The following is a 144179-nucleotide window of genomic DNA, read 5'->3' as shown; positions in this document are numbered from 1 at the left end:
AACCTCAGATATGCAGATGACACCACCCTTATGGCAGAAAGTGAAGAAGAACTAAAGAGCTTCTTGATGAAAGTGAAAGAGGAGCATGAAAAAGTTGACTTAAAGCTCAACATTCCAAAAACTAATGTCATGGCATCAGGTCCCATCACTTAATGGCAAATAGATGGGGAAACAGTGGAAACAGTGGCAGACTTTATTTTTGGGGGCTCCAAAATCACTGCAGATGGTGACTGCAGTCATGAAATTAAAAGACACTCCTTGGAAGAAGAGTTATGACCAACCTAAATAGCATATTAAAAAGCAAAGACACTACTTTGCCAACAAAGGTCCGTCTAGTCAAGGCTATGGTTTCTCCTGTAGTCATGTATAGATGTGAGAGTTGGATTATAAAGAAAGCTAAATGCCGAAGAATTGATGCTTTTGAACTGTGATGTTGGAGAAGACTTTTGAGAGTCCGTTGGACTGCAAGGAGATACAATCAGTCAGTCCTAAAGGAAATCAGTCTTGAGTATTCATTGGAAAGACTGAGATTGAAGCTGAAACTCCAATTCTTCGGCCACCTGATGCAAAGAACTGACTCATTTGAAAAGACCCTGATGCTGGGAAAAATTGAGGGTGGGAGGAGAAGGGATGACAGAGAATGAAATGGTTGGATGGCATCACTGACTCAATGGACGTGAGTTTGAGTAAACTTGGGGAGGTGGTGATGGACAGGGAGCCCTGGTGTGCTGCAGTCCATGGGGTCATGAAGAGTTGGACATGACTGAGCAACTGAACTGAACTGAGCTGATTTAGGAGGGATGCCCAGTCTACCATTTTTTTTTTTTAAACTGCAGTTCCGGAAGTCTAAACACAGTTCAGATTTAAAGGAAATAACTTGTATCATCTCCTTTGAGAAGTATTTTTCTCCTTTCTCATCCCTCTCCATCCACGGATTGTTCAGTGCCCTCCTTGGGACTCCTATAAGTGTATCTTGCGCTTCTTTCTACTGTGTCACACTGTATTATTTTTTGCCTCTGTGTATTGGCTATGTCTTCATAGATATGTATGTATTTATGTGTTGGCTATGCCTTCAGGCTGTAGTGTCTCTGAGTGTAGGACTCATGTTCATCTCTGGGTTCACAGTCATATACACATAGTGGATTTTCATGAGGCATTAATACTTTCCAGAAACAAAAGAGAAGTTCAAAGTCACTCATGGCTGGGTTGAAAGCATAAAGAGGGTAGTGGCAGAGGAAGGCATCTGAGAAGATAGGCAGTGGCCAGAATGCACCGAGTGTCAATGACCAAACTAAGCATTTTGCACTGAGCCACTGGAGGATTTTAAGCAAGCAGCAGTATGAGCCTGTTGACATATTAAAGATTTTGACCCCAATATGGAGGATAGACTGGCAGAGTCCTGATGATTTGGGACATGATTGCAATAGTCTAGGTGAGAAGTGACGAGGGCTCAACTGAGGGAATGAAAGCTGGGATCAAATTAAAGAGATAAGTTTGGGAAATGGCAAGAGGATAGAACTGGTGGGATTTGGTGACTGTTGTATGTGCTGATGGAAACAGGAGAAGACAAGCTTTTTGAAGGCTGCTCTAATGCTGGGTTTCCAAGATCTAATTATTATAGGAAAATACATGAGCTCTTTCATTTTTTTGGTAAATCTCAAGGGTAAGGCAAAAAGGCTGTGACAGGAGTAATTTATGAGACAACTGGGCTGTTCAAATCCTCTCTGAAATTGCCCATTCCAGCTGAAATGAGGAAAAGGCATGTCTTCAGTTCTGTTTCGGACAGTCAAGCTACCCATTTCCTTCCCAAGAAACCAACTGGGAGTGGGATGTTCTGGTAAGATACATGAGATCAGCTTCTTGTCAAGTTTGGATTAATTTTTAAAAATTGGATTAGCATCCAACTGAAATAGATGTCAACTGCTTGGAATGCATCTTTGGATCTGAGTGATTTTGATATGAACCAAATGTGATCGCTAATGAAATTTTTATTTATGGAAAACCATCTTGATGTCTCAACTACTTGCTTACATCCAAGTTTAACTCTTAGGGACCCGTCAAAGGAAGGAATACATTTTACCTGTTTTGCAGTTGTGCATTTTTACTTTTCTTTTTTTTAACATCAGACTCCTTACCTGTTCTTAATCATGATAGCACAACTCAGAAACATTCAGGAAAAGGGAGGGAGTAGGTTTTATCACATACCAAGAACCTTCTCTGTTTCCACTAATGGTATTGCTGCTGCTGCTGCTGCTAAGATCCTTCAGTCATGTCCGACTCTGTGCGACCCCATAGATGGCAGCCCACCAGGCTCCCCCGTCCCTGGGATTCTCCAGGCAAGAACACTGGAGTGGGTTGCCATTTCCTTCTCCAATGCATGCAAGTGAAAAGTGAAAGTGAAGTCTCTCAGTCGTATCCAACTCTTAGCAACCGCATGGACTGCAGCCTACCAGGCTCCTCCGTCCATGGTATTTTCCAGGCAAGAGTACTAGATCTTAACAACCACACTGAGCATAAGAATTGCTGTCCCCATTTGATAGATGTAGAAGTTAGACCTTAAAGAGATTTCTTAAGTTAGTAAAAAGGAGAAGGGATTCAAACACTGACCCATCTGATGCAGCAAGTCCCTATCATAGCCTGACATACTTGGCTTATTCCATTTAATCCTCATAGCAATGCAAAAGTATAGACTTACCTGCATGCATTCTCAGGCGTGTCTGACTCCCGGTGACACCACGTACTAGAGCCTACCAGACTCCTCCCTGACCACGGAATTTTCCAGGCAAGAATACTGGAGTGGGTGGCCATTTCCTTCTCCAGGGGATCTTCCTGATCCAGGGATCGAACCCATGTCTCTTGCGTCTCCTGCATTGGCAGCTGAGCCGCTGGGAAAGCCATATAGAGACTTAGAGAGGCTTAATAAAAAGAGGCTTAAAGTGAAAGTGAAGTCGCTCAGCCGTGTCCGACTCTTTGCGACCCCATGGACTGTAGCCCACCAGGCTCCTCCGTCCATGGGATTCTCCAGGCAAGAATACTGGAGTGGGTTGCCATTTCTTTCTCCAATAAATTAGCAAGACTAAATAACCCCTCCACGGTCACTCATACACATTATATGCCCAAGAGTGTAAAAAAGTATATGGATAGTTTTATATACCATTGCTAGGCAAACACCCCACAATGCTATTCATATAGAGAGAAATCTGTTTGGGAAGTTCTGTTTGCTTGATGGCCATTCTCATAGCCTTTAGAGATGGGTAACAGGGAGGAGAGTGACTGATTTCTGATCCTGCATTGGAATGCTCCCCACACCACACCCGATTCTAACACTCCAAATAATCCTTGGGGGTGGCATCGTAATTTCCTCTTCCCCAGATGAAGAAACTTAAGCTCAGAAAGGTTAAGTAAAGGTTAAATAACTTGCCCAAGTTCACATTCATGTCCGGCTGACCCCAAACCACAGGTGTTCGTGATAGTGCTAACCCAATTGGAGGTCAGATACTTAGAGAAATATGGAAGAAGGAAGAGGGCAATCAAAATGTGAGCTCTGCCATTGGTATTTCACTTGGCCCATGAAGTTTCCCTGGGTAGGTGGTGGGTGAATAAATACCCTTTGATGAAATTTGCAGATGATTCTAAATCGGGCCCTCTGTAAACAGGAGCAATACAAAAAAGCAATATAAGTGATCCCAAATGAGGGAGGTTAGAAGTGCAGGCAGGAAATAACAAGATGAGACTGATTACCACATGGGAAATTCTGAATTAAAACATCTGGGCAGGCCCATGTAAGTAACATAAGCACCTTTTAGTAGCTCAGAACTCTGCAACTGGAAGGGCATGAGTGGTCACCATATCCAGTCTCATCTACAGATGAGGAAGCTCAGACTCAGACAGGGGAAGGAAATTATACAAGGCCTTGGTCAAATTAATGGCAAGGCTGGAATAAACCCCAGGTCTCCTGCCTCAGAATGAACTTTGCCTTCCATTATCACCATGGGTTTTGAAATCAAAGGTACTTAAGTGTAATGCTATCATTTATATGTTATGTGTCTTCAGGCATGTTACTTAACCTGCTTGAAACTGAGTTTTCTTATTGGTAAAGTGGTAAAGTAATAGATATCCTTTGGGTGATTTTGGAAAATAAGTGAAATAAGGACTGGTATTTGACATACAGGGGTTCCAGAAGGATTAATTCTCTCTAGTATTTATAGGAGGGAAATGCCTTAAGGGCAATAGCTATGGTGCAGGGTATGTGGCTTCCATGACACTATGCTTGAGCGCATGCTGAAGGCACTTTTAGGAAGACTGGCAATGAATATAGTGGGAACAAGTAATATCATACAGCTGCAGCCCATGGACTCTTCAGATCAATCATAGAGGGCCCTTGACAAGCTAGATAGACTTTGTGCCACCTCGTGGCTCATACAGTGAGGGGTGCAGTGACGTCACTGTCTGCTGAGGCCATCAGTGCAGACAGCTTGAGGGAGGTGGGACTACAGCTGATAAGAACAGTTTTCAGAGGGAAGGTTCCATGTAAGGGATAATTTGGGAATGAGTTCTACATTGTATACTGGCTAACATGATAAGTGGGGCACACTGAACATGTGTGTGATAGGCTGTTTGGGAGGAAGTTGGCCATGGCACCACAATACACCTTAGAAGCTGCATTCACCAGGAGTGGAATTTACAAAGGAGAGAGCCCCAAATCCAGTCTGTGGCTCAGAATCCTTGGATTCTGTATCCACATTAAGGGCATAAAATACTGGTGTAAGTGAAGAAATTGAGGATTAATAGAGGATTTGAGAGGAAAATGTCTTTGACATGAGTTGTGCTTTGAATTCCACACTGCCAGGGAAAGGATGAGGTAAGAGCTCATCCCTCTTTCTTCAAAACAAGAGTGTAGGCCCCCTCGGGGCCACTCGGGGAGGCTGGGGAAGGTCCTCAGCAGTGAGGGTGACTCAGTGGGCTGGCTCTGCCTGCTGCCCAGGAGAGCTGGCAGCAGAGGCAGCCTGGAGAGCTGCCGATGGCTGGAAGGATGGAGAGGTGGAGGCACTGGATTAGCCAGCCTCCCAGAGTCTGTCAGGCCAAAGATGTGTGGATTTCCTGAAGAATAGATATGGACCATGTGGGAGACAGCAGGCCTGGAGCCACTGAAATTCTACCCAAGCCACTTACTGGGGAAAGAAAGCGCAAGTGTTAGTTGCTCAGTCATGTCTGACTCTTTGCAGTGCTGTGGACTATAGCCCACTAGGCTCTTCTGTCCAAGGAATTCCCCAGGCAAGAATACTGGAGCGGGTTGCCATTTCCTTCTCCATGGTATCTTTCCAATCCAGGGATCGAACCCTGGTCTCCAGCATTACAGGTTGATTCTTTACTGTCTGTGCCACCAGGGAAGCCAAACTAGGGAGGGATAACTAGAGAGGCTATGTGAGCCAAGCTGCTGGGAAAGGGGTCTGGGCCTGGGGAGGGGAGAGCCAGCTTAAGCCAGCCCCATTTAATGACACACCCATCACTTACTTCCTTATAGCGTCATTAAATGCTTTTAGTAAGGATCCTTGTAAAGGCCATAAATCCTGTCCCCTCTTCCAGCTTTAATTATCTTTTTAAAAAATTGAAGTATAGTTGATGCACAATACTATGTATGTTACAGATGCAGTACTTACAATTTTTAAGGCTTATAATGTTGTTATATAAAATATTGACTATGAACATTAGGGTGCATGCATCTTTTCAAGCTAATCATCCTTTTATCAGGCACCAGGACAAGATAGCCAGTGCTAGTTGATGACAATTCATGTGAAGTAAAAGTTCTCCCACTCTGTCCATTACCATTTTATCTTCTCTCTTGTCCCTTTACCAATCCAACTCCAGAATGTGCTCACAGGCCAGAGTTAGCAAGTTGTGAGAGGAAGAGCTGGGGCATTAAATGAAGAAGACATTGTCTGCAATCCTCCCCTGGGCTGCAATAAGCCAGAGATGGAGGAGGAATGATTATTCATCTTAAATGAACTTGGAGACTTTTACATTGACTCTACTGAACTGAGACTATACTAAAGCATTTTAAATGACTACCAAACTTATGATTATCTAAGACTAAATAAGGAACTCAGAGGGCCTACCTCAACTTTCATCCAGGAATATAGGAGGGAATACCCCCACTGAGAGGACAGAAGGACAGTGAGAGACGTATGAAGTTGCTTTTTCCATCACAGCCCATGCATCCCACATGAGTACTGGTCTAATTTGCATATTTGATTTGGAATGTACACTTTGTGTTGGCTTGTTTGGATTCTTATTTTATGCTGAGTTTTTGATGCCAATCAGATTTACGGTTGTAAAGCTTGTGCCAAGCACACAGTAGGTCCTCAATACGTGTTGTGGACTGAGATATGTAGAGGAAAAAGAACACGTGTGGTTAGTAGAGCAGAGACTACCCTCCAGATCTGGCCTTTCCAGGTGGTTATCCAGATTTTGTACCTTTCATCTGTTTACTTATTAAGTGCGTTTTATGTCATTCCCCAAATTGTCTTTTCTCTTATGTCACAGTGAGTGAGTATGACACCCTCCTAACCAACTCAGCTTCAGGACTTATGATGAATGCATTTTTCTCTTCTCATCTTCTACCACTATTTATCTTTGTATAGTTCTCTCTGAGGGCCAGGACAGCATTGTATATATCTCTGAACCCCGCCCCCCAACACAGCGTCCAGCACATAGAAACTGTTCAATCAACACAGAAAAAAGGACTGAACACAGGAAATCTGATATCCCTATGAAACTCTGGATATCAGGCCCACAGAACCAGGAAAAAATATAACTCCAGTACTGCCCTGATATTTTTTGAATGTAGTTTATGCAACGGTTAAGTTTAGGAGCTGCAACTTGGAGGGTGGACTGAATCCCAGATCCACCAGCTATTTGGAAAATGTATACTGTTTTGTAAGACTTAGTTCTGGCCATAATAACAAGAGCAATAATGCTCATTGTAAGTGAGACATGAAAGTCTAGTAAAAGTGTCTAATTTGGTACCTGATAAATGACAGGTTTTCTCTCTGTCTCTCTCTTTGGCTCTGTCTCTATGTCTGTCTATCTGTTGTTCTCTCTCTTTCTCTCTCTCTATAATATATATGCTATATTATAATTATAATGATAAATAAATAAATAAATATATATATATATATATATATATATATATATTAGGTTGGGCAAAGTTTGTTTGTGTTTTTTCCATAATATTTAACAGAAAAACCCAGATGAACTTTTTGGCCAGCAGAAAGTGAAGAGGAACTAAAAAGCCTCTTGATGAAAGTGAAAGAGGAGAGTGAAAAAGTTGGCTTAAAGCTCAACATTCAGAAAACGAAGATCATGGCATCCGGTCCCATCACTTCATGGCAAATAGATGGGGAAACAGTAGAAACAGTGTCAGACTTTATTTTTTGGGGCTCCAAAACCACTGCAGATGGTGATTGCAGCCATGAAATTAAAAGACGTTTACTCCTTAGAAGAAAAGTTATGACCAACCTAGATAGCATATTCAAAAGCAGAGACATTACTTTGCCGACTAAGGTCCGCCTAGTCAAGGCTATGGTTTTTCCAGTAGTCATGTATGGATGCGAGAGTTGGACTGTAAAGAAAGCTGAATGCCAAAGAATTGATGCTTTTGAACTGTGGTGTTGGAGAAGTGGTCTTGAGAGTCCCTTGGACTGCAAGGAGATCCAACCAGTCCATTCTGAAGGAGATCAGCCCTGGGATTTCTTTGGAAGGAATGACGCTAAAGCTGAAACTCCAGTATGTTGGCCACCTCATGCAAAGAGTTGACTCATTGGAGAAGACTTTGATGCTGGGAGGGACTGGGGGCAGGAGGAGAAGGGGACGACAGAGGATGAGATGGCTGGATGGCATCACTGACTCGATGGACATGAGTCTGAGTGAACTCTGGGAGATGGTGATGGACAGGGAGGCCTGGCGTGCTGCAGTTCATGGGGTCACAAAGAGTCGGACACAACTGAACGACTGAACTGAACTGAACTGAGTAAATAAATGGGTTTCCCTGGTAGGTCAGCTGGTAAAGAATCTGCCTGCAATGCGGAAGATCTGGGTTTGATTCCTGGATTGGGAAGATCCCCTGGAGAAGGGAATAGCTACCTGCTCCAGTATTCTGGCCTGGAAAATTCCATGGACAGAAGAGCCTGGAGGGCTGCAGTCCATGGGGTCGAAAAGAGTCGAACGTGACTTTCACTTTCTTTCTTTCAATAAACAAATATAGAAATATATGTATATGTCTATACATATATATAAATTTTTAACACCTTCTTCCTCCTTATCCTCTCTACTTGAAACCCAAGCTGTATCTGGTGGTAGGAATCATAGGAAAAGGTGATAGTAAGGGTCAAGATCAAAGATATGATCATGCTGGAGAACAGTAGATTAAATAGCGTTATCTGATAACATGGTATAAAGAGCACAGGAATTAGAGGGAGAAGATTTGGGTTTGGGTTTGAGCCTTGATCTTGTCACAAATCAACGGATGACCTTGGCAAGTCAATGAATTTTCTGGACCTCTTTTCATTCACTATTAAATAAGGTTAGGAAGATTCCTCTGTGCTTCTTGAGGGCAGAATCTGTGTCTTATTGATCTCTGTGTCCTTAGCACCTATCAGAGAATCTTGGTTACTATGATAATAGTAACAATATAAATCATAATAAATTACTCTTTTCTAAATATTTGAATATATTAATTCTTACAGCAGCACAATGAGGTCACTGCTCTTAAATTTTAATGAATACTTGAGGAATGAAATTTTACCAATATATCAGTAAATTTTAAAAAAAGCAGCAATGTCAAACAAAACTACTGTGTCAGTCTCGAGCGCTATAAAAATAGGACAACGTTTTCATTCTTCTATTCCTCTTTAATTTGATTCAGAAGACTTGCTGCCAGGATTATCATAAAAAGAGGGAGGGAAGTCATTTCTAGAGATTTTACAAACAGTGCTCTTTATACTTGCTATTCCATTTAATCTTTGCTATAGCTCTTTGAGGAAGATATAATTAGAGATTTGGAAACTGAAGCTAAAGTAAATTAAGTAACTTAGAGACTTGCTTAACCAACTGTTCATTGGCAGAGTTATGATCCAAATTGAAGTTGGCTATCTCCAGAACCCAGGCACTTCTAGTGAGGGCTAGGGAAAGGAAAGGAGGCGAAACGAAGCTGCGGATGCGCTTGCAGTGGGTTTAAACAGTGCTTTCAAACATCAAAGGAAGAACTGAAGCCTTGCAATCCCCCTGCCTCCAGCCCCACTTCAAATGTTTTCCTTATTCTGACAGTCAGAAGTCAATGTCCTTGTGTGCCTCTGTTCCCAGGAAAAGGCCAGTGATAACTCTACCGGGAACTGCAAAAGATAAGGTGACCGTTATTTGCAGAGAAATCCGAGAGCGCAGGAGGAGGTCTGACTGTGGATATGTGTGCCTATGGGCTTCTTGTAAACATTTTTGTTCTGGTTGGGTTATACTTTTAACTCTTTCTCCAAGGGCTTGGGAGGAAACCCTGCAGGGATTAGGGTGAAGAACACTGCGGTAGAACTTAGGTGAGAGCCCCAGTTGGGAACATCACTTGAACTTGCTTTGGTTTCTCCTCCAGTCCTCCCCCTGTACCTCGTTTTCCTCAACTGAGTTAAGAGTGGACTGGGGCAGCTGACATTAAAGGCCCTTCCTGTTCTATATTCTGTGGTCTGAATTTACTATTTTTCATTCTAACTTCCCACACCCTAGGGAGGATGATGAAGGCCTAGTTTTGGGAGAGGAGAGACTGATATTAGAGACTGGCATTAGAGACTGATATTTCTAAAGCACAAATGTAATCACATCAACTGTACGCTTAGCCCTGTGGTATGACCTGTGACCCTTTTGCTGGTTTCCCAGCTGGCGCTAGTGGTAAAGAGTCCATCTTCCAACATGTGAGACACAAGAGACGTGTGTTCCATCCCTGGATCAGGAAGATCCCCTGGAGTAGGAAATGGCCACCCTCTCCTGTATTCTTGCCTGGAAAATTCTGTGGACAGAGGAGCCTGGAGGGCTATAGTCCATGAGGAAAAGGACCCTCAAAAAGTTTAGGCGACTTGCTCAGTCCCACAGTATGCTAGGAAGAGCAGTGAGAGCTTCAGGATTCCCAGGTGGCGCTGGTGGTATGAAGAATCTGCCTGCCAACGCCAGAGACACAGAAGATGTGGGTTCAGTCCCTGGGTTGGGGGATTCCCTGGAGCAGAAAATAGTAACCACTCCAGTATTCTTGTCTAGAAAATTGCATGGATAGAGGAGCCTGGAGGGCTATAGCCCATGGGGCTGCAAAGACTCAGACACAACTGAGCCAACTGGGCACGCAACACACACAACTGTATTTGGATGTGGGACCCAGAAACACCTGGGATATGCCCAGTTGTCCCTTCAGAACTGTGGTTAGTTTCTGCCTCGAGGCCGGTGGGCAGTGAAGGAAGCAGAGCACACGGAAGCAAGCCCCGAAGGCAGAGTTCCCAAGAACAGTGCGCTCCATGGCTAGTCTGGGGCCTGACCTCAGACTAACGATTCTTCCCAGGAGTCAGGAAACTGAGGCGCAGAAACTTGGGAAGAGGGGAAGTTTTTTAAACAGCAGTGATAGTTTAACTGCACCTTAGTTGTGTTCAAGGCCATTCATAAACTATTCACATCCTCACCTTTCAATCTCATCCACAAGCTGTTTCATTTCAGCCTTATCTGGATGCTCTGTATCCTGGGTCCTTTAAATGCCAGGCTGTTCCAGGAAACAAGATGGCTTGACCTCCTCCCCCCATCTTAATCCTTCCTGTTGTGACAAAGAAAAGACTTGATTAAAAATTTCCATCTTATTTTTAATTTGGATTAAGCCCGACCAAAGCCTCACAATGTGTTAGTATCATCTAAAACTGCAAAATCTTTCCCAGGGCACATTGAATTCAGATGAAGTAGTCACCACAAAATAAAATTGGCAGTGACTCAAATGGCACAGGCTAATCTTTATTACTGAACCAAGAAAGAAAACAAAAGTGATGGAAGAATCAAGGTTTCTTATCTAAATTAGATCTATATTCTTTGATGGGAGCAATTCGATTTGTTGGAAATAGTAGAAAATAATTATTTTCCATGATTTGCAATGACAGAAGCTACAGTTAATAAAATAAGATAGAAAAAATGAAGTGAATCAGTGAATCAACTCTATTACAATTGAAATGAAGATTTTGAAGAGCATGAAAGTGGAGATCGAGGAATTAAGCACATTTTACCTATAGTACAATAATGATTTAAGTGTCCTAATCCATAAGTAACATGCATCCTTAGGATAGGTAGGGTCAGAATACCTGATGAATCAAAAGTCAACATCTGAAGGGTCAAAATAAATTTCACTTTGCCCAGCAAAGTGGTTTGTATGAAATGTTTGATGACACATTTCTCTAGAAGCTGAGGTGATCCTGGTTGAATGTACTGTTTTACATCCTCATAAAATGGTCACACAGCTCTTGATGAACTTACCCTCTGTTGGCTGGGATGACCTGTATTTTCTGAAATGAAAAGATCTTTTCAGTACCATGAGCACCAGTGAATAGAATGCAAGCGCAGTGTGAATGCAGGCTCTGCTGTGTGCTCTAGCTCCCGAAATGTGCTGGTCAAGTCATTCTCCTGGGCAGTTATGCTTAGAGGCAAAAGAAAATAGCTTCAACAACTGGTGCTAAAAGTACCTAAATCTCATATAGATATAATTGGTCCACAAAAACATTCGTTCTAGAAAAAACCTCTTTTGTGTGTATGTATGTCTTTTCGTTTTTTAAAAAATCGCTTTATGCTGGAGGATTGTTGATTACCCATGCTGCGTTAATTTCAGGTGTACAGCACTGTGAGTCAGTTATACGTTTACATAAATCTGTTCTTTTTCAAATTCTTTCCCCAATAAGGTTGTGACATGATTTTGAGCAGAATTCCCTGTGCTATGCAGTAGGTCCTTATTGGTTATTTGTTTTAAACATAGAATGTGTACATGTCAATCCCAAACTCCCAATCGATCCCTCCCCTTCTCGTCCGGTAACCATAAGTTTGTTCTCTAAATATATGTCTGAAAACACTTCCTTTGAATGTCCTCTTGTGAGTGTAGTTATTCACCAATCATTGAGCTAGAACACCACGTGTTAGATGTGATGCATGCCTCCAAAGAAGGCAACACACAGTCATTCACACACAATGTGCTAAGTTTCATAATAGACTCTACCTAATTGCAGAGGCTGTGGTAATTAACCTTGCCAGATAAGTGTCAGAAGAGGGTGATACTTATGCAGAATTTCCAGTCAAAGGGATGAATGCATCCAATCGAACGCATAGCATGGATGGCATGGTGAGGAAAGGACTTGGAGTAGCTGGGGGCATGGCAGATGGAGAACAGGCTCTGGAGATAAGAGCTTGTGGGAATTATGGTGGTGACCATAGTTCCCTTCCCAGATCACAGTGAGCTCATGGGCTCCAGTCTAACCCTGAGGCGGCACAGGCAGGAGTCCTCTTCCCCGGTGGGTATGCAATGGTTCCCTGAGGGCTAATGGGTGTTCTGAGATGTTGCAGAAGTCTCTGAATAGCCTCTTGGGATTGCTAAGTGACTTGGGGTTTGAACTTGAGGCCCAAGTGGAAACAGATAATATCCCCCCCCATGACCATCACACATCTTGACAACTGGTGGTAAAGGGTCCAGGCTCAGGAAGACATAGCCTTAACTCAGACCTCAGGCTGGTGGTCTTCAACCTGAGGTTAATACCCTCTTGTAGGTGCCTGCAGACGTTTCAAGAGATGTGCAGGCATAGATAGTTCTAGAGGAATCAGTGTCTAACTCTGCAGTTTCCATATTCATTCTTTCTCAGCATTGATGGCACCAGCTTTCCTGTTGGCAAAGATTCTCCCCTCTCTCCTACCTCCCCTTTCATAATCTCCCTTCCTCACACCCTTATATTGTTTTACTTAATTTTTTAAAATTCATTTTTAATTGGAGGTTAATTGCTTTACAATCTTGTGTTAGTTTTTGCTGTATAACAATGTGAACCAGCTCTAAGTATACCTGTGTCTCTCCTCTGTCTTGAGCCTCTCTCCACCCCACCCCCCCATCCCAGCCCTCTAGGTCCTCACAGAGCACAGAGCTGAGCTCCCTGTGCTATACTCCACTCCCTTTTAAACACCTATTGCTCTATGGTTTCAGGAAAATAAGCTAAAAATTCAACACACACACAGTTGACCCAAGTACCAGATGGTCGATAGGAAACTCATTTCTAACATGAAAATCTAATGCACTGGGATAAAATTCTGTGGGAGAAGTGAAACAGAAGCAAACGGGGGTTTGAGTTCTTCAAAAAGAAGAAAAGAGCAATGTAAAATTTCCAACTGTTAAAGGAGAGCATGTTGATACATTTTTCAAATGGATTGTGGTGAATTTTAAGTCACTATGGTATTTAGACTAAATTGGGTACGTGCAAAAACTGTAATGTAACAGTTTTATTTTAAAATCTCAATATTTACAACATGTTGTTTAAAGTTCTGATGAAAAATTTCAGATGTCAACTTAAAATGTGTGAGGGGATACAAAGCTTTTACAAAATTGTTTTAAGGATACAGTAGGAAAAAGTTTGCAGGCCGCTGATCCCCCGAGACTGCCTGGTAAGGGATTCCTGGCCTGGGGACTGGACGCGGTCCTCTGGGCCAATGCTGTTTCACTCATTCTTCGTTGTCTTCAGGAGCGGGATCCGGAAGCTGGGTCACAGAGCCTCACTCAGGGTCCCTTCCCTAGTCTTCTGCCTGGAGATTGGTTCCCACATTTCTAGGAAACTGTACACACAGAGGCCTTCATTCTGCATATTTTCTCCCATTAATATGATGCTGAAGCTGAGGCTCGAATGCTTTGGCCACCTGATGTGAAGAGCCAACTCATTGGAAAAGCCCTTAATGTTGGCAAAGATTGAGGGTGAGAATAGAAGGGGGAGACAGAGGATGAGCTGGTTAGAGAGCAACACCGACTCAATGGATTTATAGTAGAGCAAACTCCAGGAGACACTGAAGGACAGGAAAGTCTGTCATGCTGCAGTCCACGGGGTCACAAAGAGGCAGACATGACTTGGTGACCGAACAACAAAAATTTATGTTCAGTAGCCCATTCAAAAGAGATTAGTGTTTCCTTGACTAGATCCTGAATCCCTAGCAATAAGGTAAAGAAAGCTACATCTTTTTGTCTTTAGGGATAAAACATAACAGTGGCCTTGATTATCCCCTTGAAGACAGAAAATAATGCTTTTATTTATTTATTTTTTAACAACCTATTACGCTCTTTCCTCTCCACCCAGGTCGGATATAAGGGTTCCAACTAAGTGCAAATAGCCCAGATGTGACACGAAGTTCACTGCAAATCATTGCTGGATAGAGGAAGAGAGAGAATACTCTTTTACCCTGATGCCACCCACCATTTCAGGGTTGTGTGATCTCGAGCAGCTGTCTGACCCTCTCTGAGTCATAGTTTCACATCTATAAGGTGAGATTATAAAGTGATTTTCTGATGATTTTTGTAAAGTTAGATGAGATATTTTTGAAAGTGCCTGGCCTAGGGTGTGAAATGTAGTAGGTGGCTAATAAATAGCTATTTTGAGCTTTGACTCTAAGTTCTATTTCTTGTACTGTGTATGGGAAAATGAAGGGGAAGAGGATAAAAGCATATTCTCAAGAAGTTTTCAATCTAACGAGTCAAGCAAGACTAGCAGGCAGTTAGGGCCGCGCAGTACATGATGCTTACAGGGACAGAGATGCACGTGGGCTATAAAGGCAGAATATGAGGAGGATCACTGATCTGGTGTTGGGATAGGAGATGGTTTCTTAAAGACCCTGACATCTCAGTGAAGAGCTGAAGGCTAAGAAGGAGCTGGCCAGACACAGAAGGAAAAATGTCAGTATGGGCAGAGGGGAAGTCCTGAGCAAAGGCCTGGAGTCAGATCTGGTTTGGGTTGGGATGGTCAGGCTGGAGAGGTAGGAAGGGTCCATGTGCCATGCTAAAACGCTGAGACTTGCCTTCTTTTTATAAAAAGGAGCCATTACAGGGTTTAGTCTGGCCTGCTTTCTGGCTTAGAATCCTCCAGCTCTAGGGAGGAATAGATAGTAAAGTGTCAGCGTGGTGATCAGGAGACCAGTAATTCTCCTCCATCCACAAGCCTTTCAAGTGCACAGAGAATGATTTCCATCCTTTGCAAATTCAGGGCCCTGAACAGCAGCTGTTAGAAATCAGAGTTTGTTGAAGGCACTAGTCAATAACTCTGCAAATTAATTTCTCCCAATTTTATATTAACCAGGGCAAAAAGTACTGCTGAATATAATATCTCATCAATGTCCACTTTGATTGTTCCCTCAATGCTCTCAGCAGATTCAGGCCTGTAAACATGGCAACAGATAAAACTGATCAAGCTGCCTGCTAGTTAGCTTAGAAATTGCCCTCATACACCCCATGCCCACTTGAATATTGAACCAGCACTGCCCCTGATCTCTGAATTCTTTGTCCTCATATCTATCTGTCTATCTGTATATCTTTTTTCTCTTTTTCGCTGAGCTCCATTTGTATTGATGGCCACTATTCATGATCTGATTTACCTGCCTCCATTCTGGTACACACAGAAGGTGTGTTTCTCTTCTCCCAGTGGCATTCCCACCTACCCATGGAAGATAATCAGACCGTCAGCATGCATAAAGTGCCAGCCAACAGTTCACTTAGCGTGGCGACCCTATTACGGCTACAATATGGTTTCTTTGAAGCTTTGTGCAATTTTGAGAGTTAAGACGCCCTGAACTACTCTACATTGGGGAACTTTATCTCCAACTTCCTTCATGAGGCTAGACCTCGGGGCTTGTAATTATACTGCAGGACAGCAGGAAAGCAGTTGAGGAGGAAAAATCAATGAAAAGGATTCTTATCATAAGCTCCTTCTCTAATTTGGGGAAACAGAAATCGCTGCATGTTTTCTCAATAAGCACTCCATCAGAAGCCTTCTTATCCTGACAGGCTTCGCCCTTTCATAAACACAGCAAGAATAACCTCTGCACGCTGGCCTACCATAGTCAAGTATGAAAATGTGAATTCCACGGGTCACTGTTTTTGCAGCCGCCAGATGTGGATGAAAGGAGAAGGGTGTTTTATTGTGTTTTCTCAAGAAACAGAGAAAGGTCTGTCCTGAGATGGGTATGCTTTCCTCCCACACAAGTGGCCACCATGTGGCCAGAGGACAGCTAACTAATTTGCAAGATTAAGCTTTTCCAAATATTTGGAATTGGTCTATTCTGTCTTCAGCTAATAAAATGGATTTCTGCTCCAAAATGGATTTAGGAAGCAGACACAAGAACTCCTAAGGGCTTGTTGGCAAGTTACCTGTTAACAGGGTCCATCTGTCAAATGGATGTATAATGGAGAGGCCTTATATGGATTGTCTCCTACTTGCCCTCAAAAGGATGCCTACCTTTACATAGAGGTTCTACCAAGGGAAGCCAGTGTCAGCTGATAACAAGAGATGTCTAGGACATGAGCTTCTTTTGCACACACACCCTGTGCGTGTTGTGCTGAGCTAAGTTGCTTCAGTTGTGTCTGACTCTTTGCGATGCTATGGACTATAGCCTGCCAACCTCCTCTCTGTGCATGGGATTCTCCAGGCAAGGATGCTGGAGTGAGTTGCCATGCCCTCCTCTAGGGGATCTTCCCAACCCAGAGACCAAAGCTGGGTTTCCCGCATTACAGGCAGATTCTTTACCATCTGAGCCACCAAGGCAGCCCAGAAGTGCATAAACAGCAAGCATACATTAAGAACAAGCAAACAAACAAAACGAAACACTAAATACCCCTACCAAATGAGAAATCTACATTAACTGCAAGTATCTTTATTTGATGCAACGATTTATTCATTCATTTAATATTGAGTGTCTATGGTGTGCCAGAGACTCTGTTAGGTTCCAGGAAAATAGATGAGTAGGACACAGTCCCTGCCTTAAGGGAGGTGGTAGTTTATCCGGGGAGACATGGTGATAAACATCATTAATATAAAGTGCTATAAAATATAAACTGTTCAAGTAGTCTTTGGAGACTCCCAGAGTGTGCTGGGGAGGCAGGGAGTTTCACTGGGTAAATAGCCCTTGAGTTTGTGTTAGAGAATGAGGAGGAGATTTCCAGGGTTGGGGGGAATGTGTGTTCAGAGCCAGAGGACAGACTCTTTAGAATGGATGCTGTGTTTGGCAAGTGGCATATTCACAATCTACAGGGTGGATTGTGAAGTAGGAGGAAGGGAGAGGTGGCCCTGAGGAAGTGAGAAAGGCCAGCACCCTGTCATGAGGGACATTAGTCATGCTGATGAATTTATAATTGGCTCTGCAGGCAACGGGACGGGGGCACGGTGGGGCACTGGCGAGTGCTGTGTAGGGGAGCACGTTGGCCCTACAACAGGGTCGGAGATGGTTTGGAGTTGAGTTAGTCTAAAAAGGGGAGCATGCCTTCTGACAGTGAATGGTGATAAAGGATAATGAACTTTCATATGGTGACATGGAGCTCTTTCCTTTGCCTCTTAGATCTATTCCCCACCCTTCTCCACCATGCTCTTTGTCTCAGAGGCTGACCTATATCTGCGACTATATTGGTTTCCTAGCCCTCTGAGTCTAGTTAGTTTTTTCCTAATGGAAGCCCAGGCAAGAGATGGAAAGGAAAGAGAGGAGTGGAGTCAAGCAAGGGATTTACTCTCCCACGTCCCTCTCTTTGGGGCTATTTTGGACTGATTTGTCCCTTGATGGAAGTCACAGATATTCTCAATATGACCCTCTCCTGCAAGATCCAGTAACCTCTCCTTGTCCTCACTACTTCAGGTGAAGGGATGTTAAAACCTGTTGACCCATGGGTATGTGTTAGTCCCTATACTTTCTTCACATCCTGCCCACATCTTCCTAAATAATTCCTTTATTAATTCCTTCTTGAATTACCTAAAACTGAGTGAGTCATTTGTTTTGTGGTGGGACTCTAACTGCTACTGTTCTGAGAAGCATAGAAGAAGGATGGACAAAGTAACTAGTTCTCCCCAGGGCAGGGAAAAGGGAACCAAGAAGGCTTCAGAGAAGCAGTATATGAGTCCTGTCTTGAAAAAGGAACTTGAGTTTCCCAGGCATCAAGAGTGTGAAAGGCATCTGGACTGAAGGAATAAAATAAATAAATGGTGGCAGAAAGAAAGAGTAAGGCGTACAAAGGGAGCCATGGCTGGTTGGAGGGGAGGGTGCCTGGGAAACGAGATGAGATGCAGCAGATGAAGAGGGTCAGAGGGGAGGAGCCCTGAACCAGCTTAGAGGTGTGGGCTTTGATCCAGAGGAAAAGGACAAGAATGGTGGCAGCATTGGAAACTGAACTGGATAAAGAGTGGTAGAAGGACCTGAGTGTTTAACTCAGAGAAAAACTTAGGGGTAGGGTCACTGTCTTCAGATACATGAAGGGTCTGGATAACAATATACCAATATGGAATATGAGTTCATGTGTTTTGGCTCGGAAATTCTTTATCTAGGATTTTAGCTGAAGGAAAGAATACAAAGTTTTACTGCGTTATTCATAATAATTGAGAGCTGGAAACAATCTACATGCTCAGTAATAAAAGGGTTGGTAAATAAATTATGGTGGATCTTTATAATAGACTAGTGTGTGATTGTTAAAGTGTCTAAAAATGTAAAACCATGGGAACATACTTTTAATATCATGCTAAGTAGAAAAACAGAGTATGAAATATATAGAATGATCTCAAGGACATAAAAATATATGGACAAAATAAAGATGCAAAAATCTTATCCATAATACTGCTGTTGATGAGTTTGTGGGTGACAGATATTCTTAGGCTGTTCCAAAGATCATATCTAAACAGGAGTTGGTAGTAACACTGAGAATAACTATTTGAGAATAAAGGTACTATTAGGAACTTAACCAAGGAAAGAATAGGCAAACTTCTGTGCCTGAGAAGGTGAAAAAATTTGTTTTTTGCTCTAGAGAAAGAGAAAGGGGAGCAGAGATTTTGTTTATAAAAACCATCCTTTAATTTTTCATTTTGTGTTGCTTTGAATACTTAGTGAGACATAGCACCTTCCCATGTATTAAATGACAATTTGCCTCTACCTTCATAAATTGCCTTTTCATTCCTTTCCCTTTTGGTTTTGGATTTGACTCCTATTCAAATGTAAAACAGTTGTCTCATAGCATGAAGAAAGGTGATTATCCAAGTATCTTAACATCTCACCTATATGATAACAGTCTTTGAGTCCTTCATCAAAAAAGATGGGGAGAAAGTGAGTGGAGAGTAACCATGGCAGTGAGCAGTGTTTGCCAAATCGTGTTTTCTGGAAAAATAATTCTTGGAGAAGTTAATGGATGTGGTGGGGAAAAGGGTTCAAATGAGTTGGAAAATGCTGCATTAAATAAAGTAAAAGTAATGGTTTCTAAATTGCACCTAAGCTACAGGATTTACTATAACTTTTGTGTGTGTGTGTTAATAGGGATTAAGACTTCTCTAGAAAGGGGGAGAGGGAGATAGATAAGGTTTCCCAAATACCCGGGACCCCATGCTCTGTGGGCAACCCTGGCATGGATAAAGGAATACAGGCCAGGATGGCTAGAGGCCTGTTCTTTTAGTTTGCCGCTTAGTACGTTTAGTGTGTTTTGTGACCTTGGGCAAATTCCAACCATCCAACCATTGGTAAAATAAACAAGGATATGTTTGAGATGGGGATTGAAGGGTATTTAGGGTTTTGATGGGAGCAAAAACTTGCTAGGTGGAGGTAATTGAATGGGCCAAGTATAAGGCACTTTCCTGCCCAGGGATAGGAAACCAAATAATTCTGGGCCCCATTTTGTAACAAGTCTACCATGTAAGGAGGAAAGGTGACAGACGTGTTTACTTCTGAGAAATGGACTTTCACCAACTTCTTTTTATTTCTATTTCAAAGCCCAGAAACCCACCTGCCTTTTCCTAAGTGCTCCTGCCCACATAGGTAGACCACATCATAAAAATTCATATTTGAAATAAGAAACCTCACTACTTCAGTCACTTTGACAGCCAGACTTTGGGCTTATGGAGAAATTACAGATGAATGTCTTTAAAATCCAGTGAAGGAATTTTATGATCCGTTACTTGAATGGCAAGTCTAGAGTTTTCATACATGGCTTATTTTTACTAATTATATAATATATCCAGGGAAACTTATTAGAAAATAATTTGTTTTATTAAGAAAAACTAGCCTGAATCAGAACATTATTTAGATTGCTAATTGTGAAATGAGTTACTCTTTTAAAAAAATACCTTGAATTTGCAGCCAATCTACATTTTCAGCTAACTCCAGTTTCATGCCATTTGTATCTGGCACAGCACTGGTGCTGCAGAAATGGGTAATGTAGGCCTACATTACTTCTGCTTCATTGATTACACTGAACCCTTTGACTGTGTGAATCACAGCAAACTAGAAAATTCTTATAGAGATGGGAATACCAGTCGCCCTTACCTGTTTCCTGGGAAACCTGTATGCAGGTCAAGAAACAACAGTTAGAACCAACCAGACACGGAACAATGGATGGTTCCAAATTGGGAAGGGAGCACGACAAGACTGTATATTGTCACCCTGTTTATTTAACTTATATGCAGAGTACATCGTGCAAAATGCCAGGCTGGATGAATTACAAGTTTGAATCAAGATCATTGGGAGAAATACCAACAACCTCTGCTATGCAGATGATACTTTAATGGCAGAAAGTGAAGAGGAACTAAGAGCCTCTTGATAAAAGTGAAAGAGGAGAGTGAAAAAGCTGGCTTAAATCTCAACATTAAAAACAAAAAAAGATCTTGGCATCAGGTCCCATTCAGTTCAGTTCAGTCACTCAGTTGTGTCTGACTCTTTGCGACCCCATGAATCGCAGCATGCCAGGCCTCCCTGTCCAACACCATCTCCCGGAGTTCACTCAGACTCACGTCCATCGAGTCGGTGAAGCCATCCAGCCATCTCATCCTGGGTCATCCCCTTCTCCTCCTGCTCCAAATCCCTCCCAGCATCAGAGTCTTTTCCAATGAGTCAATTCTTCGCATGAGGTGGCCAAAGTATTGGAGTTTCAGCTTTAGCATCATTCCTTCCAAAGAATACCCAGGGCTGATCTCCTTTAGAATGGACTGGTTGGATCGCCTTGCAGTCCAAGGGACTCTCAAGAGTCTTCTCCAACACCACAGTTCAAAGGCATTGATTCTTCAGTGCTCAACTTTCTCCCCATTACTTCATGGCAAATAGATGGTGAAAAAGTGGAAACAGTGGCAGATTTTACTTTCATGGGCTCTACAACCACTGCAGATGGTGACTGCCGCCATGAAATTAAAAGACATTTGCTCTTTGGAAAAAAAGCTAGGACAAGCCTAGACAGTATATTAAAAACAACAACAACAACAACAACAGAGATATCACTTTGCTGACAAAGGTTTGTACAGTCAAAACTACGGTTTTTCCAGTAGTCATGTACAGATATGAGAGTTGGACTATAAAGAAAGCTGAGTGCTGAAGAATTGATGCTTTTGAGCTGTGGTGTTGGGGAAGACTCTTGAGAGTCCCTTGGACAACAAGGAGCTCAAACACATCAATCCTAAAGAAAATCAACCCTAAATATTCATTGGAAGGACTGATACTGAAACTGAAGCTCCAATACTTTGGTCACCTGATGCAAAATGCTGACTCACTGGAAAAGACTGTGATGCTGGGAAAGACTGAGGGAAAGAGGAGAAGGGGATGACAGAGGATAAGAAGGTTGGATGGCATCACTGACTCAATGAACATGAGTTTGAGCAAACTCTGGGAGGACAAGAAAGTGCGGATCTGCTGCAGCCCATGGGGTCACAGTCAGACACAACTTAGCATCTGAACAGAACAGGCCTTGTGCCATCAGTTTGTGAGGAGACACACTAGAACCGGGGTACAATGAGTGGTGAAGAATCTGCTTGTTATTGCAGGAGATGTGAGAGATGTGGGTTTGATTCCTGGGTCAGGAAGATCCTCTGGAGGAGGAAATGGCAGCCCATTCCAGTATTCTTGCTTGGGAAATCCCATGGACAGAGGAGTCTGGCGGTCCATAGGGTTGCAAAGAGTCAGACACGACTGAGTACGTACGCATGCGCAAGATACTGACATAGTGGCCCCAGAGCTCTGTTAGTGTCCTTAACAAAAGCCCTACAGATCCCGAAGGAAAGAATGTCTTGCTTGGTGAGATGCAGATGACTTCACAGAGATATCTGAGCTGTCTTGAAAAGCTGAATGGAATGTTCTCCTTAAAAGGAAGGGTATAAGGCATTACTGAGTCCCAGAAGCCTTCTCTGTCCTCCATAACTAAATCAATGTCTTTTTCTATGGCTCTCATAAACAATATTCTGCCCCAGAGTAGTAGCATGTACAACTTCTGACATTTCTATTTAGTGCACCACTTTTTAGTTTGTGTCTATCTGGTTAATCTAGTTCATGTTAGACTACATGGCTATGAAAATAGGGGCCATGTCTTTTTTTTCCCACTGTTCAGAACCCTGGCCAGAGAGGCTCCTGTTCAGTAGTGTTTGTTGAATGAATGAACAACATGATCAAAGACAAAAAGCATAGAAGATGGGAACATTTTAGGAGCATACAGAGTGGTTTATTCAACATGGCTGGAGTAGGATGCAGAGGGAACAGGAGACTGGAAAAAACTTCAGCAAAAGTTTATGAGCTCTTACTTAGCTACCAGTTTGGAACTAACGTAACTGAGTTAAAGTGAAAGTTAGCCCACCAGCATTTCTAAATAAGTGTATGAATCTCCCCCAACCCTAGCCCCCGTTAATCTAGCATTCTGTATGTCCTGTGTTGAAAAGTCTTTGTTCACTCTAAAGTCAGGTGGATAGGCCTCTGAACTTTTTTTTCGTTAAATTCCTTCTGGTTCAAAGACATCTCATCTGGTGGTCTGTTCATTCAAAGTGAAAAGGAGCAGTGGGGTAACAACCTACAAAGTGAAGTTCACGTACTGCCTTGTGGCATCCTTGAACCTCAGAGCTCTAGAAGGGACATGAGCGGAAGAAACTGAGGCTTGGGTTGAGGAAGTGATTTGTCAGAGGCCACTCAGCCAGGAAGGAACCATGCTGAGACTGGAACCCAGATTTGTCTGACTGGACACCATCTCATCAGTCCCTAATTTTCTGAAGCCACTTGCCTTTCATTCAGCAAACTCCTGCACTTTCAGGCTTCCTGCCCCAGAAGAGTTTCCTGTTTCACCTCCAAAGCCGTCAGCAGCCCTTAGGGCCCTGCCAAACATCTGGCACTTGACAGGGATGTTCCTCTGTTTCCCTCTCTCTGCAGGGTGCTGAAGGGGTGGGTCATGAATTATGCCTTGATTCCCTCTAGCCACGCAGAGTGTAAATAAACAGGAGCAGGGAAAGCACATGTGTCGATGGATGGTGAACCTTCTGTGTCCCTCTGAGTGGCTATCCGCAGGAAAACCCAGGCAGCTCTTCTCTGTAGGAGCCTCAAACATGGCTCTGTCCTTGGCGGGGGTTCCTGGAGCCTCTGCTGCTCTCCCTGCCCTCAGTTCCTACCCCTCATACACCCTATCTTAGCCCTGCTGTGATACAGAACTGCTACACGTCCCATAACATGCCACATTCTGTCATATGCCACAGTTTCCTTTCCGCTATGTACCTTGTTGGGAATTTTCTCTTTTGACTGTGGGTCTTTAAGAAAGCTCTGTTTAAGAGAAATTTCCTCTGTGAAGTATTCCTCCAAATGTAAGGGCTCCTTTGCTCTTTCTCACTCTGCCCTTTCAGCTGCTTTATACTTTATAGCATTTGTTTTATTGAATTATACCTATCTCCCCTACCTAGAAGAGAATTTGTTGCTAGTTGCTCAGTCATGTCTGACTTTTTGTGACCCTGTGAACTGTATCCCACCAGGCTGCTCTGTCCTTGGAATTTTCCAGGCAAGAATCTTGGGGTGGATTGTCATTCCCTTCTCCAGGGAATCTTCCCAACCCAGGGATTGAATCCTCTTCTCCTCACTGGCAGGAAGTAGTTCTAAGTAAATGTAGAACTAGGTATTTTGGGAGCATAGAGAGGGAGCTCACCTAGTTTATGAGTCAGGAAGGCCTTGGGAGGAATTAAAATTCAAGCTAATACTCTAAGAATAAGTACCTTATGGGGGAGGTGGGTGGGAGGAGGGAGAGCACATAAATTCCTGGAAGCATTCAGGAACTGAGGAACCAAGAGAAGACGGTATACCTGTAGTTGTAATAACCAAGGCTGGAGAAGTTGATGCGGTTGGATTGTGGGAGATTATTTTGTAATTCAAATTAGGAAAGACCATTCTGGTTATGATAAGAAAAAGTGATTGGAGGAAAGCAAGATCAGAAGCGGGAAGACCAGGTATGGGGCTGTTGCAGATTTCCAGTGGAAAGATGATAGTAGTTGAGTTTAGTGACACAGAGATGGTAGGCTTGGTGAAGTGGATGGATTATGGAGATATGGACAGTAATCTCTTGGTATCTGTGAGGGACTGGTTCCAGAGCCCCTTGGACACCGAAATCTGCAGATTTCCAAGTCCCTTATATAAAATGGAATAGTACAATGAGTACAGCTGGTCTTCTGTATCTATGGGTTTTGCATCTGTGGATGTGGAGGGCTGATTGTACAAAGTTGAATGGTTAGGACTTGGTGATTGTCTGGAGGGAGGTGAAGAGAGCGTGACACCAAGGAGTGTTTCCAGGATTCTGTCTTGAGTAACCAGATATTGGTGGCAGGAGGTAGTAAAACAGGGAGTGTAGGAGAGGGAGGGGAGGGGTAGGTGGTAGAATCTATCTTAATCATGCTGGAAGGTAGGAAGCCAAAGAAATATTCTGGTAGATCAATGACCAGTACACAGGCTGGAAAAGACTCTGATGCTGGGAGGGATTGGGGGCAGGAGGAGAAGGGGACGACAGAGGATGAGATGGCTGGATGGTTATCACTGACTCGATGGATGTGAGTCTGAGTGAAGTCTGGGAGTTGGTGATGGACAGGGAGGCCTGGAGTGCTGCGATTCATGGGGTTGCAGAGTCCGACATGACTGAGTGACTGAACTGAACTGAACACAGGCTGGAAGGTTAAGGGTCCAGGCTAGGGTTAGGGAGCAAAATTTAAGGAGGCACTCACTCTCAGGGTTCAACAAGTGAGGGCTGAACTTGAGAATGAGTATTTCCTTAAATTTTTCACCCTGGGCTCCTTTCCTGCCTCACTCTAGTCCTGGCCCTGTCTGAGTCACAGGAGAGAGGTTGGGCTAGAATTACAAGTTTGGATGATATCAGTATATAGGTGATGGAATGGACATTTACCATTGTTTAGCTTCCCAGAATTGATTTCCACTTCCTTACAGCACTTAATTTCATTTGGGGAATTAGTTTCCTCTCTTGTGTGTCTTGGACATTGTTTGAAATAGGTGCTTGCCTCCTACAATAGAAACCCATGAGGTCTCTGAAGAAGCACAGTCTGAATATTAGAGCTGGATTCTAAAGTCTATTGTACTTGGTGTAAGTCCTAAGCTAATGGCTCTAGCTAAACAGTTAAGCAAGATTTCAAAGGAGGAAATGAATAACTGTAGGCCATTTAAGTTCGCTGGCTTATCTTTCTGTCCTTTAGCCTCCCTCCTGCCATTTTGTGATGACAAGGGAAGAAAATATCCCTCTTCTCTACAGTGTGTTGTGTGAGGATTTGAGGGCTGTATGGACTTCCCTGGTGGCTCAGATGGTAAAGAATCCGCCTGTGATGCAGGAGACCTGGGTTCGATCCCTGAGTTGTGAAGATCCCAATACTCTTGTGTAGAGAATCCCTATGGACAAAGGAGCTTGGAGGGCTACAGTCCATGGGGTCACAAAGAGCTGGACACGATAAGCGACTAAGCACACGTTGGCTGCAGAAATTTCTGTTAGTATCCGGGAGACCCTGGAGCTGTTCTGGGAGAGTAGTGGCCAGTTATAGGAGGGGATCACACAGTCTGAAAACAAGATAAACACAATTGGAAACAGAGCAGAGACAATGAAAGAGACTGGGTCCTCACTGATATTGTTGGAAATTGCTGAATCAAGTCTCACCTGAAACTGTTAATAAGTTGGCAGCCAGATTGCTATTACACAGACTCCTCAGCAACAGGACTTAAGTAATATACAAATTAAGGTCTCTTTCGCATAACAGCCCAGAGGCTGCCAGAGTAGGTCTGCCATTCTCAACATGTGGCTTCCATCTGTAGGTACCAAGTGATTGCTTCAGTGGACTCTTTTCTCAACCCAGGAGAAGAGCAAACAGAGATATGGAGAGTAATATCTTTTTTAAGAAAGTGACCTGAGAACATACTTACCTCCTTCATTTACATTCTAATATACAGCTACATCTAGACGCAAGGAAGGCCAGGTGAAGAGGTCTCTGGAATGTGTGGGAGAGTTGGTCACAACCTTTGGATCACAGAGGTAGGGAGTCCTATTACTAAAGGGAAGGATGGGAGAATGGATCTTGGGAGTATTTATCTGTTTTGCCAAAGCAATAAACTCTTTTTTTCCCCTCCCTCAAGCCATTTTGAGTTGGGGTTTCTGTTCTTTGCAAAAATGATTCATCTTCTATGACAGTGGTCTCCAGCCCTTTTGGCACCAGGCATTGGCTTCATGGAAGACAATTTTTCCATGCACTGGGGATGGGGGAGTGGGTGGGATGGTTTTAGATTTACCCGCTGATTACCTCCTGCTGGGTGGCCTGGTTCCAACAGGCTGTACTGGTCCATGACTTGGGGGTTGGGGGCCTCTATTCTATGAGACAGGATCTGTCTCTCAGCCTTTGTCTGTCCCATCATAATGCCTCTCTGTGACCTTGAAGGGACAGTCTGGTGCTGTGTGTTTGAATGCAATTGAGTTTAATTTGTTAAGGGAGGTAGAGGAGAGGAAATCATTTGGGATTATACTCTGAGTTCTTGGTTATTTTCACACTTTGTATCCTTTAGTCCTTTCATTTTCTTTATCTCCAGGTTGCATGTAAGGAAACTGAAGCTGAGGAAGGTTTATATATGGTACAGACACCAGACAGGTACTAGGGTTACAATACAGCCCCTGTCTGTAGGATTTAAAGCCGGTGTCCTCACTAGTTCATCCTCACTGTATCTTGTGGTATTGAGGCTCATGGTGCTGTAAGAATTAGTGGGGATGTGAGGGGTCAGGAAAGTTGGTGGTAGAGGTCAGTTATGGGGGTGAGTATAGGGAATAAGGGGCTTCCCAGGTGGCTCAGTGGTAAAGGTTCCACCTGCCAAGGCAGGAGACGCAGAAGACGTGGGTTCAATCCCTGAGTCAAGGAAGATCTCATGGAGAAGGGAATGGCAACTCACTCCAGTATTCTTGCCTGGAGAATTCCATGGACAGAGGAGCCTGGCGGGCTACAGTTCATGGGGTTGCAAAGAGTTGGACATGATCAAATGACTGATCATGTACACACGCACAGAGAATGAGGATGGCTGGAGTTGTGTGTGTGTGTGTACATGTATACATATGTGTGCTTATATCCACAGAGATAGAAGGCAGGTAGGAAGGAGACAAGTGTTCAAAAGACTGGCAGGGGACCAGTCCAAACAGCCCGCATTTTCCCAAGACCTCTCCTTGTCAACCGCACTCCTGATTCCTCTTTAACATGATGCTTGCTTGTTGCCTGGGTGTTTATTTGAATGCGGTGTCTTGTAGACTCAGAGCCTTCCTTGCTCTGATAAGCTTGGGAAGCCTGGTGGGAAAACAGTTGCATCAACTAAGGAGTCTGGAATTTAATGGAGAAAGTTGCTTACGCCCATCCTGACTGCAAGGGCTGCTGCATTAGCAGAGGAAGGGGGCTGGAAGGGCAGGGCCGCCAGCAGGGTTGGGAGAAGGGTGGGGAGGCAATTCGCTAATAAGCTGGACTTCCAGGAAGGAAAGCCCACCCTCCACTCCCCCACCACCAAGGTTGAATGAAGGCTGCCTTAGGACATCTCCTGCCTGTGAAGGCTCTCTCGGAAGAATTCTATTGTCTGCCCTTTGAGAGGAAACTTGTTCCTTAGAGAGCACAATGAGGACACGACCTCCAAGGACACAGGGAGGAAGCTGGGAGTCCTTGAGTTCTCCAAGAACCTGCTGTAGACAGTCTCTTGGCAAGCGTTCACGCGGGTAGCTGAACACTTTACCCTGGTGGAGCAGCCGGGGTCCTGGGAACAGTGGTGAACGGAGGAGTCAGCCTTCTGAGGGCTCTGCCCAGCCCAGTCCCTCCGCAGCCTACGGTCACCTTGCCCCTGTGATGGGGAAAGTGAAGCTCCATTTCTGTGACCCCCTCTGTGCCCTCCTCCCAGCCAGTTAAAACTGTTCACTGCTCCTGGATAAACGCCACCCACGTTCCTCATCCCAGGGTCACCGCAGTGTCCTTTCTTCCCCGCCTACGTTTGCTCATCTTTCAGGACTGGATCAAATGCCACCTCTTTGGGGAAGCCTTCCTGGTTTGACCCAGGCAGTCATTGATTCCTACTTTCTGTAAGTACATATTATTTTTACATGCATATCTTAGCTTATTGTCTTGCATTTTGTAGACACCCAGTAAGTATGTCTCTAAATGTGTGCGTGCGTGTGTGGTCGCTTCAGTCATGTCCGATTCTTTGCAGCTCTGTGGACTGTGGCCCTCTAGTCTCCTCTGTCCATGGGAGTCTCTAGGCAAGAATACTAGAGTGTTGCCAATTCCTTCTCCAGGAGGTCTTCCTGACCCAGGGATCGAATCCCAGTCTCTTAAGTCTCCTGTATGGGCAAGCTGGTTCTTTACCATTAGCGCCACCTAGGAAGCACAAAGAATTTCATTTATAAACTTTATCAACAGTAACAGCATTAAACTAAGTCAATAAATGTATAGTCTTGACTTAATTTATTACTGTTGATAAAGTTTATAAATGAAATACTTAAGGGATTGTATAAATAGTTGTATATGTTCATGGTTGCTACTCAAAATATTTTTTTGTTGAAACTTGTGTTTTAATTCTTCAGTTCAAGCTGTGTGGTTACTGCCCTTGTCTCTCCAAACTTGCATTCAAGTCACAGGTGACTTCTTAGATGAATGACATGCCACTTGTCTTTGTGTACTCTTCAGTAAGTCACCTCTCTCTCTGATTCCCATCTTTAACGTAGGGTTTGAGAACAAACGTTTGGTGCTGAGGCTCCCTTTAAGCTGAACAATGCTATAGTTCTAGCCATGAAATATTTAAAATGTGACCTCCCAGGAATGTTTGTATTTTAAAGGAGTCATTTAACTAGCGGCAAAAAGCATTAACAGTGGGAACTCACTGGAGGCTGAAGTAGCAGGATTCCAAAGGTAAATATTAGCAGAACTTTCTATAGAGTGACAAAGCAAAGACCCTTTATTTAGCTTCCTTTGAGTACTGCCATTCAACTTGGTATGAATATACCTCCTCCTTACAAGAACTTAATCAGGGAATAGACACAACGAAAACTTAAATGCATTTTGCTATGCGAAAGAAATCAGTTTGAAAAGGCCATGTACTGTCTGGTTCTAATCATCTGACATTCCAGAAAAGGTAAAATTATGGAGATAGGAAAAAAAAGAAAAACAGTGGTTACCAGGGAATAGGAAATTGGGGCTGGGTGAAGGGAGAGATGGAATACAGAGGATTTGGGGGGAGTGAAACTATTCTGTGTGATTCTGTAATGGTACCTGACATTATACATTTGTTAAAACCCATAGAATGTACAACTCAAAGAGTGAACCCTAGTGTAAAGTGTGGATTGTAGTTAGTTATAACGTGTCAGTATTGGCTCATTTTAACAAAGGTGCCACGCTCATGCAAGATGCCAAAAGTAGGGGAAATTGTGTGTGAAAGGGAGGGGCCTATGGGAGATCTCTGCACTTTCTGCTCTCTCTATACATCTAAAAACTGCTTAAAAATAAAGTCTATTAATTAAAAAAACCTTAATCACACATCTCCTTAATCATAGCTAACATTTATAGAGCACTTATTAGGCACTGCTCTAAGTAATTGTATATATTGACTCTTTTCAGAGATTTCCACATCAAACTTAAGTTGTTGTTCAGTCTCTCAGTGATGTGCTACTCTTTGTGACTCCATGGACTGCAGTACGCCAGGCCACCCTGTCCTTCACCATCTCCCGGAGCTTGCTCAGACTCATGTCCATTGGTGATGCCATCCAACCATCTCATCATCTGTCACCCTCTTCTTCCACCTTCAATCTTTCCCAGCATAAGAGTCTTTTCTAGTAAGTCAGCTGTTCACATCAGGTGGCCAAAGTATTGCAGTTTCAACTCCAGCATCAGTTCTTCCAATGAATATTCAGGATTGATTTCTTTTAGGATTGACTGGTTTAATGTCCTTGCAGTCCAAGGGACTCTCAAGAGTGTTCTCCAACACCACAGTTTAAAGCATCAATTCTTCAGTGCTCAGACTTCTTTATGAGGTAAGTGCTATTATCAGTTTCATCTTACAGATGAGGAAACTGAGGCACAGTGAGGTTAGAGGAACTTGCCCGGGGTTGCACAGCTAGTGATCAGTAGGGCCCTCTTTGATCCCAGGCAGGCTGGCTACAGAGTTCACACCATGCTCTACCACCTGCTTCTAGCCTCTCCCCTACCATGTGCCAGAGATGTGTGATTTCTCTGTTCAGGTAAGCCTCCAGCCTCCCTCTGGAAGCCTTTCAGACCTGCCACAGGCTGGGTAGGTGACTGTTCCATGCTGTCATACACTCTGGCCTTGACTCTGCAGACACATCATAATTAGAGCACATTTGTTGAATGTAGCCTGAGGATTGCCAAGGAGTGTTTGGCATGTATTTTGTTGAATCCCAGAGAAACCATGGACTTTCACTAAACCGCCTACTCATATCTGTTCACTAAAAGGCAGCCAGCTGAGTGAGCTGCTCCCGTGCTCACTGCTGCTTCCTTCTCCAATGTCCTGGATATTCTTCTCTAATGCCTTTGATTGTGTGCCTCCATCCTCGCTTGGTCTCAGTGTCAAGGACACCGGTGACATTTCCTGTGCCTACTTTTTTCTCACTGTGAAAAGTAAACACAATGTTGGCCACACTCCTGTCCTTCAACTCTGCCCTTGTTCTTCATGTTTCCTTAAAGTTTTATCTGTAGCATCGCTCATTTCTTGGACAGAGTCTAATTCAAGCCAGAAGGTGAGCAGGTGAGAACTCATTTAGGGAGACAAATGGTTCACTTCTGTGCCCTCCTCTCCTAAAGGTTATTTCTTTGCCAGCAAAGACAAAGAAAAAGAGCTGGGAAACTGAGCTTGCTCAGTCCTAAACACCGCATCACAGGTACTACTTAGTGGACAAATTATGCCTCCCCAGTTCACACTGATTCTTCCAATCACGATAATAAGACCCTGGAGATGTGAGTGGAGGTGGTCTGGATTCCCCTCCCTTACAAGTGGCCCCTGGGAAGCTGGGCCTCGCCTGGCACTCTGGGGGCTGGGCTCTCACTAAGGACTGTAGGTTGAAAAGCTGAAGCAGGTCTAGAGACTACATGCAGATTGGGAAGCCGGAGTGAGTGGAACAAGTAGCCCTGCCCTCTATCCGCTGGCTCTGCTTCAGCCACACCTCCCCCCTTCCCCTCCCTACTCCCTAAAGCCCAGGGACAGCGCCCTCCTTTTAGCTCCCTTATTTCTTGCTCCCCTTCTGTCAACTAACTCTTAGCCTACTGTCCAGGCCTGGCTGAAATTTCAGTTTCTCCAAACGTCTTCAAATTCCCTTTACTTCCTCCCCTAATAGAGGGCCTGCTGTACGTTCACAGGGGGTCCTGAACTTCCCCAAGCTTTACACCCATGTCACTTACTTGCAATAAATAAAGTCATGGGTTGACTTTCCAGTTAGTTAGTAAACCATGTAAGGGGAAGCTGTGTCATGTTGGCCGTTTCATTGCTTACTACAGTGCCTGCAAGAAGACGAGCACACGTGAATTATTCATCAAATAAAGGGATGAAACTCTAAAGTACCAGGGAAAAGGGGTGGGCCTTAGAGCCGAGGTCATAGGCCAGAAACCACCCTGAGGAGGGCAGCAGAAACAGCCTGTGTGTTCGTTATACTCTGTGCCCCATTAATGTGTATTTAATAAATGAAAGAACATTGATTTCACTGTGCTTGGAACCCCCCCATCGGCAAGTAAATTAAGTCTTGAATGGAGCAAAGCACCTTTTTCCCCAAGAATCAGAATGGCCCGTGCTAATATATTCTGGGGGAGTTTCGGACCACAGATTAAAAAATAGGTTCCCCCCTTCCAAACCACTTCCTTGAGGATGCACTGAATCACAGTGAATGGCCAATTGAGCTGCCAGTAGGCCCATTAGAAAATGGGTTGTCAGGGACTTGTATTACGTCGGATTAACATTAGGCATCTCTGTCTCAACCCAGTGAAAGGCTTCAAGTGTCCTTGGAATTTCAGTGACCTTTCCCCATCAATGACGATATTGTTCTCCCGCCTGATGGCTTAATTCATAGGAAATGCAACCCACTCCTCATCATCGCTGCCCACCACATCTGGGATGGGGCCGAGGGCCTCAGAGCGCTGAGCATGTTATATTCGCTTGCACCAAACCTCCCGGGGTGCAGGGGCTCCTGAGAGTTGTTTTCTGAGACTTTTTACAGTTTTTCTCAATGGTCTTAGCTGAGAATTAGGAGGCAATGGCAAAGGTTCTAGGAGTCTAGCAGGTCTTAAACCTGTCATCAGCAGAGCTCCTCTGATGCAGTAGGGTAAAGCTGCTGATTTGAAGCCACCTAGAACTCAGGTAATGGTGTGGGATCTGAAGCCCAGAGAGACCACATTCATTTAGGGAAAGCACAGGGGAATAATGGCTGTTGACATGTTTGTTTTTAAATCCTCTCTGTGGCCTGAAGACTTTTCTGCCTCTGTTTTCCTGATGAGAGGGCAATGGCTCACAGGACACAGCAACTGGATGGACTGCTAGAATTCAGACATCAAGTGGGTGGTGGGGATATCTACTGAACACCTTCTTGGGTTACATAGGATACTAGGGATTTTGGATTCTTTTCCTCCTGTTTCTCATCATAGCATTACAATGTCGAAACTGAAGCCAAGGTAGAGCTGGCTAATTCCTTTCTACTGCAATTCAGCATTGTTAGGCAAGCTTCTCCAGCAGCTTGGCAGCCAAAGAAGAGAATATAGGTGGCTGGGTGGAGCAGAATGAAGGGTCTGTAGGAAGGGGAGGGGAGAGTTTGGGCAGGGGAGGAGATGAGGCTGGTGGAAAAGCAGGGACGGATCACATTCAAGGTGACTCCTTCGTGTCGAGACTATGACTGGTCCTCAGAACATGTCTTCTGAACGGGCGTTGGAATGCTAGCAGGGAGCTGATGGGCAGGTGAGCCAAGTTCCTGGAGGGTCTAGGGATGCATGCCTCAGTGCAGTAGTTATAAAAGTGAGCTGCTAGGAGTTGGGGTTACCAGGGGAGGGTAGTGGCCTTTAAGAGCTTCAGAGGAGGAGACATTGGGAGTTATGAAGTGATGGCCACCAGGGGACCATTACTGGGCAGCTGCAGAAGCATGTGGCAATGGCCACTGGCATTGAGGAACAGGAGGCCGATGAGAAACAGCCGGGGGTAACTCTTTCCGTGCATCCCTGGGTCTTCCACACTATTCTGTGTGGAGATGGATGAAAATCTCTGATAACTTTGAAGAGTCAAGTGTTAGGCTTCTCCAAAGCTTTATTTCCGAGAGGTAGAAAAGACCATAAGCAAAGATTGTGTATGCTCAGGTTGCCCAGTCATGTCCGACTCTGCGAACCCATGGACCGTAGCCCGCCAGACTGCTCTGTCCATGGACTTTTCCAGGCAAGAATACTGAAGTGGGTTGCCATTTCCTACTCCAAGGGATCTTTCTGACCCAAGGATCAAACCTGAGCCTCTTGCACTGGCAGGCAGATTCTTTACAACTGCACCACCTGGGAAGCCCAGACAAAGACCATTGAGTGCTAAGACACTTCAGTCACGAAGACACTTCAGTCATGTCCGACTCTGTGTGACCCTATGGACTGTAGGCGGCCAGGCTTCTCTGCCCATGGAATTCTCCAGACAAGAATACTGGAGTGGGTTGCTGTGTCCTCCTACTGGGGAATCTTCCTGACCCCGGGATTGATCCTGGGTCTCCTGCATTGGCAGGCAAATTCTTTACCATTCACAATAAGCTGTGGAAAATTCTGAAAGAGATGGGAATACCAGACCACCTGACCTGCCTCTTGAGAAATCTGTATGCAGGCCAGGAAGCAACAGTTAGAACTGGACATGGAACAACAGACTGGTTCCAGATAGGAAAAGGAGTATGTCAAGGCTGTATATTGTCACCCTGCTTATTTAACTTCTATGCAGAGTACATCATGAGAAACGCTGGACTGGAAGAAACACAAGCTGGAATCAAGATTGCTGGGAGAAATATCAGTAACATCAGATATGCAGATGACACCACCCTTATGGCAGAAAGTGAAGAGGAACTAAAAAGCCTCTTGATGAAAGTGAAAGAGGAGAGTGAAAAAGTTGGCTTAAAGCTCAACATTCAGAAAACAAAGATCATGGCATCCGGTCCCATCACTTCATGAGAAATAGATGGGGAAACAGTGGAAACAGAGTCAGACTTTATTTTTTTGGGCTCCAAAATCACTGCAGATGGTGATTGCAGCCATGAAATTCAAAGACCCTTACTCCTTGGAAGAAAAGTTATGAGCAACCTAGATAGCATATTCAAAAGCAGAGACATTACTTTGCCGACTAAGGTCCGTCTAGTCAAGGCTATGGTTTTTCTGGTGGTCACGTATGGATGTGAGAGTTGGACTGTGAAGAAGGCTGAGTGCCGAAGAATTGATGCTTTTGAACTGTGGTGTTGGAGAAGATCCAACCAGTCCATTCTGAAGGAGATCAACCCTGGGATTTCTTTGGAAGGAATGATGCTAAAGCTGAAACTCCAGTACTTTGGCCACCTCATGAGAAGAGTTGACTCATTGGAGAAGACTTTGATGCTGGGAGGGATTGGGGGCAGGAGGAGAAAGGGATGACAGAGGATGAGATGGCTGGATGGCATCACGGACTCGATGGACATGAGTCTGAGTGAACTCTGGGAGTTGGTGATGGACAGGGAGGCCTGGCATGCTGCGATTCATGGGGTCGCAAAGAGTCGCACACGACTGAGCGACTGAACTGAACTGAACTGAGTGCCACTTGGGAAGCCCAATAAAGACTACAAACATCTCTGTATCAAGGTCCACTTAGTTCTTGGGACATGAATGTCACCCGCAGTGTATAACCAGGAAGCTCAGATGTGGGCTAGAGTGCCTCCTACTGTGTCTTTCTCTGAATTTGGTTGGTGGAAGACAAAGTCAGTGCTAATCTATGGATACATTTCTTTTCATGCAGGCACTGCCTTTACTCAGCCTTGGCGTCCTGCAGCAGAGGTCTGGGCTGTAATAGAGTGGGTCTTATTTTTTTATGAAGTTCATGAACTTTGAAGGAAGGAACTTGGAAAAAAAAAGGTCTTATTACCTCAGGAATGAAGGTTCATGCTTCTTTTAATGCCAGACATTGGTGTGGCCTTACTTGTTAGAGACACAAATAATCTGGGTGAAAAATTGCAACAAAGTGGCAAGGAGAAAACAGGATGGCTTCTTGGAGTAAAGCAGGTTGGGTCGGGGAGAAAAGGTCAGTGAAATGTCAACCTAAAGTGGAGAGATGCTGAGGAAAGGCAAGCAGATTTAAATTATGGTCAGACATTTGTATAGACTGACTTTGTGACAAGACTCTGCCATAGACCCTTCCAGAATCTGGGATAATGGGAAGAACATGATCTCTGGATTCAGATGAATTTGGCTTTAAATTTCAATTTGGCTACTTACTATAAGCTGCATGACCCATACCTTCCCCAAATCTCTTGAGCTTCAGTTTCCAAATCTGTACAATGTAGAAAATAAAAAATAAAAAAATTTACCTGGCAAGATTGTTGAGGGGATTGGATGAGACTCTGCAGGATAAGTGTCAGGCACTGTGTTCATAAAGAGAAATGTGGTACAAAGCTTCTGAATTCACACTACTATTATTGTTAATTTTTGCTGCAAAAAGATTTATTGTTTGTATTTAGTCCAAGTCTTCGGATAGGGCTTCAGGATAGTTAAAAAGCAGCCCACTGGCTGCAGAGTGTCAGGTGGCTGCATTGACACCAGAGGGGGCTTCTCAAAGGCTGCTGGGCTCCAGAGCCTCCTGGTGCTGCTTGAGGGCGAGCCTTTGCAAGAGATAATCACCCAGCCCTACCTGGGGGTCAGCCAATTCACAGAAGAAGTGGCCCATGCCCTCCAAAGTCATATCATTGTGGTGGAAATAGAAGCCCAGAGAGAGGTAGTGTAGGAGGCTTGCAGCTGCAGGTTGACCGGGAGGTCAATGGCAGCTTCCTCCTGAAGGGAATAATTCTGATGAATGTGGGATCATGTGGTTGATCAGCAATAAGAAATTAATCTCAAAAAATGGTGTGAGCTTGTCCCAGAGTCTGAGGCTGGCTGAGTGGTTGGTTCCGAAGGTTTGATAGGAAAAATGTTTGCAAGTGGTTAGAGCCTGGAGGAGGGAACTTCCCTGGGTCTTTTCTGTCCAAACACCATTGAAGCAAGAGACAGAGCAACAGGATCATCAAGCATAGTGCTCACAGTCACATTTTTTAATGAAATATATCTTTAAATTATACAGGGCAGTGGTTCCCACGAGTTAATCATTAACTGACCGGGAGGCTGACTGCTGCGCTGAAGTTTACCTCTGCAGAGAGTCCTTGGAGGAGTGCTGGACGTCAGGGCCCATGCTAGCTCGGTGTTTTCCAAACTTCTCTGTTGATGGGAATCTCCTGTGCATGCTTGTTAAACTTTACAAGTTCTTGGCTTCATCCCAGACCCACTGAGTAAGAAGCTCCAGGGGGCCCAGGAAGCTGTTTCACCTGTTGTTTGTTTTTTATGACTGGACTAGGTCTTCATTGCTGTTACTTGGGTTTTCTCTAGTTGTGGCCAGTGGGGGTGACTCTCTGATTTCAGTGCATAGTTCAGTTCCGTCCAGTTGCTCAGTCATGTCTGACTCTTTGCGACCCCATGGAGTACAGCACGCCAGGCCTCCCTGTCCATCACCAACTCCTGGAGTTTACTCAAACTCATGTCCATTGAGTCAGTGATGCCATCCAACCATCTCATCCTCTGACATCCCCTTTTCCTCCGGCCCTCAATCTTTCCCAGCATCAGGGTCTTTTCAAATGAGTCAGTTCTTCACATCAGGTGGCCAAAGTATAGGAGTTTCAGCTTCAGCATCAGTCCTTCCAGTGAATATTCAGGACTGATTTCCTTTAGGATGGACTGATTGGATCTCTTTGCAGTCCAGCTCTCACATCCATACATGACTACTGGAAAAAACCAGTAGATAGCATATTCAAAAGCAGAGACATGACTTTGCCGACTAAGGTCAGTCTAGTCAAGGCTATGGTTTTTCCTGTGGTCATGTATGGATGTGAGAGTTGGACTGTGAAGAAGGCCGAGCACCGAAGAATTGATGCTTTTGAACTGTGGTGTTGGAGAAGACTCTTGAGAGTCCCTTGGACTGCAAGGAGATCCAACCAGTCCATTCTGAAGGAGATCAGCCCTGGGATTTCTTTGGAAGGAATGATGCTAAAGCTGAAGCTCCAGTACTTTGGCCACCTCATGTGAAGAGTTGACTCATTGGTAAAGACCCTGATGCTTGGAGGTATTGGGGGCAGGAGGAGAAGGGGAAGACTGAGGATGGGATGGCTGGGTGGCATCATGGACTCGATGGACATGAGTCTGAGTGAACTCCGGGAGATGGTGATGGACAGGGAGGCCTGGTGTGCTGCGATTCATGGGATCGCAGAGAGTCGGACACAACTGAGCGACTGAACTGCACTGAGCTGAGGTTAGTCATAACCTTTCTTCTAAGGAGCAAGTGTCTTTTCACTTCATGGCTGCAGTCACCATCTGCAGTGATTTTGGAGCCCCCCAAAATAAACTCTGTCACTGTTTCCATTGTTTCCCCGTCTATTTGTTATGAAGTGATGGGACCAGATGCCATGATGTTAGTTTTCTGAATGTTGAGTTTAAGCCAGCTTTTTCACTCTCCTCTTTCACTTTCATCAAGAGGCTCTTTAGTTCTTTGCTTTTTGCCATAAGGGTGGTGACATCTGCCCATCTGAGGTTATTGATATTTCTCACGGCAATCTTGATTCCAACTTGTGCTCCATCTAGCCCAGCGTTTCTCATGATATACTCTGCATATAAGTTAAATAAGCAGGGTAACAATATACCACCTTGACACACTCCTTTCCTGATTTGGAACCAGTCTATTGTTCCATGTCCAGTTCTAACTGTTGCTTCCTGACCTGCATACAGATTTCTCAAGAGGCAGGTCAGGTGGTCTGGTATTCCCATCTCTTGATGAATTTTCCACAGTTTGTTGTGATCCACACAGTCAAAGGCTTTGGCATAGTCAACAAAGCAGATATAGATGTTTTTCTGGAACTCTCTTGCTTTTTCCATGATCCAGCGGTTGTTGGGAATTTGATCTCTGGTTTCTCTGCCTTTTCTAAATCCAGTTTGAACATCTAGAAGTTCACAGTTCATGTGTTGCTGAAGCCTGGCTTGAAGAATTTTGAGCGTTACTTTACTAGCCTGTGTACAATTCAGTCACTCAGTTGTGTCTGACTCTGTGACCCCATGAACCACAGCACGCCAGGCCTCTCTGTCCATCACCAACTCCCGGAGTCCACCCAACCCCAGGTCCATTGAGTCGGAGATGCCATCCAACTATCTCATCCTCTGTCATCCCCTACTCCTCCTACCCTCAATCTTTCCCAGCATCAGGGTCTTTTCAAATGAGTCAGCTCTTCACTTCAGGTGGCCAAAGTATTGGAGTTTCAGCTTTAGCATCATTCCTTCCAAAGAACTCCCAGGACTGATCTCCTTTAGGATGGACTGGTTGGATCTCCTTGCAGTCCAAGGGACTCTCAAGAGTCTTCTCCAACACCACAGTTCAAAAGCATCATTCTTTGGTGCTCAGCTTTCTTTATAGTCCAACTCTCACATCCATACATGACCACCAGAAAAACCATAGCCTTGACTAGATGGACCTTTGTTAACAAAGTAATGTCTCTGCTTTTCAATATGCTGTCTAGGTTGGATGTAACTTTCCTTTCAAGGAGTAAGCGTCTTTTAATTTCATGGCTGCAGTCATCATCTGCAGTGATTTTGGAGCCCAGGAAAATAAAGTCTGACACTGTTTCCACTGTTTCCCCAACTATCTGCCATGAAGTGATGGGACCAGATGCCATGGTCTTAGTTTTCTGAATGTTGAGCTTTAAGCCAACTTTTTCACTATGCTCTTTCACTTTCATCAAGAGGGTCTTTAGTTCCTCTTCACTTTCTACCATAATGGTGGTGTCATCTGCATATCTGAGGTTATTGATATTTCTCCTGGCTTTCTTTATTCCAGCTTGTGCTTCCTCCAACCCAGCATTTCTCATGATGTACTCTGCATATAAGTTAAATAAGCAGGGTGATAATATACAGCCTTGATGTACTCCTTTTCCTATTTGGAACTAGTCTGTTGTTCCATGTCCAGTTCTAACTGTTGCTTCCTGACCTGCATATAGTTTTCTCAAGAGGCAGGTCAGGTGGATGAATGCAATTGTGTGGTGGCTGAGCATTCTTTGGCATTGTCTTTTTTTGGGATTGGAATGAAAACTGACCTTTTCCAGTCCTGTGGCCACTGCTGAGTTTTCCAAATTTGCTGGCATACTGAGTGCAACACTTTCAGAACATCATCTTTTAGGATTTGAAATATTTCAACTGGAATTCCATTACTTCCACTAGCTTTGTTCATAGTGATGCTTCCTAAGGCCCACTTGACTTCCCATTCCAGGATGTCTGGCTCTAGTTGAGTGATCACACCATCATGATTATCTGGATTGTGAAGATCTTTTTTGTATAGTACTTCTGTCTATTCTTACCACCTCTTCTTAATATCTTCTGCTTCTGTTAGGTCCATACCATTTCTGTCCTTTATTGAGCCCATCTTTGCATGAAATATTCTCTTGGTATCTCTAATTTCCTTGAAGAAATCTCTAGTCTTTCCCATTCTATTATTTTCCTCTATTTCTTTGCATTGATCACTGAGGAAGGCTTTCTTATCTCTTCTTTCTATTCTTTGGAACTCTGCATTCAGATGCTCTTATCTTTCCTTTTCTCCTTTGCCTTTCACTTCTCTTCTTTTCACAGCTATTTGTAAGGCCTCATCAGACAACCACTTTTTCTTTTTCCATTTCTTGTTTTTGGGGATTGTCTTGATCACTGCCTCCTGTATAATGCCATGAACCTCTGTCCATAGTTCTTCAGGTACTCTATCTATCAGATCTAATCCCTTGAATATATTTGTCACTTCCACTGTATAATCATAAGGGATATGAGTTAGGTCATACCTGAATGGTATAGTGGTTTTCCTTACTTTCTTCAATTTCAGTATGAATTTTGCAATAAGGAGTTCATGATCTGAGCCAGAATGAGCTCCCAGTCTTGTTTTTGCTGACTGTATAGAGCTTCTCCATCTTTGGCTGCAAAGAATATAATCAATCTGATTTCAGTGTTGACCATCTGGTGATGTCCATGTGTAGAGTCTTCTCTTGTGTTGTTGGAAGAGGGTGTTTGCTATGACCAGTGCATTCTCTTGGCAAAACTGTTAGCCTTTGCCCTGCTTCATTCAGTACTGCAAGGCCAAATTTGCCTGTTACTCTAGGTGTTTCTTGACTTCCTACTTTTGCATTCCAGTTCCCTATAATGAAAAGGACATCTTTTTTGGGTGTTAGTTCCAGAAGGTCTTGTAGGTCTTAATGGAACCGTTCAACTTCAGCTTCTTCAGCATTACTGTTTGCGGCATGGTGGTGGTTTAGTTGCTCAGTTGTGTCCGACTCTTTGCAACCCCATGGACTATAGCCCGCCAGGCTCCTCTTCTATGGGAGCCTCCAGGCAAAAATACTGGTGTGAGTTGCCGTTTCCTTCTCCAGGGGATATTTCTGACCCAAGAATTGAACCCAGGTCTCCTGCATTGCATGTGAATAATCTTTACCAACGGAGCTATGTGGGAAGCAAGAATACTGGAGTGGGTTGCCATGTCCTCCTCCAGGGGATCTTTCCAACCCAGGGGTTAAACCCTTGTCTCCTATGTCTCCTGCATTTGTAGGCAGATTCTTCACTACTGAACCACCAGGGAAACATAGTCAGGGAATAGACTTAGATTACTATTGAATGGTTTGCCTTGGAAACGAACAGAGATTATTCTGTTCGTTTTTGAGATTGTATCCAAGTACTGCATTTCAGACTCTTTTGTTGACCATGATGGCTACTCCATTTCTTCCAAGGAATCCTTGCCTGCAGTAGTAGATATAATGGTCATCTGAGTTAAATTCACCCATTCCAGTCCGTTTTAGTTCACTGATTCCTACAATGTCGACATTCACTCTTGCCATTGCCTGTTTGACCACTCCCAATTAGCCTTGATTCATGGACCTAAGATGCAGTGTGTAAGCCTCTCATTATGGTGGATTCTCGTTGTGGAGCGTGGGGCTCTAGGACACCCAGGCTTCCATAGTTACACCACACATGGCACACAGGCTTAGTTGCCTTGTGGCATGTAGGATCTTCTTGGATGAGAGACTGAACCCATATCCCCTGAATTGGCAGGCAGATTCTTAACCACTGGACCACCCGGGAAACCCAGGAAGTTGTGTTTTTAACAAGAATCCCAGACAAGTCTTGTTATCAGAGAATTTGGGGAAACACCAGCAACCTTAGTCATAACATTCATTGATTAGTGATAACAAGGTAGTTTTAGAGTACATTAAAAAAATTTAAAGTAAAAATTTACTACAAAGATGAACCCCAAGATTCAGAGTTATTTAAAAGGGATCTTCTGACTGATCTTTGGGGGAAGAATGTATCATTATGCTTTGAGGAGAAAGATGCTCTTTCATTCCTCCCTGCTTTTGCTGCTGCAGTTCTTTCTGAAATTCTCTCTACCTTGTCTACCTGCCAAATCCCGCTCCTTTTTCAAGGTTCAATTCAACAATTGCACTCTCTAAAAAGCTCCCATGATTCTCTCAGTTGAGTCAGATGCTTCGTCCTCTCTGTGCCCTTTGTGCCTTAGCGTTACATCATTTATTAGGTGAATCACATTGTTTCATGGGTTTGTTTTTGTTTCTTTCCATACTAACTTTTGCATATAAAAATCAAGAGGGTGGGTTCTGATATCAAAAGTGTCTCAATTTGAATCTCTCTGAAGGATTCCAGCAGACAAAACAGAAGGAATCACCTTGAATTAGGTGTTGGAAGATGAGCAAGAGTTGCCCAGGTGGAGAAAGGAGATTTCCAGTGAACAGCAAGTGCAGAAGTATGGAGGTCACAGAAATGGTTCCCTATCTTGAACCATTTTTAATGAGAAACTTAGTTTTTGCAATAATACATTTTAAGATCTTAAAATTTTTCCATTAGGTCGCTTTTGGTGTCTTTTCATTAGACTTTATTTATAAAGGCCATAAAAAGAACTATTCTGAAATAGTAATTCTGAAAATAGTTTTAAATTGTCAAGTCAAAGAGAGTCTGGGTTAGTCCTCAGACACTCCATACACTGTATGATTTTTCAAAGCACCATATAACACTGTGAGTGAAAGGCTTTGGTTACAAATATGCCTGGTTCAGATCATGTCTCTTCCACTTATCACTGGGTGGCTTTGAGCAAGTTATTTACCTTTTCTGAGTTTCTCAAGTATAAAATAGAAAATTAATTCTCTTTCCCTCTACTCTCTCAGAGTAGAAAGGATCAGTTAATAAATAGACAATACTTAGATAGATTTTAAAATAATCTTGATAGACCAGCTGCTGCTGCTGCTGCTAAGTCGCTTCAATTGTGTCTGACTCTGTGCAACCCCATAGATGGCAGCTCACCAGGCTCCACCATCCCTGGGATTCTCCAGGCAAGAACACTGGAGTGGGTTGCCATTTCCTTCTCCAATGCATGAAAGTGAAAAGTGAAAGTGAAGTCGCTTAGTTGTGTCCAACTCTTCAGTGGGCTAATACTACTTACAAGAAATTTAAAAAAAAAGTCAAGTCCAGAATTTAAGATTATATACATAATGGAACTACTGGCTTCAGGAAAATTAGTGCAGTAGCAGCTCACATCAGAAACACTAGGAAAAATTTTTAGAAGTCAAGTTCAGTTGGTTCCAACAGGGTGCTGGGGCACTAAAAATGTGCCTTTTACTTTGGCATCATAACTAGGTTGGCAAACAATTTTTAGCTGTGTAATGCCAAGTGTTGTTGGGGAAGAGGGGATCAGGACCCCTCATGCACTGTTGGAGAGAGGGTAGACTTATGTAATCATTCTATAGAACAATGTGGCACAACTTGAGCAAATTAAGTTTGTATATGCCCATGATCCAACAGCCCCACTCTCGGTTTCTGGCAAATTCTCTAGACTGGTTCACGCAACTTCCTTCTGCCTCACTTAGCAGTTGATTTCCTAGGGGAAAGAAATGCAAAAATCTGTATCTTCCAGATGCCCTTATTGTTCAGGTTCCATTAATGACCTAGCTTCCTCCAAGGAAAGCATGTATGCGATATTTTTATTATATATATGTATCTGATATTATATATACTATTTGGAAGGTGAGAGTGATTATCACAAGACAGAGGTCTTTTTTTCTGCTGTGTCTGTTATTTTTGTTGGTATGTGTGATCACAAAGACTTTTAAATAGCAGCAGTTCATTTTTCAGTTCATTTTTCAGTAGAGGGTCTGATATCTGGTCCTAATATGTGAATGTCAAGAAACTGGGCAATCGAAATCCCTAGTTTCAGAGAGGTCACGTTGGTTTCTAGGTCCTTTGGCCCCACTGCTCCCTGGTGGGCCAGTTCTGCTGTGTAGTTCCAGGTGTCATTCTTGGAAGCTCAGCGTAAATCTTTCTTTCTTCCAATTATTTAATGATAAGAATTCTCTCTGTTTTATATATATATAATAGTTACATATATAAATATTTATAAATGTATATATATATAATTATATATAAAATTTATATAATATACTATTATAAGTATATATATATACACACTTGGGTTCATGGGAAATAGAGGGGGAAACAGTGGAAACAGTGTCAGACTTTATTTTTCTGGGCTCCAAAATCACTGCAGAGGGTGATTGCAGCCATGAAATTAAAAGACGCTTACTCCTTGGAAGAAAAGTTATGACCAACCTAGATAGCATATTGAAAAGCAGAGACATTACTTTGCCAACAAAGGTCCGTCTAGTCAAGGCTATGGTTTTCCAGTAGTCATGTATTGGATGTGAGAATTGGACTGTGAAGAAAGCTGAGCACCAAAGAATTGATGCTTTTGAACTATTGTGTTGGAGAAGACTCTTGAGAGTCCCTTGGACTGCAAGGAGATCCAACCAGTCCATTCTATAGGAGATCAGTCCTGGGAGTTCTTTGGAAGGAATGGTGCTAAAGCTGAAACTCCAGTATTTGGCCACCTCATGTGAAGAGTTGACTCATTTGAAAAGACCCTGATGCTGGGAGGGATTGGGGGCAGGAGGAGAAGGGGATGACTGAGAATGAAGATGGCTGGATGGCATCATGGACTCGATGGACATGAGTCTGAGTGAACTCCAGGAGATGGTGATGGACAGGGAGGTCTGGTGTGCTGAGATTCATGGGGTCGCAAAGAGTTGAACATGACTGAGTGACTGAACTGAACTGAAACAAGTTCAGGGAGATTCTGGTAAGTAAAACTGTTCCAAGAGAATTTCTCTTAAATGGGACCTGAATGAGGTGCTCATCACAATAGTATATGTTTATCATCATTGAGGAGATGGATTTAGAGAATGAGTTGGATATACACTCAGGAATACTATACAGCAATTAGAGTCAAGAAAATGATTGTCTACATGGTAATGTAGACAGATCTTTATAATAACCTTTACTTTTTTAGAAAAAGAAAATGAAGTCTCTAGCATAATGCCATATAGGCAAATAGAAAGATACATGCATAAAAAGCAACTACACGGTTGACAGTGACATAAATCTTCATCTCATCTTTCTCACATTAGAATGAGTGCCTAATCAGGAAAGAGACATAAATGTCAGGAATGCTGACAATGAGGATAAAGAAACAGGGAATCTTGCACGTAGTGACCCATGGACTTAGAATGATGTTTGCACCTGAGATGGGGAAAAGAAAAAGAACCAATGTCATTTATCACAAAAGAAAATCTACCACATCTATGCTGCTGCTGCTAAGTCACTTCAGTTGTGTCCAGCTCTGTGCGACCCCATAGATGGCAGCCCACCAGGCTCGCCCATCCCTGGGATTCTCCAGGCAAGAACACTGGAGTGGGTTGCCATTTCCTTCTCCAATGCATGAAAATGAAAAGTGAAAGTGAAGTCACCACATCTATACAGTAGTATAAATATTTCTGTGCTATACATGAAGAAGGACAATGATAAAAACAAATACCTATAAGGTGAGAGAGAGGAAGGTAAGAGATCACACATGGGTCTCAAGAGCGATAATTGAAGACCATGGAGTTATTCAGTCTGGAGGAGAACAGAGAGGGAGATAGGGTGACCAATCAACTTGGTTTACCTGGAAGTTTCCCAATTTTAGCACTGAAAGTCTCGTATCCCAGGAAACCCTTGAGTCCTGGGCAAACTAGAATAGTTGGTCACCCTAAGGAGACATCACTGGCGTCTCCAGCTATCTGAAGCACTTTCCCGGAGAAATAGAGAAAGTAAAGGTAAGATTCTCTACCTTCAGAGGGCAGACTTTAGACCACTGGTAAGAACAAAGAGTAAGGAAATTCCTGGCTCAATTCATGGAGAACTTCCTAACAGCCAACTGTGAACCAATGAGCAGTTACTGCTCCTGACCACTACCATTCAATGGATTCCCGGTTACTGTGTCCAAGCTTGTTCTACTTACTGCACAACAGGTCAATAAGTCGGGAGACTGAGGTGTCAGGGCAAGAAATAATGACTTTATTTGGAAAACTGGGAGTCAGAGAAGATGGCAGACTAACATCTTAGAGAACCATCTCACCCAAGTCAGAATCAAGGCTTTTTTTTTTTTTTTATTACACTGATTGGGAAGGGGGTGTCACTGGTTATTTCAAACTTCTTGGTGTTGGAATCCTTTGTTCTTGCAGCTGTCGATGTAGGGCAGATGACGATGTTTCTGTAAACCTCCAACAAGACAAATGTTATTCTCTGTTCTGCAGCTTTCAGTCTTTAAATGAATGGAAAAGTATTGTATCCTTAAATGTCAGAACCTTGACAATAAACTATCCTGTATATTTTGGGCTACAGACGACATTCTAAATTTGACACAAAAGTTAAAGAATACAAAGATTACAATAAAGAAACAGATCCAATATGGAATAAGATCTCTTCTTCCCTATTACACTTGGAGGTACATAATAATCTCACTCAATCTTCAAAGTACTGCACCGAACTAATGATGAAATAAAATAACATTCCCAAGGTCAGACAATTAGGGTTTTAAACTTAGGGCTGTCTGACACCAAGAAGTCCAGGCTCTTAACTAATACCTTTTAAGACAATCTTAAGCATTTTTTTTTTTCTATTCCAAGATAGTAAAATGAAGTCTTCTGCAGTGTGTTACAGACTAACAATTCTTAGGAGTTCAAAGGTGAACTCCTAAGAAAGCTGGTCTAGTCTGGGACTAATTGTGACTTGATATGGAAAACACTTAGCTGCCCTAACAAGTCTAGCAGTGGACACCATCCTGAGAGTCTGCCTGTGCCTGGAACTCTCAAGGACACTTGATAAGGAAAGAGCTCTGAAGAGGTTTACCATGTGCTAACTTCCTCAGCCCAGCACAATCCCTCCTGTTGTTGAAACTAAAAAACAAAACAAAACAAAAAACCAAGTGCAGTTTCTGTTTCTGCTTGCAGAGTGGCTAACCGGCATCATTATAAGTGGGCTTAATAATAATAATAACAGGTACCATTTTTTTGTACATGTACTATGTGCTAAGCATGGTACAAAGCACTTTACACATACCCAGAGCTTATCACCAAAATATGGTAGTGAGTCAATAAATATTTTATGAGCAAATTAATTTTCTTGTTTAATTTTCTCCTATACAACTATACCTAGAGACTCCACAAGTCCTCATGGCAGCTCCTATTATTAGGCCCACTAAATATATGAGGACCCTGAGACTCAAGAAATCATATTGCTATGATTATATTCTTTTATCTACTACTGTAGTAAAGATAGTAAGTTAGAGATATGTGGATTTAACAAGACTCAGCAAACCAGGTCACACACATTATTTTCTTGTATAATTGGTAAAGCCCAGTTTTTGCATGTTTTAATGTTACTAATCATTACATTTCTCCTTTAGTTTTCAACACATTGTTCTTGTCAGTGGAGGTATTTAAAAGTTTTGCTCTCATTTTTCTCCTTTATTCAGTTTTGGCTAGAGATACTTTAAAATTGATTGTATCATCTGACATAATTTTCTAGATCCTTGTCTGAATTCAAGGAAAACCTGGAGCTCGTATTAACAACTGTGATTTCTAGGCCAGTCTCTTGAGATTCTGCTTCAAAATCTGTGATAGCATCTGTCACATTGTATAATCTGTCACATAGTATAATTAGGTATTTACTCTGCAATGAGCTTCTCATGGGAAAGCATAAAGAAAGGGCTCAACAGTTATTTATTGAATGGATGGATGTATTTAATGAGCTTATCTTATGAATCTTTATCAAGTAATTTGTATAACTGTTAATCAGGAAAGCAAAGAAGTGATGACAGCCTTCTCCCTGCAGACTAATCTTGATATATTCATTAGCACATAAATTTAACCAACTAAAACTTGTCTAAATAGCATTATCTTTCTGCTAATGTTTTTCTTTTTTCATATGGACCTTATACATGGTTTGTTAAATACTTGAATTGGAGAGAGAGTTTGGGAGATTGATGATTTGAAAAACTATGCATTACTATAACCCAATGATCATTTCTTTGCTTTAAAATGCTCCTAAATTTTGCTAATAATCAGTTATAAGTTAATTTGCTGATGGTCTTAAATTCACCTTCAACTGCCTTTTGAAAAACTAACACTTGTATCTATCTCCTGTCTGTGGCATTTCTCTAACTCTCCAGTATTTTAGAAATTCCTCAAAATACTGCTAATATTTCAACTTAGGAGCATAATTCTCTTGAATTGGATTGGCTGAGTAACTTAGATGTGTTGGTTAAGCACACACTCATTTATTCCTTCAGTTTTACTGCCTTTGTTGAGTATTTGCAGTCTGCCAAATTTGTGCAAGATACCTGGGATGTGGCAATGAGTGAGATAGCATTCTCTCAGTTGAGGCAGGGCTAACAAAATTTAAAAGGCAATTATACTATGATGGAGGTAACCTCAGACTACTTACAAGAGAACAGAGAAGAGCTTCTACATTAGGGTGAGGTCAGAAGAATCTTCTGGAAAAGCAGATTCTTAAGCTGGGGCTCAATGGACCTGGTTAGGCAGGGATGTAGGGGAGGAGCATTTTAGGCAGGGGCAGAGCATTTTCCAAGCTTGGAGACAGGGAGAAATTAAGGGGCAACCGAGGACTGGAATTTGCAGGAATCTGGGACCTTTATTTCCAAGACCCAATGTAGGATCTCTTAGACCAGGTAATCATTCAGTGATCATCCCCCTGTCCTCCACTTGGACACCAGGGGAGGGAAATTCCAGGCTCATGAGGCAACTAACTCCCTACCCCTAACAATAGATTGGCATGATATTGGGAACTGTGTGGAAACAATGTTATTCTGACCAGTGAGCTGGCAGATGTAAACAGATGCCCATGGGGCTGATGGGAGAAAATGAGAAATTTTACAAATTGGACTCTGAGGAAGCCCCTATTCGTGTAAGCCTTATTGCAAGCTCGTGCCTTATAACAAGCTCGTGCCTTATATAATCACACTCATTAGTGTCGTGTGCTCCTTATCCCTCTCACAAAGCCTTCTGGAAAGCTAGGATTTATATTCACCCATGGCTGCTCCGTCTGTAACCAAGAAGCTTTGCTTTTGACTCCTGCAGATGTTTCCATTTAAATAAAAATGAAATTGAAATCAAATGCTGCATTTGAAGCTGCTTTGCACCCTTTGTATTTGCTAATCAGCCTTCTCATTATTTAACCTCAGAAATCAGGGCCTCTGAAACTGATAACTGCATGCGTGCCATCTATATGCAGTTACTGACTCTATTCCTGAGCTCCCCTGTGAAACTGTCCTGCATGACTGTTTCATAGAGAAATAAGAGTTGCTCAGAGTGGACTCCACACCGTGTGCATAGGAATCACTGGGAAATTTACTAAAAACGAACACTCGCTAGACCCCACACAGACTTTCTGATTCAGCAGTTCCAGAGTTGAGGTTTAGGGATCTGTATTTTAGACAATCTCTGGTTGATTCCGGTGAATATTCACCTATTATGTGCATTTACTGCCAGCAATGGCTGTGTACCATCGCTTGGGGTTCAAAGCTGAATAAGACACATTTCCTGCTACCAAGCTACAGTCTGGTGACTGTGAGACAAATGAGCACCCCCATTTCATTCAGCCTGATTAGTTCAAGGATGGAACACACACAGCATAAGTGGTGACCAAATGTGAGGCCTTGGCTTGGTGGTGGGTGAAGGATGCAACATGGTTTTTTAATTTTTTTGCTATTAGTGAAAAAAATAAAGGATAGCAAATATTTTTTTTAACAAAATTAAGTCTGAGTTTAGATTTTCCCATATTATTAAAAAAATTTTTATTATGAAAACTTTCCTATATATACAATGTGTATGAAAGTAAAAGTGTTAGTTGATCAGTCATGTCTGACTCTTTGTGACCCCATGAACTGTAGCCCAACCTGCTCCTCTGTCCATGGGATTCTCCAGACAAAAATATTAGAGTGGGTTACCATGCTCTCCTCCAGGGAAATCTTTCCTACTTAGGAATCAAACCCAGGTCTCCTGCATTGCATGCAGATTCTTTACTGTGTGAGCCACCAGGGAAGTCTGAAGTGGTGAGAAAATAATAATAATGGTACAAGAATAGTACTGTATAGCATATCTTCCCAAGCCAGGGATTGAACCTGGGTCTCCCACACTGCAGGCAGATTCTTTACCATCTGAGCCACCAGGGAAGCCCACAATATGGTGCAATAATGTAATAAACTACATATAACCAGTATGCATGTTAGTGTATATATGTATGTATGTGTATATATACAAGGACCTCCAATGTGAGAGACCTGGGTTCGATCCCTGGGTTGGGAAGATTCCTGGAAAAGGAAATGGCAACCCACTCCAGTACTTCTTGTCTTAAAAATCCCATGGATGGAGGAGCTTGGTGCAGGCTACTATCCATGGGGTTGCAAAGAGTCGGGCAAGACTGAGCGACTTCACTTTCACTTATGTGTATATATATAAAAAACATCAGTATTTTGCCTGTCTTGTTTAATCACTTGCCCACCTACCCCATTCCATCCAATTGTTTGCTTTTTCTAATCCCAAATCTCATGTCATTTCACTTATGAATAGTCCAGGGTATGTCTCAGACTTAATACATATTTTGTTAAAAAAATATTTGCAATCCTTGATTTTTTTCACTAATAGCAAAAATAACAACAAAAACAAAAAAAACCATGTTGCATCCTTCACCCACCACCAATATGGACACTTTCTGGGCTAGCCACAGGGCTAGCATCATACCTAAAGAAATTCACTATTATGCCTTGGTGTAGTACTTAGATTTCTCTGATTATCCCAAGAATGTGAGGCACTGTTGTTCATATCAAGATATAAATAAAAATCCACACATATTGCAATCAGTTGTATTTCTTAAGTCTCATCTAAACTACAACAGCCCTTTTCCCCTGGTGTCTTTCCCTGATTCTGCCCCTTTTATGCTGTTTTTCTTATTGAAGAAACCAGGTCTTATAGAAAATCCTACATTCTGAATGTGTCTGTTTGCATCATTGTAGTGTCATTTAACTGATTTCTGTGTCCTTTCCATTTATAGTAAGCCAGAAGCTAGTTAAGTCTTGAGGAGATTCAAGTCCAGGGTTTTTCCCCAAGAGCATTTCATTGCTGGCACTTTATACTTCATGCTGTGTCACATCAGGAGGCACAGAAAGTCTGATTGCACCATTTTTATGATGCTAATTTAATCAAAAATTTCAGGTAGCAACAGTCTAATATCTCTATCCCAAGATTTCCTTTAGACTTTCAGCTAATGGTTTCATCTACAGACAATCTGCTTAAACCAATTATTTTGTTAGGAGTTGAAGATGGGCACTTTTTCTAGTTCTCTTTTCCTTTCTTATGTATTGGCTGGAATTCTTCTGTATGGACCCATTGTGCTGACAAATCATGAATATCTGTTTACTCTGAATTCTTTTTCATGGAGGAAAGGCAGGGTAAATGATCCGGTCCCTTTAATAGTGGTGAACACTGAGTGCTGAGGTTATTTATTCTTCTATGGGTATCACTTTGAGCACATGGGTTCTATATGCAGCATATTTTAATACATTTGCCATGGGTCCTTTTATCATATCTTCAACACTCTTTGATAGCTTCCCTCCATTCCGGTACAAGAAGTCTCTGGAAATTCTTTGGTCTAGATCATCATCATCCTCTCTTCAGAGGAGTCCCTGTTCCTTTTTGGAGAGGAATGGTCTTCAGGAGCCACAATTTGGGTGCTAGGGCTGCTCACTGCCATGAAGCTGTAATTGCTTCTAAGCACTTTTAGTGGGCAAAGCTAAAAAAAAAAATCTATTTAAAAAACTATATTCATGCTAATAACTGACAATCCAAATATAGTAATATAAAGTCTAATATTATTGAATTACACTTGTTTCTCTTTTCCCATACACTAAAAATCTTGGTTCCTGAAGAAATTAGCATAAATACTTTGATATATCAGAATATATTTCTTTGTGGACAGGAAAACAAACAAACACACAAAAAAACATTTGATATGATTTCAATCTTCTCAAGTGTATAAAGAAGACTTGTTTTCTCTTTTCACTTTCACCTACTTGCATTCTGCTATCATATAATTTTTTGAGTGGGAGTCAAAGCAGTGAAGTTTCAGCTGGCAGCATGCTGGCTACCATTTGTTGGGTGCTTATTATGTGGTGGGAAAAATTTAAATGGGTGTGTTTACATGATTAACTCAAGTAATCCTTATGCCAGCTCCATGAGATAGGTACTATTATTAGTCCCATGTTACAAGTGGGGAAGCCAAGGAAACAAGGCACTTAATAACTTGCTCAAGATCACACCAGTGGTGAATGGTAGAGTGGACTTTGAATTGTTGCTGTTGGGCTGCAGAGTCCCTACTCTTACCCATGAGAAACTGCCTCTCTGAAGCCACCTGCTCTAGGTCATAGTAAACAAAGAGCTTGGGAAATGTAATTCCCACGGTTCTCCCATCCACACTCACCTGTTTTTTCTCCTTAAGTTTCACCTTTAGTGACTGTTTCCGTTTCACTGACACTAGCCCATTCTGTGCTCTCTGCTACATCTTTGGAGACAGTAGATATTTCATAAATACTTTCAGATTTGTTTGCAAATCAGTAACTCTGAAGCACAATCTGATTCATATGAGAACAGGAAAGAAAATCTATTTTGGTTGTGATTTTTAGGAAACCAGAGTATTCCAGTTTGAATGTAAGCTTTGTGTTGTCGGGTTTTTTTTTTGAGAACAAGTACACATTCCAGCACTAAAATATTCTTGTGCCCTACAAATCCCCTATGGCCTTATTAAACCTTAGAATTAAGGCTGGGTGGCACAGTGAAAAGTGCCTGGAAGACTGGGGTTCTCATCTTCACATAAAACAAGCTGGGTGGAGCCCATTATAGGCACTGACCACAAGGAATGCCTTGTGGCTGGAGGCTTCTGGGCCCGAGCTGCAGAAAGGGAGAGCGTGCACTCAGCGCATCTTCATGTGGTAGAGCTTGAGTGATAGTGAGGGACCCAGAATCTTTGCCAAGAAGGAAGAGTGGAGCATTGAGCCATCTTGTTAAGGCAAAGACAGTGTTGAGAAAATCACAGGCAAAGTCAGGAGAAATTCAGTAGCAGGATAGAGTCAGGTGCAAGCGATGGGCAAGGGGGACCACTCTGGACTAAGGTGGTGGATGAAAGAAGGAAATGTGCTGGTCTCATTTATGCAGTGTGTAGTATGGATTTCCAAGGTGGCTCTGGCTGTTTAAAACCTTGCTACTCAAAACATAACTCACAGATCCTGATCACTGGCTCAGCTCAAACCTACTGGGTCAGAATCTCCTTCCAAACAAGATTGCCAGGTAGGTTAAGGAGCACAGAGTTGAAGGAGCAGAGGTCTGATGGACTTTAATGGCAGCAGTGCAGCGGGGAAGCCCATTTCCCTCTCTGGGCCTCCAACTTTTCATTTTAAAAACAGGTTACATTTAAGCTTTCAAAATATTTTTTTTAAATTGAAATCTCACTCACTCCTGCTCTGTATCACTGATGCTGTCTTCCCCCCTACACAGTCAGAGCCCAGCATGAAGAGGCTGGAGTGCTCTGGTGCCGCTGTTGGTGATGGAGCTCCTTGAGCTGTCAAGCGTCACACACATGGCCCACAGGCCAAGTTGGACCACACAGAGGTAACTTTCCACTGGGATAGATAAACTGCTTCCTGATCAGCTTTTGAGGGGCCCCATGATAGGACTCAGAGGGGAGGGGATTTAGCTCCTTATGGAGTAAACCCTGATCAACGGGAAAGGGAGACCAGGAGGACCAAGGCAGATTCATTTCTCTTTTTCCTCCTGTCTGCTGAGTTGCAGCATCTGCTTGAAAATTCTCTGGAATGTCATAGTGGCTAAAGGGATAAACACGCCTTTGCAGAATCAGCATCTCTTTGTAGCTTACCCTGAAGAGTGCAATACTGGCAACGTACAAATCACACATTGCTTTCATTTCTGCTTTTCTCCCTCACCTTGGCCTCCCTTGGCTTCCACCTCCAACTAGATGTCCCAGCACTTTAATCCTTGCCTCAGACTGCTTTATAGATGATAAAGACAAAAATCAAGTGTTAAATACATCATGTTGTTTAACTGGGGAAAGTACTGTCATCTCATTTTATAGACTATAGACAAATGATATGCATGAGCTGTCCAAGGCCATGTGACTAGGGAGTGCCAGAGCTGGATCTCTATCCTAAGACTATTGGCCCCAAGTCCATGTACTTCTTTACTCAGATAATGAACTGAGATTTATGGGACATAACATGCCAGTTTTTCCACTGTATTCTTAACAACCATTCTTAGGAGTAAGGATCATTGCCCTCAATTTACAGATGGGGAAACCAAGGTATAGAAAGTTATTGGATTTGCCTGAGATCACACAGCAAGTAAGTGGGAGAATTAAGACTTAGTTTGAGTTCAGCTTAATTATGGAGCAGCTAACAAATAATTCCTGGTGTCCATGTGCCTGTGTGTAAAGGGCTTTGTAGCCATGTTACTGTCAGAGCTAAGGCTGATTAGAAAATGTCAAAATCACTGCAACAGACATCTTTCTAAACCCTCAGCAAAAAGACTTAAAATCATTTTTAAACAAATTTTTCTCACGGCTATGACTGTCATTTTACCAAATTGTTTCCAAAAGAGTTCTTTATGGTCATGGAAGAATGAAGTGTGTCCTTCAGCCCTGCTTAAAAAGACAAACAACTGATTTCTCAAAATACAACAGTTCAAACCAATGGAATGGATTTTGATGTATAGACTTCAAATCAACACCAATCTATTTGCAGGGTCATCTTTAGCCACCCTGTCCCTTCTCTATGAATGGTGCAGAATTACCCAAACATTCACTTGGCATATCACTGGTGGGGCAGGGGGCAGGGGGGGGGGTGGATACTCCACCCCAGCTATAGTGCTTTGAAAAGCGGGAAGTCTTGAAATCTGCCCCAGGCTAGAAGAAAAATAAGAAAAAATGACCTAGATAGGTGAAAATGACCTTAAAACAGATCCATAATCATTTGCATCAGGGCAAAGTCTTCTACCATAATGGATCTGTGGAATCATTCCTCACATACCAGCTACAAGATGAAACTGAAGCCCCAGCAGAATGTAAGAGGCCAGGCTGAGGCCAGGCTGAAGCTTCGCTCACTGACTGGGCCACAAAAATCCCCTTTTACATGCAGTCAAACAAGCTACTCCATTTGTAGGTTGATGGCGAATGGTGTGTATGCCTTTCTATATGTACTTTTCATCTGTCTCAATACCAGGCCTCACTATGTGGATGTTGCACCAGCCTCCGATTTATTTTCCTGTCCCCCAGTCTGGCCTATAAGATCTGAATGGTGTCAGAAGACCTGTTAACTTTCCTGCAGAATAAAATTCAAATGTCTGAGTATCTCATGTGAAATGCCAAGCTGGATGAAGCACAAGCTGGAATCAAGACTGCTGGGAGAAATATCAATAACCTCAGATATGCAGATGACACTACCCTTAGGGCAGAAAGAAGAACTAAAGTGCCTCTTGTTGAAAAGAGGAGAGTGAAAAAGTTGGCTTCAAACTCAACTTAAGGTCATGGCATCTGGTCCCATCACTCCATGGCAAATATATGGGAAAACAATGAAAACAGTGGCAGGCTTTATTTGTTTTGGCTCCAAAACCACTGCAGATGCTGACTGCAGCCATGAAATTAAAAGGCACTTGCTCCTTGGAAGAAAAGCTATGACCGACATAGACAGCATATTAAAAAAAGTAGAGATATTACTTGGCCAACAAAGGTCCATGTAGTCAAAGCTATAGTTTTTCCAGTAGTCATGTATGGCTGTAAGAGTGGGACTATAAAGAAAGCTGAGTACCGAAGAATTGATGCTTTTGAACTGTGGTGTTGGAGAAGACTCTTGAGAGTCCCTTGGACTGCAAGGAGATCCAACCAGTCCATCCTAAAGGAAATCAGTCCTGAATATTCATTGGAAGGACTGATGCTGAAGCTGAAACTCCAATACTTTGGCCACCTGATGTGAAGAACTGACTCATTTGAAAGGACCCTGATGCTGGGAAAGATTGAAGGCGGGAGGAGAAGGGGATGTCAGAGGATGAGATGGTTGGATGGCATCACCGACTCTATGAACATGAGTTTGAGTAGACTCTGGGAGCTGGTGATGGACAGGGAAGCCTGGTGTGCTGCAGTTCATGGGGTCGCAAAGAGTCGGACACAACTGAGCTACTGAACTGAAGTGTCTCATTTAAAGGCCTTCCTTTAACTAACTCCTGTTGTGCTTTCCAATCTCCTTTGGTTTTACTTTATATTCTAGCAACATAAAGTTTGTGCTGGTTGGTTTAAGTTATACAGACAAAAAAGGTCTCTGTGGTGTACAGAAACAATGTCTTGATTATGCTGTGTGTTCATTGAGTGTTCTCTGGATCCCTGCTCTGTGTCTCTCACTCACCAACCAAGGGTCATGGAGACTCAACCAGTTACCCCACCTCTGTTCAGTGTGGCAGCTACCAGCATATGTGGCTACTGAGCGTTTGCAAGGGGCCTAGCCCAAACTGGCCTAGCCACACAAACACATAGTGTGAAAAATAATATAAAATATCTCATTAATGCTTTCATATTGCTTATACAGTGAATGATAATGTTTTGAATATATTATATTAAAATATTTCACATACTATTAAAATTAATTTTGCCGGTTTGTCTTGACCTTTTTTTTTTTTTTAATGTGGCTAATATGACTGCTGGGAATTTTAAAATCACATCTATTCTTACAGAGGGCTTCCCTAGTGGCTCAGTAGTAAAGAATCTGCCTGCAATGCAGGAGATGAGGGTTTGATCCCTGTTTCAGGAAGATCCCCTGGAGGAGGGTATGGCAACCCACTTCAGTATTCTTGCCTAAAGGATTGTACAGACAGAGGAGCCTGGTGGGCTACTCTCCATGGGGCCACAAAGAGTCAGACATAACTGAAGCGACTGAGTATGCAAGCATGGCTTATAGAAATGACAGCAGTCACTCTGGCTCACGTTTCGTAAACCAATGCCAGCTACAGGCCCCACCTAACTTCCAAGAGGAAGGCAGTGCTGTCCCAACATGTGCTTGAAAGGGGAGGAGGAGGGGATACTGGTGACCATCCTTAATGACCACATAGAAACCTTCTGCACAGGACATAGATGCCTTTTGAAAGGCTGTTCCTTTGTCTGAGACGTCTTCCCTTCCCACAGACACTTTAATCAACTCCCAGTTATTCAGGAAGCGGCTCAAATGTAGCCACTGGGAAGCTTCCCTGCACCTCCACCCACCTACTCATTCACCCAACACACATACACCATGGAGGGTTGGTCAAACTCTTCTCTTGGGGTCTGACTTGACCTTAAGCACATCTTATCTTGTTTTCCAATAATGTGCTTCTGTACACGTTGTCAGGACAGGGCTGCAGCTCTTTAGGATAGGCTTGCTTTCACCTGTAACTCCTCTCACACTGCCTGCTACAGGGGAGGCACTCAGTAAATGTTAATGATCAAATGGAGGAATGGATGTGGAGCAAGTTTGCCAAACTATTTTTACATTTCCTCATCCCATGAAGCTGAAGCTCCAATACTTTGACCACCAGATGTGAAGAGCTGTCTAATTGGAAAAGACCCTGTTGCTGCAAAAGATCGAGGGCAGGAGGAGAAGGGGGCAACAAGAGGATAAGATGGGTGGATGGCATCATCACAGTGGACATGAGTGAGCCAACTCGGAGTGATAGTAAAGGACAGGGAAGCCTAGTGTGCTGCAGTCCCTGAGGTCACAATGAGCTGGACATGACTGAGTGACTGAACAACAACAACATCCCATGTGAGCCTCGTGGCACCCATGAGTGGGAGATTGTATGGGGTTTATCACTTCCATCTTACAGGAAAAATAAACCAGATTCAGAGCAGTGCAGAGATTGGTTTAAGTCACACAGAAAATAGATGCGAAAAACAGGAACAAAATATAGGCCTCCCGGTGTAGTCCTCTTTCCTCAAATTGCCAAATTTCCTTTTATTTCCAAGGGTATTCTTTGAAAAAATTTTTTTCTTCCAGTTTTATTGAGATAAAATTGATACTGCACTGATCTTGATATAATTGCACTTACAGTGCACTGTGTAAGTTTAAGGTGTGCAGCATAATATTTAATTTACATACATTATGAAGTGATTGTCACAATAAATTTAGTGAACCTTCATCATCTCTACAGGTACAAAATTAAAGAAACAAAGGACTTTTTTTGATGCAAACTCAGGATTTACTCTCTTAATAACTTTTGTATATAATATACAGCAGTGTTAGTTATTTTTAACATGTTGTACATTGTACCCTTAGTACTTATTTATTTTGTAACTGGAAGTTTGTACCTTCTGATGGTCTCAGGCTATTCTTGAAATGACAGATTTGGATCTGCTCAGTGTAACACAAGTGGCAATTCTTTCTATGTCCTCAGCATCTTCACACTCATAGTTTCTCACCGCTCATTCATCTCTCCCTCCATCCATTTTCTTCACAGATTTTTTTGAGTACCTATTGTACTAAGCCATACATACTGCTTTGAAGAACAAAGGCTCTTGAATCAGACTAGATCAAATAATTCTATTGCTTAATATCTGTGCGATCTTGGATGAGTTTAACCATTCTTTGCCTCAGTTTCTCATCACCAAAATGGGAATTACAATGACTCTTTCTTTACATGGTTGTGTTGATGATTTTCTATTGCTGAAGATGTCATACCTTAAAAATCATCCCCATTTATTATTTCAAAGGGGCACAGCCTGGCTCAGTTGGTTCTCTGCTCTGGGCTTCACAAGGCTGAAATGAAGGCGTCAGTAGTAGTGTCCTCTTTTCTGGAGGCCACAAAAGAGTAATCTCCTTCTAAGCTCTTTCAGGAAGCTGACAATTCAGTTCCTTGCGGCCACAGGACTGGGTTGCTTTTTCCTTTTTGATTGTCATCCTCAGCTTCTAGGGGCCACTTGGACTTCTTGTGTCCTTGCTCTTTTCCTCCACTTTCAAAACAAGCCATGTATCAAGCCCTGACACTTCAGATATTCTGTCTGACCTCACCTTCTGCCTCATTTCTCCTGCCTCCAGCTGGAAAAATTTCTCTGCTTGTAAGGTCTTATGTGATTAGATTGAGCCTATCCAGATAATCCAGAATAATCTTCCCATCTCAAAATTCTTAAGTTAATCACATCTGCAAAGCCACTTTTGCCATTAAGTTAATATTCACAAGTACTAGGGATCAGGGTATGGACATCTCTGGGGGCCATTATTCTGCCTACCAAAAAGATTAAATAAAAAATTCAGCTAATACACTTGATAACGTGCCTAGCCACATTGTAATCATATTCAATTAGTATAGATACTATAATTACAGTTGTGCTATTAATTTTATCATTAGCCCTATGAACAAGTCAGGGAAGGGCATGTTACCTTATACGATGGACAAGGAACTGGATACCCAGAGATGTGAACTCTGATGGTAGAGAGTATCGCTGACTTTTCATCTTCACATCTCCAGAGCCTAGCATGGCATCTCATAAACAGTGACAATCACCACTTTTTAAGAACTTGCTGTATTTCAGAGGCAAAAGTGTTTCTCATTCCTATAATAGCTCCGTAAGGCAAGTATTATTAACCCATTTTATAGTGGGGAAATGGAAGGTCAAAGAGTTAAGTGAGATTTCAGCATCCCAGACTTGTAAGTAGTGAAGCTGAGACTTGAGCCTGACTGTGTTTAATTGTAACTTTCTGCCCCTGCATGCTGGCCCACTGGTTTGCTTTACTTCAGTGGAACTGGCTAGTCCTGACACTCCCTAGTAGTCTGCGTCCCACCAGCATTTTTATTTTTGATGATAGCCTGAAATTCAGAGAGTTTAAATGACTCACCCAAGGTCACCCAGTGGCAGGGGTGGGAATCAAAACCAGGTCAAACCTAACGCTGAGGTTCTTGCTCCTCCTTGTGCCTAGCTGCCCCAACAGGGGGCTCAACACATGTACTGAGTGAAGGAAGCTGTCCATTCCAGGCCCACCTCCATCTCCTTATTTCACATGAAGGACAGTCAAGGGGTGCAGTGGACCTCATGAAATGGGAGGGCAGCTGGTTTCTTGAATGCTGAAAAAGATAGACATTTTCCTCTGGGAATGAGAATTCTGTGAAGTACTCTGAATCTGTGTTTTCTCTTCTGAGACTTGAATCTGGGGCGTCTTGGAGTTGCCCTTCATAGATGCTAATAGGATGCTGACTAGATGGTTCTTCAGTTGTTTGGGTTGCTTTTAAAAGGCCCAAGAAAAGGTGTCTGAGAGGCTATGGAGCCCTGGCATTACTATGGCTTTGTGATGTTTTCTATCCCATTTCTGTCCATGAAAATGCAGACGACTAAGGACTCTGGTACCTCCATTCAGAAAAATGGTTTCAGGTGGTTTCAGTGATCAAGGGGGCAAGAGCAAGTTTGTGTCAGTTGCTGCTGATTGACTTTAAAATATGTTGAAGGCTGTTAACCTCTGAAATCTCAGTTGATCCTAGAGCACCCAGCAATGTGGGGGGGGGCACTGACTGTACATTGGTTAAGGTCACACTAACTAAAGTCATCAGAATGATTTGAATTCTGCCTCTGTCATTTACCATGTGTCCTTAAGTGACTTACTTTACTCTTCTGATCCTCAGTTTCCTTACTATTATATACAGAAAATAACATCTAACTAGTTTGGGAATCACATGATCAAATGTAATAATACGGATCGACTCTGTGACTGTTGCAGAGACCCTATCAGTAAAGGGCACTCTTCATTTCCAGGAGGGCAGGGTCCACAGCAGTCACAGAGCAGAATGACTCTTGTTCCAGAGGCTTTAACTCAGATCTGTTCTAACTGGAAACTGAAATCCTCTCCTCCGAGCCTGCTCCATTCATCATCCTCACCAATTCTTTCTACTTGTTAACCGAGTGGAGACCTTTTCTGAACCATAAGCATGAAGTAGGTTGCATGAGGCAGATCCATCTCCTGGCATCTATCTCCACTGACATGGCCCAGTTTAGATTGCAGCCTTAACCTAAGTATTTCCAACCCACTCTTAACTGCTTTCCCATTTTCTCTTAGCCACACACCACTGCTCAAGAATGATGCTTTAAAGCAATATTACCTTTTTAAAGGTTCTTTACCCAGCAAACTAATACTGAATACACTCCAGGCTCACAGTGTGAAGTAGGGTCTCTATTTCTCTTACCCCACTTTCACCTTCTAGTATTGGTTGAGGGACATGATCTTCTCCCCAAATCTTTGGAATGTAAATAGTCCATCCACCACTGTAGACTCTCTGGGTTCTCTTCTGAAATCAGCTGGGCCATCAGAAGGTCAGAGGACTGCAGAGTCAGGAAGACTTGTGGAGTCAAGCTGTGTTTTCTCCTCCCTGCCTCTGCCTCAGGGACATTATCATGGGTTAAATTGTGTGTTCCCATCCACAATCTATATGTTGAAGTTCTAACCCTCAATACCTCATGCTGTGCCTGTATTTGGAAATAGAGACTTTCAAGAGGTGTGGACTGAAAAATGATGCACAATGTGAGAGTTGTAAGTTAAGTTTTATTTGAGCCAAAATGAGGACTGCAGGCCAGGATGGAGCTCCACAAATAGCTCTGAGAGATTGCTCCAAAGAGGCAGTTGGGGAAGGTCAATATATAAGATTTTGGCGAAGGGGGACTTCAGTGCAATCAAGTGCTTATTTTACAAAAGATGTTCTGCTAGTCACAAGGAGATGCCGTCACCATGAAGGGATTTAGGGCTTCTCTAGATATGAAGAGATGCAAAGATTAGAATCATGAAATCTGTTCCTGAAAATATCCAACTATCTAAAGACCTGTCCCACCAGGTCCCTGGAACACAGAGTGCTTCACTCCACTCTGAACTCCCTCAGGGAGGACTGCTGAAGGTCACCAGCTGCAGCAGGACAGGGTTCGGCCTCCACAGAGGCAGATGGCAAATGCCCTTTCTGTTGTTGTTGAGCTGCTGGCAATGCTCTTGGCAAGTGGCCATTTGTAGTTGACAGGTAATTAAGGGAAAATGAGATCATATGGGTGGGCTCTTGTTCTATATGACTGGTGGTTTTATAAGGAGAGATTAGGACACAGACACGCACAGGAAAGACCATGTGAAGATAAGATTTAAAAAGATAAAAGCCATTTATAAGCCAAGGAGAGAGTTTTCAACAACAGCAACAACAAAAACCCAACAAAGCAGAGCAAAAATCTCTGCCAACACCTTGATCTCTGGCTTCTAGCCTCCAGAACTGTGAGAAAATAAATTTCAAATTAATTTCTGTTGTTTAAATCACCCAGTCTGTGGTTCTCTCTTACGGCAGCTCCAACAGACCAATCCGGACCCCACTGTGGATATGTTCACTACGTCATGTCTTGTCTCTGTGAAGCTGGTGGAAGAAATTTTTTTTGGACCTGTCCTGGGAAAGCAATTACAAATTGGTTCTCCCTTCTGCTTTGGCTGCCAGGAAACTGGACGTCAAACTTGAAACGAAACCATCCCAGCCATGTGAGACTTTGTGGTCTGGGTATTTGTGTTCTTTCTCCCATATTAATCAATGATTCTTCTGCGTATGTTTTCTCATTCTCTCTTGATGCACATTTCCCCAGTTACTGGAAAGAATTATAATTCAAAGTAAAGTGACTGGGGTTGTAGAAGTTGGTGTTTCAGGTAATTATTATAATAATGATGATTATTAACACTTACTGAATGACTGCTATGTAGAAGGCATTGTTCTTATTCTTTATTTGTATTATCTCATTGAATTCTCACAGAAACCCTATGTGGCAGGTGATATTATTGACCATCTTTACAGATGAGGAAACAGATATGAGAAAGTAAATTATTTTCCCAATGTTACATAGTAGGGAAGCAGCCATGACAGGCTTGCAAGGTGGGCCAGTCTAACTCCAGGCCCAAGGTCTGAACCATTACAACTGAGCGAAGGGAAATAGACACAGCCTGTTCAGGCTTTGGGCAACTTGTCTTTGCTTATGTGGAATGCGAGATGTCATTTAGGTAAGAGGTTGCTGAGGCCTGGTTTACTTATTGGAACAATTAGGGAAGCTGATGTGTCAGAGTAAGGCGGAAGGCTCTGGAGGGCTCTGGCAGCCTCCTGGATGTCTCACTGTGCCCTGGAGTGAGGACACTCATGAGCAGAGCCAAGGAAGTTATTTTTGTTCTAGGAGCTTCTTCCTACACATCCTGCTCGCCCCTGCAACTCGAAGCTTCAGCCAGGCCAATTATTTGCAGACCCACAACACTGCCAGCTCACATACCCTCCCATCCCTGGGTGTGAACATTCTACTTCTTGTTCACCCCCAAGCTTTGACTGGTAGACTCCAGTCCATTTCGGGAAACAGCTCAGTAGTTCCTACCTCCAGAAGCACTTTCCTGGGTTAAGTGCCTCTGTCACGTTCTCCAGGCTTACAACTTGATGTCTTCTCCTTTCCTGTTGCGCTGAGCACAGTCTTTTTTACACTTTTAGAGAAATACTTATTTATTTGACTGCATTGGATCTTGGTTGTGGCACATGGGATCTTTTGTCGAGGCATGTAGGTTCGTTCCCTGACCAGGGATCGAACCTGTGTCCCCTGCATTGGAAGGTGGATTCATAACCCCTGGACCACCAGGGAATTTCTTGAGCACACTCTTAAAATGTCATTTTTATTATTCTGCTGTCTCTTCTAGACTGTGAGATCCTGGGGGCAGGGACTTGTTTTATTCACACTTATATACTGCCTCCAGATTTGGTCCAGTACAGAATCCACCTGCCAATGCAGGAGCTGCAGGAGACCCGGGTTCGATCCCTGGGTCGGGAAGATCCCCTCGAGAAGGAAATGGCAACCCACTCCAGTATTCTTGCCTGGAGAATCCCACGGACAGAGGAGCCTGGTGGGTTACAGTCCATGGGACAGCAAAGAGTCAGAGGTGAATGAGCAATTGAGCATGCACACACAGGGTTTTGGTAAGGGCATGTTGAGGCGATTGCTTTTATGAATGTGAGATTGGTATCCACAAGGTTTGTGCCTGCAGAGTCTTCCTCCATGAAGATCTGACAAATGGAGAATTTAATCTCTTTGGCACTGATATCTGGATGACTGAGCAGTATTATTTCACTGTGTGTGGTCTCACTTCGGCCTTATTGCGAAATGAAATAGACTATAAAGAAACAAGCCAGTGAATAAACCAGTATATGTAACTCATATTTCCATGATGCTTTACTGTTGAAGAAATCCTTTCCTATAGATTATCTCAGTGGTTATAGCATTCTCATTTTATAGATAAGATCAAAGAGCATGACTTTCCTCAGGGTTGCCCAGTGTGTAAGGTGGTTTGGGGTGGGCTACCATCCAGAAGATGGGCCTGTGATCAGACAGGTCCCGGGCATGAAGTTTTTCTTGGTCACTTATGAATCTCATTGAAATTCATTTTTCTTATTCGTAAAATGGAATAATAATAGAAGCTAGGGAGTTGTGCAGATCAAGGGGGTTAAGTCCAAAGTATCTGCAAGTGCTTGGTGAGTTAATTAATATATGACGTGACTTTGTAGAGGATTTCCCAGGTGGCGCTAGTGGTAAAGAATCCACCTTCCACTGCAGGAGATGTAAGAGACTCGGATTTGATCCGGAGTCTCATCTTCTCATCGTGGGTTCAGAAGGTTCCCTGGAGAAGGGCATGGCAACCCACTCCAATATTCTTGGGTGGAGAATTCCATGGACAGAGGAGCCTGGTGGGCCATGGTCCACAGGGTCACAGAGAATTAGACAGGACTGAAGTGACTGAGCATACACATATGACTTATAAAATGCTTTGCAACAAACTTTGGACTATAGGAAAGCAGTGAAATTCCTTGTGTTTTCCTGACCACACTCATTCTTCTCTTTAACTTTCTGCTCATTTACTTCCCTCTAGTTACTGCGGTTGCTACGATTCTTAGTTCTTGCTACGTGGACTTTATTTCATGATTCTCAGCCTTGCTTTGGACTCTTACTCTCCCCTAGCTCTCTCGCTCCAAAACTTGTTCTTTTGCTGAGTTGGAAAACTTTTTTTTTTCTCCTCTTGCACAACTTCTCTGATTCCACAGCTGTGACACTCCACCTGGCAGGGAGCTCTGTGGTGGAGACAGAACCGACTTGGGGGCCTCAGCCAGGAACACAGAGACCTCACTGCCTTGGCCTGGCGGAGAACACCTTCCTCCAATTATAGGCAACACACAAAAAAGGACCTGCAGCATCCCAAAGCCAACATTTTTTAGGCGTTGGACAAGTTGATGGTGGAGTTCATCCCCCCTCCCATCTGGCCTGGCTCATTGGGATCTGTCAAGTGGCCTTGGGGCCAGAAGGAGTGCCAGATTGGGTAATTTTCTCAGAAAAGAGCTATAAAGATGAGGGTTTCCAATGTGCTTTCAGCATGACTCATGTCACGGACACCGAGGCCAATGGGAAGCACATGTCCACCAGTGGGTGTGGGGCAAAGCAAGACCAGGGTTAGGTAGGACATCCTTGGGGCTGTCAAATTGCAAAGGAGAGTTCCGTACCTGTAAGTTGTGAGTACTTGTTTTACGTATTGATTTTTCTACCAGCCTGTTAGATTGAATTCATATTAGTGTTCATTTAGCAAAGAATTTTTGAACCTCGAAATAGGGATGGTCTTGGTAATCTAGTGGGAAAAACATACACGTAAAGTGACAATTACAATTCAGTGAGAGAAGGGCCATGGTGGAGGAAGTCCAGGATAGTGCGGGATACTGCAGGAAACACCCTCGATCCAGACCGAGTGAAGCTGGTCAAGTAGAGGATGACAGGCGCTGGGCCAGTTTTGTCAGAGGAATTCATCATGTAGCTGAGATCTCAGGGATGAGTAGAAATTAGCTACTTAAGGAAGGGAGATGCAGTGTAATCCAGGAGGAGGATACAATATGTGTTAAATCCTAGAGGTAAAAAAACATGACTTGTTTGAGGAATGAATGTAATCTCCTGGTGGATGTAGGGTAAAGATGGAGTGAACACAAGTGAGATGAAGCATCTCGCTCCCCACTTTTCCTCTCTTCTCTGTATTCCAACTCATGTCTGACAGGTTTGCACAAGCAAAATGTGCTCGAGAATATGTCTAGTGGGAAATTCCTTACCATTTATAGATTCATACATTCTTAAAAAAATTTTTTTTATTGGAGTATAGTTGGTTTACAATGTTGTGCTAATTTTAGGTGTACAGCAAAGTGAATCAGTTATGTATATACATATATCTACTCTTTTGAAGATGCTTTCCCCTTTTCCCCTTTACATAAAGTTGGTTAGAGTTCCATGTGCTATACGGTAGGTCTTTATTAGTTAAGTATTTTATGTTTAGTCTTGAAGTTGTGTCTGACTCTTTTGCAACTCCATGGACTGTAGCTCTGTCCATGGGATTTTCCAGAGAAGAAAACTAGAATGGGTTGCCATTTCCTTTTCCAGGATCCTGACCCTGGTCACATCTCCTGCATTGGTAGGTGGATTCTTCACCACTGAGCCACCCAGGAAGCCCCATTTTATATATAATAGGGTGTATATGTCAACCCCAATCTCCCAGTTTATGCTTCCCAACCTTCCCTCCTGTCCCTCTGGTAACATCCTTAAAGTTCTGATGGGATTTTAAAAGCTCCCCATCTGCACCCATATTCCTTCTGTTATTCCTTCGCTGTATATGTCTCTGTTTACCCCAGTGCTTTGACTCCAGTATAACTGTGGAGCACTCACAGGACTCTGAATGACATCACAAGAAATTTGAACTTTAATCTGAGGTCGATAAAGTGACATCAGAAGTTTTAAAAGAACTAAACAGACATTTCTCCAAAGAAGACATACGGATGGCTAACAAACACATGAAAAGATGCTCAACATCACTCATTATCAGAGAAATGCAAATCACGACCACAATGAGGTACCATTTCACACCAGTCAGAATGGCTGCGATCCAAAAGTCTACAAGCAATAAATGCTGGAGAGGGTGTGGAGAAAAGGGAACCCTCTTACACTGTTGGTGGGAATCCAAACTAGTACAGCCACTATGGAGAACAGTGTGGAGATTCCTTAAAAAACAGCAAATAAAACTGCCTTATGACCCAGCAATCCCACTGCTGGGCAGACACACTGAGGAAAACAGAATTGAAAGAGACACATGTACCCCAATGTTCATCGCAGCACTGTTTATAATAGCCAGGACATGGAAACAACCTAGATGTCCATCAGCAGATGAATGGATAAGAAAGCTGTGGTACATATACACAATGGAGTATTACTCAGCCATTAAAAGGAATGCATTTGAATCAGTTCTAATGAGGTGGATGAAACTGGAGCCGCTTATACAGAGTGAAGTAAGCCAGAAAGAAAAACACCAATACAGTATACTGACACATATATACAGAATTTAGAAAGATGGTAATGATGACCCTGTATGCGAGACAGCAAAAGAGACACAGATGTATAGAATGGACTTTTGGACTCTGAGGGAGAGGGAGAGGGTGGGATGATTTGGGAGAATGGCATTGAAACATGTATACTATCATGTAAGAAACGAAGTGCCAGTCTATGTTTGATACAGGATACAGGATGCTTGGGGCTGGTGCATGGGGATGATCCAGAGAGATGATATGGGGTGGGAGGTGGGAAGGGGATTCAGGATTTGGAGCTTGTATACACCCATGGTGGATTCATGTCAATGTATGGCACAACCAATACAGTATTGTAAAGTAAAATAAAGTAAAAATAAAATTAAAAAAATAATAAAAAATTTAAAAAAATAAATAATTAAAAAAAAAAAAGAAAGAAAGAAAAACAGTCAGTTCAAAGGAATAGGTTAGTAATATGAGAGGAAATGAATCAAAGGAGGTAAGCCCAGAGGCAGAAGAACTATCTAGAGAGCAACATCAATAGTCCAGGGAGAAAAAATGACCACATGAACCAGAGCATTGACTATGGGATGGACAGGGAGGAAGATTCTGCAGAGATGGCTGAAGAGGCTTACATAATAACCTCCGTCAGACTCACCTGCTTGCTTCTGCATTAATCAGCGCAGTGGTCCTCATCCCTGGCTACACATTAGAATCTCCTGGAGGAGATATAAGCCCAGGCTATATGTCCGATTAATGGAATTTAAAATTGTTGAGGTTAAAGCCCTGGTCCTTTTTGTGTGGCCACAGCATCATACTGAATATTATTACTTTAGGGAGAGTTCTCTAGGCCTTTGATCTCTGGTCTGGGAGAGATTTGAGATTTCTTTACATCAGGAAAATTAGAAAGGGGAAAGTGCACTGTTATATGGATGAAAGAGTACAGTGTGTTAACAGAAACCTAGACAGAGCTGTCTATACTTAAGATTGTTTTGTTCTATGATTTACCATCTAGACTGGGACGCTTTTGACCAGGCCATAACACTCGCCTGCAGGTGCAGACTGGGATTGTGATAGCAAACAAAGGCATATGGTGGCCCTGTCTACACTCGGTCACTAGTTCCATTCCTCCCATTTGCTCAAGGACCTTCTCTAAGCAAGCTTGTGTGCAACTGTTCACAAAACCTTGTTCAGTTCACCAGTTTCTACATTGTTAGAACTGATGGTCAATTGTGCACTTTTATTTTGGCCCAACAGTCGGCGTAAGTGATTCCTTCATCGCTTATATACCACCCCCCTGGGTTTTTCTCCTACCTTGCTGGCCACTTTTTCTTTGTACTGGTTCCTAAATCTTGGATCCCTTAATATCAGGTTTAGCCCCAGGCCCTCTTCTCTTCTCTGTCTTTACTATCCCCATTGGTGAAATCATAAGTTGAAATCATCTCATTAGGTTGATATGTCCCAAATTTATATTTTTAGCTCTGGCTTCTTCTGTGAACTCTAGACTCTTCTTTCTAATCGCCAACTTGACATCTCACCTGGATGATAAAACCATTTCAGACTTCAATGGCCCACAGCTGAATTCTTGAATCCTTGTCCTTCCACAAGCTCTGTTTCTCTCATAGTCTTCACAGTGAGATTCTCACCTCACAGGCATTGGGATGGCTATTATATCAAAACGACAGACAGCAAGTGTTGGCTGACTTTGTCCACCTCTTAGCCTGCACCTGCAGCCCTCTGTCCGGAGCCTCCTTCATTCCTGGGTTATTGCACACAGTGCTCTCTGTCTGTTTCTGCTCCCACTCCCCTGTGATGTCTCCTCAACACCACAACCAGACTTTTATGCTTTTAAAACACATATTAGTTGATCTCATTTTGCTCTTCAGAACCTTCCAACAGCTTCCTATTTCACAGACAGGGAAGGTCTAAGTCCTTACTATGACCTCTTAGGCTTTATGTGTCCACATCCCATTTCCTCCTTATCTACTCGCTTTATCCTTTCGCTTATGCTGTTTTACCCACACTGGTCTCAGACTTGATCCTAAATACACCATTGCAGAACAGGTGGTCGTTTTCTCTAAATTGGATTGTTGTCATTGGTGCTGCCTTGGGGCCTCGGTGCTAGATATTCCTTTGTCTGGTGTGCCTCACACTCTCCTATTTGCCTGCTGTTTTATTTTCTTAGAGTTTGCTCCATAGTCACCTCTTATTAGAGGACTTGTAGGAACACTCCTTAAAATATCACTTACCTCCAGGAGGCAATGATTCTCTATCCCCGTTTGTACTTTATATTTCTTATAATATTTTTCACTATCTGATGCACTTCATAGTATACTGAGTCTTCTACACACTTAAATATAAGTGCTTTGAGGACAGAAATATTTTCTATTTTTTGGTATCTTCAGTAACTAGAAAAGTGTCTAAAATATGATAGATGTTCAATGAACATCTGATGAATAAATAAATTACCAGAGTTGGGGGAAGGCTATACAGTCTGGTTTTTGAGAAGACTGTATCTTAATGCTCTCCTAGTGAACACCACAGGTAGCAAGGGATAGTAGAAAGGGATCCCTGGGTGGATATATCAGGCCATTTAGTCCAACAAACATCTACTGAGTGTTTACCTTATTTTGGGGGCAGTTTGGGAGCTGCCTCTGATCTAGAAGAGTTCATCAGCTACTGAAAGATATGTAGATAGGAACCGCGGTGTGAAGCAGAATGACTTAGGTGCACAAAAAGGAAGTATAAGCACGTGAAGTGGATGCAGAAAGGGAGGAGAGATTCCTTCAGGGGAGGAAGGGTGCTTTGCCATAGAAGCTTCTTTAGGGAAGATGGCATTTGAGTCATACTTGAATCAGATGACAACTTTAGCAGAGGGAGAATGGAGGAAAGCGCATAGCGTGGAAACAGGAAAGGGCAGGATATGTATCTGGTCAGTGGGGGATGGCCTCTTCATTATGACTGCTTTGTAAATTAAGTGGGTGGATTTACTGGGAAATACATACAGACAAAGGGTTGAAAGCCAGATCATTTTGGGGGGAGGGGGTAGTGCCATGCAGGAGAATTTGGCTATTTTCCAGTAGGGTGTCCACTGCATTTTAGAGATGTTAAGTGATGTCATATAATTGACTTTGTAGTGTGATAACTCTTAGCCTGAAAAACTAAAGAGACCAAAAATTTTGAGACCTGTTAGGGGACTGTTTCCCAGATAAGAGATCGTGAACTGGAGATGAGACATCTGCTTGTCCATTTCCTTCACCTTTCACCCACCTAAATCCTGGCCACGCTAAAGACCTAATAATTCTAGGAGTCCGTTCCAACTTCCTTCTTCCCATCCATTTATGTGCCCTTTATCTGTTCATTGGTTCATTCACTTACCTTACAGGTATTTTTTAAGTGTTGTTATGATGATTTTAGCTTTATTTCATTATTTATTATTATTTGCTTTTGTATTAGAGTACAATTGCTTTGTTAGTTTCTGCTGTACTACAGTGAGAATTAGCTATATGTGTATATATATCTCGGAGAAGGCAATGGCACCCCACTCCAGTACTCTTGCCTGGAAAATCCCATGGACAGAGGGGCCTAGTGGGCTGCAGTCCATGGGGTCGCTAGGAGTCAGACATGACTGAATGACTTCACTTTCATTTTTCACTTTCATGCATTGGAGAAGGAAATGGCAACCCACTCCAGAGTTCTTGCCTGGAGAATCCCAGGGACGGGGGAGCCTGGTGGGCTGCTGTCTATGGGGTTGCACAGAGTCGGACACTACTGAAGCGACTTAGCAGCAGCAGCAGCAGCATACGTATATCTCCTTCCTCTTAAACCTCCCTCCACTTCCCCCATCCCAGCCATCTTTACCATAGAGCACGGAGCTGAGCTTCCTATGCTATGCAGTGGCTTCCCACTAGCTATCTGTTTTACACATGGTAATGTATATATGTTGGTTAAGCAACTGCTCCTTTCAAGGACTGTGCCACATGTGCTGAGAAATGCAATGAGAAATAAAATGGTCCTAGATTTTGTTAAAGTCTGGGAAGGAAAAAGTGTAGAGAGGCACAAGAAAATAAGTAACGGAGGACTTCATTCACTTCATGGAAGGCAAGTTCTCTCTATAGAAGTCACATTTGGGTTCTTTAAATCAAAAATAGAAGTTGGCCAGATGAAGAGAGGAGGGGAAGGCTGTCCCAGGAAGAAGTCATAGAGGTGTAAAGACACTGTAGTGGGAAAAATTTTGTTGGTCTTACTTGCCAGATGTGAACCCTGCATCTTAATACCCAGAAAAGTACCTGGGGCATAGTAAGTCGTTAGTAAATATTAGTTTGATGAATGAATGAAAGTATGAGCCAAGAGGAAATATGAGTGGCTATTTAACAGACACCCCAGAATTTGTCTAAATCCAATGTAGCTTCATTCCAATGCAGTTTATGAATTATGGCAATAACACATACACCTATTCTTGGGTACAATCACTCCTATTCTTGGGTACAATCTACTATCAAAGTGAAAAAAAATCTTGTTCATGCTGTTTTATTGTTAAATCATTCTTCTTGGAAAGCATAGAATAAGGGGCTCAAAGTTAAATAGATCTTATAGACTGGGTCCTCCAAAAGCTTTATTATAAACTGAGACATAAAGAGTCTTAATATCTCATCTGTGGTTGCACAGTGGTTATGTAAAAATGTTGGAGCAGGCTATTGAAAGCCAGAGGAAGTTTGAAAAGTCTGAACGGTAGCTCCCCAATTCTCAAAAGACAGAGAAAGAAGTCTAAGGGGGAGGAGGAGGGTTGGTGGTGGCAAATGCTGAGACAGAACAAAACAGAAAGGAAGTTTTAGATCTTAAAAAAAAAAAACAAAAAACCTAAAATGGAACTGATCTTTTCAGATATGGCCTTTTTGTCTCCAAGGAATTTCAGAAAACCTATTTGAGTCGAATTTTCTCACAGATTTTCATAGGAACTTTCATTGAACTCTTCCCTTTCTCACCAGAACCTAAATGACCATCTAGTAATGATGTTACCAGCAGAGTGAATCCTCCTGTCCTCAACCCACTTCATTCTTCCCTAGATTGTGCTTGTGATGCTGGATCCCAGGAAACCTTCACTAGCTCAAGATCACAAAGGTTTTCTCCTATGTTTTCTTCTATAAATTGCATAGTTTCAGATTTTACATGTAGGTCTATGGTCCATTTAGAGTTAATTCTTGTTTATGGAACAAAAAACAGATTGAAAGTTGTGTTTTATTTATTTATTTTCACAAGTATATCCAAATCTAGCACTATTTGTTGAAAAGACTACTCTTCTTGACAGAATAGTCTTTGCACTTATATTAAAAATCATATATATATATATATATATATATATATATATATATACATCTCCTTATATCTTTGGACTCTATTCTGTACCATTGAGCTTATTGTCTATCTTCATACCAATACAACTCTTTTGATTAATGTAATTTCTAATAACTCTTGAAATCAGATAAAATCAGATAGTGGAAGTTATCTAAATTTGTTCTTTGTAGAAGTTCGTTTGGCTGATTTAGATCCTTTCCACTTTCATATGAATTTTTGAATCAGTTTGTCAACTTATTAAAAAATATTCTGCTGGCATTTTGACTGGGGTAGCATTGAATCTATCCATAAATTTGGGGAGAATATCTTTAATATTGGGGATTGAGTTGTCCAGCATATGATCATAGTAATCTTGCCATTTACTCAGAGTTTCTTAAACATCTCTCAGCAATGTTTTACTATTTTTCAGTGTATAGATAATTCACAGATTTTCCAGATTCATCACTAAATATTTCACATTTTTATGCTATTGACAATGATGTATTTTTGATATGCAAAACTTCTGATATTTTACTGCTACTATATATATATGTATATATATATATGTAATTGATCATTATAGACCTGCTAAAGTCACTCAGTTCTGATTGTCTTTTTTTTTTTGTAGACTCTGTTAGATTTTCTATATAGGTGATCATGTCATCTGTGACTAGAGTCAGCTTCACTTCTTCCCGTCCAATATGGATATCTTTTTTTCCCTTTTTGGGAGTCTGGAAACTGTCTCAATTGAAGCAGGAAACTGAGGTAATTGTGAGACTCAACTTGTTTGCTTCTTACACATCAGTGATCACTATCCTTTTGGGCCTGGTACTCAGTTCCTTAAAAATCATTCTCATGTATATGTAAATATATGTAAACATATGTGTGTGTGTGTATATATATATAATTTATATGTGTATGTGTATATATATATAATATATATAAATCTATACTCAAATAACATTGCTGCTGTTGTTAAGTCATTCAGTCATGTCCGACTCTTTGAGACCCAATGGACTGTAGCATGCCAGGGTTCCCTGTCCTTTACCATCTCCTGGAGCTTGCTCACACTCGTGTCCATTGAGTGGGTGATGCCGTTCAACCATCTCATCCTCTGTCATCCCTGTCTCCTCTTGCCTTCATTCTCTCCCAGGATCAGGGTCTTTTCTAATGAGTTAGCTCTTCACATCAGATGGACAAAGTATTGGAGCTTCAGCATCAATTCTTCCAGTGAATATTCAGGATTAATTTCCTTTAGGGTTGACTGGTTCAATCTCCTTGCAGTCCAAGGGACTCTCAAGAGTCTTCTCCAACACCACAGTTCAAAAGCATCAGTTCACTGGTGTTCAACCTTCTTTATGGTCCAATTCACATATCCATACATGACTATGGGAAAAATCATAGCTTTGAGTATATGGACTTTTTTAGGCAAAGTAATATCTTTGCTTTTTAATATGCTGTCTAGATTGGTCATAGCTTTTCTAACAAGGATCAAGTGTCTTTTAATTTCATGGCTGCAGTCACTATCTGCAGTGATTTTGGAAACCCCCAAAATAAAAAGTCTCTCACTGTTTCCATTGTCCCCCCATCTATTTCCCATGAAGTGAGGGGGACTGGATGCCATGATCCTCATTTTTTGAATGTGAGTTTTAAGCCAGCTTTTTCACTCTCCTCTTTCACTTTCATCAAGAGGTTCTTTAGTTCTTCACTTTCTGCCATAAGGGTGGTATCATCTGTATCAAAAACTGAGGTTATTGATATTTCTCCTGGCAATCTTGATTCCAGCTTGTGCTTCATCCAGCCTGGCATTTTGCAAGATGTATTCTTCATATAAGTTAAATAAGCAGGATAACAATATACAGCCTTGACATATACTCCTTCCGCAATTTGGAACCAGTCTATTGTTCCATGTCCAGTTCTAACTATTGCTTCTTGACCTGCATATATGTTTTTCAATAGGCAGGTAAAGTGGTCTGGTATTCCTACCTCTTTAAAAATTTTTCACAGTTTGTTGTGATCCACACAGTCAAAGGCTTTAACATAGTCAATAAAGCAGAAGTAGATGTTTTTCTGGAATTCTGTTGCTTTTTCTATGATCCAATGGATGTTGGAAATTTGATCTCTGGTTTCTCTGCCTTTTCAAAATCCAGCTTGAACATCTGGAAGTTCTCAGTTCATGTACTATTGAAGCCTAGTTTGGAGAATTTTCAGCATTACTTTGCTGGCGTGTGAGATGAGTACAATTTTGCGGTAGTTTGAGCATTCTTTGGTGTTGCTTTTCTTTGGGATTGGAATGAAAACTGACCTTTTCCATTCCTGTGGCCACTGCTGAGTTTTCCACATTTGCTGGCATATTAAGTGGAGCACTTTCAGAGCATCATCTTTTCGGATTTGAAATAGCTCAGCTGGAATTCCATCACCTCCACTAGTTTTGTTCATAGTGATGCTTCCTAAGGCCCACTTGACTTCATACCTCAGGATGGCTGGCTCTAGGTGAGTGATCACACCACTGTGGTTATCTGGGTCATGAAGATCTTTTTTGTATAGTTCTTCTGTGTATTCTTGCCACCTCTTGTGAATAACGTACATATAGTCTATTTCTTGGCTGTATCCAGCGGGAGGGCAAATACAGTCCCTGTTACTTCACCCAGTAGCAGAAATTCTTCCCATTTGGATTTGAGATAAAGGGAAAATATGACATTTAAAAAATTATCTTCAGACCCTTTGTCAAATTCATAACCACTGCCCCAAAGCTTTCTGAATTGTCTGTGGTTAATTTTACATGGGAACAGACCAAGGATAAAGAGACCAAGGATGTTACTAAGGGTAAGACAGAACCCAAAAGATCTAAATTATTTTCAGGTCAATAGTGATAGTAACAAAAACAGTTCTGAGCATATTTATAGCCTTTCATGGTTTATAAAGTGTTTTCACCTTCATGGACTCATTTGGCCCTTAGAGTATCATTTGGAAATAATGAAAGGAGATTATGTCTACCTTATTTTTAGGGAAATGGAAGCTTAGAAAAGTGAAGTGAATTTCCATGGAACATATGGTTAAAGAGAAGAGATATGGGGGCTGCTAGTTGAATCCAGGGCTGTCTGACTTCTTGTCTAACTACTTAAAAAATTTTATGAAGAATTTCAAACGTATACTAAAGTAGCCTGACCTGAATAATCAATGCCCATGTAGTTATCACCTAGATCAGACAGTTATCAATTCAGGGATACTTTTGTTTCATGTCTAGCCCCACCCATCTATTCCCATTCTGTATTACTAAATCTTAGCTATAATATCAGCTCAGGCTTCTCAGGTAACTTAGCGGTAAAGAATCCACTTCCAATGCAGGAAAATCAGGAGATGCAGGTTCAATCCCTGGGTCAGGAAGATCCCCAGAGGAGGAAATGGTAACCTACTCCAGTATTCTTGCTGGGAAAATTCATGGCCAGGGGAGCCTGGTGGGCTACAGTCCAATGAGTTGCAAAGAATTGCACATGACTCAGCATCTGAGCATGTGCACACACACACACACATGTTATCAAATCACAAGAAAATATTTCAATATGTACCCTAAAGTCTAAGGAGTCTTTTAAAAATACATAACTATAATAACAGTTCACCCCTAAACATAGCTTTAAGTTTTTAATTTCATTATCCTGTCAGTTTATATATTTCCAAAATGATAAAAATGTCATAATTTTTAAAGTAGTTTATTTGAGTCTGGATCCAAATAACTTTCACACATTGTTATTGGTCTCTCTTAATGCACATGCTTCTTCCCCAGCTCTGTTTTTCCCCTTCCTAATTTATTTGTTGAGGAAACCAGGTTGTTTTCCTATAGTGGTTTTTCCTAGTCTGAATTTGCAGATGATGCTTCTGTGGTATGGCTTAGCATGTTCCTTTGTCTTCTGTGTTCCCTGAAAATTGATAGTTGAACTAAAGTCGATCAAATCAAGGATCTTTTTTTTTTTTTTTTAATTTAGCAAGAGAGCTTCCTAGGTAATCCATTCCGCCTCAGTAGACATATAAGATCAAATTGTCCTGGGTTTTGTAAGGTGAAAAGCCATGGATGCTTGAAGCCTACATCCACTAATTCATGATGGATTGCAGAATGATGATATTGTATCACCTGTCTGGACGCTTCTCCTTATATTCACATACACTTTTCTTAACCAACAGGGAATCAAAATCAGAAAACTTAATCCAGATCATCTTGAAATCAGTTAAATAATATGAATACAAATAGTAGAACAAAAGTTGAATGCTCTTCCATCTGTATGATATAGCACTTTATCCTTTACAAAGTGTCTCTGATTATATTAGCTTAGATGTTTGCAAATAGCCCTGGAGGCAGGACAGATGTGTGTTAGATTGGTACAAAAAGCTCCCCGCCCCCACATCCATGAATCCCCATGAATCATGCCTCTCTGTACCAATGTCCCTTTTTGTAATTTGACTTTGTCTTCATCCCATCAAAGAGTCTAGTCTGTTTTCCCAATCCTTGAGTCTGGGCAGACCCTGTAACTTGTTTTGACCAATAGAACATGAGGAGAGTGACTCTGTGTGAGGTGATGCTTTAAGCACCCCTACAATCCCACTTCTCCTCTCCTGGAACAGCATCAGAATGTAAGGAGGCCCAGTCTAGCACCTTAAGTATGCAAGACTCTGTACAGAAAGAGAGGATCAGAGTCCTAACTGTGTCCATGGGGCCCAAGTCCCAGCTGACTCCTCAACTAAATGCTGCTCCTTGAGTGGGCCCAGAGAGATGAACAGAACTATCCACCAGCCCACAGAATTGTGGGAAAGAAGCTCTTGCTCTTCTACATCACTGAATTTTGAGGTGATTTGCTCTATGGCAAAGGTTAATGAAACCGGGAGAGGTTATCTACGTTTTACTGAGAAAACTAAAGCCCAGATAGGGAAGATGTTTAAACTAGAAGACTGCAAAGCTAGGTTAGAATTTAGGATTTCTGACGCCTAGTCCAGTGTTCTTACCATCTATATGGTTCTTTCTTGTTTTGCAATTTACTCTCCATCTTAAACTTCCATTACCTTTAAGCAGCCTCTAAGGTTGAGCTTCCCTTTACCTTGACAAGCCCTGTGAATTGAGCTGCATTTAATAATTCAGTTATGAGCTAGGATTCTAGCAACTTCCTTAAGGGAAATAGAAACTGAAATCTTGAGTGAAGTTTCAGCCTTAGCTATATTTTGAATTCCTATTGTTATTCAGTTTTTGGGAAAATAAACTTGAACATTCTCAAATTGGGCGTGAATTTGGAGAAAAGACTTGGAATATCCATAGGGTTAAGGGCTTAAAAAATACCCAAGCATAACAACTGCTTTTTGTGTAAGTCAAGTAGGTGCTGACTGATTCTATCAATTTGTAAGTCCAAACAACTTCCAGATGGTTCTAATAACAGTAAAAGTATTTTATATTTGATTAGTGCTGGTGGCTCAGAGGTTAAAGCGTCTGCCTGCAAGGTGGGAGACCCGGGTTCAATCCCTGGGTCAGGAAGATCCCCGGGAGAAGGAAATGGCAACCCACACCAGTATTCTTCCCTGGAGAATCCCATGGATGGAGGAGCCTGGTAGGTTACAGTCCACAGTAACAGAGAATTGGACACAGTCAAAGAATTGGACACGACTGAGCGACTTTACTTTCACTTTCAGTTTATAGAGTGGTTTCGCATCTGTGTCCTTATTCCCACCCCATGATGGAAGGAAATCGGCCAGAGATTATTGTTTCTATTTTCTGGATGAAAAAACTGAGTCTAGAAGGGGAGGTGACTTGCACAAAACCAATGTCTAAATAAGTAGCAGAATCAAGATTTAAATCAAATATGACTTCATGGTCAATGAATTTTCCAGCTCACTGCCCTTAGTCTTGTCCACAGTTTCCTCAAGAATATTCTTCATCCATTTCTGTTGTAACATCAACAATGAAAGGGGCAGCTATTATGTAGTAAGTCCAGGAATAAGGGACACAAAGAGAAGGAGCTCACAGTCTGGCAGAGTGATAGATATAGAGACAAATAATTGCAACAACAATAATGGTACTAATAATGATGAACAGTAATGGAGTACTATGTGTCTAATCCTATTCTAAAAGACTTAGACACCTTAGTTAATTCTCAAAACAGTCCTGCCTGGTCCATACTGCTATTATCCTTATTTAGCTAATATAAATGAGGTGCTAAGTAACATCTTGAAACTCAGCTAGTAAGTGATGGACTGGGACTGTAATTTCCAAGGGAAGGCTTATAGCGGTAAAGGAGATCAGAAAAACATCCCTAGTCTCCCAGGAAAAATCCAGGAAGTCTTCATGCAATAGGCCATGAATCAGGCCATGAAGAATCTTGGATTTGTCAGGAAACATGGTGATGTGATTGTTGTTGTTCAGTTGCTCAGTCGTGTTTGACTCTTTGCGACCCCATGGACTGCAGCACACCAAGCTTCACAGTCCTTCACCATCTCCAGGAGTTTGCTTAAACTCATGTTCATTGAGTCGGTGATGCCGTTGAATCATCTCATCCTCTGTCATTTCCTTCTTCTCCTGCCTTCAATCTTTCCCAGCCTCAGGGTCGTTTTTCAATGAGTCAGCTCTTTGCATCAGGTGGCCAAAGTATTAGAGCTTCAGCTTCAGCCAATGAATATTCAGGGTTGATTTCCTTTAGGATTGACAAGTAGGTAGTATTAGGGAACAGCATGATAATGGACTCACATGTAGTTTAATGTGGTGAAGCTAAATATGAAGGTGTTACCACCCAGAGATGTACAGAGACAGATAACTATACGCACCATTGCAAGCCAAATACTCATATAACACTGGGTGGTTTTGGTGTTTATCAATCCCTTTCCCCTCAGCATGGCAGCACTCTCAGCCAGGAATAGTGTGGCTCATCTGCTTGTTTTGTTATTAGCCTGCTTCTGGGTCCCTTTGCCAACTCTCACTTGTGTTATTTACTTCCCAGTTTCATGTGAATCCACGCCCCATGGACCACTTCTCAGTATCAGGGCCAATTATCATTATTACTGACAATTTTAATGAGTATGATTACTCTCAGCCTGTATTTTGATTAATAGCCATTAACAGTTATTTTTAAGGTTCATTATTATAGCTGAGATTTAATTACTTAATTAACATAACAATGAATAATAACATATTTATATGGGGCTTGATAGTTTGTGAAGCGGTTTCAAATATAAAGTCCCATTTGATCCTCCTCGAAACTCCAGGTTGCAGGCAGAGTTATGCAGATTTCATACAAGGAATCTTGTGAACAGAGCTGCAGAGACTCACCTAGTTTCCTGGTTTCCAGTCTGGTTCTATTTCTTTCTTTAACTCTGCGTCTGCAATTGCTCAGACTTTCACTCCAATGTGATGTGAAAGTGGAATCACTCAGTCATGTCTGACTCATTGCGATCCCATGGACTATAGAGTCCATGGAATTCTCTAGGCCAGAATACTGGAGTGGGTAGCCTTTCCTTTCTCCAGGGGATCTTCCCAACCCAGGGATTGAACCCAGGGATCGAATCCAGGTCTCCTGCACTGGAGGCATATTCTTTACCAGCTGAGCCACAAGGGAAGCCCTATGTGATATTTCAGACAAACCTTATGGCATGAGTATCAGTCAGCCAGCCAGCCAAGGAAAGGGAAGATTATTAAAGGCTGTAGCAAGAGTGATTACAAAGATGATGGTAGGGTATAAAGGGCATGGCTCATTCACAGAACTGCCAGTATTTCAGAATGTTCACATGGCAGAGTACAAAGAGTTTGGGAATCAGATGGACCTGGGTTTGGGTCTCAAGTTTGCCACCTGTGAGATCAGCTGTGTGATCCTGGGTAGATTCTTTAAGTGTCTGAATCTGAGTATAATAAAAGTATAAAATATCTTGTAGGATGTTTCTGAGAATTTGTGAAAAATTGTTCTACAGACTCAGACATGCAATAAACGATAAACGTGTTAGTATCATTGTCATGTTGAGTAAGGTGGATCCTGATGGTGTGGTAGGCCAGGGCGGCAATGGGATGCTGCTAGAAGGATGTGCAGAGGTCAAGTTATGGAGGACCCTAAGACAGTGAAAGTGTTAGTTGCTTGATCATGTCTGACTCTTTGCGACCCCATGGACTGTAGCCTGCCAGGGTCCTCTGTCTATGGAATTCTCCAGGCAAGAATACTGGAGTGGGCAGCCATTCCCTTCTCCAGGGGATCTTCCTGACCTAGAGATTGAACCCAGGTCTCCTGCACTGCAGGCAGATTCTTTATCATCTGAGCCACCAGGGAAGCCCATGGAGGACCATATTATCTAGCAAATAGGAAGCCGCAGAAAGGTGATCAGCAGGGCTGATGTGGTCAGAATCTCTGTTTTATGAAGATCACCCTGGCGCCATTGTAGAGGTGAATGACTGATTAGGAGGCTTTTTAAACAGTCCCAGGGTGGAAGTGTGAAGGCCTGGGCTGAGGCTGTGACACAAAGTGGAAGGGGACCCAGACAGGAGGTGGGCTGGGGAAGTCCATCACCCGGCCTAGAGCCTGACTTCATGTGTGGGTTTAGGAGTAGGAGGATTACGCCACAGTTCCTAGTCTGGGCAAATTTGCAGCTGATGGGCCATAGAGAGAATGTTGGCTGACAAAGGCTTCCAATAGAACCTTGCAGTTATTTCCTAAGTATGGAAATTATTCCACAGAACCATAGTTCCTTAAAGGATTGCCATCTGAAACATTGCAGTGGGGCAGAACTCATTGCCTAAATGAAAGGAAAATTTCATTTTCTTTGTTAATCAGTACATCACAGCAAGAGAAAGTTCAGCAGAAACCAATTATAATCTCATGTCACAGAAACAGGTGAAAAAGAAAAGTAAGCAGAAACCAGGTGGTGTCAGCACAGAAGGAATCCAGAGGAACAAAATTAATGTCTGTTTTGAAAAAAACCAAGAGGAGCCTAACATTTGGATCCAGGATAAATTAACTCTATTTTTGTTTCCTCAGTTAAAGTCTGTCAATCTGGAATTATTAAAAAAATATAATGTAAAATATGCAGGTCTGTCTGTTGGCTCTTCACAAATGTACTCTTATTTCAAAGAATAGTGCTTTACAGGATGTTTCAAAACCATGGCATGCTGGAATATGGAGGAATAAAATGACAGTGAAGCCTCATCTTCATTAGCATGAAATTCTTTTCTCAGCTCTTTCACTTTCAGTCTCACTTAATCTTATGATTATAAAAGTAAATGAGCAGTAATTGTTATCCTTATTTGGCACACAATAAAACTGGAGAGTTTAGGGGTTTTGTCCAAGGCCACACAGCTCGACAGTGCAGAGGTGGATCCCAGGACTCCTGGATTTTACCACCCTCCATTTAGTTCCCAAGGAAGCCAAAGTAGGTGTAATTAGGTTGAGAGTTAAAGGCATGGATTTGGAGTCAGTCCAGGATTCAAATTTTGCTCCAACCACTTCCTAGCTGTGGGACATTGAACAAATCAATAGGCCTCTCTGAGCTTCAGCTTTCCGATATATAAATTAGGTATCTTTGCTTCTCATGGTTGTTGGGGAAATCAAATAAGGTTATCAAAGAATAATGTGAACAATGTTCAGAGCCTGCCATGCCTTAAATATCCCAATAATGGCAAATATTGCTATGATTTTAGTAGATCCTTTTCGGAATGGCTTCTTGATGCACCAAGAGTTTGGGAGAATGACCTCCAAATCACAGGGGTGACCTTTGGATAGCCATGTTTGTGTTACTGGTTGTGGCTGATTGATTCATGAGTGGATACCACCCACCCTGGCCTGATCAGAAATCTTTCCCTGGACTTAAAAACTGAAACAAAGAGCATGTCCTTTTGTAGCAGAAAGCCCCAGAACTATGGGTGACCAAGCTCCTGCTAATATGGAAGAAGGAAATGGTTGGTAGTAAGAGAGAATAAAGTTATGGGTAGAGAGTTACAGAGGAGAGACAGAGGGCCCTAGTGAATTTAGCAGTTTCTGAGCCCCAGGTGAACTCCTGCCCCTCTTATGCCCTAGTGCTAAACATTTCCTTATTAATTTCCTTAATTCTGACATAGATACTGTGTCTCACTTACCTAAGCTAGTTGAATTTTGATTCTTGCCATTTACAGATAAGAGTCCTGACTCATGCCAATCTTAATCACCCACTTGGGTAATATTCTGGAGGGATGAGGAAATAAGAGGAACAGCCCTTGGAAATAAGAGGAACAAGACAGTTCTGGGAGTCAAGGAGGAAGAATGAAGCATGAATGTTCCCACAGACAATTTGCTTCACTTTCTGGTGCATCTAAAGAATGGAGCTCTACCTGACTCTATCTGGCAGTTAGTAGGTGCCATATCAAATAAATATCAGTTCCTTTTCTTACTCCTTTCCTCTTCCCCATTTCTCTCCCCATTTATAATGCTGGCATCTGCCTTGTTAATATCCGCAGGACACATCCCATGCTCTGACTGCGCATTTGCCATCAGAATAATGCTCCTCAGCACTATTTTTATTCAACACCAGAGCTGCTCCCTTTAGCATGACTTACCCTCATCCTGGGTCTGTCTTAGTTCTCTTGGTCCCCCATGACATAGACAAGCACTTGCAGTTCCCCAGACAAATCACATGCTCTCTTGTCTTTGGATTTGTGTGTGTTGTTTCCTCTGCGTGCACCAAACAGCCCCTTCTCTGTTGGATTCTGGTGCAGCCTCAGTTCTCGGCTTAGACATCGCTACCTCCTGAAGGTGTTCTCCAGCTACCCCTGCCCTCAGACAGGTGGACTCCACTTCCTCTGTGCTTCCGGCTTCGTGGCTTACTTGACTATAATACTGAATCTCTCTCCTATAGTTGCCTGCTTTACTCGTCCCTATTCCTCTCGGTTTTCATCAGTCGTTCCAGCTTATCTCCCTCACCCGCACTATTGCCCCATCTTGCCCAGGAACCTCTTTGGGGACTCCTCTGACTTGAATGGAAGCACCAAGTCCTGTCCCCCACTCGTTTCATCTACTCACAGCTCCTCGTGCCTCTTCTTCATGGTACCCACTACAGTGTGAGGGTATTTCATGAAGGTCTGTCTCTGCTTTTGGCTCACCCCTTTAGCCTCAGCACTTTGCATGTAATCGGTCCTTGCAAATATTCAGTGACTGACTAACTCACAGAATGAAGCAGTCTCCAAATGTTCTGGACCCAGCAGAGAACCTGGGACACAGAAAGTACTTTCTCGCCAAAGCATCAGCATATATGCTAACCAGTGGACATCCAGAGCAAAATAGTGGAACCCAGAGCAAAATAGTGGCAAAATTATGATAATTCCAATCAGCTACTAGATTGATGATTTTGAAATGATGTGTAAAAGTGGAGGTTTGGGGCTCAGAGAGTCCTGGGTAGGAATACTCTATATGATCTCTGAAAAGCAACCAAACCTTTCTGAGACTCAGATCCTTCCTCTGTACAGAGGCAAAGAGGGATTGTGGAGAGAATAAGAATAAGAATCTATATACAAAGAGGACCTGCAGAAGGGCAGCAATGCAGACACAGACAAAGAAAACAGACCTGTGGCCGTGGTGGGGGCGGTTAGGAGGAGGGCGTGTGACGAATGAGAGAGCAGGATGAAAACATATGCGCTACCGTATGCAAAATGGAAAGCCAGTGGGAATTCGCTGTGTGACTCAGGGAGCTCAAACTAGTGCTCTGTGACAACCCAGGGGGGTGAGACATGGAAGGGAGGTTCAAGAGGGAGGGGGCATATGTATACGTATGGCTGATTCATGCTGATGTATGGCAGAAACCAACACAATATTGTAAAGCAATTATCCTTCAATTAAAAATAAATATATATATATTTTAAAGAGTACCTGCAGAGCAAGCACTTAATGTTGGCTCTTATGACCTGGATAGCTCCTACCGCTACGTGGCCAGTTTGGCCTTGACATCTGGATAACTTTCTTTATTTTTCACTGTGTTTGGCATGGGCAGGCACTTTTTCCACCAAGCTCCACCATGGATTTTCCATGAAAGCCGTTTTACTGAACTGGAACTACTTTGACTCTAAGCACCATGGGTCAGCATGTCCCCGTGGAAAGAAACTGAGATGGAAATTGTTTCTACTCTGAGTGTGCAGAATACAGGGAGACTCAAATGATGAGCGCTTCTAGAAATCCACAGGCTGTAAAAGTGAGTTGTAAAAGAGACAGTGGTTCCTAATAGATTTTTACCGTTCTGACTTCTATGGAAGATGTAGGGACTTCATCCAGGCCACCACTTGTGTGTGGATTTTTATTATTGGGTAAGCATCAGATCAGAGAAGGCCATGGCACCCCACTCCAGTACTCTTGCTTGGAAAATCCCATGGACAGAGGAGCCTGGTGGGCTACAGTCCATGGGGTCACTAAGAGTCAAAAACGACTGAGCAACTTCACTTTCACTTTTTACTTTCATGCATTGGAGAAGGAAATGGCAACCCACTCCAGTGTTCTTGCCTGGAGAATCGCGGGGATGGGGAAGCCTGGTGGGCTGCTGTCTATGGGGTCGCACAGAGTCGGACACAAATGAAACGACTTGGCAGCAGCAGCAGCAAGCATCAGATGGTCTCACTATGGCCAGATTGTTAGGAGTCAGAAGCAACATTGAGGCTCACATATCCTTAGACAAGGCTGTGGAAGATAGGTGGTGCCACTAAGCATCGATAAGTACCAGATCAAACACGCATTGTAACTTTGTGCTTTTGCTTGTGCTGGTTTTTTTTTTTTTTTTCCTGCCCAGAACACTACCCCCAACTTACCCACATGCTAGATTCTTGCACTTATTTATGGAAGACTGTATGCCAATAGTCAAAGAGCTGGGTGTAGGAATTAGATTGACCTGGATTTGAATCTTAACCCTGCCATCCACTAGCTGTGTGGGAAAGTAGCTAACCTCTTTAGGCCTATTTCCTTCATCTTAAAAACAGTGACCAGTAATGGTGTCCATACAAAAGGACTCTTGTGAAGATTAAATGAGATGATGTATAGAAAGTGTCTAGCACATTGTCATACATAAATGCTACATGCATGCATGCTAAGTCACTTCAGTCGTGTCCAAGTCTTTGTGGCCCTATGGACTAGCCTGCCAGGGTCCTGTGTCCAGGGAAAGAATACTGGATTGAGTTACTATTTCCTTCTCCAGGGGATCTTCCTGACCCAGGGATTGAACCCGTGTCTCTTGCACCTTCTGCACTGGCAGGCAGATTCTTTGCCAGCTGAGCCACTGGGGAAGCCCAAATGCTACACTGTTGTTAAACTCAGGCCCATTGAGTCGATGATGCCAGACAACCATCTCATCCTCTGTCGCCCCCTTCTCCTTCATTATGCTACATAAATAAATGATAGCAACTTTGACTCATTCTTCATGTCTCAGCTCAAGCTCTATCTCTTCTTTGAGTCTGGTCACCTCAGGTATCCCCCTTTCATATTCCCGCTGCTTCTTGTCCAGCTTTCTTTCTGAGCACTTACCACACTTTATGGTGACAGTCACGACTGTACAACACAAACCTTATTCACCAGCAGCTTAGGATGTTTTTTGATTCCAACCTCCTTAGATGACTTTAACCCATCTCCTCCTACTCCCTTCTGATGATCTATTTCACAGTTTACAAAATAAGTCTACTGGACTCTTCTTTATGATCTAAATCTTTGACCCCAGTGATGTTGGGGTGTCAATAGCCCCTTTTCCAAGTCACAAAAATATCTTTCCTTCTGGAACGTTTATTATTTATACATCCCTGAGCCTAGATCGACCATTTTTCAAGAGCTGCACAAAGTGAATTCTCCATCATGGGAAACAAACGAGCGATTGAAAGGGATTTCACGCCTGAATGCTCTCATTCTGCTCGTGCTTGGACATCATGGCTGCTGCCTCTCTGTGCATTATCAAGGGAACTGGGGTTTGTCACTTGCACCAGACCCTGGCCTCTCCCAGAGAACCTCCAGAGAAGGCCTCAGCGGTTACCGTAGAAACGTCTTCCTTCCTGGATTCAGACTCATGAAGGCTCAGGCAGCCAGGACCCAAGAGGGGCCTTGTTTAAACAGGAAAGAGCAGACAGTTTAATGGGCAGCTTTGCAGCTCAGATTCCTACACAGTTTACAGTAGTTGAAGTAATAAAATTCATAATGAATGTTTCTTTATTTAACAGCTAACTTTTTTTTCTTTTGTTTGTTTGTTTTTATTTATTTTTTTCCTGAACACTAACTGATGGGGAGGCAGGGAGAGTTTTAATTTTCTTTCATTTTAAAGACCATGGAAATAACATTGAAAAAATTGTGCTGTATGTACATTTTTCTCATTCATTCTTCATCATATTTTTATGACATATATAATTAGTTGGGAAAACTGAGAGTCAAAGAACATAGGTTACCAGCTTAGGGATACATGGCTATTTGTAAGAAGTGCAACTTTCAAATGGATAACCATGAAAAAAAATTCTAGTTTCATTAATTATGAATTAAATGTGGAATTTCCCATAGATAAATAGCATTTGTAATTTGACCCACAAGGAACTGTAACATCTAGCTTTCAAGAAACATTAATGAGCTACTAATTCAAGGAAATAGAAAAAGAAGCTAATTATTAAACTCTCTGTGAATTCTGCCTTTGGTTGCCTTTGGAGACTTGAGATCTCAACATTTGTCAACAAGCAACTTCAACTTTGGCTGAAGCCAAAGAAGAGCTAGAATAGCCACTACACACCTACTGTATTATATTTCAAGGGTTTTACCCATACTATCTTATTGAATGCTAGTAATTAGCCTATTGGGAAGGACCAACTATCTCCATTTCAGTAATGCTATAAATTGAGTCTCAGAAAGGTAAAATCATTCAAAAACCTAACTCAGTTTTTTCAGATGACCAAGCTCAGTGCTTTGCTGGTGCTTCATACTGTATCTCCTCAAAGGAAATTCTCTTAAGGAAAAAAAAGATCTATTGTCTCAAGGTGGATGGCATTTCTTTCAATCTCAGAGACAGGTAATCTATTAAGAGTTGGGCCTGAGCTGTAAGAAGTGCTTCTGTGACTCTGAATAGGAGCCAGAATACTGCAGTATCAGTGGACATGGTGGATGGAGACTAAACTCTCTCCCATTCATGAAGCAAAGCACAACCCTCTGAAAGGCAACTGTTACCCTGGAACAGTCTCAGGGAAGAGCAGTGGGCACTTATGAACTGTGAGAACTGCCCGGAGTCAGGAGAGCAGATAGTTTTAAAACACAGAGGCCAGGGGGAGTTTTGGTTGATGGAGTATCTCTTATGCTCAGGACAATTACTATTCTCTACTGTGCTCATTAAGCCAGGAGAAAGAAATTACTGAGTGTGTGCAAGTGAGGATGTGTGTGTGTGGGCATGTGTGAAAGAAAGGAGGGGGAGAGAGAAAGAAGAGGGAATGAGTAGAGGCTTGGAGGCAGGGTGGCTTGGAAGGACCCGTTGATGTATCCCACATACCCAGATCCCAATGTAAATGCTATTCAATATTTGTCAGATGACTGAATGAGTGAATGAATGAATGAATAAACAAGAGCAGGAAGGGGAATGACACGTCCAAGCTTTGGGAACACCCCAGACCTTCCCATTTGTGTTCAGTTTCCATAGGGTTGCAAAGAGTTGGACACAACTAAAGCAACTTAGCACGCTCACATGCACCAAGTGAGGCATGTCATCAAGGGTCCAAGCTCCCCACCCTGCCCCAAGCCTCCACACTTGTGTACAAGCCTTGTCCTGTGTCTGGCATGCCCTCTGCCATCCTCTTCTTCAGACTTTAGTCACATGGTAGATGCCTCCTCCTTCTATCTCTTACCTCTCTATTTTCCTTCTCTGTTGTGCATACAGCCCTGAAAGCAGAACCAGATCATGTTCTCTATTTGTTTGTCTGTATGTCTTCATTTACATGACAATGTCAGCTCCTGGAAGGGAGAGGTCAAAGCTTTTATGTCTTTAGTGCTTAGCGTCTTTTCTTGCACACAGGAGGATTTGCAAATGAATGAATGAATGTATCAATGGATGGATGCACTAGGCAAACCCACTTACTTCAATTTGTGGCCCAGGCTTAAAACAGAAAGGCCCTGTGGTTACAGAGAGAATATCGATGTGAGGCCCGGGAAACTGGGTACAGGGGCCACGTGTGCCCCCAGCTTACTGATTGGTTTTGGGAAAATCACTTCCCATCTCTGAACCTCGTACCTGTTGGACTTAGATAATGATCAGTGTCTTCTTACCTCCTGGGTCCTAGAACTTAAAGTTTTAGTAAGAGTCTCTGTGGGTTAGAAGCTAACTCTTTATCTAAGTTACTATAATTGAGACCATATCTTTGAAGTTGTGTGTTGTGGAGTGCCAGTTCTTCAAAGTGTTGTTAAGTCTTCTGCAAAAAGAGAATGATAGAGCTTGAAAATGGCTGAGGAAACAAAGTTAAGGATATGCCTTTGTTGCAAGTCTTTTTGGTTCACTTGATTTGAAAATGGACATTGTGATACCTCAAGCGAGACACACCATACCTGAAATTGCATTAGTTAATATCCTATGGGACAAATGATCTGTAGAACTCATGCTGGGAAAGTTCTGTGCTGGGTGTGTAAGGAAATCCTTCCACTGCCAAGATTCTAGGAATTCCAGGCTTTGACCCAGACTGGGTTATAATCTCCTTGTAAAGGAAGCTGTTCATAGTGGAGTAAGTTAGGATTTCTTTGTGGTATCAGAGGGGTCAGGAAAGGGGAATTAGGACTCTGAGCTGGTTGTACTGGGGATCTAGCTATGAGCTATTGCTCTATAGTGATCCAGTTAACAGGGATGGGGCATCATGATTTGACGTTGTGACCCTAGAAACCCCCCACTTGCAGGTGGAGTGAGAGATCCAGGGAATATGGTGAGAAGTAACAAGGGACAACTAATAAATATTGAACAGCTATTGCATTCTTCACCTCGTTTACTTCTCACGGATGTAAGTGACTAGTGTTGCTCTGCCTACCATTTTACAGTTGAAGTGACTGAGGCTCAAAGAAGTTCAAAACATGCCCAAGGTCACACAAACAATGGATGGCAAAGCTACAATTTGAACTTGGATCTTTTGGATTCCAAACCTTGAATTCTTCCCATACAACATGGCTATCAGAGCAGAGCACTTGTTTTTGTTTGTTTATTTTATTTTGGTCTTGATTGTTTTAGCCATTGCGCATCTGTCTTACTCCATTGTTTATGAGCCTCATTACTTATATGGAAAACGGGAGTAAGATTTTCTCTGTTTCATTAAAGTTGTCAGGAGAGTAAAATGAACATGTTTTCTTCCTTCCTCATACTTTTCTTTCTCATTTGGTTCTTTAAATGGAGACTCAGTAAAAGAAAAAAAAAGCTGAATATGTCATTTGTTTTTGTGTAACAGTGTCAATCCTAAGCAAGTTAGTGTAAATGTAATTTACAGCTCCCATGACCTCCCATGAATATTGGGAGAATAGATACACATTACTGGTTTTATTAAAATACATAAGTCAAACAGATGGTAATCAAACATAAAAATCACCCTACTCTGTCTTCGAAAGGGTTATAAGTACAAGTAACAAACTTTGTTCTTTTATTTGCATTATAAATAAAATTTATGAGAAAAAATAGTTCAGAGGGGCTAATATTATATATGTTCATTTTTTGCTGTCCCAACTGGTAAAGCTTGTGAATGGGAGAAATCCCTGAGTGCAGAATTCAGGATGGAAGCAAAAACTAACAGAAAGGGAGCAGAAGTGAAAAATCCTTTCTGTTCTGGCAGTATAGCAGTGCGCATTATTGTCCATATCCACCACTGTTTCCCTGGAGAAGGAGATGGCCACCCACTCCAGACCCTTGCCTGGAAAAGTCCATGCGTGGAGGAGTCTGGGTTGGCTACAGTCCATGGGGACTGAGCGACTTCACTTTCACTTTCACTTTTCACCATTGTTTAGGGCAGAATTGAAGTAGGCTAGATATCACAGTGACCTGGACCTCATTTAAACCCTTCTCTTCATTCTTTGTGCAAACACATGAGTGCCTCCCTCCTTTATGAAGTAATGCCTGATTAAATCTCCCCGTATTTTTTTCAGCCTCAGGAGGATCTTGTGTCCCAATTAAGGATTATCACAGAAAACAATTCACTCTGCAATGACAGAATGTCTTTCCTGAACAGACACATTTATTATAATACTTAATAGAAGTCCTCACGGGCAAGGACCAACACACTTGGTCTTTGTGTGACCAAGGTGTGGTGTGGTGCTGAGTATATAGTAATGTTGGAAAGGATAACAACCAGCATTCCTGGATGCTTAAAATTGCCAGACACACTTAACACGGATTAACTCATTTGGTCTTCACAACACCTCTATGAGGTAGGTGTTACTCTAATTTCCATTTTGTAGATGAAGAAACCAAGAAAACATACCATTGAGTGACTCATTTGAGGGAGACCAGAGAGTGGAGGTCAGAATTAAACCTACACAGTGTGGCTCAGAACCCATGTTCTTGGTTATAGTATTGTTTCTGGTTGGGTTCTCTGGAGGCAGATGGGGAGATAAGAGTTCAGGGCCCCTGTGAGAAAGCAAGATGGGGGGAGGGAGAACTCAATTTGGGCAGAGCTGGTGAAGAGTGCTGGAATATATTGCTCATTATAGTTGATCTGACCTGGGCTGGGCTGGCTGGACCTCTATATTTCTGCCTTGCTGGTCTCCAGATAGGGCTTCTCTGGGGAAGGCAGGACCACAGGCAAAGCAGCTCCTTCCAGCTAATGCACTCTGATGTTGCTGGCACCTCCACAGCTGGTCAGAAAGTCCTTCCTTGAAGGCAATCTGGATGACCCATATCCATGCCAGCTATGAATACTAGTTTGCCTCTCGGCAAAAACATAATAAACATTTGCTAAACTAACACAATTTTCATTAATTATAATAACTGTAATAATGGCTGTCACTTCTTAATCGGTAATTACATACCATATAAAGATGGTTATAATTTATTAAGCCATTAATCATCAGCAGAGTACATTGAAGTTAATACTGTATTACATAACCTTATTTTACTAATGATGAAATAGAGATCTACCAATGCTAAATAGCTTGACCAGTGTGATGTAATTAGCTAGTGGGAGAGCTAGGTTCTCTTACATGTCCTTCGGACACTGGAGTCCATACCCCTACCCTCTGCGTTAGTGTGTGTGTGTATATATATATATATATATATATATATATATATATATATATTCCCAACTTGATTGCTGTGAGCTTCTCTACAGCAGATGCCATGGCTCTTTCAGTTGTGTGACTCTCAGCCTGACACACAGAATACATTGAATATACATTTGTTGAATGAATAAGCTGGTCTTCCATAAGAAATCGTGATCTTTATGGAAACTGGAAAAATAATTTAAATATTAATTTAATTACTCTAATTAGAAGCAACTGAGTTTTTAATAAGACATAGTAAAACCATAAATCTTTGCTTATTTAACAAGTCTTGTCAAGGCTGAGAGTTGTTAGCAGAAACAATGGGAAGAACACACACATGAAACATGCATAAGGGGCTGGCGTGTTGGGTAAATCACTCAGAACGAGTAAGAGGCCACACACTGTCAGGGCAAGAGCACTGGCCTAGAATGAGAAGGTTTTCATTGCAGGCATTTCACTCATGTGCAGTTTGTCGTTGACAAGTTGCTTCAATACTTCCGTCTGAAATGAGGAAACTGTAGAAGATGATACTTGAGTTTCATTTGATGTTTCTGTTAAAAGAAAGAAAGAAAAGCAAGCCCTGACATTCTGTGAAGGAACAGAGAGCGGACTGGTTGGCTGGTAGATACAGTAGGAAGATTTTGGCTGACTATGATAAAGGACAGAGAAAGTATTTCTCCTCAACTACAAGTGCTCAGGCAGAAGCTGACTATAGTCAAGGGTGCTCTGGGTGGGCCCTCTATGTGGGGCCAAAGGCTGGATGAGCTGACTACAAAGGTCAACCAAACCTAAGAGCTTGAAAACATAAAAGGCAAGAATTAAATCAGATTTTACAGAAGTGTGAGAAAGAAGAGTGATAAACTGTACTGAACAATGCCTAGAATATAGTAGCTGCTCAGGGAACATTTGTTGAATAAATGAATATTCAAATCCAGTTAATAATGATCATTGCTTCAAATCATTGTTAAATATAATTGATACATACAGTCCTGGATAGTTTGAGATTAAAATGAGAACATCAATGTGAAGGTGTTTGGCAAATTTTTAATGTTATTGTTTGGGTTCCCTAAGAAAAAGAACCCAGTAATAAGAAAAGAGTGAATAAAAATTGAGTACATGTAATTGGTCCTAAGTAGGTGGTGGTCATGGCAACCGTTTCTACTAAAGAATGAGGATTTTCCTGAGGATAAAGGGGCTCGGGCAGAGGAAAGAGTATTTCAAAAGGACTGAATGGGACACAGCTGAGTATTCTCTGGGAAGCAAAATTATTTTTGCTTGCTACTGGGAAAAGGAATTGAATGAAGCTAGAAATGCCTGATCATGAAGGTCTTATGAGCCAGACATGAGGTGTTTGGACAAGTTTAAATATATTGAACAAATGCACAGCATCTCTAAAACTACGTACGGAAACAACAAAGTTTAACTCAATAAAAGACAAAGAGAGTGAAAGATCCCAACGATGAAAGTCCCCTGAAGAACAAAAGCTCAGGCATGAAGATGCAGAAAAAAATCTAATCCTAAAAGAAATGTGCATTTTTCTTCTTTTTTCCCCTTTTTTCTTTTCCTTTGTTCTTTCTCTTCCTCCCTTCCTCCTACCCTCCTCCCAAACTCTGTGTCTCTTTCTTTCTTTCAACAACATCAAACATATGTGAGGGGCTACAGGTGATCGATTTTAACCTGACCCTCTACTTCCTCTTGGAGATTTCTTGCCAGTTAATGCCTTTGCAATTTGTATGACAGAAGCGCTTGTAGTTAAAGCTGAAGTTCAGAGGCAGGTTGATGTGCATGTAGTGCATGCCAAAATAAACATCTCAGACAGGATCTCAGATGATTTTTAGGGGTTATGCTTGAATGACAAGGACCACTGACAATCAGTAGCACTTTATTGATAAAATTCCCATCCCAGTGCTGAAACATTGAGCTCCTTACAGTTTTCAAGCTGCCATGCTGGTTCATACTTCTGTGCTTTTGCATATACCCCTCCCTTTGGATCAAATGCCCCACAAATTCCGCCAGCCCCTCTTCACTGCCCACCTGCCCCACCCAGCTAGATAGCAACAACATTATATTTTATCTAGCTTAAGTTCTCCATAGCACCCTGTACTTATCTTAGTGTTGTCCTGAGCCCAGTGCATCTCAATCTTCAACATGCATAGGAATACCTTAGAACCTTGTGAAAGTGCTGCTGCTGCCTTAATAGGTCTGAGTGGGGAATAAGAATCAGCATTTTTAAAAAAATCTCTCAGATGGTGATGCTGCTGCTGGTCCATGGACCACACTTGGAATGACAAGATCTTAGCTCATCCTATTGCAATAATCAGTTTATTTGTCCTTTGAGGTTACTGAGACCAAGACATTTTAAAAATTTTTATTTTTATTGAGGTATAGCTGATTTACAATGTTGAGTTAATTTCTGCTGTACAGAAAAGTGAATCAGTTACACACGTAAATGCATCCTTTTTATATTATTTTCCATTATGGTTTATCCCAAGACACTGAATACAGTTCCCTAGGCTATACAGAGAAGCCTGGTGTGCTGTAGTCCATGAGGTCACAAAGAGCTGGACACAACTGAGCAAGAGCAACAACCATGCTATATAGTAGGACCTTGTTGTTTATTCATTCTATACATTGTAGTTTGCATCTACTAACCCCAGCTCCCAACCCTTCCTCCCTCACCCCTCTCTCCTTTTGTAGCCACAAGTTTGATCTCCATGAGACCAAGGGCTTTTTGGATTGCTATTGCCCAATAGTCTGGCACAGAATAAAATACTCAGTAATCTTCTGATGAATGAATGTATTAAGCACCATCTCATCAGTTCATTAAAACAACCTGAATTACTAGAACAATTATTAGTCTTTTTCTAAGGAGGAGGTGAATACTGTGATATGTCATATAATGAACTAAAATGTTCCCAGTCAGAGAGTGATGAAACCAGAGCTCCAGGAAAGTTCTGATAACTCCAAGCTTTGTGCGCTTTTCATTCCACCATTTGCTTTCCAAAACCCAGACTGCAATGTGGGTTAGGTCTGACTAGTGGAGAACTTTAAATTAAAAAAAAAAAATTAATAGAATGCAACTATTCCTAATGCTGTGTTTAAGAGATTGGAATTTTACAATCTTAGTCTTAGAGAACACAGACAATATAGAGTTGCAGGAAATCCTTGGTCTTGAGAGATTTGGACCACACTCCAAACTTTGACGTTCTACACCATTCTCACAGCTGAACAAATATGACATATATAATTGTCAAGCCCACCACTGATTTTATGAATTAATTCCTGGGATTTATGGTGTTTTGCACTCTCTTTTCAAAGCACCTCACAACCGTTAATTATTTAAGCCGCCTTACACCCCTCAGAGGAAGGACAGGGATATTATTCTGCCCTGGGCCTAGGGGGAGAAGGAGGTCAAGAGAGGTGGAATACCAGTGGTTACCAAAGCCAAGGGGAGAAGAGATCAGATTGCACCTGAGTGAACTCAGAGGGCTTTATTATGGAGGAAATCCTGCTGGCAAGACCGGACAAGACTTCTCTTGTGGGTTTTTGAATCAGCGATGAGAGAGCAAAGGCAACTTTTGTCACTTAACAACGATAATAGCTATCACTTATTGAGTACTTACTGTGTAGTAGGTAGTGTGCTATGCCTTTACATTGCTTCATTTAATTTCACAAAGGAGATGTAAATTGGATAATGATGACAATGCATTGAGAATTCATGCCATGCAGGTATTTAACATGTCTTGCCTTTTTAGATCCTCACAGCAACCTCAGAAAGTATGTGATTCCTATATGACAGAAGGGAATTAAAAAATCATAATCACTTTGTCATTGTTGTTCAGTTGCCAAGTGAGGTCCAACTCTTTGCGACCCCATGGACTACAGTATGCCAGGCTTCCTCTCCTTCACTATCTCCTGGAGTTTGCTCAGATTCATGTCCATTGATTCAGTGATGCTATCTAACCACCTCATCCTCCGCTGCCCTTTTCTCCTTTTGCTTCAGTATTTCACAACATCAGGGTCTTTTCCAATGAGTTGGCTCTTTGCATCAGGTGATGAAAGTATTATGTAACAAAACTGAGATTCGAATCTAAGACTTATCTGCCTCCAGAGTTTAGGCTCTCTCCATTTAGTTCTACTGGCATATCATTGCATCCCTCAGAACCTCAGTTTCCCCAGTTGTAAAATGGGACTAATAATAGCTACATAATGAGGTGTAATGAGAATTCTTGATGATAATATCCCTCGTAATTCATAGAGATGTTTTAGCAAGATCATGAGCTTTCAGGCAACAAAGTCCTAAGTCTGAATAGCATCTTAATATTTAAGAACTGTAATATCTTACATTAGTTTTCTGAACCTCAACTTCCTAATTTGTAAAATGGGATGATAATATCTACCTTACAGATTTCAGTGGAGATTAAATGAAAGGATGTTTGTGAAATGCCTACTTCAGGGGCTTGGCACATAGAGGTGTTTACTACAATTGGTTTTCTCCCTTTTCCCCTCCTGTATCCCACTTTCTTCCTGTTAAACTATCTCTCAATGAATAACACCATTGTCTTCTCAAATGTTAAGTAGAATCTTAGAGTTCTTTTATAGACATTCTTATTCTTGTCATTCACATTTAACAACTATCAATCATATTCAATACATTGTATCAAGAATAGAAATTTTTCATCCAGCACTTTCTATAGTCCCATTCTGATGTCAAGTCCCTCCTACTTGTGAGTCTAATTCTTAGTGGCTTATGGTCTAGGAATCCCTGTCGCTTATTTTCTGTGAACCTGGAGGAGGAGGGCTGCTAGACTCTTAAGCCAGGTTCTCAGTATTTTATTGGGGAGTTGTCTTTTATACTCGTTCAAATGAAAAAAGAAAGAACATGTACTTGAGATGCATCATTCTAAGTGTGTATGTTAGTAATAAATACTGTTAGATTGATACAATAGACTCTAACTTTAATTCTCATTCTCTTACTATTAACAGAGTGGCTTTGGGGTTCCACAAGACCAGAGAGTGTGAAATTTTGTCCACCTGTCACTGCTGCAAGTTGTCCAGAAACTTCTAAAACTTGCTTTGTGATTGCCGAAGGAAATGTTGGCCTCATTGCCAGTTTTCAGGTTCTGTTCTCTAAGCCATGACAACCTAGAATTTTTCTCCCTGCAGCATCTGCACCTGACAAGGTGAGCTGAACCCCGTGGTAAGCTGACTGATACATCTGGTGGCTGTTGATGAGACCCTGGGCTGGGAAATGATTAAATTTTTCTCCCCCAAATACTGAAATGTTCCAGGTGAATAGTCCCCATGAGAGTTTTGATTAAGTGATTAAGATCAAGGAAAACCCTTTCACATACTTTGACTTAGAAAAAAATATTGGAGAACTGGGCTTCACTTTTATTCGGAATATCTTTCTGTTCTAAGCAAGTTTTATTCCCATTTCTTCACCATTTAAAAGTAATAACATAGTAATAACTGTGATATTGTTGGCTAAAGTTATACCAGAAACTATTAGAAGCACTTTAAATACATTAATCCATATAATCTTCACAATTAGTCTATGAGGCACACAAAAGTGTTATTATCCTATTATTGATATTCTGATTCTGATGATTGATATTCTGATTTTGAGATTAGGCCACTTTGCATGGATATTTAGAGTTTATGATGGATGTTCTCATGTATGATCATTTTATCACAAGAATCTGCTGGAGTAGTCAAGGGATAATATTATTCCTTCATCATTGGGAGGTTGTGGGATATAACAGCTGAGAGCATGCACTTTGACCTCAGAATTATATGGGTTTGAATTGTGGTTCTGAAATCTGAGCCTAAGTTACTTCATCAGCCAAATGTGTGTTGAAATGTCATGTCATGGGACTTTCATGAGGATTAAATGACTTATTGTAAACAAAGCACATCACACTGCATTGAATAAATATTGACAATTGTTAGCTAGTTTTCCTTCCTTACATTATATATATTTTTATTAATATAAAATTAATTGTATTAATGATCAATAAATAAAATTAATAGTGATTAATAGTATTGCATTTTATTAACATAAAATTGATGATTAATAGTGATATGTTATTCAATTTATATATTATTTTTATATATACTATATATAAAACTTTTCTTTAATCCCTAGTGCCCTGCATTCAGGTGATGGCATGGAAGATAGATTTGAGCTCTATTTGAAAGGATTAGTTGTATAGTTCAACAAATATTTACTTATTTTTATTATTTTTTAACTTTTTATTTTATTTTAAAATTAACTTATTTATTTTAATTGGAGGCTAATTACTTTACAATATTGTGGTGGTTTTTGCCATACATCAACATGAAACAGCCATGGGTGTACACGTGTCCCCCCATCCTGAACCCCCTCCCACCTCCGTCCCCACTCTTGGAGTATGGCTGGTGAACAATGTTGGGATAGTTTCAGGTGTATAGCAGAGAGACTTAGTCATACATACACATGCATCCATTCTGCCCCAAACTCTCCTCCGATCCAGGCTGCCACATACATAAATAATAATATTGAGCACCTCTTCTGAGCTGTCTATTGTGCTAGGAAGGCACTGGGGATACAAAAGTGATGAAGTACGATCCTTTCCTCCAAGTAACACATAGACCTTGAAGAACAGAAGGGAGAGAACATACAACACATTGAGAACCCGCTCTGTGCCAAGCGCTGCACTTTGTACAGATGATCTCACCTGTGGTCTCATTTGAGATGAGGAGATGGAGGACCAAGGAGAGAGAGGGAGAGAGAGATTGACTTACTTTTTCTAGATCATTGCTGTAGAATGACCCATTAATGATCCATTAACAGTAGAATTTTCCAGTAATGAATATATTTCATCTGTGCTTTCCAGTATGGTAGCAACTAGACTACTGGTAATTTGACATGTAGCCAGTGCAACTAAGAAACTAAATATTAAGTTTTATGTCATCTTAGTTAGTTTGCATTTAAATAGTGCCCAGGAACTGGTTGGTACTTCATGGGACAATGCAGCTTTAGGAGATAACACAGCTAGCAAGTGGCAGACTTTGAATTTGAGCCTTGGTCTGTGTGAATCTGAGCCCTAGTTTGGGCTTCCCTGAGGCTTTCCTGGTGGCTCAGATGGTGAAGAATTTGCCTACAATGCAGGAGATGCAGGTTCGATCCCTGGGTCAGGAAGATCCCCTGGAGAAGGTAATGAACACTCACTCCAGTATTCTTGCCTGGAGAAGTTTCAAAGACAGAGGAGCCTGGTGGGCTGCAGTACCTGGAGTCGCAAATACCTGAACAGGACAGAGGAACTAACATTTTCAATTTTCACGTTTTGTGTGATTACAAAGCCAGGCTTCTTTCCATTGTGTGAATAGACACAAAGGGGCTTCTTTGTTCTTTTATAGTCTATTCTCTCACTTGAGCGTGAAAGGGGCCCCTCCCTCTTCCCCCACTGGCACAGGAAGACCAGCCCTGCTGGTGGAAGGCGGCCTGGAGAACACCAGCCCATACTTCCTCTTCTCAGAGAGCTGGAGCAGGGGGTGTGGACACTCATCCTTCTACACTAAAGCCCTGATGGTCAGCGCTAAAACTCATCCTTCCACGCTGAGTGGGATTCCCTTTATTGCAGTTGTAATTCTTGTAGAATTCTAGTGTTACTATTATAGCTGGAAGGCCAACTAGAGCCCCAGGTAAGGAGGACTCTTGAAATCTTTTAGTGAGAAAATAGGAAAAACACTGCTCATTATTAGGGTGAGGCCTTATAATAATATCGTGGGCCAAAGGATTTCAAGTTTTCTTGTTTCCATGTGCAGGATTTCAAAAGCCACATCACCAAGAAAGTGCTTGTTGCCAACTTGAATATATGGATCTGATGACTCAGTTCTTCCCATGGTCCAGGCTGACACAAAGGCTTTAAAATTCTAAAGAGTAGCATTTCTTCTTTGGCCTCTATTATTGCTGTTATTGTTAATATTAAGAAAGCAGTTAGTTTCTATAGGAAAGACTAGATGGGGCAGATTTTAGAGGCAGGGAGATGCATTACCACACAGGCAGAGAATTTGTATGTGAGAGGAGTTATCAATATTTATTGAATGAATAAATAAATCATCCTGTCCAGAAATAAAAAAGCAATATTTATTGTTTCATAACAACTTGGATTATGGGATGAGGCCTGGGGTGGGAGATGGAGATTATATTCCAGGCAGAAGGAAGGCTGAAGGACTAGCATATGCAAAGGCCCTGGAGTTAAAGGGGGCTTGCATTTGGGAAAAACTGATGTATTAGATTAGTGAGTTTGGAGCTTAGGGAGAAGGGGCATGAGGTGATAAAATGTTGAGGAGAGGTCAGATTTGCAAGTCAATTTAGACTACATTAGGGTTTTGGTCTGTAACTCAAGAGCAACAGGAAGAATTTGAAGGGGTTTTAGTAAAGAAGTAGCATCGCTATATTTGTGCTTTTTAAGAGATGTCACTATTGCTGTGTGAGAAACAAACTGGAGGGTGGACTCAAAGAAATTATCTGTAGCTAATGATAGTAGTCCAGGTGAGAGGTTAATCATACTCAGGGTAAAGGATTCCACTCAGGTGGAAAGAAGTGGGCGAATTTGAGAAGTAAAGAGAAAAACAGTTAGGACTTCATGATGATGTGAATGAGGGGATTTGATGAAGAGAGAAATCAAAGCTCATGGTGGGTTCAGGATCATGGCAACTCCTTAAGTTTTAATCATCTCAAGAATGGAAATAATGCGTGTAAAAATGCTATGTAATGTGCTATTTCATTATACATGGAATAGAATGTTTTAATTATTATCTATGCTGTTTTTATACCCAGGATTGAACTCTATACCAATAAGTAATGATCACAGAATCTGTTTCCTAAGAAGATGGTGAGGTCCTTGAGGTCAGAAACTCGATGTCTATGATTGCGTGTCTCTAGTTAGTGTGCTCGGAGAAGGCAATGGCACCCCACTCCAGTACTCTTGCCTGGAAAATCCCATGGATGGAGAAGCCTGGTAGGCTGCAGTCCACTGGGTGGCTAAGAGTCAAACATGACTGAGCAACTTCACTTTCACTCTTCACTTTCATGCACTGGAGAAGGAAATGGCAACCCACTCCAGTGTTCTTGCCTGGAGAATCCCAGGGACGGGGGAGCCTGGTGGGCTGCCGTCTATGGGGTCGCACAGAGTTGAACATGACTGAAGCGACTTAGCAGATTGTGTGCTATTGCGCCCATTACACGCTCATTAGTTTTGCCCTCTATGTTGGTCCTTGACCATCTTGCCTTAAGATACATTCCTCATCCTTCCCTGCTTGTACTTATGTTGCAGGGGGGCTGGCCCTGAGGTCTGTTTCCCAGGCTCCTATGCCAATCACCTAACTTCTGCCTGGGTTTCCCCAATGAGATGTACTGGCGAGAGATTGGAGAGTGGGGAGAAAGGAAAAGCCAGAGTGTTCCCCTTCTCAATGTATGCCTTTTCTCGCAGACTGTGGCTTTATCTCTTCCATGACCCCCAGCTCATGATGATTCCAACTTTAGTCAACTGACCTTGGCTCTTGGACACCTTGCTTTGTCCTTCCAGTTTATAGATGGTAGCAACTAACATGTGGAGTGCCCCCTGGTCATCCATGTAGCTTCTCACTCTTTTTATCTTCTGTGTAACCAATTCCTTATATTAGATTCCTTCTATTTTAGACACTTGGAGTAGTTTTTGTTTAACAGGTTAGATTCAGAGTGATATATAAACACACACAGACCAACTTTCATTAATGATCAGATAGTCTTTGCAACAGAGAAATATTTTCACATAAATAAACTTTGAAACTTTAAAACACATAATAGAAAAGAAAATATCCTGTCAATATAAGCACACTTCAGAATCATCAACAAACTTAGAATGGTCTTCATTGTGATTTAGCAATAACAAAATTAATTGTACTTTTTTCAACTTTATTTTTTCAGCTGACTGAGCTTCAGAGCTGAGATAAATATTGTCACTTAGTGTTCTTTAAATAGTTTTTGGCTAGTTTTAATTTGAAGAAAGAACATTCTTCAGTAGAGACAGGACAGGAATTACCAAAAAATAATATAAACAAGTAACATACTTTGGAAAAACTTACCATTATGTCATAGTATTACATACTATTTTGGCAAATTTATGGATAATTTTAATTTTTTTTTCAGTTTCACTTGGTAATGGTTTGACACAAAACAGTGATATCATTGGCAATGATTCTGTTATGCTGTTTAAAAATTTATTTGGAGTCTTCTCTGTATTTCTTACAATAGACTTTTTTCCAAGATATTATTAGTTGATTTATTGATGTACTTATTGGTTTATGAAAAACATTTATGAAATAACCACTTTAATTTCTTTAAAAAAAACTCAAAATATTTAGATGTAGAATAGTCCTTTGAAGGACCTTCTTTGAACACTATTGAAGCTGTCAATCTATTGAAAAATAATTTATTCAGATGAAATTCACACAATAGAATTAACCATTTTTTTAAGAAACAGAAGCTTTTTATATTATCATTTTTCCAGTTTTTGGCCCTTCCATGTGGCGTGCAAGATCTTAGTTCCCTGCATGTGTCCTCAGTCACTACAGTCCTGTCTGATTTTGTGACCCAATGTACCATAGCCCTCCAGGCTTCTGTGTCCTTGGGATCCTCCAGGCAAGAATACTGGTTGCCATGCCTTTCTTCAGGGGATCTTCCTTACCCAGAAATCTTACCTCATCTCCTGCATTGCAGGCAGACTCTTTACCCCTGAGCCACTGGGGAAGCCCCTTAGTTCCCTGACTAGGGGTCACACCTGTGCCCCCTGCAGCGGAAGCACAGAATCTTAACCACTGGACTGCCAGGGAAGTCCCTAGAATTAACCATTTTAAGGTGAACAATTTAGTGGCATTTAGTATAGTCACAACGTTGAGAATAACCACCTTTATCTATTTCCAAAACATTCCGTCACTCCAAGTAAAACCTCTTACACCTTAAGTGGTTTTCCCCATTCACCCTTCCCTGTCCCCTCCTCAACCCCAAGCAGCCACCAAGCTTCATTCTCTCTATATAAATGTATTTATTCTGGGTATTTCTCATGAGTGGAATAATACAATACGTGATGTTTTAGATTTTTTTTTTTTCACATAGCATGGTGTTTTCAAGTTTCATTCATGTCATAGCATATATCAATATCTCTTTTTTTTCATAGCTGAATAACATTCTATCTGCATCTCAGTTCAGTTCAGTTCAGTTGCTCAGTCATGTCTGACTCTGTGATCCCATGGATTGCAGCATGCCAGGCTTCCCTGTCCTTCATCAACTCCCAGAGCTTACTAAAACTCATGTCCATCGAGTCAGTGATGCCATCCAACCATCTCATCCTCTGTCATCCCCTTCTCCTCCTGTCTTCAATCTTTCCCAGCATCAGGGTCTTTTCCACTGAGTCAGTCTTCACATCAGGTGGCCAAAGTATTGGAGTTTCAGCTTCAGAATGAGTCCTTCCAATGAATATTCAGGAATTATTTCCTTTAGAATTCACTGGTTGTATCTCCTTGCAGTTCAAGAGACTCTCAAGAGTCTTCTCCAACACCACAGTTCAAAAGCATCAATCCTTCAGTGCTCTGCTTTCTTTATAGTCCAACTCTCACATCTATACATGAGTACTGGAAAAACCATAGCCTTGACTAGACAGACCTTTGTTGGCAAAATAATGTCTCTGCTTTTTAATATGCTCTCTAGGTTGATCATAGCTTTTCTTCCAAGGAGCAAGTGTCATTTAATTTCATGGCTGCAGTCACCATGTGAAGTGATTTTGGAGTCCCCCAAAATAATGTCTCTCACTATTTCCATTGTTTCCCCGTCTATTTGCCATGAAGTGATGGGATCAGATATGACCTTAGTTTTCTGAATGTTGAGCTTTAAGCCAATTTTTTCACTCTCCTCTTTCACTTTCATCAAGAGGCTCTTTAGTTCTTCACTTTCTGCCATAAGGATGGCGTCATCTGCGTATTTGAGGTTATGGATATTTCTCTTGGCAATCTTGATTCCAGCTTGTGCTTCATCCAGCCCAGCATTTCTCATGATGTACTTTGCATATAAGTTAAATAAACAGGGTGACGATATACAGCCTTGACATACTCCTTTCCCAATTTGGAACCAGTCTGTTGTTCCATGTCCACTTCTAACTGTTGCTTCTTGACTTGCATACAGATTTCTCAGGAGGCAAGGAAGGTGGTCTGTTATTCCCCTCCCTTTAAGATTTTCCACAGTCTGTTGAATCTATGTACTACAATTGGTTTATCCTTTAATCTATTGATGGATGTTTGAACTATTTCCATCTTTTGGCTCCTGTGGGTAATACTGCTATGAGCATATGTGTACAGGTACTTGCTTGTGTATCTGTTTTTAATTCTTTTGGATATGGTAATTCTTATATGGTAATTTTATGTTTAACTGTTTGCTGCTGCTGCTGCTGCTGCTGCTAAGTCGCTTCAGTTGTGTCTGACTCTGTGCAACCCCAGAGACGGCAGCCCACCAGGCTTCCCCATCCCTGGGATTCTCAAGGCAAGAACACTGGAGTGGGTTGCCATTTCCTTCTCTAATGCATGAAAGTGAAAAGTGAAAGTGAAGCTGCTCAGCTGTGTCCGACTCTCAGCGACCCCATGGACTGCAGAACATCAGGCTCCTCCGACCATGGGATTTTCCAGGCAAGAGTACTGGAGTGGGGTGCCATTGCTTAACTGTTTGAGGGTATATTAAACTGTTTTCCACAGAAGCTTAACCATTTTACATTCCCAATAGCAATATACAAGTGTTCTGAGTTGTCCACATTTTCCCCAACAGTTGTTATCTTCCATTGTTACATTAAAAAAAAATAACCATTCTAGTGGGTGTGAAATGATACTTTATTATGGTTTTAATTTGCATTTTTCTACTGACTAATAATGTTGAGCATCTTTTCATGTGCTTGTTGGCCATTTGTGTATCTTCTTTGATAAAATGTGTATTCAAATCTTTAGCCCCCCTTTTTTTTAATCTCTATAGTTTAAATCATGGGAATTTTTAAATATTGTGACTACTTGACTCTTATCAGATACGTGATTTGCAAATATTTTTCCCATTCTGTGGTTTGCTTAGTCACTTTCTTGATAATATCCTTTGATATACAAATGGTTTTTAACTTTGAAATTATCCAGTTTTTTATTATCTCTTGTTACTCATGCTTTTGATATCATATCTTAGAATTCATTGCCAAATCCAACATCATGAAGACCAATATTTTTTTAATGTTTGTACTTTTTTGTATGCCTTTTAGATAATGTACAGTTTGATAGACATATAGGTATATATACATGTGTGTATATATATATGCACACACATGTGTTAATATTTGACACACGTCCATTTACAAAGCATTTTAAAATTTGTTGATTGATTTTGATCCTTTTAGCAATGCTGTGAAGTAGAAGAGACAATAGTGGTATGTTTCTTTTAAAGATTAAAAAATGCTGAACTTTAAAGGGGAACACTGTCTGCAAAGTCTCACGGGTAGTAAATAGTAGATACAAGATACACATTCCACATATCTTACCCCACTCATGTCTTTGTCCCATTCCACCACCTTGCTCCATAAAATGCCATGTGACCCAGAGAAGGGAGGGGAGTGTTTGTGGTATTCCTGAATGCACAGGGCTTTATTAAAGTGCTTCTGTGTGCATCACCACAAAGTTCTTATACCATCCTAGAGGCCGAGTTTGATGTTCTGACTTTAAAATGAAGAAAGCGAGGCTCAGAGAGGCAACCAGAAAACCAATGACAGAGCCTTTGTTCAACTCCAGATCAGCTTGACTCCTTGTGGTAATTTAGCACAAGGAAAGCCCGGGGCAGGGGACTGTTTCAAAGATATATAATAATAGAATCAAACCAAAAAGTGGAAAATGACATCGGTTACTTTGTGTGTCCTCAGTTGCCTAGGTGTAGTGAAAGCTGAGCATCTGTTTCTTACTCTTACACCTCATATGCTTAAATGATAAGCCCTGATTTTTTCCCCCTTTTTAATCACCCCTTCAACTATCATCCTTGACAGTGTGAAACATTCCACCACAGGGATGTGGAATCATTTTTCCAAAGTTTCAGCCTCCAGACCTGACTAACCAGGCCTGTGGTACAGCTGTCCTAGTGACCCAGGATGCTCATCTGGGATTTAACACATTGTACCTCCCACAATGCCCTCTCCCCTTTCTGCCCTTGGCACACATACAGGAAATTAAGGACTAAGGAAAATTCACTTCTGACCTTTAATTCACTCTTTAATAAAGGCATTCAGAATCACTTACATGCTTCAGGCCAGACATAAGAGAGAGCCAACTTAATGGCCCTTGCAAGGAAAACCCACCCATCCTCATGCATTCACATTTTTTAATTGTGTCAACCCTCAAAGGCAATTGCTAGTCCTATGTATGTTCATGTGAGGACTTTGCCCAGTGCTCATAAATATTGACTGTGCTCAATCAATGCAATCAGTGTTAGATGTTCCTTTTTTTTAGTCAAATTATAATTGGCTTACAATATTATATTAGTTTCAGGTACAACATGGTATTCAATATTTATATACATTATGGAATCATCACCAGAATAAGTTTAATCACCATCTCTCACCATGCAAATTTATTACAATATTATTAACTACATTCCCTATGCTATACATTACATCCCTGTTATTTGTTTATTTTATAACTGGAACTTTGTACTTCATTCTGTTCCACTATTTTGTTGACGTTCACTCCCACCTCTGGAAATCACCATTTTGTTTCCTCTATGAGTCTGTTTCTCTTTTACATCTATTTGTTCTGTGTTTTATATTTCACTATATAAGTGAAATCATACAGTATTTGCCTAACTTATTTCACTTAGCATAGTACACTCTGGGTCTATCCAAGTTGCTGCAAACAGCAAGATTTCATTCTTTTTTATGACCAAGTAATATCCCATTGCATATATGTAGATAAGTGTTTATTATTTTATCCATTCGTCTATTGATGAATATTTAGGTTGTCTCCAATCTTGGCTATTATAAATTGTGGTGTAATAAATATTGAGGTTCACATGTACTTTTGAAAGTGCTTTCATTTTCTTTGAATAAATACATTGAAGTAGAATTGCTGGATGATATGATAGCAAACACCCTCTTCCAACAATGCAAGAGAAGACTCTACACATGGACATCACCAGATGGTCAACACCGAAATCAGATTGATTATATTCTTTGCAGCCAAAGATGGAGACGCTCTATACAGTCAGCAAAAACAAGACTGGGAGCTCATTGTGGCTCAGAATGAACTCCTTATTGCCAAATTCAGACTAAAATTGAAGAAAGTAGGGAAAACCACTAGACCATTCAGGTATGACCTAAATCAAATCCCTTATGATTATACAGTGGAAGTGAGAAATAGATTTAAGGGCCTAGATCTGATGGATAGAGTGCCTGATGAACTATGGACTGAGGTTCGTGGCATTGTACAGGAGACAGGGATCAAGACCATCCTCACGGAAAAGAAATGCAAAAAAGCAAAATGGCTGTCTGGGGAGGGCTTACAAATAGTTGTGAAAAGAAGAGAAGCAAAAAGCAAAGGAGAAAAGGAAAGATATAAGCATCTGAATGCAGAGTTCCAACAAATAGCAAGAAGAGATAAGAAAGCCTTCCTCAGAGATCAATGCAAAGAAATAGAGGAAAACAACAGAATGGGAAAGACTAGAGATCTCTTCAAGAAAATTAGAGATACCAAGGGAACACTTCATGCAAAGATGGGCTCGATAAAGGACAGAAATGGTCTGGACCTAACAGAAGCAGAAGATATTAAGAAGAAGTGGCAAGAATACATAGAATAACCTTACAAAAAAGATCTTCACAACCAAGATAACCACAAGGGTGTGATCACTCACCTAGAGCCAGACATCCTGGAATACGAACTCAAGCGGGCCTTAGGAAGCATCACTATGAACAAAGCTAGTGGAGGTGATGGAATTCCAGTGGAGCTATTTCAAATCCTGAAAGATGATGCTGTGAAAGTGCTGCATTCGGTATGCCAGCAAATATGGAAAACTGAGCAGTGACCACAGGACTGGAAAAGGTCAGTTTTCATTCTAATCCCAAAGAAAGGCAATGCCAAAGAATGCTCAAACCACTGCACAATTGCACTCATCTCACACGCTAGTAAAGTAATGCTCAAAATTCTCCAAGCCAGACTTCAGCAATGTGAACCGTGAACTTCCAGATGTTCAAGCTGGTTTTAGAAAAGGCAGAGGAACCAGAAATCAAATTGCCAACATCACCTGGATCATCAAAAAGCAAGAGAGTTCCAGAAAAAAACATCTATTTCTGCTTTATCGACTATGCCAAAGCCTTTGACTGTGTGGATCACAATAAACTGTGGAAAATTCTGAAAGAGATGAGAATACCTGACCACCTGACCTGCCTCTTGAGAAACTTATATGCAGGTCAGGAAGCAACAGCTAGAACTGGACATGGAACAACAGACTGGTTCCAAATAGGAAAAGGAGTACATCAAGGCTGTATATTGTCATCCTACTTATTTAACTTACATGCAGAGTACATCATGAGAAACACTGGGCTGGAAGAAGCACAAGCTAGAATCAAGATTGCTGGGAAACAGCAATAACCTTAGATATGCAGATGATACCACCCTTATGGCAGAAAGTGAAGAGGAACTAAAAAGCTTCTTGATGAAAGTGAAAGAGGAGAGTGAAAAAGTTGGCTTAAAGCTCAACATTCAGAAAACGAAGATCATGGCATCTGATCCCATCACTTCATGATGAATAGATGGGGAAAGAGTGGAAACCGTGGTTGACTTTATTTTTTTGGGCTCCAAAATCACTGCAGATGGTGACTGTAGCCATGAAATTAAAAGACACTTACTCCTTGGAAGAAAAGTTATGACCAACCTAGATAGCATATTGAAAAGCAGAGACATTACTTTGCCAACAAAGGTCCGTCTAGTCATGTATGGATGTGAGAGTTGGACTGTGAAGAAAGCTGAGCGCTGAAGAATGGATGTTTTTGAACTGTGGTGTTGGAGAAGACTCTTGAGAGTCCCTTGGACTGCAAGGAGATCCAACCAGTCCATTCTAAAGGAGATCAGTCTTTGGAAGGAATGATGCTAAAGCTGAAACTCCAATACTTTGGCCACCTCATGTGAAAAGTTGACTCATTGGAAAAGACTGATGCCAGGAGGGATTGAGGGCAGGAGGAGAAGGGGATGACAGAGCATGAGATGGGTGGACTGACAAGTTCACTGACTCGATGGACTTGAATTTGAGTGTACTCCGGGAGTTGTTGACAGACAGGGAGGCTTGGTGTGCTGCAATTCATGAGGTTGTAAAGAATCAGACACAACTGAGTGACTTAACTGAGCTGAACTTATGATACTTCTGTTCTTAGCTTTTAAAATTTATTATTAAATTATTACAATTTATTAAATCTTAATACTGCTTCTCATAAGGGTTGATAAACTTACATTCCCAACAGTAGTGCAGAAGGGTTCCCTTTTTCCACACCCTTGCTAATACATTATTTCTTGTCTTTTGGTTAATATTCATTCTGACAGGTGTAAGGTGATGGCTCATGTGGTTTTCAGTTGTGTTTCTCTGATGGTTAGTGATGATTAGCATTTTTTCATGTGCCTATTGACTCTCTGTATAATTTGGAAGAGAAAATTAGATTCAGATCCTCTGCTCACATTTTAATAGGGTTGTTTGGTTTTGATTGATATTGAGTTGTAAGAGTTCTATATGTATTTTAAATATTAACTATTAGACTTACTGTTTGAAATTATCTTTTTATTCACTCAGTTGCCTTTTCATTTTGTTAATGGTTTCCTTTGCTGTATTAAAGGTTTTCAGTTTGACATAGTCCCATTTGTTTATTTCATTTATGTTGTCCTTGTAGAAGGACAGATATCCAAAAATTATTGCTAAAATTGATGCCAAAGAGTGTATTGCCTATATGGTTTTTTCTAGAAGTTTAATGATTTCAGATCTTAGTTTTAAGTCTTCAATATATTTTGAGTTTCTTGTGTACATGTCATAAGAAAGTGGTCTAGCTTCATTCTTTTGCAAGTATTTGTCCAGTTTTCCCTACACCATTTATTGACGATACTGTTTTTCTCTAATTTATATTCTTGTCTTCATTGCCATAGGTTAATTGGCAGTATAAACGTGGGTTTATTTATGAGCTTTCTGTTCTGTTCCATTAATCTGTGTGTCTGTGCCAGTTCCATTCTGTTTGAATTACTATAGCTTTGTAGTATAATTTTAAATCAGGAAATGTGGTACCCTTAGCTTTGTTCTTTCTCAAGATTGCTTTGCCTATTCAGGGTCTTTCGCGGTTTCATACAGATTTTACATTTATTTATTCTGTTTCTGTGAAAAATGCCATGGGTATTTTGATAAGGATTGAATTTGTAGGTTGTTTTGGGTGGTATGGACATTTTAACAATATTCATTAACATGGTACATCTTTGCATTTATTTATGCTGTTCTCAATTTTTTCATCAATGTCATATAATTTTCAGAGTATAGGTCTTTTACCTCCTGGTTAGATTTATTCCTAGGTATTTTATTCTTTTTGATGCAATTGTAAATCAGATTGATTTATTAATTTCTCTTTCTGATAGTTCATTATTAGTGTATGTAAATATAATACAGTTCTGTGTATTAATTTTGTAAATTCACTGAATTCATTTATTAGTTCTAATAGTTATTGTGATGGATTCTTTAGGGTTTTCTATGTATAGTATCACACAATCTGCAAATAGTGACAGTTTTACTACTTTCTTTCTAATTTGGATGCCTTTTATTTGTTTTTCTTGCCTGATTGATAAGCTTGGACTTTCAGTTCTTTGTTGAATAGAAGTGGTATGAGTGGGCATCCTTGTCTTATTTCTTATCTGAGAGGGAAAGCTTTTTAACTTTTCACCACTGAGGATAATGTTTGCTGTAGGTATATCATATATGGCCTTTATATGTTGAGGTATGTTTCCTCTATACCCATATTGTTGAGTTATTTTTAAATTATAAATGGATATTGTATTTAGTCAAATGGTTTTACTGCATCTATTTAGATGATCATATGTTGAATGTTAGTTGCTCTTGAAAAGCAAATGATGGTACTCTTATCATACACAGCAAAATTAATTAACAGATAGAAGCGTCCAAATTTTATGTTTTTCCCTATCAATTTTTCTTAAAACGTTGGTAATTTTAATGTGATAATATATATTAGAATTACATTTTGGTTATTTAAGAAACACATTGAAACTGACTTAAGAAAACAAAAGGGAAGTTAATTGGCTCATTTACCTGACATGGCTGGGCTTGTAATATCTTTAGCAACTTACCTCATTCCTTATCTCAGCCTGCTTTTCTCTTACTGGCTTAATTCTCAAGCAAATTCTCTTGGCAACAAGATAATATTTTCATATCCTTAGGCATATATTTTGCTAGTTTGAAAATATCAGCTGGAAGACAGAGATGGTGTACCAATAATCTAACTCAGATCCAGGGACTGCCTGTTACATGCCCATATCTGGGCCAATAACAGTGTCCAGGATGCTATTGTATTATCATTTGTTGGTAGATGACACTGTCATCCTTGGATCCAGGAGTGAGGAATTCTATGAATAGACAGGAATGGAGTAAGGGGGTTCCTAAAAGAAAATTGGGATGGCATGTGCAGATGTTAAGGGAAAAGGGAATAAGTAGGCAAAGCTACAAATGCTCAGCACAATCTAATAGAGTAAATAATAATTTAGGAATTATAAATTTGCTGTATGAAATAACAAGTTTGATTTCTTGGTGTTAAGCAAAATTATTTTTAAGCCTTTTCTAATTGAAACATATCGTGAATTTCTAACTAGAATATACATTCAAACAGCTTCTTTTGATGCTCCCTTTATGTACATATGAGTAAGAGTTGTGGTTGCCTAAATTGATATTTTTACTCATTCCAATTCATTGTTTACTTTCCACCTTCTCTACTACACATTGACTGATGGCTTATTATGTACCAGACATTGTATCTTACATTGAAAATAGAATGTTAAGTAAGTAAACCATTTCCATTTTCATGGAGGTTTTAGCCTACAGGAGCTTACAAGCTACATTTAATTAACTTATAACTTGTGACTTATTAGAGTTATTGCACTAATGCAGTGAAGTTGTTATATTTTCAAAGAATAGATATGTAAATATATCCATTTTACATAAGAATTTAATGGTTAGCTGAATAGGTTGAATAATAATTGTTTGCTTTAATAGTATTGGGCATGTTACACTGATGGTCACTTTTATACTTAAAATCATTCTGTAGTGCTTTTTTACAGATTAAGTGAGAGAAATTGGTCCACTGTCCCACAGCAAGAGGATGAGAGAGCTGGGTGTTCAAACAGGTTTGACTTTGAAGCTTTTCAAGGACATCAAGACTATATTGGATGATCTATGACTTCTTAAGTCACGAGCATGAGTCACACCTAGAAATAGATACACATATACAGTATATTTATAATAGCCATTGGAAAAAATTCTCAAGAACTTCTGGGAAAGCTGTGATGACAATATCATTAGTCGGATCCTGTGCCCTTTACAGATTCTCTATACCTTCCTCAAGTCTCCCATTCATGTTTTCTTCACTCCTAGGGCATTATAAATATAGCAAAAGGACTTTTATGTGTGTGTTTACTTGTGGTTGTAATAGGGGGCTGATGGAAGGCTGCTGGCCCCAGAAGCTGTGAGCAAGTTATTGGTAAGGGATTTGTGGCCTACAGGGAGAGTCCACGGCAAGCGCGAGCAGTGCTGCCCAGATGGAAAGGCATTGGACAAGAAGTCCTATGATCTGGCTTTGAGTCCTATCTCTATCACATAGGAATTGCAGTTAGGTAACACTTCAGATTATATTTCTATTTCTGAAAGTAAGAATCTACTTCCTGATGTTTCATACCTCCCAGGTGTTTTGTGAGAATCAAATAAAACAATACCTGTGAAAATTGCTTTACGCAATGTAGAGAGTTGTAAGACTTTATTTTGTGTATCACTGCTCTATCTGCCTCTGCTTGTCCTCTCCCACACATATGCCTTGTGATTTCCAGCATCACAGAGGAAGCATAGCTCGTGCATAGTATAAACACATCTTTGCTTCCATTTTCTGCTTTTTGAATTATTCTTATCCAGCAACGATTTCCTCAAGAGGCTTCTATATTCTAGATACTGTAGTAGGTGCTAGAGATAAGGGGAGAAGCATGAATTGGGGAAAGAGTATGAAGTTTGGACTTGGACAGGGTGTGAACTCTGACTTTTTCGGTTGCACTATTTTGAATAGTCAACTAACCTAAGAATTACATTTCCTCATTTTATTTTATTAGTATTTATTTGGCTGGCATTGGGTCTTAGTTGTGGCATGTGAGATCTTCATGGTAGAGCGTGGGCTTCTCTAATTGTGATGGACGGGCTTCTTTGTAGTTGTGGCATATGAGCTTATTAGTTGCCCTGCAGCATGTGGAATCTTAGCTCCTCAGCCAGGTATCCAACCCACATCCACTGTATTGGAAGGCAGATTCTTTACTGCTGGACTACTAGGCGAGTCCTACATTTCCTCATTTTAAAACAGGAATCATAATCATGATTTACAGAGGCTTTTCTGAGTGCTGGAGGGAATATGTTTCCTAAGGCCCCCTTGACTTCACACTCCAGGATGTCCGGCTCTAGGTTAGTGACCACCCAATTGTGGTTATCTGAGTCATTAAGACTTTTTAAAAATTTTATTTATTTTTTATTGAAGGATAATTGCTTTACAGAATTTTTCTATTTTCTGCCAAACCTTATGTAGTTCTTCTCTTTATTCTTGCCACTGCTTCTTAATTGCTTCTGTTAGGTCCTTGCTGTTTCTGTGCTTTATTGTGCCCATATGTTCATGAATTGTTCCCTTGATAACTCTAGCTTTCTTGAAGAGATCTTTAGTCTTTCCCATTTATTTGCATTGCTCACTTAAGAATGCTTTCTTGTCCCTCCTTACTAGTCTCTGGAACTCTGCATTCAGTTGGGTATCAGTTCAGTTCAGTTCAGTTCAGTTCAGTCGCTCAGTCATGTCCTACTCTTTGCAGCCCCATGGACTGCAGCACGCCAGACGTCCCTGTCTACCACCAACTCCTAGAACTTGCTCAAACTCATGTCCATTGAGTCGGTGATGCCATCCAACCATCTCATCCTCTGTCATCCTCTTCTCCTCCTGCCCTCAATCCTTCTCAGCATCAGGGTCTTTTCCAGTGAGTCAGATCTTCACATCAGGTAGCCAATATATTAGAGTTTCAGCTTTAAGATCTGTCCTTCCAATGAATATTCAGGACTTATTTCCTTTACGATGGACTGGTTGGATCTCCTTGCTGTCCAAGGGATTCTCAAGAGTCTTCTCCAGAACCACAGTTCAAAAACATCAATTCTTTGGTGCTCAGCTTTCTTTATAGTCCAACTCTCACATCCACGCATGACTACTGGAAAAACCATAGCTTTGACTAGACGGACCTTTTATTGGCAAAGTAACGTCTCTGCTTTTTAATATGCTGTCTAGGTTGGTCATAATTTTTCCTCCAAGGAGCAAGCATCCTTTAATTTCATAGCTACAGTAACCATCTGCAGTGATTTTGGAACTCCCCAAACTAAATTCTCTCATTTGTGTCAATGACCTTAGAAGGCTGATGTAACATTCATCTCCTTTCCTTAGCCATTCTACTATTTTGAATGTTACTATGAACATTAACGTTTTTCCATAGTCATTTAATATGTTTTCATTTTAAAAGTTAAATTTTTGTTTTGCAAAATGAAAAGAATTCTGAAGACTGGTTACACAATACTTAGTATATTGTACACTTAAGATGGGTAGGATGACACATTTTATATGTACTTTTCCACTGTTAAAAATTTTTTTTTTACATCTTTAAAATTAATTAATTAATTATTTTCCATGTCATTATTGATATTTTACTTTTAGAGTTTTTTAAAATTTATCTTTAATTGGAGGGTAATTACAATATTGTGGTTTATTCCATATAACAACATGAATCAGCCATAGGTATACATATGTCCTCTGCTTCCTGAACCTCCCTCCCACCTTCCTCCCCATCTCACTCCTATAGGTTGTCACAGAGCACTGGCTTTGGGTTTCCTGCATTATACAGCAAATTCCCACTGGCTATCTATTTTACCATATGGTAATGTGTATGTTTCAATGCTTTTCTCTCCAATCATCCCACTCTCTCCTTCCCACACTGTGTTCAGAAGTCTGTCCTTTATGTCTGTGTCTCCCTTGCTGATCTGCAAATAGAATCATCAGTACCGTCTTTCTAGATCCTATGTATATGCATTAATACACGATAGTTGTCTTTTTCTTTCTGACTTCTGGCTTTCTCAGGTATATGCCTAATAGTGGGATTTCTGGATCATGTGGTAATTTTATTACTAGTTTGTTAAGGAACCTCCATACTATTCTCCATAGTGGCTGTACCATTTTACGATCCCACCAACAGGGCAAGAAGGTTCCCTTTTCTCTAAAACCTCTCCAGCACTTATTGTCTGTAGAATTTTTGATGATGGCCATTTTGATTGGTGTGAGATGACACCTCCTTGTAGTTCTGCTTTGCATTTCTCTAATAATGAGTGATGTTGAACATCTTTTCATGTGTTTATTAGCCATCTGTATGTCTTTGGAGAAATATCTACTGAGGTCTTCTGTTCACTTCTTGATTAGGTTGTTTATTTTCCTGGTATTGAGCTGAACACAGCTCATTCTATATTTTAGAGATTTTAATCCTTTGTCAGTTGTTTCATTCACTATTACTTTCTCCCATTCTGAGGACTGTCTTTTATAACCTTGCTTATAGTTTCCTTCATTGTACAGAAGCTTTTAAGTTTAATTAGGTCCTATTTGTTTATTTTTGCTTTTATTTCCATTACTCTAGGAGATGAGTCACAGAAGATCTTACTGTGATTTATGTCAAAGAGTGTTCTACCTATGTTTTTCTCTGAGTTTCAGTTTCTGGTCTTACATTTAGGTCTTTCATCCATTTTGAGCTTTTTTTTTTTTTTTTTTTTTGGTATATGCTATTAGGAAGTGTTCTAATTTCATTCTTTTACACGTAGCTGATCAGTTTCCCCAGCATCCCTTGTTGAAGAGACTGTCTTTTCTCCATTGTGTATTCTTTCCTCCTTTGTCTAAGATAAGGCTCAAGAGGATAGGAGTCTTATGTTTACTCGTGGCTGATTCATGCTGCTGTGTGGCAGAAACCAGCACAACACTGTAAAGCAATTGTCCTCCAACTACAAATAAATTTTAAACGTTTTAATTATAATTGCTTTACAATGATGTGTTGGTTTTTGCCATACAATGACATGAATCAGCCATGAGTAAACATGCGTTTCCTCCCTCTTGAACCTCCCTGCTACCCCAACCCCATCCCACCCCTCTAAGTTATCACAGAGCACTGGGTTGATCTCCTGTGTTACACAGCACCTCCGTATTCGGTATCTATTTTACATCTAGTAAAGCATATGTTTCACTGCTACTCTCAGTTCATCCCCACCCTCTTCCCCTGCCCCCTCGCTGGGTTCACAAGCCTGTTCTCTATGTCTGCATCTCCATTAGTGAAGTTGCTTAGTCATGTCTGACTCTTTGCGACCCCATGGACTGTAGCCTACAAGGTTCCTCGGTCCATGGGATTTTCCAGGCTAGAATACTGGAGTGGGTTGCCATTTCCTTCTCCAGGGGATCTTTCCTACCCAGGGATCAAACCCGGGTCTCCTGCATTGTAGGCAGATGCTTTATTGTCTGAGCTACTAGTACAGGCATCTCCATTGCTCCCCTGCAAATAAGTTCATCAGTACCATTTTTGTAGATTCCATATTATATGCATTAATATATGATATTTATTTTTCTTTTTCTGACTTACTTCACTCTGTATAACATCTCTAGGTTCATTCACCTCATTAGAACTAAATAAATGATCTTATAAAATAAGCCCATCTACTTTCCAATAAATCATGAGAGACAACATGTGATGAACTGAAAGGGTCCTTGGAATCCACCCCAAATTTCCATTATAAGGTTGGGGAAACTGAGATGCAGGCAGAGAGGGTACTTGCTTCTGATCACCCAATAGGTGAATAGTATAGCTATTACCTAACGCAAGATTTGAGCTTCTTGTTTTAGCCAAGTGCTTTATCCACCATAGATAAGGGGACATAGCTAAGGATTTCTGACTCAGGAAGTAGATATGAGAAAACCTACTTAAGTTGAAGAATATGACTGCTTTTGAAAGAAAAAAAAACTACTATATATATTGATAAACTATTAAATAGATAACCAAAAAGAACCTATTGTAACACAGGGAACTATACAATAACCTATAAGGGAAAAGAATCTGAAAAAAAAAAAAGATATATACGTATGTATAAATGAATCACTTTACTGTACATCTGAAACTAACACAACATGGTATATCAACTATATACTTCAATAAAAAAAGAAATGCATTTTCAAAGCCTCAAAAAAATGAATTATGGTTTGGCCCTTTTACTCTAGATAAGGTTCAAGGGGATAGGAGTCTTATGTTTACTAAGATAAGGTTCGAGGGGATAGGAGTCTTGGGAATAGGAGAAGACAACAACGTTTTCTTCAAGAACGAAATATGATTGAATAATTGAAAAAGACCCTGATGCTAAAAAAGATGGAAGACAAAAGGAGAAGGGAATGGCAGAGGAGGAGATGGTTAGATAATATGGCTGACTCAATGGGCATGAATTTGCACAAACTCCAGGAGGTAGTGGAGGACAGGGGAGCCTGATGTGCTGCAGTCCATGGGGTTGCAAAGAGTCAGACATGACTTAGCACTGAACAACAACAACATGTCTGGCTTGGAAAGATACCCCTGATGCACAGCTGCAGTGAGGTGTGTACATTCCGGATCTCGGGACCTGCCCAGAATTCTGTTTCTGCCATTCTCTAGCGCTGTGAACTTGGGTATGTGACTCTCTGGGAGACTGTTTTCTCAGCTGTAGACTAGGGGTAGTAACAGTACTTGCGGGAGACTGTTGTGAGGATTAAATGAGATCCTCATTTAAAGTGACTCACCCAGTGCCTGGCAACTAATAGAGGATCCATAAATGCCAGTAAGTATTTTGTATTATCAAATAAAGAGTAAGTTGAAGCAGAGTATACAGTATTTTATCTTTAAAAAGTTTATTTGGTTATTTTACAGTGACCCTGGAATTTCTTTAGTAATCAGGAAAAACAGTAAAGATGAAGAACAGGTCTGACTCACAGGGAGAGAGCCTGTCGTGAGGCACTGGGGTCTTTGGTGCAGCCACTGCTGAAGCTGTTATCAAACTCCCAGAGCTGATGGAAATCCTCCGACCTCTCTTCTGGGAAATGCACAGTTATAAATGTGTATTTACATAAACATGAATACACAAATGAGATCAAAGACTGCTTGATCCTTGAGGAGTGAGGTGAGCTCATTCCTGTAACTCTGAGTTACACAACGTCCTGAAGCTGTCTAGAGTTCTGGAGATGGTGGTCAGGAGACTGGACTCCAGCCCCAGCCCAGCTTCTCTGACATGGGCAGGTCAGTTTTCAAGCCTGTGTCCGTATCTATTCAACATACAGGCTCCTTAGGAGGCTTTAATAAGGTTAAGTACTTAGTAAAAAGAAAACAAATCCAAAGGGGATCCTATTACACACACTATCAGTTATGCTCAACAGAGTGTACCTCTGAAATATATTTCAGTTCTTTTCATTCTGTTAAAATGGTCCCTTTTGAATTCATTTCTCATTGCTTCTCTCTTGTCTATTATCATCTTAACTGGTCTTCCTGATTCTGATTTTTTTTTTTTTTTTAGTAAATTCTCTTCTCTTTCTGTCTCTCTTTTTGCCACCATGCATGACATGCAGAATCTTAATTCCCAGACCAGATATTGAACCTGTGCCCCGTCTGTGGAAGCATGGAATCTTAACTGCTGGACTGCCAGAGAAGTCCCTGGTCTTCCAGATTCTTTTGTGGTTTTTCTCTATCCTAACAATCAGTTCAGTTCAATTCAGTTCAGTCGCTCAGTCGTGTCCGACTCTTTGCAACCCATGAATCGCAGCACGCCAGGCCTCCCTGTCCATCACCAACTCCCGGAGTTCACTTGGAGTCATGTCCATCGAGTCAGTGATGCCATCCAGCCATTTCATCCTCTGTCGTCCCCTTCTCCTCCTGCCCCCAATCCCTCCCAGCATCAAAGTCTTTTCCAATGAGTCACGATAATCTTCCTTAAATACACTTTCTGCCATGATATTCCACCTGTGCATTTATCTATAGCTCCCCAATAACTGCTATTAGAAATGCTTGGCCATAGAAGATGAAGGAGAGCTTTTGTCAAGATACAGAGCCACCTGTTTTAACTGAACAGCACCAAAGAGAGCTGTGAACTTTATTTTTCTAGTCTTGTTATTGGGATGCCTGTCCTCTGGCCCCTAGAGGGGAGTTTGAGTGACCCACCCTGCTGGAAACAAAGGCTCTGGGTCTTCTCCCCTCCCCTGGGGTCCTACTCCTGGCTCCTAGCCCCAGTTTAGACCTGACAACAAGTGGTTTACATCATCTGACCAGCTGCTGAGCTCTTGGTCATGTTTTTGTACTTCTCCCTGGCTACTTCTGGTAAGTCTCCTTCTGACTGGTGGGTTGACACTCTCTGACCCTGTTCAGACTTCTTTATGAGAGGAAACTTTTTGTTCTTTCATTCTATACATGTCTTGAGTGCTAATGGAAACTAGGATTTGTGCTAGTTGAATATGGCCCCTGCCTTCATGGCACTTGGTGGTGGCGGTCGTTTGTTGCTAAGTTGTGTCCGACTCTTGTGACCCCATGGACTGTAGCCTGCCAGGCTCCTCTGTCCATAGGATTCTCCAGGCAAGAATACTGGAGTGGGTTGCCATTTCCTTCTCCAGGGGATCTTCCCGACCAAGGAATTGAACTCAGGTCTCCTGTATGGTAGGCAGATTCCTTACCAACTGAGCTATAACTTAATAAATAAAACAGCAATTGAAAAAGCTATTGTGAAAATGAAGACTATTACTAGATAGGAAGGGCAAGATGTTGTGGGATAACAATAGAAACCCTAATTTAGATGGAGATGTCAGGAAAAACCACTTGAGAAAATGACATCGAGCTGCAATTTCAAGATGAATTGGAGTCAAATGCCAATTGGGATCAGCATGTGGGGAGAAATGGAGTTTCGCAATATTTAAAAGGGACCCCTGCCTTACTTCTTCCACTCACCTGGCTCAGATAGCCTAGATCATCCCCTAGAATGTTAGTGGGTACCAAGTTGCAGATGGAAATCTGGGCTGGCTGGAAGCAAAAGTGTGAACACTAAATCATCATATTCCATCTCTGCCATCATGGGCTGTGGGACATTTGGTGAGTTACTTATCCTATCTGTTCCACATAGTTCCACATCTGGGAAACACAAATGATACTCCTTCAAGGTCATTGTGAATGATTAATGAACACGAAAGCAGTTTAGGAGCTGACAGCAATGTGAATGAGAAGGAGGAAGTTGGTCTTAGGGCATCTGACCCAGCCCTGAGATGGAACAGGAACAGAAAATGTTGACCCTATCAGGAGTCAGTCCTTTTAGTCTTGTATTATCTTGAAATTTCAGAATTTCCATATATGTTAAGGGTACATGTGCCCTCTATATTTTATTTAAAGGGATAAGAGTAGTTTTTTTTTATAATTTCTACATGGCTAAATTGTCCCAAAGGAGACAGCCCTCTCCATAAACGATATCACTGGAATTTGAGTTGCCTGGCCAAATTTACAGAGGCATTGGAAACCCGTGCCTCTGTAAATCTCTGGGGCTGGATAGCTATGTCCTATCCTAGTACGGTATGATGACATGGGTGGATTGTTAATGCTACCCTTTGACAGCAAAAGCCCACAACTTTAATCATACCTGACAGCCAGTGATAGGTTAGCAGAGAACATCTGGCTTGGTCTCTAAAGAAATCACTCTGCTTTTGGAGGAACAAAGCTATATTTACTGATTATAATCTGGAGCCAAGAGTGCCAAGCATCACAAGGGCTCTGGAATGACTGAACTTCTGAGAGATACCAGGCATTAGCAGTATGATGAAATGGCAAAGGCGCTAGTCAGTCCCATAGTCCCTGATCCCTGGATGCCCACTTGTTACTTTTTGGGAACATTTATGTCAGTAAGACCCGCACCCATGGTGTCCTTTAGCTGGCTAATCGCTTGTCACAGTTTGAGATACAATTGCTCTTCTAACTGCTAGTGATCAAAGCTGGAGTGGGGATTCCAGCTGTTGAGTGGGACCTTGGCAATAGAGAATATTGGGGGTGACTGCTCCCCCTGCAGCTTGATTGCTTCAGAGCTGTATCTGATTAGATGTGCTGCAAGGGTTAAATGCATCCTATAAGCAATGCACCAAGATGGTGCCTGATAGAAGGTGAATGTCCTGTATATGCTTTACTTCGTAGTTATTTGTTAGCAACCATCACCCATGGACACGGGAATAGGGTCTAAACTCACCAAAGAACAAAAGGCTTTAGAAAAAACAGCGCATCCCTTTTCCTTAGGTTTCCCACAGCGTTTCTCAGAACCTCTTTGGACTGACCACCAGGGCTATTTTCCTAGTTACAAAGGTCAAATCACAAGAGGAGACAAGAGCAGTGAAGACACGCCATCCTTGGAATCTGAAATGGCAGATGTCCAAATGCCCAGTTTAGGGTGTGTGTGTGTGTGTGTGTGTGTGTGTGTGTGTGTGTGTTATGTGTGTGTGAGTGTACTAAGCATTTGAGATGGAATTTTCAGATCCATCTCCAAAGGCCATTCTGGCTGTGAGTTCTATGTTTGATACCATTAGTGTTACACAAGTTCAGAGAAAAGAGAGATTAACAGTGAGGAGGACAATCTATAGTCCTCCAACCAGTTCAGAATCAGTTTCCATGTGGTGCTTGCTATATTACATAATTTAACTTCAAAACTATCCTCTGAGACACAGATGTATACTGCTTTTTTTTTTTTTTTAATCAATGGGAACACTGAGGCCAGGAGATGAATAGTTATCCAAGGTCATATAACTAGTAAGTGATAGGGCCTGGTGTGGATAGTAAGTGATAGACATTGACTGGTGATTCAAAGTCAACCTGTACCTGAGAAAGTGAAGAGCTCAGGGGAATGGGACTGTATAAAGGGGGCTACAACCAGAGGAGGTAGGAAAAAGTTGAGAGTTAGGTTGAGAGTTGGTGTGAGACCCTGGAGATCCCAGCAGAGGTCTTAAGGGAATAACATTCTTCAAAGCCCTCTTATTTTGGCCTTCTCGGAAGTCTAAGGGGGAAGAATAGGAAAATGAGCTCCCAGAAACGGATCATTCCAAATCTGTATTTAGCATCAATGGGTTGATGCAAGTGAAGAATATTTGTGATTAAATTCCCTTGGGTGTCACTTTCCAAGGACAAGTTTTAGATTCTATATCGGACAAGAGTTTAGACTTTTTTTTTTTTAATTGTTACGACCGGACTTTGATTGCTATCTGCAAGGGAAACAGACAGTGGAAACTATTTCATCAGGACTGATGGGAAAAACACATTTTCACAGTGCCCTGAATAGCAATGCCTGATGTTTGAAGTCATTATCATAATAAAGGGTAAGCTGGGAGGAGGAAAAGGCACTACAAATGACTTTAAAGGGAGACAGAGCAGAGAAAAAGATAATCAGGAAAGTCAGATTGTGTGTTGATTGTTGGTGAGAAATTTCCAATGAAGTTTAATCTTCTTCAATAGACTGTCAGCCTTATTTTATTTGTTCATCTGTGCTATGTTAGCGCTAAGTTCATAGCCTGGCACTCAGGAAGTGTTGAGAAAGTGTGTAATGAATGAAGAAATGATTAAATGAATTAACGAATAAAAATAAAGAAAAGAATCCATGAGGTATTCAGTCCATCAGGCGGCCCTGGCAAGTCCTGAATACGCTGTATCCAACAGATGTCTAATAAAAATTTTGTGCAAATGGAGTAGGTTTCTGGTTTCAAACTAACTGACAGTTAATTCCAGGATTTGCCACTTAAACTATACTACCATCCAGTCCTCGTTGCTGTCTTTCATCCCTCAGATCATCCCAGAAGACTTTATTCAATGTAGAGCTATTCAAATATTAGACCTGGTCTAGTAATCTAGTGATTTTATCAGCTAGAGAGCAAGGCTAACCGAGGAGTGTTTGATTTTTCTGAATTTCTGATAACCACATTTCCTTTTGTTTTGGGTCATTGCAAAACATATTCTAGACTTCTTTCATCAAACTGTCCAATTTTGTGTGAGTTCTTAGTGATAATAGTGCTATTTGTAAAAACACTTGACTTTTCAACACTAAGGAACTATTATTGTTGGTATGGAACTGAGTCGCCACTTAGTTGAAACTCTCATTTCCCAGGAGGGGATACCCAGACCCCACAGAGTTTGCAGCAGAGCTGGTACTGCCATCTCGTGCCCTTTGTCCCATCTTGGGTGCGCTTTGCCCATCTATTGGCCAAACCCATTCTCCTCTTCCTAAGGAAAGAGGCTAGGGGATATGTGAATTGGAACTTTTCATGTCAATCTGTTATTACAACACCACCCTCTGATGAGTTAAGTGCAAATGAATCAGAACCAGATGGGTAAATTTTCCTGAAAACAACGTGATTAAAAAGTAGAGGAAGAGAGAAAATTTTGGCAAAATTCTATGATATGTGGCTACATCAGATGGACAGCACTTTGCCCTGCTTTCAGCTCCTCCCATAATTACCACCTGGAGAAAATGACATGTCAGAGCTTCCAGGGGGAAACAGAGTAGTCAGAGGCAGGGATGTTACCCACAGTCCTATAACTAGCAAGGCTGTCTTCAGCCCTCCTTTTTTCAGAGGTCATTCTTGGCAGGCAAATGAGGTTTAGATGAAAAAAAGCAATCATAAGGAATTAATTCTGGAGAAAAATCTAGGCTTAGATTTTTAACACGGATTTCTCTTGGACTGCTGTGAGATTCACATTTTCAGATTTGACTAAATTCTCTTGAGTACTTATTAAGTATAAGATTTTGTGGTAGGCACTCTTGTGGTTCTTTTCTCACCTTGTCAGGCCAGTGAAGTTGTGAGGTGGCAAGATCAAGAACAGATGAGTGATATCAGGCTCAGAGAAATGAAGTGACTTGTTCAAGGTCACACAGCTAGGCAGAAAGAGAACTGTACTGTCCACTAGCTTTGTGTGTTCATCCAAATTTAAATGAGTTAATTCTAACTAAAATTGAAAAATGAGTTGTTCAGCTGCACTAGCCACATTTCAAGTACTCTATTACTGCACATGGCTAGTGGCTACCAAACTGGAAAGCACAGATATAGAATATTTCCATCATCACAGAAAGTGCTACTATAGAAAAACTGCTATGGTGCTGGCTTTCAACTAAAATCTTTATGACACAGTTCTGTGCTCCTTCCATTATATCAACCTGAGTTCTCTCATGTAATACAAGCATCCAAAATGGAAGACAGTTTCTCTTAAGCACAACTAGAAGCTTTTCCTCCTCATCCTGGATGAAGTATACACTGAGACTCAGGCTGTTTCTTTATTAAGTTTGTTGTATGTGGCCAGTGTGAAACAGCTATGGGCCAGGAGTCAGATGGTTAGTCAGATGGTTGTACTGTGTCCCTGTTAAACTCATTCACATTTCAGAGGCATCCTTGGACAGCCCAAGGCTGTTGCTATAGGATGTGCTAACATGCAGCGAAGATAGGAAGGGAATCAGCACCATGGAGTGGAAAGATGGTGCAAATCGGGTTGGAAAAACTGCAGTCTGAATTCCATAGCCATGTGGGCTTGAGCAGTTATGAAGAGGGTGGTGTCAGATGCCTTAAGTATAGATGTAAGACACTTTTCATAGTAGGTGTCCATAAAAGTAGCCCCTGTAGCCAGTCGCATCCTCCTCTTTCTGTTTCTCCCCCAAGCCCTTTCCTGGTGGGAGTTACCACCAATCCATAGCTGTCAAAGAACACTCTTTGACTTCAAGGCTTTTCTCCCATTTTCAAGACTGGTTATCAGAAAAACTACAGATAATTGTTTTTTATAATATATATGAATTAAAGCAACCGTCCCAGGATGTATCTTCCCTTTTGTAAGGTGTTATTTAATCTTATAAAAGCAGGTATTTCTATTTTAATCCTTACACTAGGATAGGTTTGAAAATGACTTGAGATTTACTTGGAATAGATGCAGACAAAACCAGTGAATTTTAATCCTGGAGGATTTCTCTCCACTCTTACTTGTGTGTTTATATATCACTATCACATTCATTCTGTAAAGTATTTGCAGCAGCTTACTCAATGTGGCTATACTAAAATGGTCAAGCAGAAATTTAACATATTTAATATTCAGAACCTGGGAAAACATAAATTAGAATAGACTTTTACATTTCAGATTATAATATAATCTAGAAAACATTTCTATTCTAATTATAGTATAGATTAGAATATAATCTAGAAATGTAGATCATAGGAAAATTTACTGCGTTGAAATGATGACATTTTATAGTTTACATAATTAACCAGTACTGCAGTAACTAGTCAATAATATAATGTTTATACCTTATGTTTGGCTAACACTAACACTTTACAGAATGATTCACAGAAACCCGCCACATAAGGGAGGTTTTGTGACTATTTCTTGAGCGACGTGAGGAAAACGAATCTCCAAGAGGTAAATTATTTGTGAAGGTCAACCCAGCCACTTAGTGGCAGAGTCAGGATTCAAGCTCTGTGTCCCCTGGCTCTAATTCACTGCTCTTTAGAGTGATGACAGCTCATGTTTATTCAACATTTAAATTATAAAAGGCTCTTTATTTCTGTAATACTTCTATCAAGCCTCCCAACAATCCTGCAAGGTGGGCATCATTACCCCATATTACAGGTGAGAAGTGACTCACGCAACATAGCATAGCTTATATGGGAAACAATAAGTACTTAAGTTCTGATAGTTTCACTTTAAGTCCAGTGGTTTGCTTTTTTTTCCCCCACCACAGCCCAGGCCTTTCACCCTGTTCCCAAAGGAGCAAAAGTAAAAATAAAAAGTAAAATACAATATTTCCAAATCAGGATGTTACATATCCATGGGTGATCTGGTGGGTAACAGTTCCATTTCCCAATAACAGAAAAAGAAACACAAGGGAAGTCCCCACTGATTGGTAACTCTTGCAGACCCTTGGAACCAATGTTCTGGTATTTTGTTTAATTAAAGGGCATTTAGGTTCTGAATGTCACTTCAGGGCTGATTCAAGGATAAGCCTTGAATAAGCCTTGAATATTCAAGGATAAGCTTTTCCATATACCAAGCCTTGTCTTGGTAAATGGAAAATGTGAAAGGATTCAAGAAACACTCATGGCTCATGGCCAGCTCAAGGTTGCTCAGTGACTGCATCAAATCAGCTCTTCCCAACTGGTCGTCTCTTAAAGACGCTGTTGGGGTGGGATGTGCTAATGCGCCTGTGCATATGTGTCTGTGCATGTTTTATGTGTGTCTCTGTGTGTCTAGGGTGATTTTTTCCAATGTGTGTTGTGCTTTTTATGATCACAAATAAAAGACTTCACCATAATAAGACTGGGGGTGACTATTTTTGGGGAGCTGAGGAGAGAGGTGAAATTTAAAGGAGGCAGGAAATAGAACTGTGTAGATCTTATTGTCCTCCTTTAACAGCATTTAGCTCTGTTTTTGGAGAAGGAAATGGCAACCCACTCCAGTATTCTTGCCTGGAGAATGCCATGGACAGAGGATCCTGGTAGGCTACAGTCCATGGGGGTCACAGAATTGGACACGACTGAGTGGCTAAACACACACGCACAACTCTGTTTTCATGGAGTAGCAATAAAGAGGCTCATAAACATAAACCATTTCTCACTATTACTCGGCTAGGAGAGAAAGTTTCATTGTTATTCTTCCTTGGAGCTCACGTGGCTATGCCAATATGGACTCCATCTTGCCTCATGGATTCAGTACTTCAATGAAATTATCTGAATATTGGCTGAATTTATAATGATGGTCCCACCTATTTACAAAGAGATTCAGTTTATAAAACATCGGTCTGTGTTATCCCGCCTGCTATGTTATATCCAGTATAATCCCATGAAGTACCCAGTGCAGATTATTATTCCCATTTTCCTAAGGAGAACACTGAAGCTCAGAGAAGTTAAGTGACTTACTAAAATCATAGGCAATACCAGGCCTAGAAAGGAAGAGAGGGCGTTAATATTTGTTGATAATCAATTTGTGCTTCTTGTGCTGAAAGAGTAGCCAAATCTCAGAGAAGGGTCATAATTGGCCTAGTCACTCAATTTAGGCTCCACCAGCAACTTGGGGTGGAGAAGGCAATGGCACCCCACTCCAGTACTCTTGCCTGGAAAATCCCATGGATGGAAGAGCCTGGTAGGCTGCAGTCCATGGGGTCGATAAGAGTCGGACACAACTGAGCGACTTCCTTTTCACTTTTCACTTTCATGCATTGGAGAAGGAAATGGCAACCCACTCCAGTGTTCTTGCCTGGAGAATCCCAGGGACAGGGGAGCCTGGCGGGCTGCCGTCTATGGGGTTGCACAGAGTCGGACACTTCTGAGGCGACTTAGCAGCAGCAGCAACCTGGGGAGTCGGAATCAGAAACTGAGACTGCCTGTCTTTGAAACTAGTGGTCCTTTCTATTACACCGCGGAATCTCTGTGTATAATAGCCAGCAGGCAAATTAAAAAAAAAAAAAAAAAGATGTTAGCATTGATTATCCCAAACCACTGACAAACCAAACATTATGCAAATCAGGACCCACCATGTGAATAATAACTCACATGTGTAAGGCACTTTCAGAAGCACTCTGTGTAGATCTTTCTTTAACCCTCACAGCAGTCCTGTGAGCTAGATATTCTTATTATTCCCATTGTGCAAATGAGGAAGTAAAGGCTCGGGGAGGTGAGGAGATTGAAGGTCACACAGCTAGTGGGTAGCAGAGCTGCAATTCCAACACAGATCTGATTGGAAAAGATTGCCCCCTGTTCTTGTTAACCTGTGCTCCATACAGGCTAATTCTTCTGGCACCTGGGTCATTTTATGGTCACATGTCTTAAACTGAACCTACTCCATCCCATTATTATTACCTACAGCACAAAACTCAAATTGCTTAGCTTGAAGTTGAAGATTCCCCAGGCTTTCTGAATTTGTTTCCCACTACCTCTTGACACACTCACGCCCCAGTCACGTTTCAGTGGATGCTTTTCCCTGACACATCCCATTGCTCTCCAATCTTTCCATTGTGTGAAGAATGGAGTTGTCATTCTGCCTCCCCTTTGAGGATCTTTCTCTCTTTCATGGACTATCTGCTGCTGCTGCTGCTGCTGCTGCTGCTAAGTCGCTTCAGTCATGAAATGCCATCAATTCCAAGTACTCCTCCAAGAACCCTGATTAATTGACTGTAATGTCCCCACGGTGCTCCCCTATGACTTAGAGCATCCTTATCTTGCCTTCCTCTCCCTCCCCAGATCCCACCTAGAGTGCCCTGGCAGGGTCTAATGCACCGCTTCATCCTCAGCATGGACCAGTGTCTGACTCATGCTGGGCATAGTAGATTAGGAATGAACATTTTCTTTAGACATGCAAAAATTGACTTCTACTTTGAAATATACAAGTTGCTTTTTTTCATTCCTTTTGATGTAGGAGAACAACTCAGGGCTTTGGAACCAGGCAGGAGCGCGTGTGTGTGTTGTATCTCTTTGTGACACTATGGACTGTAGCCCACAAGGCTCTTCTGTCCAGGGGATTTTCCAGGGAAGAATACTGGAGTGTGTTGCCATTTCCTCCTCCAGGGAATCTTCCCGACCCAGGGATCAAACCCACATCTTTTGCATCTCCTGCATTGGCAGACAGATTCTTTACCACTGCACCACTGGGGAAGCCCTTGGAACCAGGCAGATCTGGCTTCACGTCCCAACATGCTTACTTCTCAGTTACAACCGTGGGCATTACTTAGACCTCCTGACCCTCAGCCCTTCCTTGTGTTGAAATAGTGGTAGTGGTGCCATTCTCACAGAAAGAGTGGCTGTTAGGATTGAACACAATGGAGAACAAAGCACTCAGGACGGCGGGGAGCACAGGCAGAGCTCAGGAAATGCTAGTCGCTAGGCGGGGGTGTTATTATCAGAGTCATTTATAAAATCTCTCAGCAACATGATCAGGTTTTCTTTGGATCTGAGTATGCCATCCTATTGTTTAATTCCTCACCTTGACCAATGCTCAACTCTTTTGCCATTTTCCACGTGTGTTTGTTTTTTCGTTGCTGGTATTATCTATTTATAATTGTGGTTTTGTAAACCATTTCTTAAAATGCTCCTGTCCTTTAAGAGATAGTATATAGAGGAGAGAACAGCAGGCAGAAGGGAGTAGGGGAGGATGGGAACAGGGCTGGAATCTATTTCTTGGCAAAGCCGCTCGGCCACTCTGGGACTTCTTCCCACATGTGCCAATTGAGGAGTTTTGGCAAAAGTGAGATCCCTTAGTGCTTAAATGCACTGTGTGCATAAACCCTCTGCTCTTCAATCCTGGGACAGTAGATGCTCTTCAGCAGAGAGAGGTACGTTAAAGGCATGTCTCCCTGAACACACACACCCCTCGCAAATGCCCAGAGGAAACCTGCAGTTCTGTCGTTTGAACATGTTGTTTTCCTTAACCAAGTGGTTGTTTGCAAATGTTTTCTGATTGTAACAGCAGTGAGGCCGCCTCTCCTGGAGGAGATTGAGCTCTTTCTTTTTGAAAGATACTGTTTACTGAAATAAATTCCACCTCCTCCTTTGTTTGGCTTTTCCTCTGTAAGCAATCAAAGCCAACTGGCTGAACCGGCAAGCTTGCTCAGTCCAACGTGGCATCTGGCTTTCTTTTCAAGTTGAAGTACAGGCTGCTTTGAGAGCCTCACATTTCTTTGCAAAGGCAATTAGTTTGGTAAGCACTGACCAAGAGTCTACCACACAGAAAGACCCATGGGAAACAGAGGAAAAGGTGGTCCTGCTGCTGGCTCAGGATGGTGGAGGATCAGGGCCAGGCAGGGAGAGCATCAGTGATCACCTAGTCCTATGTGCCCTAAGTATTTTCACACAATCCTTGTCCCATGAATAGTTCTCAGAAAAATGCTGGGTGGCAGATGAAATTGGAAAAAAGAAAAACGTAGCAGAGCTTCTAATCTGGATTCACAGTGGACTCGAGTATATGGAAGGTTCTGAGACTTGAAATTCGAAAAACTGTATTTAATTTTGTTTAATTGAATTTCCCAAGCTTATCTGACTAGGTGATATGTGTGTGTGTGTCTGTGTGTGTAAACACATGTGTGTGAAAAGTGTTAGTGTCTCAGTCATGTCTGACTATTTGCCCAGGTTATACTAATTCATGGCAGAAGCAACTTTGCACCAGGGTATTTTGACCTCAAAGCCCAGCCCTCTTGCCAGTAGTTGCCAGGTTGTACCTGCCAATTTGTTGGCCATTCAGGACAGGCTTATAAATGAGCCTGCAGCATCCAGCTCTTTTCTAAGAGTTTGATTGGGCCCTTATAGTATTTACCTCAGAGAGTTTTACATTTTTAAATAATTTATCAACATTTCAAAGTTAGGGGTTTTCCTATTAAAAGCCAAGGCTCTTGCTTTTCTTGAAAAACTAGAAGAGCTGGCAATATTTGACTAGAGTCTATCAGGGGACAGCAAGAGCGCAGTTGTTTCCTTGGATGAGGCTCTGGCTCTCCAGTTCACCACATTCCCACCCAGACCGGCTTCATTCACTGTGTCTCAGGTGTGGCTTTGCTGGCATTTGAGCTGGTTCAGAGGACACCCTGGTGAGGCAACCATTGCTCCTTGTACTCTCCCCCTCCTCTCTTCCAAGAGCCTACTTCAGTCTCTGAACATCTTTGACAGGTGAAACCCGAGCATGCCTGGCATATGTAAACCGCTGCACAGTAACAACAAAGTCAGTATATATTGAGTGTTTTTCTGGAACAACCTCTGTTTTTAGCATCCATCTAGGATTCCTTTATTTAATCTTCATAACAATAATCTTAGGAATTATTATGACCCTTTTCAAAAAATGTTTTTTTGCTGGAGTATAGTTGATTTACAATGTTGTGTTCATATGTACGGTGAATTGAGTCAATCATATACACTTTTTAGATTCTTTTTTCATGTAATGCTATTCATTTTTGAGATGAGAAAATTGGAGCATGGAATGATTAGCATAACTTGTTCAAAATGATACAAGTAGAAGAATCAGGGTTTAAATGGAGAGAATATGCTCTTCGCTACTATACTATATTTCAGAAAACATTGTTTTATAAGAGTGACATAATAGATTTTTTAAAAAAAATTTTATTTTGAACTAATATTAGACTTACAAAAGTTGAAAAAAAATACAAAAAAGATTTCCTTCTATTCTTCACCCTGCTCCCCTTATCATCTTAAATAACTTTAGCACAATTATCAAGTACAAGAAAGTAACACTGTTAACTAAGTTACAGACTTTTTCTCATTTCACCAAGTTTGACATAGGTGTTTGTCTGTGTTTGTTCCAAAGTCCTATTCATCATCTCACATGGTGTCTCTTGTTATTTCTGCTTTGTCTCTTCTAGTTTTTAACAGTTCTCCAGTTTTTCCTTGGCTTTTATGTCCCTGACACTTTTGAGGAATACTGATTAGCTATTTTGTAGAACATTCCTCAATCTGTGTATGTCTGATGTTTTCTCGTGATTGGAATAAGACATGTATTAGATTTTGGCAAGAATATGAAAAAATGATGTGTCCTTCCCAGTGTATCATATCAATGAGTTAAGGATGTTGATTGCCTTATTGCTGGTAATGCACCTTAATCACTAGGGTAAGTTGGCATCTGCTAAGTTTCTTTATTTTAAAGTTACTATTTTTCCCTTTTCAGTTGATAAGTTTTGGGGGCAAGATAACTTGAAATTATGTTAATCCCTTTTCTCTTCAAACTCTTGTGCACTAATTTTGGCATCTTTTAGTTGTTCTTATCTGCCACTATGTGCTTCTTTTGCTTACTTGCAAAATAAATAGACAATACTGGAAGATTATAGCACAAATCACTCTTTTAATGCCACATTGCCTTTTCATTTTATCATGGAGTTGATATATCTTAACTTCACATGCATGAATTTTGTGACTTTGAACAAGCACTGGCCATTCAGAATTTCAGTTTCCTTATTGTTAATAGGGACAGCAAAGTGGTGCTGTATAGATAGAAAATCATAAGAGTGGACTGACTGCTCCAGTCAGACTGGCTGGGCTAGATGCCTGAAGCTGTTCCTCATAAACTGTATGATTTTCTGTGGATCGTATAACCTGGCTATGCCTCACTTCTTCCTAGAGCCAATGGAAGATTAAATGAGATAATAGATGTCAAGTGCTCACTTAGCACAGTAATGGGCATTTGGAGAAGGAAATGGCAACCCACTCCAGTGTTCTTGCCTGGAGAACCCCAGGGGCAGGGGAGCCTGATGGGCTGCCATCTCTGGGGTCACCCAGAGTCGGACACGACTGAAGCGACTTAGCAGCAGCAGCAGGACATTTGGTAAGTGATCACTGCGTATTTGTTGAATATTTAACCATTTCACCATATTTGATATATTTAACCATTAAGCTTAGAAGTAACACTTGTTAAGGGTTGTAGAAGGTCTAAGACTTTCTTCAACCTCCAAGCGAATATACCGGTTACTCTGCTGCAGCTTCATGGATGCTGACAAAAGTCATGAGACCCCTGGGTCAGAGACAAGGGATGCCATTACTCAAAGGACAACAAATAGCATGAGCTTTTGTTTTCACTGGCTCCGCTTGACTCCCAAATCCCTTGAGGGTGATGTGGCATGACCCAGATGGTTTGCTTCACAGCTGAGAAATCCTGAGCCAGGAAACCTTTATATTTTATGTTGGACAGCAAACAAACCTGCTCCCCTCTCTAGAGAGAGACACTCTGTCTATTTTCTCAGGGTGTTTACTGTATGAATATCCTTGATAATTTAGTTCAGAACAAAAGATGTCATCTCCTCTGCTCAAAAGATGTACAGAGATGGGAGAGACTCATGGACAGCTGTCTCCCCACCAAACACTGAGTAATAGTGCTTCCTTTTGGAAGAGAACAAACAGACCTATAGGCATTTTTACCAGGGTCTCAGAAAGTATTCACAAGGGCTTCCTTTGTGGCTCAGCTGGTAAAGAATCCACCTGCAATGCAGGAGACCTGGGTTTGATCCCTGGGTTGGGAAGATCCCTTGGAGAAGGGAACGGCTACTCACTTCAGTATTCCGGCCTGGAGAATTCCATGGGCTGTATAATCCATGGGGTTGCAAAGAGTCAGACGTGACTGAGCAACTTCCACTTTCAGAAATTAGTCAACTCAGTTAATTTCATAACTCCCCCTGGTTTCTTAAGACTATCTTGCCACTCTATTTCAGCTTCTGTAGGGCTTTCCAGCATATAAATCCTATATTAATGCTTTTTTCCTTCTAAATAGGCAGCATGAGATTCCAGCCACTGTTTCAGGTCTGAGTGTTAATGGTATCTCAGAGCAATCAGCTCCTGAACCAGTGTTTTTTCTTGTGTACATAGAGAAAAATGATCTTCTCCATATATTCGGAATGGGGGGGCAGCAACAAGCTTTCTCTTAGTAAGAGCAGAGGTATGTCTGTGGAAGTATGCTGTGTCCTTCAACCATGCCCCAGCCCCATCTTTGTCTCTTTTCTGCTTTTTACAATGGAAGCTTTTAAAATGTCACATCTGTTTCCAATCACTTCCTTTGGTCTTCACTGTATGATCAACTCAGGAACCTGATTTGTAAAGGGATCCAGACTGTTTTGCAAGTCAACCAACATATGTTAAAGAAAATTGCCCTTTTAATATTCCAATTACAAAACAAACAAACAAACATGCTAGAAACGTTTTCTTTAGTGTTTGCACTCAAGACAGAAAGAATGAACTGCTCTTTTATGACAAAGGGTTTACTGCTTGACTTCACCACAATGAATGATGTCTAAACTAATATATTATGCCTTTTAAAAAGAAAGTGTTTTTAAAATTTTGAAACACTTTATGCAGAGAAAATAATCTGGCAAATACTTATTATCTCTCACAATGTCTAAACACATCTTAACATTTTGACATATCTGTTTCAGCTCTCTCTAAGACAAACAAAAAAAAAGGAAAGAAACATAGCTAACTCTAACCCTCTTCCTTCCTTTTTCTAAAGGTATAACTTCTATTGTGTATGTTGTAAAAATAATCATAATTGATATATTGGCAGTATGCTAGAGGCTTTTTACACATTCAACATTATATTTTAGGCATGTATCTCTAAGTCGCTTCAGTCATGTCCGACTCTGTGCAACCCCATAGATGGCAGCCCACCAGGCTCCTCCATCCCTGGAATTCTCCAGTCTGAGCACCACTATTAACTAAGCACATGAAGTTGGGCAATTTATATAATCTTCAATTTATATATCTTCATTTCCTATACGTCATATGAGAATAATAATATCAATATCACTTAATTGTAGTAAAGATTAAGGAGGTCATGAAGTTAGTGTATTTTAGTTATGGAGCTGCCATAACAAAATGCTCAAAACTATGTGCTTAAACAGTGGAAGTTTATTTTCTCACAATTATGGAAGCTGGAGAGCCTGCCAGGTGGCTCAAGTGGTAAAGAATCCACCTGCTAAGGCGGGTTTTATCCCTAGGTTGAGAAGTTACCCCGGAGAAAGCAATGGCAACCCACTCCAGTATTCTTGCCTGGAAAATCCTGCGGACAGAGGAACCTAGTGGGCTACAGTTCATGGGGTCACAAAGAATTAGACATGACTTAGCAACTGAGCACACACACATGGAAGCTGAAGTCCAAGATCAAGGTGCCTGTAGGTTTGGTTTCTTCTCAGGCAGGAGGCTGTCTTTCTGTGTTGTCACATGGTCTTCTCTGTGCTCATGTGTTCCTGGTGTCTCTCTGCGTCCAACTTTCTTCTTCTTATAGGGACACCAGTCAGATAAGATTAAGGCCCAAACTTAGCTTACACCTTGGGCTTCCCTGGTGGCTCACATGGCAAAGAATCCACCTCTAATGCTGGAGACCTGGGTTCGATCTCCACCTTGGGAAGATCCCCTGGAGAAGGGAATGGCTACCCATTCTAGTATTCTGGCCTGGAAAATTCCATGGACAGAGGAGCCTGGCAGGCTCGAGTCCATGAGGTCGCAAAGAGTTGGATGTGACTTAGCAACTTTCACTTAACTTAGAAGGCCCTCATTCTAAGTTAACCATCTCTCTAAAGGACCTATGTCCAAGAGCAATCACATTCTGAGGTACTAGGGTTAGGGCTTTTAAACTTGAGTTTTGGGGTGACACAATTCAGCACATAATGTATGGGGATTATTGTTATTATTTTCCATTACATGAGTGTTCCACCATTTCTATCCCTCTTCCTACTGTCGCCACTGAGGAAGAATTGGGATTCCCCCTTTTGACAATTCTAAACAATTCTACAATAAATATCTTTGTACAGATCTCTTTGGACATATCTAAGATGGTTTTGTTGTTGCTATTGCTTTTGTTTTTTAGGATAGGAATCTAGAAGTGGACTTTCTTGGTGATAGAGTATATGAATCTTTTTATCATGGCTGCACCGGCACACTAAGTGCGGGCGGTTGCAACCGGCGCACTAAGCGCGGCCGAGAGGAGCTATACCATGCCCGAGGTCAGGGGCAGAAGCCGGAAGGACCCCATGCCCGAAGGGCGGCAGCCAAGAGGAGTTACCCCACTTCGGAGGTCAGGGCCAGCGGCCGAGAGCACCAGGCTGAGACTCTGCAGGAACAGCCGAGAGGAGCTACCCCATGTTTAAGGTCAGGGGCGGCGGCCCGGAGGAGCTACCTCACCGCCGAGGCCAGGGTTGGCAGCCAAGAGGAGCCACCCTGGGTCGGATGCCAGAGGCGGCGGCCGGGAGGAACAACCCCACAGCCAAGGAGCGGTGGCTGTGCGGGTGCAGAAGGGCCTAGAGGAGCTATCCCATGTTGAAGGTCAAGAAGGGCGGTGGTGAGGAGATACCCCCTGTCCAAGGTAAGGAGCAGTGGCTGCACTTTGCTGGAGCAGCCGTGAAGAGATAACCCACACCTGAGGTAACAGAAACCCAAGTAAGATGATAGATGTTGCAAGAGGGCAGACACACTGAAAACATACTCACAGAAAACTAGTCAATCTAATCACACTAAGACCGCAGCCTTGTCTAACTCAATGAAACTAAGCCATGCCCACAGGGCAACCCAAGACGGGTGGGTCATGGTGGAGAGGTCTGACAGAATGTGGTCCACTGGAGAAGGGAATGGCAAACCACTTCAGTATTCCTGCCTTGAGAACCCCATGAACAGTATGAATAGGCAAAATGATAGGATAGTGAAAGAGGAACTCCCCAGGTCAGTAGGTGTCCAACATGCTACTGGAGATCAGTGGAGAAATAACTCCAGAAAGAATGAAGGGATGGAGCCAAAGCAAAAACAATACCCAGCTGTGGATGTGACTGGTGATAGAAGCAAGGTCTGATGCTGTAAAGAACAATATTGCTAGGAACCTGGAATGTCAGGTCCATGAATCAAGGCAAATGGGAAGTGATCAAACAAGAGATGGCAAGAGTGAACATCAACATTCTAGGAATCAGCGAACTAAAATGGACTGGAATGGGTGAATTTAACTCAGATGACCATTATACCTACTACTGCGGGCAGGAATCCCTCAGAAGAAATGGAGTAGCCATCATGGTCAGCAAAAGATTCTGAAATGCAGTACTTGGATGCAATCTCAAAAACGACAGAATGATCTCTGTTCATTTCCAAGGCAAACCATTTAATATCACAGTAATTCAAGTCTATGCCCTAACCAGTAACGCTGAAGAAGTTGAAGTTGAATGGTTTTATGAAGACCTACAAGACCTTTTAGAACTAACACCCAAAAAAGATGTCCTTTTCATTATAGGGGACTGGAATGCAAAAGTAGGAAGTCAAGAAACACCTAGGAGTAACAGGCAAATTTGGCCTTGGAATGCATAATGAAGCAGGGCAAAGACTAATAGAGTTTTGCCAAGAAAATGCACTGGTCATAGCAAACACCCTCTCCCAACAAAACAAGAGAAGACTCTACACATGGACATCACCAGATGGTCAACACCAAAATCAGATTGATTATGTTCTTTGCAGCCAAAGATGGAGAAGCTCTATACAGTCAACAAAAACAAGGCCAGGAGCTGACTGTGGCTCAGACGCTGAACTCCATTCAGACTTAAATTGAAGAAAGTAGGGAAAACCGTTAGACCACACAGTTCAGTTCAGTTCAGTTCAGTTGCTCAGTCGTGTCCAACTCTTTGCGACCCCATGAATCGCAGCACCCCAGGCCTTCCTGTGCATCACCAACTCCTGGAGTTCACTCAGACTCATGTCCATCGAGTCAGTGATGCCATCCAGCCATCTCATCCTCTGTCGTCCCCTTCTCCTCCTGCTACCAATCCCTCCCAGCATCAGAGTCTTTTCCAATGAGTCAACTCTTTGCATGAGGTGCCCAAATACTGGAGTTTCAGCTATAGCATCATTCCTTCCAAAGAAATCCCAGGGCTGATCGCCTTCAAATCACTTATGATTATACATTGGAAGTGAGAAATAGATTTAAGGACTAGATCTGATAGGTAGAGTGCCTGATGAACTATGGACTGAGGTTCGTGACATTGAACAGGAGACAGGGATCAAGACCATCCCCATGGAAAATAAATGCAAAAAAGCAAAATGGCTGTCTGGGGAGGCCTTACAAATAGCTGTGAAAAGAAGAGAAGCAAGAAGCAAAGGAGAAAAGGAAAGATATAAGCATCTGAATGCAGAGTTCCAATGAATAGCAAGAAGAGATAAGAAAGCCTTCCTCAGAGATCAATGCAAAGAAATAGAGGAAAACAACAGAATGGGAAAGACTAGAGAGCTCTTCAAGAAAATTAGAGATACCAAGGGAACATTTCATGCAAAGATGGGCTCGATAAAGGACAGAAATGGTATGGACCTAACAGAAGCAGAAGATACTAAGAAGAGGTGGCAGGAATACACAGAAGAACTGTACAAAGAAGATCTTCATGACCCAGATAATCATGATGGTGTGATCACTCATCTAGAGCCAGACATCCTGGAATGTGAAGTCAAGTAGGCCTTAGAAGGCATCACTGCAAACAAAGGTAGTAGAGGTGATGGAATTCCAGTGGAGCTATTTCAAATCCTGAAAGATGATGCTGTGAAAGTGCTCACTCAATATGCCAGCAAATTTGGAAGACTCAGCAGTGACCACAGGACTGGAAAAGGTCAGTTTTCATTCCAATCCCAAAGAAGGGCAATGGAAAAGAATGCTCAAACTACTGCACAGTTGCACTCATCTCACATGCTAGTAAAGTAATGGTCAAAATTCTCCAAGCCAGGCTTCAGCAATACATGAACCGTGAACCTCCTGATGTTCAAGCTGGATTTAGAAAAGGCAGAGGAAACAGAGATCAAATTGCCAACATCCGCTGGATCATGGAAGAAGCAAGAGAGTTCCAGATAAACATCTATTTCTGCTGTATTGACTATGCCAAAGCCTTTGACTGTGTGGATTACCACAAACTATGGAAAATTCTTCAGTAGATGGGAATACCAGACCACCTGACCTGCCTCTTGAGAAACCTGTATGCAGGTCAGGAAGCAACAGTTAGAACTGGACATGGAACAACAGACTGGTTCCAAATAGGAAAAGGCGTACGTCAAGGCTGTATATAGTCACCCTGCTTATTTAACTTAAATACAGTGCTCTGGCCTGGAGAATCCCATGGATGGAGGAGCCTGGTGGGCTGCAGTCCATGGGGTTGTAGAGAGTCGGACATGACTGAACGACTTCTCTTTCACTTTTCACTGTCATACATTGGAGAAGGAGATGGTAGACCACTCCAGTGTTCTTGTCTGGAGAATCCCAGGGACGGTGGAGCCTGGTGGGCTGCCATCTGTGGGGCTGCAGAGTTGGACACGACTGAAGAGACTTAGCAGCAGCAGCAGCAGTGTACATCATGAGAAATGCTGGACTGGAGGAAACACAAGCTGGAATCAAGATTGCCGGGAGAAATATCAATAACCTCAGATATGCAGATGACACCACCCTTATGGCAGAAAGTGAAGAAGAACTATAAAGCCTCTTGATGATACTGAAAGTAGAGAGTGAAAAAGTTGGCTTAAAGCTCAATTTCAGAAAACGAAGATCATGACATCCAATCCCATCACTTCATGGGAAATAGATGGGTAAATAGTGGAAACAGTCTCAGCCTTTATTTTTTGGGGCTCCAAAATCACTGCAGATGGTGATTGCAGCCATGAAATTAAAAGACGCTTACTCCTTGGAAGAAAAGTTATGACCAACCTAGATAGCATATTCAAAAGCCGAGATATTACTTTGCCAACTAAGGTCCGTCTAGTCAAGGCTATGGTTTTTCCTCTGGTTATGTGTGGATGTGAGAGTTGGACTGTGAAGAAAGCTGAGCACTGAAGAATTGATGCTTTTCAACTGTGGTGTTGGAGAAGACTCTTAAGATTCCTTTGGACTGCAAGGAGATCCAACCAGTCCATTCTGAAGGAGATCAGCCCTGGCATTTCTTTGGAAGGAATGATGGTAAAGCTGAAACTCCAGTACTTTGGCCACCTCATGCAAAGATTTGACTCATTGGAAAAGACTCTGATGCTGGGAGGGATTGAGGGCAGGAGGAGAAGGGGACAACAGAGGATAAGATGGCTGGATGGCATCACTGACTCAATGGACGTGAGTCTGAGTGAACTCCAGGAGTTGGTGATGGACAGGGAGGCCTGGCATGCTGCGATTCATGGGGTCACAAAGGGTCAGACATGACTGAGCGACTGAAATGAACTGAACTGAACTGTCAAGCAACTTTCCAAACTGATAATTTTAATGAATGATTCTACCAATAAGGTTTATGTGTTTCCCTTCTCTGAATCCTTGCCAACATAGGTGTTACCAGATTTATCAGTTTCTGCAAATCTTGGTGCTGTAAATTAATATCTCATTGTTTTAATTTGTAATTAAATTTATTTGTTAATTATTTTAATTCATGTATAGATTTTGTCAATTACTTACAAAAATTATTTGCTACTAAATTCTAATAAATAAACCGTAAATGTCTTATTATAAGCCTGTCATTCAGGTTCCTTGTTCCCTATGAACCTATTTGCCTTCCTTTTCCTATTTTTCTGTTGGATTGTCTTTATATAAATTTTTAAGATCTATTTATATATTTTGAATCATAATAGTTGGTTAGTTAAATATGTTGTGATTATAGTTTTTGAATATTTAGCTTCTGTTTTCATTTTTTGATATCTTTTGTCATATGAAAGGTTTTAATCTAAATGTAGTGAAATTTTTTAATTGCCTCATTAATAGTTGGTAGTTTTTTTTATCTCAAGAAATCTTTCCCTACCACAGTTCAGCAAGATACTATCCAGTCTTTATATGCAGCAAACTGAATCCTGCTTCTTTATTTTCCTTCTCCTGCTTTGTTTTGGTTATATTTTGCCATTTATTCTTCCGTATGAATTCTATTATCAGCTTATTAAGTTCTTTGAAAATTCATATTTGGATTTTGATAATAGCTAAGTTTATGACAGTGTATAGATTACTTAGAGTAAAAGTTGCAATTTTATACAAATTTTCAAGGCTTGTAGTTTCAAAAATGAGTTATGAAATTTTTCAATTTCTTGTTAATCTCTGGCACTCTCTGGAATAGTTTATGAGATACAGTTTATCTGTTTCTTGAAAGTTTTGTAGAAGTTATCTATAAAATAGATCCATCTTGTTTATTTACTTTGTTATATTCATTTTTTAATCTGTTAAAGAAATATTCTTTTTTCTCAGTTTTGTTTGTTATATTTTCTAAGTTTCTAATATTTAAGTTTTAAAATTTTATTACTCATGATTTTCAAGATCTGTTTCAATAGATACTTTTACTTTTATTCCTAATATTTTAAATGCATTTTTTCTCTCTCTCTTTTTAAATAAAGTTTGCAAGAACTTTGTCTATTTTGTTAAAAGACACTTTTTTTTCTTTTTACAGTTACCTCTCATAAGGGATATAAAGTTGCATTTTGGTCCCATGACTTAGAACACATCCATAATAAATTCTTAGCAAGCAGTTAATCTTTCAGTAGATATACTATAAAAATTCATTCAATTAATTTTAAGGATTGTCTACCTTTGATATGCTTTTACTCACAGCACTTCTGACACTAAATCTGTGGATTTTTGTCATACTAACCAATTCTCAAAATTTTCAGACAACAACAGGGTGTCCTATAATTCAACTCAATTCTGACACTAATTACCCAGAGTTAGCGTCAGTATCCACTTTAGATGCCAGTGCCAAGTATTGGCTTTTCAGGTTCAGTTCAGTTCAGTTCAGTTGCTCAGTCGTGTCCAACTCTTTGTGACCCCATAAATTGCAGCACGCCAGGCCTCCCTGTCCATCATCAACTCCCAGAGTATACCCAAACTCACGTCCATCAGGTCGGTGATGTCATCCAGCCATCTCATCCTCTGTCATCCCCTTCTCCTCCTGACCCCAATCCCTCCCAGCATCAGGGTCTTTTCCAATGAGTCACCTCTCCGCATGAGGTGGCCAAAGTATTGGAGATTCAGCCTCAGCATCAGTCCTTCCAGTGAACACCCAGGACTGATCTCCTTTAGGATGGACTGGCTGGATCTCCTTGCAGTCCAAGGGACTCTCAAGAGTCTTTTCCAGCACCACAGTTCAAAAACATCAATTCTTCGGTAGTCACCTTTCTTCACAGTCCAACTCTCACATCCACACATGACCACTGGAAAACCATAGCCTTTACTAGACCGACCTTTGTTGGCAAAGTAGTATCTCTGCTTTTTAATATGCTGTCTAGGTTGGTCATAACTTTCCTTCCAAGGAGTAAGCACTTCTCAGGTTACTCGCATTAATATCTGACTTGGTTACAAAGTTGGGGGTTCTCATAGACCCCTCCTTCTCAGGTTTGATAATTTGCTAGAATGACTTGCACAACTCAGAAAAGTTCTCTACTTAACTATTACTAGCATTATAAAAGTTACAGTCAAACAGAAGATGCCTAGAGCAAGATACAGGGTTGGGGTTCTTCCTTGTTCTCTTGAGGCACATCACCTCCTCAACACCTCAATGTGTTTACCAACCTGGAAGCTCTCTGAACCCACTATTTAGGGAGTTTTGTGAAAGTTTAGTTCCACAGGTGTGATTGGCCATTGGTAACTGACTTGGTCTTCAGTCCTTTCCTCCCCAGAGGATGGGGAATAGAGCTCAAAACTCCAACCCTATAGTCATGCTTTGGTATTTCTGGCAACTAGCTCGTATCCTGAAGCCCTCTAGGAGCCTCTAACAACCAGTTATCTCATTAGCATAAATCCAGGAGTGGCTGAAAGTAGACAGTCGTGAATACCAAAAAATTCTCTTCTTACTACATCACTCAAGAAATTCCTGGAGAAGGCAATGGCAACCCACTCCAGTACTCTTGCCTGGAAAATCCCATGGATGGAGGAGCCTGGTAGGCTGCAGTTCATGGGGTCACTAAGAGTTAAACACGACTGAGTGACTTCACTTTCACTTTTCACTTTCATGCATTGGAGAAGGAAATGGCAACCCGCTCCAGTGTTCTTGCCTGGAGAATCCTAGGGACGGGGGGAGCCTGGTGGGTTGCCGTCTATAGTGTCGCACAAAGTCGAACACGGCTGAAGCGACTTAGCAGCAGCAGCAAGAAATTCCAACGGGCCCAGACGCTCTTGCGCTTAGAGCCAGGAAAAGATTAAACATACATTTCTTATACCACAATATCACAGCATCATATGTTAAAAATTGGGCTATTTGGGCTTTGGGGAATTTGTGGTCTGTCTTTGATGACTGATCATCTAATGAAATGGTGGTCACAGATATTAATAATGGTAATATTACATGAAAAATGCTGAAACTGAACTCTTGATTCCTTCTTCTGCAAAGGTCTCTGTGTCAGTGAATGGCACTGTAATCTACTTCATGCTCAGGCCAAAATACATGAAGTGATTTTTGACCCTTCTCTTTGACTCTCTCACACTTTGTATCTATCCATCAACAAATCCTATTATATTCTATATTCAAAATATATTCTGAATATTATGTTCATTTGTTTTATGCATTTAGGTCCTTCTAAATTGGGTGCATATATACTTACAGTTGTTATATCTTCTTGTTAGATTGGTCTCTATACCATGTAATATCTTTTTTTTTTTTTGTCTTTTCTTAAAGTGATTGTTTTCAAGCTTATTTTGTGTTTTCAAGCTTGTTAGTACTGCTAACCTGGCTTTCTTTTCATTTCATTTTCATGCAATGCCTTTTTCCATCCCCTCACTATTAGTCTGTATGTGTCACCATATCTGAAGTAAGTTTCTTGTAGTCAGCATATATATGGATCTTATTTTTGTATCTATTCGGCTACTCTATGTCTTCTTTTTTTTCCCCCTCTCTTCTCATTCTAGGTCTTTCGATTGGCACACTTAGTCTATTAACATTTAAAGTAATTATCAATAGGTATGTACTTAATCAAGATTGCTGGGAGAAATATCAACAACTTCGGATATGCAGATTATACTACTCTACTGGCAGAGAGTGAAGAGGAACTAGAGAGCCTCTAGTTGAGGGTGAAAGAGGAGAGTCAAAAAGCTGGTTTAAAACTCAACATTCAAAAAACTAAGATCATGGCATCCGATCCCATCTCTTCATAGCAAATAGAAGGTGAAAAAGTGGA

The 144179-nt window shown here is 41.5% G+C and overlaps 1 long non-coding RNA gene across 3 annotated transcripts; it reads left to right on the top strand.

Moving 5' to 3' along the window:
- Window positions 1–28227: 28227 nt before the first annotated feature.
- LOC121819402 (uncharacterized) lies at window positions 28228–140535 on the top strand. 3 transcript variants are annotated; one of them, XR_009599268.1, is made up of 5 exons: window positions 28228–28609; window positions 30450–30553; window positions 53756–53869; window positions 97147–97343; window positions 135916–140535. It is a non-coding gene; the product is annotated as an uncharacterized LOC121819402 (long non-coding RNA). The 3 variants fall into 3 exon arrangements; XR_009599266.1 differs by lacking the exon at window positions 135916–140535 and having other exon boundaries at window positions 97147–98196; XR_006059630.1 differs by lacking the exons at window positions 30450–30553; window positions 135916–140535 and having other exon boundaries at window positions 97147–98196.
- Window positions 140536–144179: the final 3644 nt, after the last annotated feature.

This window comes from Ovis aries, chromosome 1 (assembly GCF_016772045.2).
Source record: "Ovis aries strain OAR_USU_Benz2616 breed Rambouillet chromosome 1, ARS-UI_Ramb_v3.0, whole genome shotgun sequence".
Classification (NCBI taxonomy): domain Eukaryota; kingdom Metazoa; phylum Chordata; class Mammalia; order Artiodactyla; family Bovidae; genus Ovis; species Ovis aries.
The sequence above is the reverse complement of the archived record's forward strand: the minus strand, read 5'-3'. Positions and strand labels throughout refer to the sequence as shown.